This window comes from Oncorhynchus mykiss, chromosome 4, assembly GCF_013265735.2.
Source record: "Oncorhynchus mykiss isolate Arlee chromosome 4, USDA_OmykA_1.1, whole genome shotgun sequence".
NCBI lineage: Eukaryota > Metazoa > Chordata > Actinopteri > Salmoniformes > Salmonidae > Oncorhynchus > Oncorhynchus mykiss.
In genome coordinates, this window is record NC_048568.1 from 8,738,147 (window position 1) to 8,882,325 (window position 144,179).

The window sequence follows — 144,179 nt, forward strand, 5'->3', positions numbered from 1 at the left end:
TAGGTTACTAGTCCAATGCTCTAACCACAAGGATACCAGCGCCCCGCTCATTAATCACGTCTCAGCCAAATATCACCTTTCCGTGTTGAAATAAAGTTGAGGTGGGCAATGGGGTTTTTTCCTTTAATGCAATGTCAAAAAACAGCACAATTTTGTGAAATGGTGATATAACCAAAAACTTGCCGTCTACAGTTGCCTACCTCCCGCTCTCTGCAGACAAACTCACAGACCCTGAGCACGCACACGCAGACGGCACGCAGTGTGAGGGGGGTTCGCAATAGGAGTGGGTGGTGCTGAAACGAACAGCTCCGCGAGTAAATGGGCGCTTCGGCAAATAAGGTAATCAGAGAGCTTTCATAGCGCCACTGTCACTGTCTATAGAGACAGCCTAGCCATGAACCAGCCGAGCTCCCCATCCTCAAGATCCGCGTTCAAACTTCTGGAGCCCGTCTACTCACCCTGACCATGAAGAGACAAAACGTGAGGACCCTGTCGCTCATCATTTGCACGTTCACCTACCTGTTAGTCGGTGCGGCTGTCTTCGATGCCTTGGAATCTAAGAAGGAGAAGACCCAGAAAAAGAAAGTGTACGACCGAAAACAAGAGCTTATGAACACCTACAATCTCTCTCAATTCAACTTCGATGAGCTGGAGAGGGTGGTGTTGCAGCTGAAGCCTCACAAAGCCGGGGTACAGTGGAAATTCGCTGGATCTTTTTACTTTGCAATCACGGTGATCACGACCATAGGTAAGATTTGTTATACCAGTGACGTTTCGCATTTGAACGTGTTGCATTAATCAAAGTAAACACCAAAATAGCCTAGATAATGCGTAGGCTATGTGCCATGGCCTTGCAAGTTCGAGAAGGGATTTATTCAAACTAGCCTTTATGACCTTGCTGAAGATTACATTTAGTCCATCACGTTTCATGCTTTTTTTTTATTTGACAAACAATCCCATTTGGTTCAGTCTATCGGGTTATTATTATTATTAGCATAGGCTTTACTAAAGCAAACAGACACATTTAAAATGAGTTTACAGAATATTTCTAAATAGTTGCATTGGTATGGAACAGGGCTGGCCATAGCCTTTTGTGGACCCTAAGCAAAGAAAATTCTCGGTGGGCAAAACATTTTAGTGGCCCTCTTTTGCAGCAGATATTTTTTTGGTTTTTTGTTTTAGACTTTATTTCCTGCAATTCTGCACATTTTGCCATGGGGTGTAGAGAAAATGTTGCATTTTTAAAGCAAGTTTGTTACAATTTTACAGAATTTCCAGTGAGGTGAAGCGAAGATTTAGCAATTTTATAACTAATTTCATGCAATTGTACTCATTATGCAATTCTCCACATTATTGCCATAGGGTGGAGAAACATTTTTGCAGTTTTCAAACGCATTTCCTGCAGTTCTACACATTTTGCCATGACTTATGCAATACTAATATGATATCTGAGTTAGTGTGACTAACAAAATCAATGTGAGGCCCCTGGAGGTCAGGGCACTTTGGCATGTTCCCTGCATGCCTGGTCACCAACTCGACCATTATAGCTGGTGGAGATGAGCTAATTGAGTGACTGTCAGTGACTGACATAATAAGAGAACAACTGCTGATGCACAACCAAATTTATAAATTGCATCTTGTGTATTCAACTACTCAACTCTAAACAACTCTAAAGTTGAGACACTATTTTTTATTTATTTTTAAATGTATATATATATATATATATATATATATATATATATATATATGTGTGTGTGTTTTTGTTGGGAGCACTCTAGCAGCCACGGGGCCCCAAGCGATCGCTTATGTCTAGGGCCGGCCCTGCTATGAGAGTTTGCAGTAGGTTTTGAAATGATTAAGGTCAACTTTTATCTGTTTTATAGTGAGATACCATTGCAAATATGGTGTTTAATCTTGTTAGGACCCTGCTTCTTTTTTGACTGGACTTCTGGTATGGAATATGTCTTACAAAGCAATCCATCACAACCGTAGAATAACTATTATCTTTAACAGGTTGCAATCATAATCTTTGCAAGAGGCGTTGGAATAATGGCTATTCAGAAGTATCAGGTGCAAATGTTGAGCCTAACCAAAGCGTGGTCTTTAAAAGTCTCACCAGATAAAATTCTACATGTTAAAAATTCATCTCAACATAATATTTAGGTTTGAAAGTTGTTTCTACTGCCAAAAGAGAAATGTAGCCTACATGATGGAGGAAGTACACTCACCTAAATCCCTTAACCACATTTCCCACTATCACCTTTTATATTAAGTAACTACAATGCACCTTCCTCCATACCATCACCCTCATCCCCAGCCTCATCTCTGGTCCCCACCTCTGGCTCGGCTCTGTATTGGGTGACTTGGGGCAGTTGTGCCTGGTGACCCAAGGTGGTGATAACCCTATCACATGTAGAGGACTAATTGCATGCAAACCCGATCCAAGAAGCTGAAACCGCATGCTGTAATTGTGAGCCCACTGGCTGGCAGTGACACAGTGTTTGGCTTTTCAATTCACCATTAATTATTGATGGCAACACCAGAGTTTGCACTGTTCAACTGGCCTCTCATCCACACACCTACTCTTACAGTATATTGTATACTCTACAAACACACACACACACACACACACACACACACACACACACACACACACACACACACACACACACACACACACACACACACGATACTGTAGAAACGCAATTACACCAAGTCATAACCCCATGATAGTGCATAACAGTGAAGTCACATCTCTGGCAGACACACAGCTACATCTCTTGAGAAACATACTGCATAACCCGAAAACACTGACCATTTCTCAAAACGAGACCGAGTCAAGACCGAGATCAGTAAAATGTGAGTTCAATTCAAGACCGTGATTGTAATTTTGTCAAATCAAATAGTATTTGTCAACAGGTCCCTTTCAGTGAAATGCTTACTTTACAAGCCCTTAACCAACAATGCTTTAAGAAGTTTAAGTAAAAAATAGAAAATAAAAGTAACAAATAATAAAACAGCAGCAGTAAAATAACAATAGTGAGGCTATATACAGGGGGGACCTGTACAGAGTCAATGTGTGGGTGCACCAGTTAGTCGAGGTAATTTTTTTAAAACATTTTTATTTTACCTTTATTTAACCAGGCAAGTCAGTTAAGAACAAATTCTTATTTTCAATGACGGCCTGGGAACAGTGGGTTAACTGCCTGTTCAGGGGCAGAACGACAGATTTTGTCAGCTCGGGGGTTTGAACTCGCAACCTTCCGGTTACTAGTCCAACGCTCTAACCACTAGGCTACCCTGCCGTAATATGTACATGTATGTAGAGTTACAGTGACTATACATAGATAATAAATAGAGAGTAGCAGAAGTGTAAAAGAGGGGTCTGGGTAGCCCTTTGATCAGCTGTTCAGGAGTCTTATGGCTTGGGAGTAGAAGCTGTTAAGAATACTTCTGGACCCAGACTTGGCGCTCCGGTACCACTTGCCATGCGGTAGCAGAGAGAACAGTCTATGACTAGGGTGTCTGGAGTCTTTGACAATTTTTAGGGCCTTCCTCTGACAGCGCCTGGTATAGAGGTTCTGGATGGCAGGAAGCTTGGCCCCAGTGATGTACTGGGCCGTACACAATACCCTCTGTAGTGCCTTGCGGTCAGAGGCCAAGCAGTTGCCATACCAGGCAGTGATGCAACCGGTCAGAATGCTCTCGATGGTGCAAATGTAGAACTTTTTGGGGATCTGAGGACCCATGCCAAATCTTTTTAGTTTCCTGAGGGGGAAAAGTTGTGCCCTCTTCACGACTGTCTTGGTGTTTTTGGACCATGATAGTTTGTTGGTGATGTGGACACCGTGCCTGGCCTTGCAGTCATGTGTGAACAGGGAGTACATGAGGGGACTGAGCACGCACCCCTGAGGAGCCCCCGTGTTGAGGATCTGCGTGGCGGATGTGTTGTTGCCTACCCTTACCAACTGGGGGCAGCCCGGCAGGAAGTCCCGGATCCAGTTGCAGAGGGAGGTCTTCAGTCCCAGGGTCCTTAGCTTAGTGATGAGCTTTGATGGCAGTATGTTGTTGAATGCTGAGCTGTAGTCAATGAATAGCATTCTCACATACACTACAGATATAGAACACCTATAGAACACCTACTCATTCAGGGGTTTTTCTTTATTTTTGCCAAGAGTGTGCAAAGCTGTCATCAAGGAAAAGGATGGCTATTTGAAGAATCTCAAATCTCAAATATATTTAGATGTGTTTAATTTTTTTTTGGTTACTATATGATTCCAAATGTTTTATTTCATAGTTTTGATGTCTTCACTATTATTCTACAATCTAGAAAATAGTACAAATAAAGAAAAAACCCTTGAATGAGTAGGTGTTTGTCACGGCAGATTTCCTCCTCTTCCTCTGAAGAGGTGAAACAAGGATCTGACCAATACGCAGCGTGGTAGGTGTCCATCGTTTTTAATAAGAAAAACTAAACATGAACACAGATACAAAATAATAAAGTGAACTGGCAACGAAACAGTCCCGTGTGGCACAAACACTGACACAGGAAACAATCACCCACAAAATACCCAAAGAATATGGCTACCTAAATATGGTTCCCAATCAGAGACAAAGGTAGACAGCTGCCTCTAATTGGGAACCAATCTAGGCAACCATAGACATACAATTTACCTAGACAGGAAACAGCCCCATAAACATACAAACCCCTAGACACGACAAAACACATAAATCCCCCATGTCACACCCTGACCTAACCAAAATAAGAAAGAAAACAAAGATAACTAAGCCCAGGGCGTGACAGTGTTCTCAAGCTTTTGACAGGTAGTGTAGGTGTTCCTTTTGTCCAGGTGGGAAAAGGCAGTGTTGAGTGCCATAGAGATTGCATCATCTGTGGATTTGTTGGGGCGGTAAGCAAATTGGAGAGGGTCTAGGGTTTCTGAGATAATGGTGTTGAAATCACCAACATAATAAGAGTTCAAAATGTCCAGTATTTCTGTGTTCATATTTCAGAAAATATGGATTCTTTAGACATTCAAAATAGTGTATGGACACAAGACAAGACAAATGGATATATGAAAAATGGAGTGGCGATGGCTAGAAAGCTGGTGATGTTGATCGCCGAACGCCGCCCGAACAAGGAGAGGAGCCGACTTCGGCGGAATTCGTGACAGTACCCCCCTTTGACGCGTGGCTCCAGCGGTGCGCCAACACCGGCCTCGAGGACGACACGGAGGATGAAGCGCAGGGCGATCCGGCCGGCAACTGTGAAACTCCCACAGCAGTTCAGGATCCAAAACATCTGCAACCGGAACCCAGCACCTCTCCTCCGGCCCGTACCCCTCCCACTCCATCAGGTACTGAAGGTTCCCCACCCGATGCCTCAAATCCAGGATGGAATGAACGATGTACGCCAGGGCCCCCTCGAAGTCCAAAGGTGGTGGAGGGACCTCCCGCACCTCAGATTCCTGGAGCGGACCAGCCATCACCGGCCTGAGGAGAGACACATGGAACGAGGCGTTAATAAGATAATCAGAGGGAAGCTGTAAACTGTAACATACCCAGCCTCGGACATGACGTCATGAGCGGCGATGGCTAGAAAGCCGGTGACTTCGATCGCCGAACGCCACCTGAACAAGGAGAGGAGTAGACTTTGGCGGAAGTCGTGACACCTTCAGAAAAGGGCAAAGGATTTATAAAATAATTATCATAATAATATAATAATAACAATAATGACATTATTATTTTCAATCATGTTCTGATTTCATCTCTTCAATTTTTGTTAGAAAGGGTTAACTCTGAAGAGAAATAAAGATCCAATCAGGATTTTTCTTTTGTCTCTGGAGAGATAAATCTAGCCAAGTCAGCCATTGGCTAGGCCATCAGACGCTAGGTAAAGGCATCCACCATTCAACCGTATTTGGGCAAAAATTTGGAGTGACAGTGGAATCAACTAATCACATTTTGACTTAATGGGTTGGCCTGTTTTTACAAAAAGTATGTTAACTTCTACCTTCTTGAAGGCCGACAGGTCAATGTGCAATAGCGAGCAGTAGTTTTTCTATGGTCTAGTTAGTTAACTTTTTCTGTCAGCTAGTTTGCAGCGGCTGCAGCTGGTGTTATCATAGGGGATGTTATTGCTAATTTGTTACCTTCTCCCTTTTAAGCATAACTTTCAACAAGAACTTAAGTTTCAAATGATCATAATCTGGTGAGTGGAACAGTGTTATGTATTGTAGCGCGCTTGCTGTTAGACATCTCTTTGAAAATAACTTGTGTATGAAACATTATTGCATTTAAAGTGGGACCGACTGCATTTTAACAACATGGAATACTGTTCAAATCTGTTCATATACACCCTCAGGAAGAATATGACACTTTAAAAAACGACCATCCTTTCTATTGGGCAACGTGTAATCACTTGACAAAAACGGGATGATCTCTGTTCGAGACTCTCCTACTAACGGGACATTAAAAACTGTAATATCTTATGTTACACCGAGTCGTGGCTGAACGGCGACACAGATAATATACAGTTGGCTGGGTTTTCCTTGCATCGGCAGGACAGAACAGCTACGTCTGGTAAGACGAGGTGTCGGGGTGTCTAGGTATTGCTCGCCTGAGGTAGAGCACTTCATGATAAGTTGTAGACCACACTATCTTCCAAGAGAGTTTTCATCTATATTTTTCGGAGCCGTCTATTTACCACCACAAACCGATGCTGGCACTAAGACCGCACTCAATGAGCTGTATAAGGCCATATGCAAAAAAGGAAATGCTCATCCAGAGGTGGCGCTCCTAGTGGAATTTAATGCAGGTAAACTTAAATCCGTTTTACTTCATTTCTACAAGCATATCATATGTGCAACCAGAGGGAAAAAAACTCAAGAACACTCCACACACAGCGACGCATACAAAGCTCTCCCTCCATTTGGTAAATCTGACCATATTTCTAACCTCCTGATTCCTGCTTACAAGCAAAAACTAAAGCAGGAAGTACCAGTGACTCGCTCAATACGGAAGTGGTAGGATGACGTGGACGCTGTTTTGCTAGCACAGACTGGAATATGTTCCGGGATTCATCCAATGGCATTGAGGAGTATACCTACTCTGGCTTCATCAAGTACATATCCCAACCAGAAGCCATGGATTACAGGCAACATCTGCACTGAGCTAAAGGCTAGAACTGCCGCTTTCAAAGAGCTGGACACTAATTTGAATCTTCTAAGAAATCAAGCTATGCCATCAGACGAACCATTAAACTGGCAAAGCATCAATACAGGACTAAGATTGAGTCCTACTATGCAGGCTCTGACTCTCGCTGGATGTGGCAGGGTTAGCAAACTATTATGGACTTCAAAGGGAAACCCAGCCACGAGCTGCCCAGTGACGCGAGCCTACCAGACGTGCTAAATGCCTTTTATGCTTGCTTCGAGGCAAGCAACCGTGAAGCATGCATAAGAGCACCAGCTGTTCTGGACGACTGTGTGATCACGCTCTCGGTAGCCGATGTGAGCAAGACTTTTCAACAGGTTAACATTCACAAGGCCGCGGGGCCAGACGGTTTACCAGGACATGTACTCAGAGCATGCGTGGACCAACTGACATTTTCAAGCTCTCCCTGACAGAGTCTATAATACCTACATGTTTCAAGGAGAACAGCCTAGTCCGTGTGCCCAAGAAAGCGAATGTAATCTGCCTAAATGACTATCGCCCTGTATTACTCACGTCGGTAGCCATGAATTGCTTTCAAAGGCTGATCATGGCTCAAGTCCAGGTCCAAAAGGATCCTTAATCTACCCCCAAGCCATAAGACTGCTGAACAATTAATAAAATGGCCAACTGGACTATTTACATTTACCCCCCCTCCCCTTTTGTTTTTACACAGCTGCTACTCGCTGTTTATTATCTATGCATAGTCACTTTACCCCTACCTACATGTACAAATTACCTCGACTAACCTGTACCCCCGCACATTGACTCGATACCGGTACTCCCTGTATATAGCCTCGTTATTGATATTTTTATTGAGTTACTTTTTATTTAAAACAATTTACTTTAGTTTATTTAGTAAATATTTTATTAACTCTTTCTTGAACTGCATTGTTGGTTAAGGGCTTATAAGTAAGCATTTCGCTGTAAGGTTATTCGGCACATGTTACAAATAAAATTAGGTTTGATTTGATTTTGTTTCTCAGTTTCTCATTCCCAGCTTTGATGCAACTGTACTGTCTCCGCCTTACAGATGGTAACGGTGTGAACAGGCCGTGGCTCTGGTGGCTGAGTTCCGTGAGGATATTTTTGGCCTTCCTGTGACACCGGGTGCTGTTGATGTCTAGGAGGGTAGACCGTGTGCCCCCTGTGATGGTTTGGGCTGACCGCACCACCCTCTGGAAAGCCTTGCAGTTGCAGATGGGACAATGTCCATACCAGGCAGTGATACAGCCTGACAGGATAATTCAATGTTGCATCTGTAGAAGTTTGAGTGTATTAGGGGCCAAGCCAACCTTCTTCAGCCTCCTGAGGTTGAGGAAGTGCTGTTATGCCTTCTTCACCATGCTGTCTGTGTGAAGGGACCAATTCATGTTGTCATTGATGTGCACGCCGAGGAACTTTAAGCTTTTAACCCTCTCCATTGCAGCCCTGTCTGTCACAATCGTTTGTTGAATAAATGGACCAAGGCGCAGCGTGCGTAGAGTTCCGCATGTTTAATTATTGAAACTCACCAAAACAATACAGAAACAAACGAAACGTGAAGTAATGGAGTGCTGACAGGCACTACACAAAAACAAGATCCCACAAACAACAGGTGGGGAAAGGCTGCCTAAATATGATTCCCAATCAGAGACAACGATAGACAGCTCCCTCTGATTGGGAACCATACCAGGCCAACATAGAAATGAATGCCCACCCTAATCACACCCTGACCTAACCAAATAGAGAAATAAAAGGATCTCTAAGGTCAGAGCGAGACAATGTCGATGTAGTCCACAACCAGCAACTTTGTTTTGTTGACATTGAGGGAGAGGTTATTTTTCTATTACCACTCCCCCAGGGGTCTCACCTCCTCCCTGTAGGCTGTCTCGTCATGGTTGGTCATCAGGCCTACCACTGTTGTGTTGTCAGCCAACTTGATGATTGAGACGTTCATGGCCATACAGTCATTGGTGAACAGGGAGAACAGGAGGGGGCTGAGCATGCTCTCTGTGGGGTTGAGGATCAGTGTGGCGGAGGTGTTGTTACCTACCTTCACCAAGTGGTGAAATAAAAAAACAATACAAAAATCAATCTATACAAAATACCCTTAAATAACAAAGCATAAACTGTTTTAAAATAAAAAGTGAAATGACACTTTACTCACTACTTTGTTGCGAAGCTCATTTGGCAGAGAATGCAACCTCGACTCTTCTTGGGTATTACTCTACAACTTTGGCACACCTGTATTTGGGGAGTTTGTCCCATTCTTCTCTGCAGATCCTCTCAAGATCTGTCAGGTTGGATGGGGAGCGTCGCTGCACAGCCATGTTCAGGTCTCTCCAGAGATATTCGATTGGATTCAAATCTGGGCTCTGACTGGGCCACTCAAGGACATTCAGAGACTTGTCCCGAAGCCACTCATGCATTGTCTTGGCTGTGTGCTTAGGGTTGTTGTCCTGTTGGAAGGTGAACCTTCACACCAGTCTGAGGTCCTGAGCACTCTGGAGCAGGTTTACATCAAGAAGCTCTCTGTACTTTGCGCTGTTCATTTTTCCCTCGATCCTGACTAGTCTTTCAGCCCCTGCCGCTGAGAAAATCCCCACAGCATGATGCAGTCACCACCATGCTTCACCGTAGGGATGGTGCCAGGTTTCCTCCTGACATGATGCTTTGCATTCAGGCCAAAGAGTTCAATCTTGGTTTCATCAGACCAGAGAATCTTGTTTCTCCTTTAGGTGCCTTTTGGAAAACTCCAAGCAGGCTGTCATGTGCCTTTTACTTTGGAGTGGCTTTTGTCCGGACACTCTACCATAAAGGCCTGATTGATGGAGTGCTGTAGAGATGGAAGGTTCTCCCATCTCCACAGAGGAACTGGAGCTCTTTCAGAGTGACCATCGGGTTCTTGGTCACCTCGCTGACCAATGAATCTGAAGTCAAATTCGTAAAACCATGAGATCTTGTTGGCCCACTTACATGTTCGGGCATTCAAAGTAGCCCTATCAAAGAACTGTTAATGAGTAATCATTTTTATTTATTTCACCTTTATTTAACCAGTTAGGCTAGTTGAGAACAAGTTCTCATTTACAACTGCGACCTGGCCATAAAGCACAGCAGTTCGACACATACAACAACACAGTTACAGTGCCTTGCGAAAGTATTCGGCACCCTTGAACTTTGCGACCTTTTGCCACATTTCAGGCTGCAAACATAAAGATATAAAACTGTATTTTTTTGTGAAGAATCAACAACAAGTGGGACACAATCATGAAGTGGAACGACATTTATTGGATATTTCAAACTTTTTTAACAAATCAAAAACTGAAAAATTGGCCGTGCAAAATTATTCAGCCCCCTTAAGTTAATACTTTGTAGCGCCACCTTTTGCTGCGATTACAGCTGTAAGTCGCTTGGGGTATGTCTCTATCAGTTTTGCACATCGAGAGACTGACATTTTTTTCCCATTCCTCCTTGCAAAACAGCTCGAGCTCAGTGAGGTTGGATGGAGTGCATTTGTGAACAGCAGTTTTCAGTTCTTTCCACAGATTCTCGATTGGATTCAGGTCTGGACTTTGACTTGGCCATTCTAACACCTGGATATGTTTATTTTTGAACCATTCCATTGTAGATTTTGCTTTAAGTTTTGGATCATTGTCTTGTTGGAAGACAAATCTCCATCCCAGTCTCAGGTCTTTTGCAGACTCCATCAGGTTTTCTTCCAGAATGGTCCTGTATTTGGCTCCATCCATCTTCCCATCAATTTTAACCATCTCCCTGTCCCTGCTGAGGAAAAGCAGGCCCAAACCATGATGCTGCCACCACCATGTTTGACAGTGGGGATGGTGTGTTCAGCTGTGTTGCTTTTACGCCAAACATAACGTTTTTCATTGTTGCCAAAAAGTTCAATTTTGGTTTCATCTGACCAGAGCACCTTCTTCCACATGTTTGGTGTGTCTCCCAGGTGGCTTGTGGCAAACTTTAACCAACACTTTTTATGGATATCTTTAAGAAATGGCTTTCTTCTTGCCACTCTTCCATAAAGGCCAGATTTGTGCAATATACGACTGATTGTTGTCCTATGGACAGAGTCTCCCACCTCAGCTGTAGATCTCTGCAGTTCATCCAGAGTGATCATGGGCCTCTTGGCTGCATCTCTGATCAGTCTTCTCCTTGTATGAGCTGAAAGTTTAGAGGGACGGCCAGGTCTTGGTAGATTTGCAGTGGTCTGATACTCCTTCCATTTCAATATTATCGCTTGCACAGTGCTCCTTGGGATGTTTAAAGCTTGGGAAATCTTTTTGTATCCAAATCCGGCTTTAAACTTCTTCACAACAGTATCTCGGACCTGCCTGGTGTGTTCCTTGTTCTTCATGATGCTCTCTGCGCTTTTAACGGACCTCTGAGACTATCACAGTGCAGGTGCATTTATACGGAGACTTGATTACACACAGGTGGATTGTATTTATCATCATTAGTCATTTAGGTCAACATTGGATCATTCAGAGATCCTCACTGAACTTCTGGAGAGAGTTTGCTGCACTGAAAGTAAAGGGGCTGAATAATTTTGCACGCCCAATTTTTCAGTTTTTGATTTGTTAAAAAAGTTTGAAATATCCAATAAATGTCGTTCCACTTCATGATTGTGTCCCACTTGTTGTTGATTCTTCACAAAAAAATACAGTTTTATATCTTTATGTTTGAAGCCTGAAATGTGGCAAAAGGTCGCAAAGTTCAAGGAGGCCGAATACTTTCGCAAGGCACTGTACACATGGAATAAATAAACATACAGTCAATAATACAGTAGAAAAAGTCTATATACAGTGTGTGCAAATGAGGTAAGATAAGGGAGGTAAGGCAATAAATAGGCCATGGTTGGGAAGTAATTACAATATACCAATTAAACACTGGAGTAATTAATGTGCAGAAGATGAATGTGCAAGTAGAGATACTGGGGTGCAAAGGAGCAAGGTAAATAAATAAATTCAGTAAGGGGAGGAGGTAGTTGGATGGGCTATTTACAGATGGGCTATGTACAGGTGCAGTGATCTGTGAGTTGCTCTGACAGCTGGTGCTTAATGCTAGGGAGAGTCTCCAGCTTCAGTGATTTTTGCAGTTTGTTCCAGTCATAGGCAGCAGAGAACTGGAAGGAAAAGCGACCAAATTAGGAATTGGCTTTGTTGGTGACCAGTGAGATATACCTGCTGGAGCGCGTGCTACGGGTGGGTGCTGCTATGGTGACCAGTGAGCTGAGATAAGGCAGGCTTTACCTAGCAAAGACATGTTGATGACCTGGAGCTAGTGGGTTTGGCGACGAGTATGAAGCGAGGGCCAGCCAACGAGAGCGTACAGGTCACAGTGGTGGGTAGTGCATGGGGCTTTGGTGACAAAATGGATGGCACTGTGATAGACTGCATCCAATTTGTTGAGTAGAGTGTTGGAGGCTATTTTGTAAATTACATCGCTGAAGTCGAGGATCGGTAGGAGGGTCACTTTTACGAGGGTATGTTTTGCAGCATGAGTGAAGGATGCTTTGTTGCGAAATAGGGAAGCCAATTCTAGATTTCATTTTGGATTGGAGATGCTTAATGTGAGTCTGGAAGGAGAATTTATCATTTCAATGGATGTAATCAGTTAATGAATGGCTGCAGCAACGGTCTGACAAACACAGCTGGCGCTGCATAATAAATGAGGCCTAAGTAGACAAAAGAACAATTAAGTCATTTGAACGACATAGGGAAAAATACTAAGTTGTTCAAACAAGACACAAGATACTAAGTAATTTGGATGAGAATTCCAAGAGTCAACTTTTATAATTTTCTTTGCCCTGGGCTTTTGGGCTTCCGTACTAACCGTAACCTTAGCAAGCATTTCCTTATCAACAGATTTTTTGACTGACAGCTGTTCTGAACTTGAGCACCTCGCGCAACAAGCAGTTGCCCCTATCCCTCTTGCTAATTAGGCAACTTTAGCACATTTTTTGTTGTCTGATTGAGGGAAACACCCTTATTAAGAGGACTATGTATTTTGAAAGATGAGACGTTGAGGAGAACACCCAGGAGTCCAAATGTGCGCTTCACATTTCCACTCATGTCATATACAGTGTCAACATTTATGATCACTATGTTTGATGTAAAGTTACCATGTGTTATTCTGAATAGAATGATCCCCGGTTTGTCTATTGTGAAGAAAATTTGCAGTAGAAACACGCACCTGAATGCACTCATGTCACCTTTCCATGCGCACCAAAATAATGATCTGTTTCCCTGAATTGCATTGTGAAAGCCTAACACTGTAATACCATATTTATTTATTATACTTAGCTAATTATGTTGGCAATAGTCAAGCGGTCAAATGATGCCTATCTGAGCCTGATTGCGATTTATAATGGACCGTTTTTGGGGGATTGTGTAAACAACAGTAATTGTGTTATGGTGGGGATGCAGGGTTGTGTTCCAAACAAAACAACTATAAGTGTCATTGCTAGGAGAGCTCATAAAAGTACCTTATAGTTGAAGACTCTTCTTTGAGTCATAAAAGTGCATTGAAATTACTTAGGAACTGTGCCCATGTCCGAGAGGTGTGTGGCCACTTGGAGGACCCATTAGTTATTTTACTCAAACTCTTGTAATTATTTTGTTTTATGTTGCACTTACCCCAGATTTTCTAGAAATATTTGTATCATGTTGCTGAAATGTATCCAGACTATTAGGTGAACTGTTGTGTCCTGACCTTTGGTCTAATAATTTCCCAATAATCCCCAAACTGTTCCCTTTCAATTGCTAATGCACATGCTTTTCATATTTATTTTGTAAGAAACATTTCAATTGAGCCATACCCATACATGCCAATTCCCATGAGTATAAAGGGTTAAAGGCCTGAAAATGCTAATAGTAGTGGCGTGTTTAGCAAAACAATGTGTGGATTGCAGTCACTTCTTGTCCATAGACTGCTTTCAAGGTAAAGAAAGAAATACCGAAATATGTAATTTTGCCAAACTATCTATCTATCTATCCCTTTAAAATATTCATATTCAAACATTCTTTGAACTATTCTATTTGGATGCCACCACCTCACCCCCATTAGCAGTACCCTCTTCTTTCACTCTGAATCAAAACAATACCTCCAAAAGATGACAAGGCACTTATCCTAATTTCAGAAAATAAAATGATAGCCATGAGTACTTGCGGAGGCATGATGAGTGAGCGTTATATTAGCAGTGGTATTATTAAGAGAGAATAGTGGCCTCCTAGCCCTTGCTTCCTCAAGCCCTTACATAAAGGAAACATAAAAACATAGATTCAAAGTGACAAGGAGAACTGGAGCCCTGAGTGTCAGTGGCACTATAGAACAACCAGTCAGAGCCAGGCAGTAGCCACTCCTACTACTGTACCAGCAATAAGCCGGGTATAGCCTTGGCATGGCAGATTAAAGGAAATAAATCCTTGTCAATTTGACACCGGATTTGTCAAAATATTTAATGGCTTTTCAGGATTTTCGTCAGGAAAGCAGAGAGAGAAAATAATGAAACGATGCAGAGTATTTTTGGCTGCGAAAGCTTCTGTGTGGTGCTGTGAAACTGAGGATATTGGAGATGTGGCTGTGCTCCTGAAATGTTTGCAGAATTTTTTTCTGTTGTGTCCTTTTGTCCTGTTGTTTTAATGGAAAATGACTGATGGTTAACCTTGCCAAAACAAAACATTATTGTGTTCATTCATAGGAAGATAAGCTAGTGGGATCTGGTCAGCTTTAAACTATACAAAATAGGATCCAAATCCCTCTATGAGACATTCACAAATTCAGGTTCAATCCAAGGGATAAGTAAATACAATGCACCATCTGCAGCGTCCGGCAAATCAACTTAATATTGTCGTTTTCGACCCCACCAGTTCAGTCCACCAGTTTCCATGTGATGGAAACCAAGTTCCTAAACCACATTCCTACTAATAACCTATTTATTTATGCTTGAGTAACTTCCTTGTTGTGTAGTGCAAACTATTTTGTTTTTGCTGGTGTAACGATCACGGGTCTCTCTCAACTCGGCACTTCGTTACTTGAAGTTAACCAAAGTAACCCTGTCTCTGGCTGACCTGAGTTCCTTCTTCATCCGCGGAGTGTCTTGTCGAAGCTGCTCCTTTTTGCTCTTGTTGAGCTGCCACTGACAGCCAGGCGGGCTGTCAGTGGCAGCTCAACAATCCCCAACCCGTTCTCTCAATCGACCTCAACACCCAATCTACTCACAATGGCAAGTACTCACATTCAGACTCAGACATACACGCTGTCCCTCGCTGTCCCTTAATAGTTTTGGAAGGCTATTAATGAATTACCGTCATGTGTTTTGAAGGACTCTGTTGCTGTATATGACAAAACTGCAATGCTGAATTGTTTCAATGAGCACTTTGTATCATCTGGTAGGCTGTTTGATTCAGTGTCCTCTGTCTCTGTACAAGCCTGTGTGGATGAACCAGTGAGAGCTGGTCAAACTTTTTGCTTTTTGCCATTCTCAGTGCAGGTGGTACATAAAGCCCTGAAATCCTTAGATCAGAGAAAGCCTGCAGGTCCTGATCTTTTGGATCCCTGCTTTTTAAATCTGGCAGCTGATTTCATAGCTGAACCACTTACATATCTGTTCAATCTGACCCTGGAATGTAATGAAATTCAGAAAATCTGGAAATCAGCATTTATCTTACCACTTTCAAAAGGGGGAGATTCAACTATTTGAAATAATTATAGGCTAATCTCAAAGCTGTTGAGCAGCCCCTGGTGAAAATACTTGAAACCCTTGTGAGTGAACAGCTAAAAGAGGTTTTATTTACCTACTATTTACCTACTCTATTTTATCAATGTTCCAATCGGGCTTCAGGAAGAAGCATAGCACAATTACAGCAGCCATGAAGAATTATTATTATTATTTTTTTTATTTTTTAGAATTTTACCCCTTTTTCTCCCCAATTTCGTGGTATCCAATTGTTGTAGTAGCTACTATCTTGTCTCATCGCTACAACTCCCGTACGGGCTCGGAAGGTTGAAAGTCATGCGTCAGTCATACACAACCCAACCCAACCAAGCCGCACTGCTTCTTAACACAGCGCACATCCAACCCGGAAGCCAGCCGCACCAATGCGCCGGAGGAAACACCGTGCACCTGGCCACCTTGGTTAGCGTACACTGCGCCCAGCCCGCCACATGAGTCGCTGGTGCGTGATGAGACAAGGACACCCCTACCGACCAAGCCCTCCCTAACCCGGGCGACGCTAGGCCATATGTGCGTCGCCCCACGGACCTCCCGGTCGCGGCCGGTTACGACAGAGCCTGGGCGCGAACCCAGGGACTCTGATGGCACAGCTGGCGCTGCAGTACAGCGCCCTTAACCACTGCGCCACCCGGGAGGCCCAGCCATGAAGATTTTAAATGATATCACTGAAGCCCTTGACAAAAAACAGCACTGTGTCTCACTTTTTATTGATCTCTCTAAGGCTTTTGATACAGTTGATCATGCAGAGATTGTCGAGTGTAGGTCTTTCAGAGCATGCAGTTGCATGGTTTGCTAACTATCTGTCTGATAGAACTCAGTGCACTCAATTTGATGGGCTTATGTCTGTTAAATTGTCTGTCTGTAATGGTGTGCCCCAAGGCTCTGTACTTGGTCCTCTCTTATTCACTATTTATATAAATTATTTAGACAAAAATGTCCAAAATGCACAACTTAATTTTTATGCTGATGATACTGTTATTTACTGTTGTGCCTCGTCTCTTACAAAAACTTTCCAGAACTTGCAAACTGCTTTTTCTACTGCTTAACATACCTTATGTCAATTGAAGCTTATCTTCAATACTGACAAAACTAAAATAATGGTGTTTTCTAAAGCAAGAAATAGACCTCTGAACGTTTCACCTATTACTACCTGTCAGGGCAAGGAGATTGAAGTTGTAACCTCATATAAATATCTTGGAATTTTAATTGATGACGGCCTCTCTTTTAAACTGCATATTCAACAACTTACAAAAAAATTGAAGCTGAAATTGGGATTTTATTTTAAGCCAGAAGGAGGATAGTATTAGATACATTTATGCCTTTACTAGATTATGGGGATGTTTTATATATGAATGCTTCCGCTCAGTGTTTGAGATCAATTGACACCCTTTACCATGGCACTTTGAGATTTATTTTAAACTGCAAAACCCTTACGCACTACTGCACTTTGTATACCAGGGTTGGCTGGCCTTCTCTTGTCACTCGTAGGCTCAGGCACAGGTGCACTTTTATTTACAAGGTCATTTTGGGTTTACTACCTTTTTATTTGGGCATTTTTATTGTTCAGAAATGTGGTGGGTACACTCTTCGTTCGCTGGACTTTATCCTGCTAACTGTTCCAAATGTCCGAACTGAATTTGGTAAAAGGGCTTTTATGTACTCTGCGCCATCGTCTAGGAACGCCTTACAAAATACTTTTAAACTGGAAGAACTTGTCCCGATTGGTATTTTTAAATCACTGATGAATGATCTTGAGACTGATTCCCTGACCTGTCAATGTTTTTAATTTGCTGTTTTTGATTTTGTTATACTCTTGTGAATGATTTGGTTTTTACTAGATTACTTTTGGTTTTTCATATTGTTTGTCTGTAATTTCTGTAATGACTTGGTGCTGCCTATCTTGGCCAGGACGCTCTTGAAAAATAGATTTTAAATTTCAATGAGCCCTTCCTGTTTAAATAAAGGTTAAATAAATCAAATAAAATGTGGCTTTTTCTGAATGAAACAACAGACATAATCTCATGTACTCGTCTACCCAGAGCGTGTACACACACACACACACACACACACACACACACACACACACACACACACACACACACACACACACACACACACACACGTTCCTCTCAGTGACTCATGGACAGGCATAGAAATATGAATTATTTGGTAATCCTTTGAGCGCCATCGCAGAACAAAGAAAACACAGAAAACACAGGCCACAGAAACTCAGTAAAGTACACCACGCGTTGAATATCTTTCTGGCAACAAGTAAAGCTTGTTGTCCAAAAATATGCTTAACATTTGATTGATTTTATGGAAGAACAGTTTTTAGATACTTTACAATTGTTTTTGGCAGGTAATGTTCTCTATAAACTTTCCTTCATGGAACATAACTACACTCTACCTTGATGTACAGAGCATTTAAAATGTTATTACTCTGTCATTGCCAACAAAGGGTATATAACAAAGTATTGAGATAAACTTTTGTTATTGACCAAATACTTATTTTCCACCATAATTTGCAAATAAATTCATAAAAAATCTTACAATGTGATTTTCTGGATTTCTTTTCTCATTTTGTCTGTCATAGTTGAAGTGTACCTATGATGAAAATTGCAGGCCTCTCTCATCTTTTTAAGTGGGAGAACTTGCACAATTGGTGGCTGACTAAATACTTTTTTGCCCCACTGTACATATTTAATCTCCAGCCCTCTTGCTGGTAATTTTTCCAGACATGTTTAATTGCAGTTGATCTGAAATTCTGGATGATCTCAAGCAGTGGTTCCAAAACGTTTTATAGTCCCGTACCCCTTCAAACATTCAACCTCCAGCTGCATACCCCCTCCAGCAACACTCTCAAATGTTGTTTTTTGCCATTGTTGTAAGCTTGCCAAACACAACACTATACGATACATTTATTAAACATAAGAATGACTGTGAGTTTTTGTCACAAGCAGGCTCGTGGGAAGTGACAAAGAGCTCTTATAGGATTAGGGCACAAATAATAATATAATAATAATCAATAATTTTGCAATTTATTCAGCCATCCTTTATACAAAACTTTATTTGTTCATCGAATATTGTGAATAACTCACCAAAGGTGAGAAGTGTGTGCTTGAAAGGATGCACAGAACCACTTGTTGCAATTTCGATGAGGCTCTCTTGTTCAGATATCGGTACGTGAACTGGAGGCAGGGCATAACAGGGATAACGAATCCAGCTGTTTGTGTCATCCGTTTCGGGAAAGTACCTGCATAATTGCACACCCAACTCACTCAGGTCCTTCGCTATATCACATTTGACATTGTCCGTAAACTTGAGTTTATTTGCACACAAAAAATTACACAATGATGGAAATACCTGTGTGTTGTCCTAGTTAATGCAGACAGAGAAGAGCTCCAACTTCTTAATCATAGCCTCAATTTTGTCCTGCACATTGAATATAGTTGCGGAGAGTCCCTGTAATCCTAATTTCAGATCATTCAAGCGAGAAAAACATCACCCAGATAGGCCAGTCGCGTGAGAAACTCGTTATCATGCAAGCAGTCAGACAAGTGACAATTATGGTCAGTAAAGTAAACTTTAAGCTCGTCTCTCAATTAAAAAAAACATGTCAATACTTTGCCCCTTGAATACTAGTGCATTTCTGTATGTTGTAAATGCGTTACATGGTCACTGCCCATATCTTTGCATAGTGCAGAAAATACATGAGAGTTCAGGGGCCTTGCTTTAACAAAGTTAACCATTTTCACTGTAGTGTCAAAAACGTCTTTCAAGCTGTCAGGCATTCCTTTGTCAGCAAGAGCCTCTCGGTGGATGCTGCAGTGTACCCAAGTGGTGTTGAGAGCAACTGCTTGCGCTACCACTCCACTATGCCTCCCTGTCATGGCTTTTGCGCCATTAGTACAGATACCAACACATCTTGACCACCAAAGTACAATAGGATAGATTGCAGTATACACAGTTGAAGTCAGAAGTTTAAATACACTTAGGTTGGAGTCATTACAACTCATTTTTCAACCACTACAGAAATGTCTTCTTAACAAACTACAGTTTTTGCAAGTCAGTTAGGACATCTACTTTGTGCATGACACAAGTAATATTTCCAACAATTGTTTACAGACAGATTATTTCACTTCTATTTCACTGTATCACAATTCCAGTGGGTTAGAAGTGTACATACAAAAAGATGAATGTGCCTTTAAACAGCTTGGAAAATTCGAGAAAATGCCTTTAGAAGCTTCTGTTGGGCTAACTGACATAATTTGAGGCAATTGGAGGTGTACCTGTGGATATATTTCAAGGCCTACCTTCAAACTCAGTGCCTCTTTGCTTTATATCATGGGCAAATCAAAATAAATCAGCCAAGAACTCAGAAAAAAATTGTAGACCTCCACAAGTCTGGTTCATCCTTGGGAGCAATTTCCAAACGCTTGAAGGTACCACGTTCATCTGTACAAATAATAGTACGCACGCAAGTATAAACACCATCACCATAGGATCACGCAGCTGTCATACTGCTCAGAAAGGAGACCCGTTCTGTCTCCTAGAGATGTACGTACTTTGGTGCGAAAAGTGCAACTCAATCCCAGAGCAACAGCAAAGGACGTTGTGAAGATGCTGGAGGAAACAGGCAAGGAAGAAGCCACTGCTCCAAAACCACCATAAAATAGCCAGACTACGGTTTGCCACTGCATATGGGGACAAGAGCGTACTTTTTGGAGAAAAGTCTTCTGGTCTGATGAAACAAGAATAGATCAGTTTGGCCATAATAACCATCGTTATGTTTGGAGGAAAAAGGGGGATGCTTGCAAGCCGAAGAACACCATCCCAACCGTGAAGCACGGGGGTGGCAGCACCATGTTGTTGGGGTGCTTTGCTGCAGAAGAGACTGGGGCACTTAATAGATGGCTTCATGAGGATGGAATGTTATGTGGATATATTGACGCAACATCTCAAGACATCAGTCAGGAAGTTAAAGCTTGGTCACAAATGGGTCTTCTAAATGGACAATGACCCTAAGCGTAATTACAAAGTTGTGGCAAAATGGCTTGAGGACAACAAAGTCAACGTATTGGAGTGGCCAACACAAAGCCCTGACCTCAATCCTATAGAACATTTGTAGGTAGAACTGGAAAAGCTTGTACGAGCAAGGAGTCCTACAAACCTGACTCAGTTACACCAGCTCTGTCAGGACGAATGGGCCAAAATTCACCCAACTTATTGTATGAAGTGTGTGGAAGGCTACCTGAAACGTTTAACCCAAGTTAAACAATTTAAAGGCAATGCTACTGAATACTAATTGAGTGTATGTAAACTTCTGACCCACTGGGAATGTGATGAAAGAAATCAAAGCTGAAATATATTATTCTTTCTACTATTATTCTGACATTTCACATTCTTAAAATAAAGTGGTGATCCTAACTGACCTAAAACAGGGAATTTTTACTGTGATTAAATGTCAGGAGTTGTGAAAAACTGAGTTTAAATATATTTGGCTAAGGTGTATGTAAACTTCCGACTTCAGCTGTATGAGATGAGTATTGCAAAACCTGTAAATATTATTAAAGTGACTAGTGTTCCATTATTAAAGTGGCCAGTGATTCCAAGTCTATGTATATAGGGCAGCAGCCTCTAATGTGCTAGGGATGGCTATTTAACAGTTTTTTTTACAGTCTGATGGCCTTGAGATAGAAGCTGTTTTTCAGTCACTCTGTCCCAGCTTTGATGCACCTGTTATGACCTCACCTTCTGGATGATAGCGGGGTGAACAGGCAGTGTTCTCGGGTGGTTGTTGTCCTTGATGATCTTTTTAGCCTTCCTGTCACATCGGGTGCTGTAGGTGTCCTGGAGGGCAGGTAGTTTTCCCCCAGTGATGCGTTGGGCAGACCCTCCGGAGAGCCCTGCGGTTTTGGGCGGTGCAGATGCCGTTCCAGGCGGTGATACATGCCATCAAGATGCTCTCAATTGTGCATCTGCAAAGGTTTGTGAGGGTTTTACGCCTTCTTTACCACACTGTCTGTGTGGGTGGACCATTTCAGTTTGTCAGTGATGTATACGCCGAGGAACTTGAAGCTTTCCACGTTTTCCACTGCGTATCCCGTTGATGTGGATAGTGGGGTGTTCCCTCTGCTGTTTCCTGATGTCCACAATCAGCTCCTTTGTTTTGTTTTGTTGACGTTGAGTGAGAGGTTATTTTCCTGTCCCCACACTCTCAGGGCCCTCACCTCCTCCCTGTAGGCTGTCTCTTCATTGTTGGTAATCAGGCCTACTACTGTTGTGTCGTCTGCAAACTTGATGATTGAGTTTTAGGCGTGCGTGAACGCGCAGTCATGGGTGAACAAGGAGTACAAGAGGGAGCTGAGCGTGCATCCTTGTGGGGCCCCAGTGTTGAGGATCAGCGAAGTGGAGGTGTTTTTTCCTACCTTCACCATCTGGGGGTGGCCCGTCATGAAGTCCAGGACCAAGTTGTACAGGGCGGGTTTCAGACCCAGGGCCCCGAGCTTAATGATGAGCTTGGAGGGTACTATGGTGGTGAATGCTGAGCTATAGTCAATGAACAGCATTCTTCCTTAGGTTTTCCTCTTATCCAGATGGGATAGGGTAGTGTGCAGTGCGATGGCGATTGCATCTTCTGTGGATCTATTGGGGGCGGTAAGCAAATTGAAGTGGGTCTAGGGTGTCAGGTAAGATAGAGGTGATATGATCCTTGACAAGTCTCTCAAAGAACTTCATGATGACAGAAGTGAGTGCTACGGGGCGATAGTCAATTAGTTAATTTACCTTTGCTTTCTTCGGTAAGGAACCATGGTGGACGTCTTGAAAAATGTGGTAGCATTCTAGGTATACCCACGACTACGTGGCCTCACACAGTTCCAACAGGGAGGAGGTAGGCACTCTGATGGTGTGGTGCCGTAAACAACCTCTCGTTAGCTAAACAAAGGAGCTGATTGTGGACTTCAGGAGGAACGTATATGTTATGGCTTTACACCTCCTGCTTTATTGTGGATAAAGAGTTACCTGTCTAACAGAACACAGAGGGTGTTTTTTAATGGAAGCCTCTCCAACATAATACAGGTAGAATCAGGAATTCCCCAGGGCAGCGGTCTAGGCCCCTTACGCTTTTCAATCTTACAACCAACATGCCACTGGCGTGTCTATGTATGCGGAAGACTCAACACTATATACTTCAGAATGGGTGGCAAGGAATAGGTTAGTCCTAAATAATTCAAAAATGAAACGCACTGCATTTGGGACAAATCATTCACTAAACCCTAAACCTCAACCAAATCTTGTAATGAATAATGTGGAAATTTTGCAAATTCAGGTAACTCAATTGCTTGGAATAATCCTGGATTGTCAACTGTCATGGTCAAAACATATTGATACAACAGTAGCTAAGATGGAGGGAGTCTGTCTATAATAAAGCTCTGCTCTGCCATCTTAACAACACTGTCAACAAGGCAGGTCCTACAGGCCCTAGTTCTGTCGCACCTGGACAACTGTTCAGTTGTTTGGCCAGGTGTCACAAAGAGGGACTTAGGAAAATTACAATTGGCTCATAACAGGGCAGCACGGCTGTCCCTTAAAAGTACATGGAGAGCTAACATTAATGATATGCAAGTCAATTTCTCATGGCTCAAAGTGGAAGCGAGATTGACTTCATCACTTATTGTTTTTGTAAGTGTTGACAAGCTGAAATTACCTGAAATTACTGAGCTGTTTGTTTAAACTACAAGCACACAGCTCAGACACCCATGCATACGACACAAGACATGCCATCAGTGGTCTCTTCACAATCCCCAAGTCCAGAACAGACTATGGGAAGCGCACAGTACGACATAGAGCCATGACTACATGGAACTCTATTCCACATCAGGTAACTGATGCAAGCAGTAGAATCAGATAAAAAAAACAGGTAAAAATGCACCTTATGGAACAGCGGGGACTGTGAAGACTCACACAAAAGTACAGACACATGCATATGTACAGAAGCGCTAGCACATGTACTCTACACACACGTACATTGTAATATTGTTGTATGGTGGTATTATACATTTTGTATTGTAGATATGTAGTGCTGTAATAATGTTATATGATGTACTGTTTTATATGTAATGTACAGTCAGTCCTTAATGTGTTTAGAACCCAGGAAGAGTAGCTGCTGCCTTGGCAACAACTAATGGGAACCCCTAATAAATACAAATACCCCCCTATGGTCATTCCACCCCATCTCCTCAACAGCCTTTACTCTGCCTCCGCCCCAATGGACATTTATTTATTCATCATTGCCAATACACACTCTTATCAAGAGAACATCCCTGGTCATCCCTACTGATCACTAAACACACATGCTTTGTTTGTAAATTATGTCTGAGTGTTGGAGTGTGACCCTGGCTATCCGTGCATTTAAAAAACATGAAAATGTCACCATGTGGTTTGCTTAATATAAGGAATTTGAAATGATTTGTACTTGTACTTTTGATACTTCAGTATATTTTAGCAATTACATTTACTTTTGATACTTAAGTATATTTTAAACCAAATACTTTTAGACTTTAGACTATTTGAATATTAAACAATCTGAATCTGAATCTATGTGTATTGTTTGAGTCTGCGAGGCTTTGGATATCATCTGCCTTTGGACCCACCAGGTGTCCTTCATGGCACGGAGAGTATTTGTTAATGATTGTGTATTTTTTCACATACTTTAGCTGCACTTGATTTAGCATGCTTGGCACAATGGAACACAATGGAATAGTCCAAAATGTGCAAACCCCAGCTACGTGGCATTCCAGGCAGGCTCAATAAAATTTGGAAAATATTTGAAGGAAAACAAATACTGGTTGAACCCAGATGTGGTGCTGGAGACCTCCGTTAGATATCACTGTGATATCATGTCTATTATTCTATTCCCTGCCTTTTTACACATTTGGACGTGTGATTTTGAAATAAGGGTGTTAGGTTTTGTACCTGGCTTCCTAGGATGCAGATCAGGTGGCAGTTTGGGCCTGCCAATGCCATCTCTCTTCCTCCCTGCCCATCCCCACTTGGAATATGGGTAGCCTGAGGCACTAGCTACATTGGCTACCTCATGGAGGTAAGATGGAGACTTCACAATGCAGTTTGACTCGGGGCCACACATAGCTCTGGTTCAGAGCGTTAGTGCGGCTTTCTGACGCTGAGCCTTTCTGAACAGCAAGCCGAACTAACACCCTGGACCAGAGCTGGACCACACACACAACAAAATATCCCTTTCTTCGAAAAATATAATTGTTCACCACACGTTAGGTTCCTGATTGATCAGTTTCATTAATGCCTTGTGAAATAGATAGAGAATATTTTGCATAAGATGAGGTTTATTTTTTTGGATAAGATGTACAAGATAGAATCGGTAGCGAAGGAACAATTCATTTGGTTTGACATCAGTGTATTATATATCTTATTTTTATATTTGCATAATGATATTAAAACTGATGTCAGAAAGGAAACAAATGAGGATCCGGCATGTATTAAACTATTAACATAGGACGAACAATTGCTCTTCATATAACGGCTAAATAAGATCCATTACGTGATTTAATTGGATCTGAAGTCACTAGTCATTATGCAGGATGCGCCTATAATAGGCTTGTGCAACGCTATTGTGATAGCGTTTACATTTCATTCAAAGCCCAGTGAGAGAACAAGTGCAGAGAGGGTTTGGGTATCCATGACTCTGATGTATAACCTTTGTGTGTGTGTGTTTGCGTTTGTTTTGGTACCGTAGATGCCCCGGGGAGGGTTCTACCCAAAGCCTGTTGCCCAACTAACTGTCATGGCTGTCTGTCTATGTGCTGATGCAAACCAAAGTCTCAGCAAACTCACCCACTCCAGAAGAGACCTGCTGGTACTGATTCAAACCCTTCAAACATTCACCCTAGGTCTATTTTCGATCCCAATCCCCAGACCGCCCTTACCCTGTCCCTACCACATCCAGTGAAGGTGGGAGAACTATTTGCTACATATCAACTTTGGAAACCATATCTCCCTATTTTTCATCCAGGAGAGCTCTACAGTGTTTTTTATTTTATTTTTGTGGTGAGAGTAAAGTGATCCGAGGGATCGGTGTGTGTCTGCCAGTCTCTCCCTCAGTGCCTCCCCTCACCTTTAGCAGATGTTGGTTTGCTACAGGCATCTGTTCCTGAAAGCAAAGTGACTGACCGGCCCTGTGCCAGGGAGCACCCATCCCTTATCACGCTCCCATTCCTGTAAGAGTGTATCAGAGGAATCAGCTGGTGCAGCCGGATGACTGCGCTAGACATGCTGCAATAGAGCAAGGGCACAGCTCTCACCGAATAAGATGGGAGAGAGAGAGAGTTGGTGAGAGAGATAGCAGAGCGGAAGGGGGAGAGTAAGAGAACAGGGGAGAGAGAGAGAGAAAGGGGGAGTGAGTGAGAGAGCATTGGAGAGAGAGAGAGAGAGAGAGAGAGAGAGAGAGCACGAAACAGAGAGATGAGCAAAAGCTATTTTTGAAAAGAGCTTTCGACTGAATAAAACATTAACCGGCTGCACAGTGAAAATTACTCGATCACTAGGCAGGCATAAAATAACCATGTAAAATTACAGCTGGTCTGTCAAGATTGCTTCATTGCTTGGCTCCGTATATTTCCAATTCCGTGACATGTTTGCAATCCTGTGTGTCACAGGCGGGTGTTCTCAGGTAGGCGAGTGCCATAAATAGCCTGCTGTATGCGTTCAAGGGGGTACATCACTGTTCAGCCCCACATGTCATCAGTGACAAGGGTATGCTGACACTGCAGGAAGGCAGGGACAAGTACTTATGACCACATTATTAAGCATTATAATATACTTATCATAAGCACCTATGACCTCTCTATGATGTCAGGCAGTTAAAACTGTTTTAAATAGAACGACATAACATATTATAAGCCTTATACAACATTTAAAAGGCACATACAGTTGAAGTCGAAGTTTACATACACTTAGGTTAGAGTCATTAAAACTTGTTTTTCAACCACTCCATTAATTTCTTGTTAACAAACTATAGTTTTGGAAAGTCGGTTTGGACATCTACTTTGTGCATGACACAAGTAATTTCCCCAACAATTGTTAACAGATTATTTCACTTATAATTCACTGTATCACAATTCCAGTGGGTGAGAAGTTTACATACACTGAGTTGACTGTGCCTTTAACTCTGGGATATGTGTGGCCAAAAGACAGAGAAAATGCAGAGCGCCAAATTCTAATAAATTCCTATAAAAATCAAACTTTCATGATATCACACATGTAAGATATCAAATTAAAGCTACATGTGTTGTGAATCCAGCCAACATGTCAGATTTCAAAAAGGCTTTTCAGCGAAAGCAAACGATGCTATTATCTGAGCATAGCACCATAGTAAACAAAAGAGAGAAAACATTTCAACCCTGCAGGCGCGACACAAAACGCAGAAATACAAATATAAATCATACCTTAGCTTTGACGAGCTCGTTCTGTTGGCACTCCAATATGTCCCATAAACATCACAAATGGTCCTTTTGTTCGATTAATTCCGTCCATATATATCCAAAATGTCCATTTATTTGGCACGTTTGATCCAGAAAAACACCGGTTCCATCTTGCGCAACGTGACGACAAAATATCTCAAATGTTACCTGTAAACTTTGCCAAAACATTTCAAACAACTTTTGTAATACAACTTTAGGTATTTTTTTAAGTAAATAATCGATAATATTGAAGACTGTGTTCAATAGAGGAAGACAACACACTCAAGCATGCTTTCTGGTCTTGCACCTCTATCAAACAGTACACGTGACGTGACACTTGTTCAAGATGCGGTACTTCTTCGTTACACAAAGGATTAACCTCAACCCATTTCTAAAGACTGGTGACATCCAGTGGAAGCGGTAGGAACTGCAAGCAAGTCCCTTAGAAATCTGGAATCCCAATGAAAGCTCATTGAAAAGAGGGTGAACTCCAAAATAAAAATCTGAATAGTTTGTCCTCGGGGTTTCGCCTGCTACATAAGTTCTATTATACTCACAGACATGATTCAAACAGTTTTATAAACTTCAGAGTGTTTTCTATCCAATATTTCTACTAATAATATGCATATCTTATCTTCTGGGGATGAGTAGCAGGCAGTTGAAATTGGGCATGCTTTTCATCCAAAATTCCAAATTCTGCCCCCTATCCGAGAGAAGTTAAACATTTTGGAAAAACATTTTCCAGAAAATTATGTTATGGCTTTAGAAGCTTCTGACAGGCTAATTGACATATTTTGAGTCAATTGGAAGTGTACATGTGGATGTATTTCAAGGCCAACCTTCGATCTCAGTGCCTCTGCTTTACATCATTGGAAAATCAAAAGAAATAGCCAAGACAATATTGTAGACCTCTACAAGTCTGGTTCATCGTTGGGAGCAATTTCCAAATGCCTGAAGGTACCACGTTCATCTGTACAAACAATAATACGCAAATATAAACACCATGAGACCACGCAGCCGTCATACCGCTCAGGAAGGAGACGCGTTCTGTCTCCTAGAGAAAAGTGCAAATCAATCCCAGAACAACAGCAAAGGACCTTGTGAAGATGCTGGAGGAAACAGTTACATAAGTATCTATATCCACAGTAAAAGGAGTCCTATATCGACATAACCTGAAGGTCGATCAGCAAGGAAGAAGCCACTGCTCCAAAACCGCCATAAAAAGCCAGACAACATTTTGCAGCTGCACATGGGGACAAAGATCATACTTTTTGGAGAAATGTCATCTGGTCTGATGAAACAAAAATAGAACTGTTTGGCCATAATGACCATCGTTATGTTTGGAGGGAAAAGGGGGAGGCTTGCAAGCCGAAGAACACCATCCCAACCGTGAAGCACGGGGGTGGCAGCATCATGTTGTTGGGGTGCTTTTCTGCAGGAGAGACTGGTGCAGTTCACAAAATGGATGGCATCATGAGGATGGAATGTTATGTGGATATATTGAAGCATCATCTCAAGACATCAGTCAGGAAGTTAAAGCTTGGTCGCAAATGGGTCTTTCAAATGGACAATGACCTCAAGCATACTTCCAAAGTTGTGGCAAAATGGCTTAAGGACAACAAAGTCAAGGTATTGGAGTGGCCATCACAAAGCCCTGACCTCAATCCTATAGAAAATATGTTGGCAGAACTGAAAAAGCATGTGCAAGCATGGAGGCCTAAAATCCTGACTCAGTTACACTAGCTCTGTCAGGAGAAATTGGCCAAAATTCACCCAACTTATTGTGGGAAGCTTGTGGAAGGCTACCCGAAACGTTTGACCCAAGTTAAATTATTTAAAGGCAATGCTACCAAATACTAATTGAGTGAATGTAAACTTCTGACCAACTGGGAATGTGATGAAAGAAATAAAAGCTGAAATAAATCATTCTCTCTACTATTATTCTGACATTTAACATTCTTACAATGAAGTGGTGATCCTAACTGACCTAAGACATTGATTTATTTTCGGATTAAATGTCAGGAATTGTGAAAAACTGAGTTGAACTGTATTTGGCTAAGGTGCATGTAAACTTCCGACTTCAACTGTACATGCTTATAAATAGTAATCAAGCATTTTATATTTCAGCTTTAACAAATGTGTTACCATGTCTTACTTTCGTCTCATAGTGATCCTGACTAAATAACAGCTATATTTAAATCATTGAGGAATTGCATAACATGTTACAAGCCTTATAATAAGACAATATAAGGGCTTATAAATGCTTATAACAAGTGATAATATATTATACCTGTCAACGTTAATTAAAGTGTTACCAAGTGTTTTTCCTGGTCAGACCCCATGACTTAGATATGTACTTTATGTCAGCTGACTTGTTTTGGAATGTTCTGTCCAATATTGGCAATGCTAGTAGTGTGCCACAGGGTTTACAATGGCCAGAAGACCTGGGGCTTTGCCAGCTCTTTACCACAAGGGATGGATTTTAAACCCCAAACAATATAAAGGGACTTCATACTGAAATGTTATTCTGCAAATATTTTATATGACAGTTTAATTTGACCGTTTCCATTAAATGTCCTTTAATGTCAAGCGTGTACATGTGCTTTCAAGTACATACCCAGTAACACACACTGTCATTGTGTCAGTGTCAGTCTCTCAACCTAAACAGAGCAGGTTGCATCTCTCGCTCTCTTGCTCTCCCGCGCACGCTCCCACACACACGCGCCCATACACACACACACACACACACACACACACACACACACACCCACACACACACACACACACACACACACACACACACACACACACACACATACACACACACACACACACACACACACACACACGGATTGCTCAGATGGGACACTTGATACGGAAGTGGCCGTCATTCTAGTTACCCCTCTAAAAGCCTGTATAGAAACCCCTATCACCTCCTCTTACCTCCCCCTCTCTTACCCTTCTTTCTACTGTCTTTACTCAACTTGTCTATGTACCTAAGCCCGTTAAATGTCAGCTGAACCCTATGCTGACAATGTGTCCTTGTTGACTGTGTATCAGGTCTACAAACCATGTGACTGATTAATCTTCCTGGGATCTCACACTCGGTTTGGAATGCCTCGCTTGCTGCCAATGTTTCTTCTCATATCCCCTAAAAAGGATCCTTGGGAAACAGTGTATGGAAATAGCCGCCTGTCATTATTTTTTTTTTCCAAAGTGACTGCAGGAAATAATTGGCCTGATTACTCTATTGGTCTAGACTACTAGAGGACCAACTGACACAGCCTGTACATGCATGGGTTGAATTTATTTTTGAGCTGTTTGTGTGTGTATGTGTGTTGATGTTTGCACAGATGTGTGGGGGGGTGGTAGAGGCGGGTGTGGAAGGGGATGCGCCAACCAAATAACGACTATCTGATCTAGCCACCCCTCTCCTTCCTGTCTCTTTGGGGCTGTGATGAACATGATGACATTACTCAGCTGTGGGGTGGATGAGAGCAACATAGATGCTGAAGGGCCCAGCATAGGAGACCAGAGCCCGCAGGAGGGGTAACTGAGTTAAACCTAACCCAAACAGCGCCGCTGCCAATGTGCTGTCTCTCCTCTGCCGTCACATCAGTTTACAGATAATAAATGGCCTGGTCTTTGTGCAAGACTGTGAGAGCTGGTGGACCTGCATGGGCCCCTGTGGCCACAGATCACTGGCTGGCATAAACATGAGAGCCATTCGGACCCTGGCCCCAGGCCCTTGACTTCCATCAGCTAAGGTCACTTCAGTTTGTACCCGTGGAAAATGATGGGGCTTCGAAGCACTAGCTTCTAGCGTCAACCGATACATGCAAGAGGTTTGTTTTGTCATTTTGAAGGACCAAGTGTACAAAACTGGTTGCAACAGTTTCTGGTCTTTTCTACCAGTTTTTCCCCCTGGGCTGATGTTTGTCCTGTCTGGTTGTTTGAGGTTGAATGAGCTGAACCAGGGAGTTGATGACGAAACAACTCAGTGGGATCCACAATTGATGGCTTAATTATTTTGTTTAAAGATGTGCCGATATGGAAATTCTGGGTGTTCTGATAACCACTATTTTCTTACATAAGGACATCGAGAAAACAGTACAGTGTAACGATTCTCCTCTTGTGAAGTAGAGGCGGACCAAAGCGCAGCGTGGTGGTTGTTCATTGTATTTATTGACGACACTATACATGAACAAACTAACGAAAAAAAACAAGAAACGTGAGAACTCAAAACAGCCCTGTCTGGTGCAAACACAAAAACAGGAACAATCACCCACAAACACACAGTGAAACCCAGGCTACCTAAATATGGTTCCCAATCAGAGACAATGACGAACACCTGCCTCTGATTGAGAACCATATCAGGCCGAACATAGAACTAGACCAAAACATAGAAAAACAAACATAGACTGCCCACCCAACTCACGCCCTGACCATACTAAATAAATACAAAAACAAAGGAAATAGAGGTCAGAACGTGACAGTACCCCCCCCCAAAGGTGCGGACTCCGGCCGCAAAACCTTGACCTATAGGGGAGGGTCTGGGTGGGCGTCTGTCCGCGGTGGCGGCTCTGGCGCGGGACGCGGACCCCACTTCGCCATTGTCTCAGTCCGCCTTATTGTCCGCCTCCGTGGCTTACTCACCATGCCCACCCCTCTCAATGACCCCACTGGACAGAGGGGCTGCTTGGGACAGAGGGGCAGCTTCTCGGGACAGAGGGACAGCTGCTCGGGACAGAGGGACAGCTGCTCGGGACAGAGGGACAGCTGCTCGGGACAGAGGGACAGCTGCTCCGGGCGGAGGGGCTCTAGCGGCCCCTGGCTGACTGGCGGCACTGGCGGCCCCTGGCTGACTGGCGGCCCCTGGCTGACTGGCGGCACTGGCGGCCCCTGGTTGACTGGCGGCACTGGCGGCCCCTGGCTGACTGGCGGCACTGGCGGCCCCTGGCTGACTGGCGGCACTGGCGGCCCCTGGCTGACTGGCGGCATTGGCGGCTCCTGGCAGACGGGCGGCACTGGCGGCACTGGCGGCGCTGGGCAGACGGGCGGCACTGGCGGCGCTGGGCAGACGGGCGGCACTGGCGGCGCTGGGCAGACGGGCGGCACTGGCGGCGCTGGGCAGACGGGCGGCACGGGCGGCACTGGCGGCGCTGGGCAGACGGGCGGCGCTGGGCAGACGGGCGGCGCTGGCGGCGCTGGGCAGACGGGAAGCTCCGATGGCGCCGGGCAGACGCGAAGCTCTGGCAGAGGCGCCGGGCAGACGGGAAGCTCCGGCAGAGGCGCCGGACAGGCGGGAGGCTCCGGCAGAGGCGCCGGACAGGCGGGAGGCTCCGGCAGAGGCGCCGGACAGGCGGGAGGCTCCGGCAGCGGCGCCGGACAGGCGGGAGGCTCCGGCAGCGGCGCCGGACAGGCGGGAGGCTCCGGCAGCGGCGCCGGACAGGCGGGAGGCTCCGGCAGCGGCGCCGGACAGGCGGGAGGCTCCGGCAGAGGCGCCGGACAGGCGGGAGGCTCCGGCAGAGGCACCGGACAGGCGGGAGGCTCCGGCAGAGGCGCCGGACAGGCGGGAGGCTCCGGCAGAGGCGCCGGACAGACGGGAGGCTCCGGCAGAGGCGCCGGACAGACGGGAGACTCCGGCAGCGCTGGAGAGGAGGAAGGCTCTAGAGGCGCCGGACAGGCAGGAGGCTCCGGCAGAGGCGCCGGACAGGCGGGAGGCTCCGGCAGAGGCGCCGGACAGACGGGAGGCTCCGGCAGCGCTGGAGAGGAGGAAGGCTCTGGACGGATGGGCCGGAGAGACAGCCTGGTACGGGGAGCTGCCACCGGAGGGCTGGGGTGTGGAGGTGGTGACGGATAGACCGGGCCGTGCAGGCGCACTGGAGCTCTTGAGCACCGAGCCTGCCCAACCTTACCCGGTTGAATGGTCCCGGTCGCCCTGCCAGTGCGGCGAGGTGGAATAGCCCGCACTGGGCTATGCAGGCGAACCGGGGACACCGTGCGCAAGGCTGGTGCCATGTAAGCCGGCCCAAGGAGACGCACTGGAGACCAGATGCGTAGAGCCGGCTTCATGGCACTTGGCTCGATGCCCACTCTAGCCCGGCCGATACGCGGAGCTGGAATGTACCGCACCGGGCTGTGCACCCGCACTGGGGACACCGTGCGCTCCACAGCATAACACGGTGCCTGCCCGGTCTCTCTAGCCCCCCGGTAACCACAGGGAGTTTGCGCAGGTCTCCTACCTGGCGTAGCCATACTCCCTGTTAGCCCCCCCCCAAGAAATTTTTGGGGCTGACTCCCGGGCTTCCATCCACGACGCCGCGCTGCCTCCTCATACCAGCGCCTCTCCGCTTTCGCCGCCTCCCGTTCTTCCTTGGGGCGGCGATATTCTCCTGGCTGAGCCCAAGGTCCTTTACCGTCTAATTCGTCCTCCCAACTAGTATACTCCATGCCATTGCTGTCCATAACGTCCTCCCTTCGCTGCTGCCTGTTAACACCCTGCTCGGTCCGGGTGTGGTGGGTGATTCTGTAACGATTCTCCTCTTGTGAAGTAGAGGCGGACCAAAGCGCAGCGTGGTGGTTGTTCATTGTATTTATTGACGACACTATACATGAACAAACTAACGAAAAAAAACAAGAAACGTGAGAACTCAAAACAGCCCTGTCTGGTGCAAACACAAAAACAGGAACAATCACCCACAAACACACAGTGAAACCCAGGCTACCTAAATATGGTTCCCAATCAGAGACAATGACGAACACCTGCCTCTGATTGAGAACCATATCAGGCCGAACATAGAACTAGACCAAAACATAGAAAAAACAAACATAGACTGCCCACCCAACTCACGCCCTGACCATACTAAATAAATACAAAAACAAAGGAAATAGAGGTCAGAACGTGACATACAGGCTTTCTATTTGCTACACCGGAAGAGTAACTTTTTACTGGCATGGGCAGAGAGCAAGCTACTTTGTCCTAATGTTCTTGGTCATGAGTTGCATGTTGAAATCTTGAAAATAGAAACAAAAATATGATTTTTTTGATGCGCTGCGCAAGATTTTCATGTCGCCAAAGTGCCTACGCCCAGCTTTCATAGAAATGAATATGGGTGCCTCACACTCAGCAAAAGGTAGGTGTCCGGTGTAGCTGGCCAGTTAGCCGTTATGTCTGATCCCAAAACTGACATGGCATGGAATTTCATATATAACTTTGATCAAAATATTGTCGTGGTCCATGTCAGGAGCCACACATTTTCACATGCATGAGTGGCAGAATATTGGCAATTGAATACACTATCATATTTTTTGGTCATTGTAGCGAACAGAGGGTGAGTATTGTCCTAAACAAGGATGGAACCCAGGATGCTTTCATAACAGGCTAGGGTCGTTACACCATTATCAACCGATATCAATATGATCAACCGATATCAATATGATCAACCGATATCAATATGAAGGCCAATGATATCTTGCAATTTCAGTTAATAAAAAAAATCAACTGAATGAATGAAATAAATATTAATGTCAACGTTTAGTCCTGATCATTGTGGCCCCACTGTAGAAGTGCTCTAGATTAAAATTATATCACATAATAAATGTTTTAGATACTCTTCTTCAAAAATGTTTTTTTTTCCCTCACCAAAAGTTTTTTTTCCTCTTTTAGCTGATTGAACATTAATGAAGCCAGTAAAAGTTAGTAAAACATTTTTTCACTCAGGATACATTATTAAACTCTTTCATTGTCAAATGTAATGTCATTCCCAGCATTCTTGGTCTCACAGTGCAGATGTAGACACCACTGAAGAACCCTGTGAGAACAGCTGTGTTGCAGGGGTCTCTTATAGGTCAAAACCTCGCTGGGCTAATGGAGAGAAGGGGAGGGGGAAGAGAGATGGCGAGAGTGATGGGCCAGCGCCGTGTTGGAGTGCATGAATAAACAATCAGGGAGTCGTTTGGTGTTAGTGTCAGAACTCAGGATATGACCTAGATGCAGACACAGGAGGCGGATAGCACGAGTCTCAGAGTTTACTATAGTACAAGGGGCAGGCAAAAGGTAAGTCAAGGCAGGCAAAGAGTCATAATCCAAATCAGAGTCAGGCAGATACAGGACGGCAGGCATGAAGACGGTCAGGACAGGCAGAAAGCTCAGAACTGGGAAGACTAAGTCAAACAAAAACTAGAGCACAGGAAACAAAGGAACACGCTGTTAGGACTTCACGGACAAGACGAACCGGCAACAGACAAACAGAAAACGAAGGTATAAAATGGGAGACACCTGCTGGGGGGAGGAGACAAGCACGAGACAGGTGAAACAGATCAGGGTGTGACAGTACCACCCCTCCCCCTCTAGCGGAGCCACCTGGCGCCCCGGGCACTTACCTGGTTGAACAGGGTGCCGGCGGCAGAACTCAGCGATGAGGGCTGGGTCCAGGATATTCCTAGCAGGGCCCAGCACCTCTCCTCTTGTCCATAACCCAGTCAACCAGGTACTGGAATCCACTGCCCAGAGGTCGAACACTCAGGAGGCGCCTCACCGCGTACGCCGGATGGCTGTCGATGAGACAGGAGAGGGGTGGGCCTGGAAACAGGATAGAAAGGGCTGTGAGACAGAGGTTTAATCCTAGACACATGAAAGGTGGGATGTATACAGAGGGTTCGGGGCAACAGAAGAGGAACAGCAGAGGGGCTTAAGAATCTTAGAGATGGGAAAAGAGCCGATAAAATGGGGGAAAGTTTACAGGACACTCTACCCAGAGGGGCAGATCTCAAGTGGACGGCCATACCCTTTGCCCGAGACTATAGAGGGGAGCAGTGATCCGGTGGCGGTCCGCCTGTCGGCGATACCTGGAGGTGGTCTTGAGAAGAGTGGACCGGGCTCTCTTCCAGGTACAGCGACAACGACTGACAAACATCTGGGCCGAGGGTATGCTAACCTCTTCCTCTTCCTCAGTGAAGAGCTTGGGGGCTGATATCCCATGGAACACTCGAAAGGCGAGAGACCAGTAGCCGAGCAGGGAATGGTGTTGTGGGTGCATTCCACTCACACGAGTTGCTGGCTCCAGATGGTGGGGTTGGCGGAGATAAGGCAATGAAGAACAGTCGCCAGGTCCTTATTGGCTCACGCCGACTGGCCGTTAGACTGGGGGTGAAAACCGGAAGACACCCTGGCCAACACCCTAATGAGGGTGCAGAATGCCTTCCAGAACCGGGACGAGAACTGAGGACCACGTTCGTAGACCATGTCCCCCAGAAGTCCATGGATCTGGAAGACATGCTGCACCATGTGCTGGGCTTTCTCCTTGGCTCAGGGTAACTTGGGAAGCCGTGGTAGACTGGGGAGAAGCGCCGCTGGTAGCGGGGTAACTGACAGTCTGGGGGGTTACTGTTGTTGCGTGCTGCTTAGTAGATAACCAGCAGAATTAGTCCAGCAATGCAGTGGAAGCGTGGTCATGGCATTCCGCCAAGGTCTTGGGTCTTTCCATAAGGTCTTGAAGTACTACCTCGTGTCTACCAATGGTGACTCCTTGGATGGAGACAAGTGTTGCTGAACTGGTCCGAGTCTGCTGGGTCAGTCATGGCCCGTTCATACTATCAGAAGTCAGGATATGACCCATATGCAGATACAGGAGGCGGATAGTACAAGTCTCAGAGTTTATTATAGTACAAGGGGCAGGCAAATCAGAGTCAGGCAGGTACAGGACAGCAGGATCAGGGTCAGGACAGGCAGAAAGGTCAGAACTGGGAAGACTAAGAAAAACTAGAGCACATGAAACACAGCAATACGCTGGTAGGACTTGACGGGACAAGACAAACAGACAAACAGAAAATGCAGGTATAAATACACAGGGGATAATGGGGGCAATGGGAGACACCTGGTGGGGGGTGGAGACAAGCACAAGACAGGTGAAACCGATCAGGGTGTGACAGATTGAGCTGTATGTGGTTTAAAGTAGTGACAGGGAGACTGGCATTACCCCTGGGAATGCTACACTTAGCTTTAAATGGGCTTGGGGGCAGGGCAGAGAAACCACCATAGAGCACCTACCATAGAGCAATACAGTTCCTAGGCAGGCGCAACTAGCCTGGGTCCCATACGGTATATGTTGTAGATATTCTATCGTTGTCATACATGTTAGCATGGCACAATAAATTAGCACAAATAAATGAGTTGGCTAGAGCACAAACGGACTGTAGCTCCCGGCTAAAACACAACGGTCTAAATGATACATTATAAGAGTTTAGGGATGGTTGATGTTTGAAGACTGGGTTGAGAACGTTTGTTATATGGCTGTGCTGTTAAAAGATTCTAGATTACATTACGTTTTCTAGACACAGTAGGTCATGTGGAAGCAGGTCACAGTGACAACCTAGCAAACCGATTTGGGTTTGTCTGTTCTTTAATGTATCCAGAATGTTTTATTTGGTTGTGGAAACAGTCTGGTGTGAACTTCACAAACAATACGTTTCCTAAACATAAAAACTGTCCAGTTTCGTGGATATTTACACATTTCTTTTAGGGTGCAAAAAACATTCACCTGATGTTGCAAGAAAGGTCCCAGAACACGTGATTTATACTCGTTAAAAATGTAGCATTTATTTGCACCAAAGAAAAAAAGTGATAGACAATAATACAGATAAAAACAAATAAAATGTAAACGGTGTGCAGGTGTGTTTGGAAGCCCAAAGGCTTATATAAAACCCACACCACAAAAAAACTATATACAGTGAATTCAGAAAGTACTCAGACCCTTTGAGTTTTTCCACATTTTGACACGTTACAGCCTTATTCTAAAATGGATTAAATTAATGTTTTTTCTCATCAATCTAGATGCAATAACCCATAATGACAAAGCAATTTTTGCTAATTTATAAAAATAAAGAAATACAGAAATACCTTATTTACATAAGTCTTCACACATTTTGCTATGAGACTCGAAATTGAGATCAGGTGCATCCTATTTCCATTCATCATCCACCAGTGGTAAATTCAATTGATTATACATGATTTGGAAAGGCACACACCAGTATATATACGGTACCACAGTTGACAGTGCATGTCAGAGCTATGAGATCGAAAGAATCTTCCTTAGAGCTCCGAGACAGGATTGTATCGAGGCACAGATTTGGGGAATTGTACCAAAACATTTCAGCAGCACTGGAAAGAGGATGCACCTGATCATGTACAGTTGAATTCGGAAGTTAAATCGGAATTTCGGAAGTTAAATCTCGTTTTTCAACCACTCCACAAACTTCTTGTTAACAAACTATAGTTTTGGCAAGTCGGTTAGGACATCTACCATGTGCATGACACAAGTCATTGTTCCAACATTTGTTTACAGACAGATTATTTCAATTATAATTCACTGTATCACAATTCCAGTGGGTCAGAAATGTATATACACTGAGCTGACTGTGCCGTTCAACAACTTGGAAAATTCCAGAAAATTATGTCATGGCTTTAGAAGCTTCTGACAGGCTAATTGACACCAATTGAGTCGATTGGAGGTGTACCTGTGGATATATTTCAAGGCCTACCTTCAAACTTAGTGACTCTTCGCTTGACATCATGGGAAAAAATCTAAAGAAATCAGCCAAGACCTCAGAAAAAAAATTGTAGACCTCCACAAATCTGGTTCATCCTAGGATGCAAACGCCTGAAGGTACCAGTTTCATCTGTACAAACAATAGTACGCAAGTATAAACACCATGGGACCACGCAGCTGTCATACCGCTCAGGAAGGAGACAAGTTCTGTCTCCTTGAGATGAAGGTAATTTGGTGCGAAAAGTGCAAATCAATCCCAGAACAACAGCAAAAGTATCTATATCCACAGTGAGACGAGTCTTATATCAACATAATCTGAAGGCCGATCAGCAAGGAAGACGCCACTGCTCCAAAACCTCCATAGAAAAGTCAAACTATGGTTTGCAACTGCACATGGGAACAAATATCGTACTTTTTGGAGAAATGTCCTCTGGTAACATAAATAGAACTGTTTGACCATAATGACCATCGTTATGTTTGGAGGAAAAAGGGGGAGGTTTGTAAGCCGAAGAACTCCATCCCAACCGTGAAGCACGGGGGTGGCAGCATCATGTTGTGGGGTTCCGTTGCTGCATGAGGGGCTGGTGCACTTCACAAAATAGATGGCATCATGAGAATTGAAAAGTGTGTGAATATATTGAAGCAACATCTCAAGACATCAGTCAGAAAGTTAAAGCTTGGTCTTCCAAACGGACAATGACTCCAAGCATATTACCAAAGTTGTGGCAAAATGGCTTAAGGACAACAAAGTGAAGGTATTGGAGTGGCCATCACAAAGTCCTATAGAAAATTTGTGGGCAGAACTGAAAAAGTGTGTGCGAGCAAGGAGGCCTAAAATCCTGACTCAGTTACACTAGCTCTGTCAGGAGGAATGGGCCGAAATTCACCCAACTTATTGTGGGAAGCTTGTGGAAGGCTACCAGAAACGTTTAACCCAAGTTAAACAAAGGCAATTGTGAACATTTTAGTGAACATTAGGAGACCATTCCATGGATATTTAATTTCAAACATTTGGTGCTAAAAAATAATTGGTGGACATTATCATCCTAATGTTAGCTCAAAACCTAACTAGAACTTAATGGGTATGTTAGCTAATGTTCGGGGAATGATCCTGGTTTTCTGGGCTGTTTGTTGTTATCAATACACATCGTTGGGGAGGCAGTTAGCCTAATGGTTAGAGCATTGGGCCAGTAACCGAAAGGTCGCTAGATCAAATCCCCAAGCTGACAAGGTAACAATCTGTTGTTCCGGTCCTGAACAAGGCACTGTTCCTAAGCCATCATTGTAAATTAGAATTTGTTCTTAACTGACTTGCCTAGTTAAATAAAGGTAAAAAAAGAAAAAATTGGTTGTTAGGACTTTACAGGATCTTAATTTGACCACCCTGTTGCAGGAGAAATGTTATTGCGCCACAGGAAATGAAAACATTTAGTGTATCCGAGGTTTAAAATTGTTTGTGATTTCCACATTTCAGACTTGATTTTCCCTTATCAACCCATCCAAAAATGTCCATTAATTATAATTCACATACTGTAGTAATTCACATTTCCAATTGCTGCAGGACTATTTTCCTGCTGTGAGAAAATTAAGATACCTGGGTTGGTGTCTCAAATGTCATCTCCATTAAGTTTAGCGTAACATTCCAGTAATGTTTTCTCAAAACCAATTTAATTGACTCCAGACACGATTGCTGAGTAATGTTTAGGGAACTTTATTGGAACAATAGTTTCATAACATCACATTTTAACTTAATAAGAGTATTAAGGGAATGTTCCCTGCTTCTTGTTATAGGTGTCTCGGATGACATCTCCATTAAAGCTAAAATCCTTAGTTGCTACATACATCTTTGGACTTTTAAATTAATGAGATACTGCATACCCACTGATTATTAAAGGATATAACTTATAAATGCCTAATGGGTGTCACGTTCTGACCATAGTTCTGTTATTTTATTCAGGGCGTGAGTTGGGGTGGGCAGTCTATGTTTGTTTTTCTATGTTAGTTTTTGTGTTCAGCCTAGTATGGTTCTCAATCAGAGGCAGGTGTCGTTAGTTGTCTCTGATTGAGAATCATACTTAGGTAGCCTAGGTTTCACTTTTGGTTTGTGGGTGTTTGTTTCCGTGAGAGTGTTTGGCCCACACGGTACTGTTTCGTTTTTTTTTTTTTTGTAAAGTCACGTTATTGTTGTGTTTGTTACGTTTGTGGTGTATCGTCGGTTTTGGGTTTTCGCTGTCCGGGTTTGTGTAACTATGTTTTCGGGTTTGTTTTGCACCTGTGTTTTAGGGCATTCACCCATGTTTGGACCTGTTACTTTGTTAAGGACATTAAAGCGTTTTTTTTCCCGTTTACTTTGCTCCCTGCTTTTGACTCCTCACCCATCGTTACAATGTGCTTCGTTCAATGGTCGTTTCCCATCAGAACCCAAAATGTAAGCTTGTTTTACTCCAATGTTTGTAAACAATGTAAATGTAAACAAACTCTGTAGCTTTAAATTAAAACATGGTTAAAACTATGATTTTGATATCCTTCCATCCATAGCTCTGTCTATGAATTTGAGATTTCTCCAGATTTTCACAAACTGTGGTAGGGCAACCGCTTTGTTATGGTTTCAATTAAGGATTCTAGCTTTAATATTAGCAGAATGTTCCCGTAACGTTTTCTCCAAACCAGTTTAATTGAATCCAGACATGATTGCTGAACAATGTTTATGGATCGTTTTTGGAATACTCATGTCATAACATCACACTTTATGCAAGCATTGTGGGAATATTCCCTGCTTGTTTTTATGGGTGTTTCAAATAACATCTCCATCAACATTAGCAGAATGTTCCTGTAATATTTTCTTACAACCATTCCTATTTCTCTACATTATTTTAATTTTTTTGGTTATCATCCTAATGTTACAACGCTAACTAGAACTTAATCAAATCAAATTAACTTTATTTGTCACGTGCGCAGAATACAAGTGTAGACCTTATCATGAAATGCTTACTTACAAGTCCTTAACCAACAGATAAGTTCAAGAAGAGTTAGGAAAATATTTACCAAATAAACTAAAGCAAAAAATTATAAAAAGTAACTCAACACAACAACGAGTCTATATACAGGGGATACCGAGTCAGTGTGCGGGGGTACAGATTAGTTGATAGCAGCAGTGTACAAAACAATCGGGGGTGGGGTCAATGTAAATAGTCCGGTGGCCATTTGATTAATTGTTCAGCAGTCTTATGGCTTGGGGGTGGAAGCTGTTAAAGCGCCTTACGAGCAGTTGCCATACCAGGCAGTGATGCAACCGGTCAGGATGCTTCAATGGTGCAGCTGTAAAACTTTTTGAGGTTCTGGGGACCCATGCCAAATCTTTTCAGTCTCTTGAGGGGGAAAAGGTTTTGTAGTGCCCTCTTCACGACTGTCTTGGTGTGTTTGCACATGATAGTTTGTTGGTGACGTGGACACCAAGGAACTTGAAACTCTCAACCCTCTCCACTACAGCCCCAATGTTAATGGGGGCCTGTTCGGCCCGCCTTTTCCTGTAGTCCATGATCAGTTTCTTTGAAGAAGAGGTTGTTGTCCTGGCACCACAAGGTCAGGTCTCTGACCTCCCTATGGGCTGTCTCATCTTTGTCGGTGATCAGGGCTACCACTGTTGTGTCATCAGCAAACGTAATGATGGTGTTGGATTCGTGACTGGCCTTGCAGTCATGAGTGAAAAGGGAGTACTGGAGGGGGTAGAGCACGCACCCTTGAGGGTTCCCTGTGTTGAGGATCAGCGTGGCGGATGTGTTATCTACCCTTCACCTGGGGGCGGCTGTCAGGAAGTCCAGGATCCAGTTGCAGAGGGAGGTGTTTAGTCCCAGGGTCCTTAGCTAAGTGATGAGCTTTGAGGGCATTATGGTGATGAACACATCAACACCATTATCCCAGAAACCCTAGACCCACTCCAATTTGCATACCACACCAACAGATCCACAGATGATGCAATCTCTATTGCACTCCACACTGCCCTTTCACATCTGGACAAAAGGAACACCTATGTGAGAAGGCTGCTCATTGACTATAGCTCAGTGAGCCATGACCAGCCTTTCAAAGCATTTCAAGGCTACAGACGTGAGTGCTACCGGTCGGTAGTCATTTATGCAGGTTACCTTAGTGTTCTTGGGCACAGGGACTATGGTGGTCTGCTTGAAACATGTAGATATTACAGAGTCAGACAGGGAGATCAGTTGGTCAGCGCATGCTCTGAGTACTTGTCCTGGTAATCCATCTGATCCTGCGTCCTTGTGAATTTTGACCTGTTTGAAGGTCTTACTCACATCGGCTGCGGAGAGCGTGATCACACAGTCGTCCAGAACACAGAACAGCTGATGCTCTCATGCATGTTTCAGTGTTACTTGCATAGAAGTTATTTAGCTCATCTGGTAGGTTCGTGTCAATGGGCAGCTCTCGGCTGTGCTTCCCTTTGTAGTCTGTAATAGTTTGCAAGCCCTTCCACATCCGACGAGCGTCAGAGCCGGAGTAGTACGATTCGATCTTAGTCCTGTATTGACGGTTCGTCGTAGGGATAGCGGGATTTCTTCTAAGCTTCCGGGTTAGAGTCCTGCTCCTTTTCTTCCGTCTTTTCTTCACGCAAATTATGGGGATTTGGGCCGGTTCCCGGGAAAGCAGTATATCCTTCTTGTCAGACTCATTAAAGGAAAAAGTTTATTCTAGTTCTTGGTGAGTATTCGCTGTTCTGATGTCCAGAAGTTATTTTCGGTCATAAGAGACGGTAGCGGCAACATTATGTACAAAATAAGTAAAAAAATAAGTGGAATCTTAGATAAAGTTCTGGGAATTTTCACAGTTTGCTTGGAATATGACAAGACTAGTTTAATGTGGCCATCAGTGCTGGAAAACTATGCTAGCCAAATATGGTTTGGCAGCATCGCAAAGTTATGGGACCTCCTAACAAACTCCATTGTCATTGATGCAGATGTTCTTTGCTTATTGAACCAACAGGTGTCCCATGTTTTACAGTCTATCTGATGTCTAGAGTTGAACCCACCACCCACAGATTATTTTTTGCTTCCTGCTGTGGCAGTTTAACATTCAGCATCCAGCCTTGCACATGTCTCCAGGGAGCTCCAGATGTCAGAGGACATCTAGTAAGGGATGAAGCCCAGAGTCCATGACCCCACCTAGGGCACTTCTGCTGTCATGGTCCCCCTATTCTTGTAGCTTGTCTTCAGATATAATACAATTCCTCTCAATTCCAATGTTAGGTCAATTCCAATTATTCATATCCCAATGAATTATAATCCCCAACAATTCCACAAATCTGCTACAATTTCAATACAACTTGAAATGTTTTAAAACTAATCCTGTAGTCAATTGTGTTTTCATGTGTTGCTGCCTATGCTATGTTGTCGTCTTAGGTCTCTCTTTATGTAGGGTTGTGTCGTCTCTCTTGTCGTAATGTGTGAAATTATGTACATTAATTCCATTAACTTTGAAAATACTGAATTGCAATTAATTTCTTAAGATTAATTATTTTACCTTAACTTAAATTCCATACAAATTGAATTCAACATACATTCTCTACTTCATGAGTTAATTCAGGAATTTCAGTAAAATTTCAAATTAAATTGGAATTAACGCCAACCCTGATGTGGGTATCATGTCTTGTTACGTAATCTTTATACCGTTAGTCCTTTTCAAGTCCCAGTTGTTTACATTGTCATGTGAAAATAGCTCATACGAAAGGCCTGTTAGACATAGCCTAATGCTTGCAATTTCATGATGTCTTGAACTCATGACCAAGGTTCTTTGATTTCCAGCTCTTTGCCAGACATGGGTCTGTCTATACTGCACCTCAGCCTTTCCACAAATTCCTTCTTTGATAGATTCACCCCCTTTGTGAATCCTGGCCCATTTGCGAGGTGATGTACTGTACGTGCTCTGCAGGTTGATAAATGGGTGGTGTTCCTCTTCTCTTTGGCGAGAACAACATGTGCTCTGTAATCAATGGAAATGTAATAATGACAGAGACAGGGGGCCCTAACAGGCACATTATGCCATCCTTGATGTGTTTTCAAAGCCTCTTTGTCTCCACCCAATTAATCAGGATAATCAAGACGGTTAACTGCATCAGGTGGGTGCCTCTGAAAGCACACGTCACGACGAGGGAAACTAGTCTATACACTCTCATCTGTACACAAGACTGAACCACTTACCACTTAACCGGCTGCCACAGCCATGAAGGTGACCGAACATAGATCATATTGTTTAAACCCTGCTACAGGTTTTGTAAGAAAAACATTTGGAAGATATCAGGAATTTAATTTTGAAAATCTGTGTAAAGGTTAATATGGCTCAAAGCTGCGTAAAGCCGAGCAAAGGCCTGATAAAATGAATATGGGGGATTAAAAATTGTGAACACATTTTTTGAGGGAGAGATTGCACAACGACCAAAGTCCCTCTATGGTCTAGACTATGTTCAGGCCTTGGGGGGTTAAGGATAACATGGCACGCAGACTTAAACTGTTATTGCTGCCGTTGTCTGAATCAAACACTCAATATAATACTGCTAGTGGGTCTTGTTAAAATGCTTTATAATATCTTTATGTACATATTCTTTATCCCTTTACACTTGTGTGTGTAAGGTAGTAGTTTTGGAGTTGTTAGGTTAGATTACTCGTTGGTTATTACTGCATTGTCAGAACTAGAAGCACAAGCATTTCGCTACACTCGCATTAACATCTGCTAACCATGTGTATGTGACAAATACATTTGATTTGATTTGATTTTTTATGGGTTACTTTTTTGAGTTTTTCTCTGCTGCCCCATGTATGACAAATATAGTGTTGTCCTCACAAAATCTTTCACCTAGCCTACACACTAAACTGTAACGTTTGTTAACTTCTATGAGGCTGAATCATCATAATAGAACAACTTTATTTATTGTATACACAAGCCAACTTTTTGGGACATAGACATGTCTTATATGGGCAGAAAGCTTCAATTATTGTTAATCTAACTGTGGTACCCAATTAATAGTAGCTATTATAATGAAAAATATCATGCTATTGTTTGAGGAGAGTGCACAACAGCAAAGCACTTTTATCACGGCAACTGGTTTGATACATTCACCTCTGAAGATAAATAATGTACTTACATTCAGTAATCTTGCTCTGATTTGTCATCCTGAGGGTCCCAGAGATAAAAATGTAGCATCGTTTTGTTTGATAAAATCTATTTTTATGTTAAAATGTAGGATCTGGGGTCTACAGTTTGAACCCACTGCTGTCTTTGGCTCCACACCCACCCCGCCCAGCCATCTAGATGTGTGAAAGTTAATGTATAAGCTAATGATTCATCATGTATGACACTCCTGGGAGTGTGTAAACTTACATTTTTTATTACCATAGCATTTTTGTATGTTCTCTACAGTTATGTATTTGAAAATGTATCAATTGACCAATTCGGCACATTTGGGCAAACACCAGCAAAACTTGATACAAAATATCGTGCAGTAATGTAATTCTTCACTGGATCCGTCTGAAACGTTGCACACACACTGCTGCCATCTGGTGGTCAAAATCTAGATTACACCTAAACTCCTATCTGAATGTGTGGCCTTTCTCTTGCATTTCAAAGATGGAGAAAAAAACGTAGAAAATGCATGTTTTTTTTGTTTATATTATCATTTACCAGATCTAATGTGTTATATTCTCCTACATTCATTTCACATTTTCACAAACTTCAAAGAGTTTCCTTTCAAATGGTATCAAAAATATGCAAATCCTTTCTTCAGGTCCTGAGCTATGGGCAGGTAGATTTGGGTATGTTAGTCTAGGCAAAAAGTTTTAAAAAAGCGTCTGTTCCTTAAGAGGTTCAAAGAAGGATTTTTATGCCTTGAGACATGGATTGTGTACGTGTGCCATTCAGAGGGTGAATGGGCAAGAAAATATTTTAGTGCCTTTGAACAGGGTATGGTAGTACGTGCCAGGAACACCAGTTTGTGTCAAGAATTGCAATCTGCTGGGTCTTTCACACTCAACAGTTTCCTGTGTGTATCAAGAATGGTCCACCACCCAAAGAACATCTAGCCAACCTGACACAACTGTGGGAGGAATTGGAGTCAACATGGGCCAGCATCCCTGTGGAACACCTTCAACATCTTCTATTTTTATTTAACCTTTATTTAACTAGGCAAGTCAATTAATAATAAATTCTTAATTAAAATGACGGCCAAACCCAGACGACGATCTGCCAATTGTGCGCCGCCCTATGGGACTCCCAACCAAGGACTGCAGTAACACCTCTTCCATGAGATGCAGTGCCTTAGACCACTGCGCCACTCCGGATTCTTAGACCACTGTGCAACTTGTAGAGTCCATGCCCCAATGAATTGAAGTTGTTCTGGGGGCAAAAAGAGGAAAGGGGGGGGAACTCAATATTAGGAAGGTGTTCTTAATATTTTGGACACAGTGTATATCATGAGTTAGAAGATTACGAATAATTTGTGATGAGTGAGTGTGTTATTGCAGAAATAAATAGGCCTATGTTAAAAAATTAGTGTTTAATTAATTATGAAAGTCTTATTTTTTTCATTTTGAGCACCTGCCCCTGAAAGGTCTGTGCACGGCCCTGAGTGGACTCTTTACCTGCCATAGAGGGTGATGGTACACTTCTCCACTTTTCCTCTCCCAGTGACTCTAATCATTTTGAACAATGTGAGTGGCCCCTGGAGGAACAACTGCGTGCCGGCCAGAGAAACTGACACATCCTGACTCAGGAAGGCAAAGTCATCAGGTCGTGGTGAGGGGACACGGGGTAAAGGGCGGTATTGTGTTGTCACATGGGCCTCTCCAAACTAACTTCTGGAGCTCCTGGAGTAGAGAGTACAGTTAGAGTAGTAGAGTGTCCTATCATCATATACCCAGGCTGAAGGACTGTGTGCAGTGTGCAGTAAAGAGTACTTACTAACAAAACCTAGGTCTGCACAGTCATTTACAGAGCAGTTCTACAGTCATCCATAGCTGACAGTTTACTGTATATGTAGGGTGAAGGACTGCTTGCCTTTCAACAGTCTTGAAGGAGTTCCCAAATAAGCTGAGAACTTGTTGGCTTCTTTCCTTCACTCTGCAGTCCAACTCATCCCAAACCATCTCAATTGGGTTGAGGTCAGTTGATTGTGGAGGCTAGGTCATCTGATGCAGCACTCCATCACTCTCCTTAGTGGAGGTGTGTTTTGGGTCATTGTCCTGTTGTCCTGTTGAAAAAGAAATGATAGTCCCACTAACCGCAAACCAGATGGTAAGGTATGGCGTATCGCTGCAGAATGCTACAGTAGCCATTCTGGTTAAGTGTGCATTGAATTCGAAATAAATAACAGACAGTGTCACCAGCAAAGCACCCCCACACCATCACATCTTCTCCTCCATGCTTCACGGTGGGAACCACACAAGCGGAGATCATCCATTCACCAACTCCGCATCTCACAAAGACACAGCGGTTGGAAACAAGAATCTCAAATTTGGACTCATCAGACCAAAGGACCTATTTCCACCGGTCTAATGTCCGTTGCTCATGTTTCTTGGGCCAAGCAAATTCTCTTCTTCTTCTTACTGGTATCCTTTACTAGTGGTTCCTATGCAGCAATTTGACGACAAAGGCCTAATTCACTCAGTCTCCTCTGAACAGTTGATGTTGAGGTGTCTGTTACTTGAACTCTGTGAAGCATTTATTTGGGCTGCAATTTCTGAGGCTGATAACTTTAATGAACTTATCCTCTGCAGCAGAGGTAACTCTGGGTCTTCCTTTCCTGTGGCGGTCCTCATGAGAGCCAGTTTTATCATAGTGCTGGATGGTTTTTGCCACGTTTCCGGATTGACTGACCTTCATGTCTTAAAGTAATGATGGACTGTCGTTTCTCTTTACTTATTTGAGCTGTTCTTGCCATAAAATGGGATTTGGTCTTTTACCAAACAGGGCTATCATTTGTATACCACCCATACCTTGTCACAACACAACTGATTGGCCCAAATGCATTAAGAAATTACACAATTTAACTTTTGACAAGGCACACCTGTTAATTGAAATGCATTCCAGGTGACTACCTCATGAAGCTGGTTGAGAGAATGCCAAGAGTGTGCAAAGCTGCCATGAAGGCAAAGGGTGGCTACTTTGAATAATTGCACATATAAAATCTATTTGGATTTGTTTAACACTTTTTTGGTTACTACATGATTCTATGTGATACATGATTCAATGCCAAAAACCGGGACCAAACCCTCCAAGATCCCAAAGGAAAACAGAAAAGAACAATGCAAAAAAAACAAAGGCCATCAAGGACAACTAAAATCATAACAGCAGTGCCAACTGTATATGTTTGAGTGCATGTCTGGCACTATTTACATGTGCGTGTGTCCGTGTATGTGCGTTTTTGAATGAGAGTGTGTGTATATGCGTGTGTACAAACACCTGCACGGCATCAGCCTCAGGCAGACCGGCATTAGCTGTAAAAACACTGCCCCTCAGTGTCACTTTTATTTTGAAAGGATACGGCCTCAGCGCATATTGTTGCTGACTTTCACAACGTTACGGCTACACACAAACGTCGGTGCGCTTTCCCGCACATCAGTACTGTTGAAATGGCTAGCTCCGTTCGGACTTGGAAGGAATGGCTCGCACAGGTTTCCTACCTGGCAGATATGTTTGATCATCTGAATTCGCTCAATGTGTCAATGCAAGGGAGGGGCACAATCGATTTGAACCGAGGGACAAAGTGGATGCCTTCCAGATGAAGTTTACGTTTTGGCAAATCGTGTTTCTAACGGGAGTATTGGCATGTTTCCCAACGCTGATTTCGATATTCAGAATCTGATCTACAAAGCGCACGGCGACACAGTGACAAAAAAATACGTTAAACAGCATCATGTCAAGCTGCGGGGAAGGTTTTGCAACTACTTCCAGGAGAAGAACGGGAGACAAGACGACTGAACACGGGACGCCTTTCGAGTGGAGCTGGGAAGCGTCACGTTGCCAAGCAATGAAGAGGATCAGCTGGTGGCGCTGTCGATTGATCGCGGACTGAGCATGCGCAACTCGTAAAACGACACTGCCACAGTTCTGGTGCAGTTTAGTGGGAGAGTGTCCTGCTCTCGCCTGTCATGCAATCAGAATCATGCTACCGTTCAGCACTACCTATTTGTGTGAAAGTGGCTTCTCTGCTATGGCCATGCTGAAAACGAAAAGCAGAAACAAACTGGACAGCGAGCATGACCTCCGAGTTGTCCTGTCAACCATCACCCCAGACTTCCATAAAGTATAAAACTGAAGCAACACCCCCAGCTTTCCCACTGATAGGCCACACACGCGCGCACGCGCACACAAACACAATAAAATTAACATGTTTATGAGTTATTGTTCACTAAGTTAATATTTTTTTAACTTTATGGTTGCGAAACTTTTCACATGGTAATTGATGATTAAGAATTCCTAATGATTGCTGTTTTTTCTATTTTAGAAACTGGTACGTGTTACTGTTTATTAACATTATTGGACTGGTACGTGTTACTGTTTATTAACATTATTGGACTGGTACGTGTTACTGTTAATTAACGTTATTGGACTGGTACGTGTTACTGTTTATTAACGTTATTGGACTGGTACGTGTTACTGTTTATTAACATTATTGGACTGGTACGTGTTACTGTTTATTAACATTATTGGACTGGTACGTGTTACTGTTTATTAACATTATTGGACTGGTACGTGTTACTGTTTATTAACATTATTGGACTGGTACGTGTTACTGTTTATTAACATTATTGGACTGGTACGTGTTACTGTTTATTAACGTTATTGGACTGGTACGTGTTACTGTTCATTAACATTATTGGACTGGTACGTGTTACTGTTCATTAACATTATTGGACTGGTACGTGTTACTGTTCATTAACATTATTGGACTGGTTTTGATGTCATGTTCTGAGTCTGATAATGTATTAAACCCCACTCCTGAACTCGTCTCCTAATTAAAATGGCTTATTCTCTTGAATTTATAATAAATATTTTCTCCGTTAATATGGCTGTGTAATCACTTTCTTTAATTCCGTAATAGTAGACCCATGAGACAGTCTATTTTGCAAGTGAAGCCTGCCCAAGAAGGCAGCTGCAATACAACATTACAAAATGTAATTGTCAACAGTCCATAATATTGGGTCACGACTCAATTGTCATTGTCAAATTTGGGTCCCCAGGCAAAGCCAGTTGAGAACCAGAGGTCTAAAGAATACATACCAGAACAAGCACACAAAATGTGGTGGATACACAATCTTCTGAAGCTAAGATATGATACATTAATATCCATCACATCCACAACCATTATGGATGTCATGGATATCATAACGCTGAAAAGGGATAATGAAAATGAACAGAGAAACCAATTAAAAACCAGATAAAACATTAATGAAAGTTAGGTTGAAATAGAATGTTTCAAGATGATTCGATGTAAGGTGCAACTTTTACAAAACTTTTTCCTTAAAAAACGTTATGGATTATTACATTACCTGTCCCAGTCACCCACCTATCTTCACAAGACTATAGAACACGCAAAGAAACCCAAGACACTTCAATTTGGTCTGTATTTATCCAATATCAGCTAATCTTCACAATTTGTAGTGGAGAGTGCGATAATTTGAGCCAAAGGGGTAAATTGAGACACACCCTTGTTTCGAGGAAACCATACACACATTTTTTTTGTATATATTTAGGAAGAGGTCATCATTTCACGGAGTCTGTCAAGTAAGAAACAAGATGGAAAACGTAGTAAGCAAGTTAGGTGCAAAAAACAGGTTTTCTCCAAATGAATTGATAGTGTTTCATGATGCTTGTATATATAAACTAAAGTTGATAATTTTAAGATTGAGAGAGAGAGAGGGGGGGGGGAGAGAGAGAGCGAGACAAAGAGAGAGGTGGAGATGGAAGAGAGAGAGCGAGACAAAGAGAGAGGTGGAGATAGAAGAGAGAGAGAGCGAAAGAGAGGGGGAGATGAGAGATATATGAGAGAGAGATATGAGAGACAGAAATATTGAAGGAGGTTGAAAATAAGAATCGAGGCAGTACATCTCCTGCCACATTTGTGTCCTCATAAGCACTGTGGATGAAGAGATATATGCTGTAAATTGTCTTAAAAGTATGTTAGTGTAGGACACCGTAAAGCATCTTAATCTGCCCTATAGGACAAGGTGAAGAAAGATAGAGATGGAAAACTCATCTGAAAATAACATGAAACGTCTCAGGATAGGAAGATGAATGCTTTAACGTACAGTAGATTAAACTAGAACTAGTGTCGTCAGGATGTTATTTCTTCTCACTTCGGAGAGGAAGAGCCAAGCCCAGGACAGCTTACCCTTTCAAGGCAGTGCGGCGGGTGAGATTTTAAACTCATTTGTGCAGTAGTCATTTATGCAGGTTACCTTAGTGTTCTTGGGCACAGGGACTATGGTGGTCTGCTTGAAACATGTAGATATTACAGAGTCAGACAGGGAGATCAGTTGGTCAGCGCATGCTCTGAGTACTTGTCCTGGTAATCCATCTGATCCTGCGTCCTTGTGAATTTTGACCTGTTTGAAGGTCTTACTCACATCGGCTGCGGAGAGCGTGATCACACAGTCGTCCAGAACACAGAACAGCTGATGCTCTCATGCATGTTTCAGTGTTACTTGCATAGAAGTTATTTAGCTCATCTGGTAGGTTCGTGTCAATGGGCAGCTCTCGGCTGTGCTTCCCTTTGTAGTCTGTAATAGTTTGCAAGCCCTTCCACATCCGACGAGCGTCAGAGCCGGAGTAGTACGATTCGATCTTAGTCCTGTATTGACGGTTCGTCGTAGGGATAGCGGGATTTCTTCTAAGCTTCCGGGTTAGAGTCCTGCTCCTTTTCTTCCGTCTTTTCTTCACGCAAATTATGGGGATTTGGGCCGGTTCCCGGGAAAGCAGTATATCCTTCTTGTCAGACTCATTAAAGGAAAAAGTTTATTCTAGTTCTTGGTGAGTATTCGCTGTTCTGATGTCCAGAAGTTATTTTCGGTCATAAGAGACGGTAGCGGCAACATTATGTACAAAATAAGTAAAAAAATAAGTGGAATCTTAGATAAAGTTCTGGGAATTTTCACAGTTTGCTTGGAATATGACAAGACTAGTTTAATGTGGCCATCAGTGCTGGAAAACTATGCTAGCCAAATATGGTTTGGCAGCATCGCAAAGTTATGGGACCTCCTAACAAACTCCATTGTCATTGATGCAGATGTTCTTTGCTTATTGAACCAACAGGTGTCCCATGTTTTACAGTCTATCTGATGTCTAGAGTTGAACCCACCACCCACAGATTATTTTTTGCTTCCTGCTGTGGCAGTTTAACATTCAGCATCCAGCCTTGCACATGTCTCCAGGGAGCTCCAGATGTCAGAGGACATCTAGTAAGGGATGAAGCCCAGAGTCCATGACCCCACCTAGGGCACTTCTGCTGTCATGGTCCCCCTATTCTTGTAGCTTGTCTTCAGATATAATACAATTCCTCTCAATTCCAATGTTAGGTCAATTCCAATTATTCATATCCCAATGAATTATAATCCCCAACAATTCCACAAATCTGCTACAATTTCAATACAACTTGAAATGTTTTAAAACTAATCCTGTAGTCAATTGTGTTTTCATGTGTTGCTGCCTATGCTATGTTGTCGTCTTAGGTCTCTCTTTATGTAGGGTTGTGTCGTCTCTCTTGTCGTAATGTGTGAAATTATGTACATTAATTCCATTAACTTTGAAAATACTGAATTGCAATTAATTTCTTAAGATTAATTATTTTACCTTAACTTAAATTCCATACAAATTGAATTCAACATACATTCTCTACTTCATGAGTTAATTCAGGAATTTCAGTAAAATTTCAAATTAAATTGGAATTAACGCCAACCCTGATGTGGGTATCATGTCTTGTTACGTAATCTTTATACCGTTAGTCCTTTTCAAGTCCCAGTTGTTTACATTGTCATGTGAAAATAGCTCATACGAAAGGCCTGTTAGACATAGCCTAATGCTTGCAATTTCATGATGTCTTGAACTCATGACCAAGGTTCTTTGATTTCCAGCTCTTTGCCAGACATGGGTCTGTCTATACTGCACCTCAGCCTTTCCACAAATTCCTTCTTTGATAGATTCACCCCCTTTGTGAATCCTGGCCCATTTGCGAGGTGATGTACTGTACGTGCTCTGCAGGTTGATAAATGGGTGGTGTTCCTCTTCTCTTTGGCGAGAACAACATGTGCTCTGTAATCAATGGAAATGTAATAATGACAGAGACAGGGGGCCCTAACAGGCACATTATGCCATCCTTGATGTGTTTTCAAAGCCTCTTTGTCTCCACCCAATTAATCAGGATAATCAAGACGGTTAACTGCATCAGGTGGGTGCCTCTGAAAGCACACGTCACGACGAGGGAAACTAGTCTATACACTCTCATCTGTACACAAGACTGAACCACTTACCACTTAACCGGCTGCCACAGCCATGAAGGTGACCGAACATAGATCATATTGTTTAAACCCTGCTACAGGTTTTGTAAGAAAAACATTTGGAAGATATCAGGAATTTAATTTTGAAAATCTGTGTAAAGGTTAATATGGCTCAAAGCTGCGTAAAGCCGAGCAAAGGCCTGATAAAATGAATATGGGGGATTAAAAATTGTGAACACATTTTTTGAGGGAGAGATTGCACAACGACCAAAGTCCCTCTATGGTCTAGACTATGTTCAGGCCTTGGGGGGTTAAGGATAACATGGCACGCAGACTTAAACTGTTATTGCTGCCGTTGTCTGAATCAAACACTCAATATAATACTGCTAGTGGGTCTTGTTAAAATGCTTTATAATATCTTTATGTACATATTCTTTATCCCTTTACACTTGTGTGTGTAAGGTAGTAGTTTTGGAGTTGTTAGGTTAGATTACTCGTTGGTTATTACTGCATTGTCAGAACTAGAAGCACAAGCATTTCGCTACACTCGCATTAACATCTGCTAACCATGTGTATGTGACAAATACATTTGATTTGATTTGATTTTTTATGGGTTACTTTTTTGAGTTTTTCTCTGCTGCCCCATGTATGACAAATATAGTGTTGTCCTCACAAAATCTTTCACCTAGCCTACACACTAAACTGTAACGTTTGTTAACTTCTATGAGGCTGAATCATCATAATAGAACAACTTTATTTATTGTATACACAAGCCAACTTTTTGGGACATAGACATGTCTTATATGGGCAGAAAGCTTCAATTATTGTTAATCTAACTGTGGTACCCAATTAATAGTAGCTATTATAATGAAAAATATCATGCTATTGTTTGAGGAGAGTGCACAACAGCAAAGCACTTTTATCACGGCAACTGGTTTGATACATTCACCTCTGAAGATAAATAATGTACTTACATTCAGTAATCTTGCTCTGATTTGTCATCCTGAGGGTCCCAGAGATAAAAATGTAGCATCGTTTTGTTTGATAAAATCTATTTTTATGTTAAAATGTAGGATCTGGGGTCTACAGTTTGAACCCACTGCTGTCTTTGGCTCCACACCCACCCCGCCCAGCCATCTAGATGTGTGAAAGTTAATGTATAAGCTAATGATTCATCATGTATGACACTCCTGGGAGTGTGTAAACTTACATTTTTTATTACCATAGCATTTTTGTATGTTCTCTACAGTTATGTATTTGAAAATGTATCAATTGACCAATTCGGCACATTTGGGCAAACACCAGCAAAACTTGATACAAAATATCGTGCAGTAATGTAATTCTTCACTGGATCCGTCTGAAACGTTGCACACACACTGCTGCCATCTGGTGGTCAAAATCTAGATTACACCTAAACTCCTATCTGAATGTGTGGCCTTTCTCTTGCATTTCAAAGATGGAGAAAAAAACGTAGAAAATGCATGTTTTTTTTGTTTATATTATCATTTACCAGATCTAATGTGTTATATTCTCCTACATTCATTTCACATTTTCACAAACTTCAAAGAGTTTCCTTTCAAATGGTATCAAAAATATGCAAATCCTTTCTTCAGGTCCTGAGCTATGGGCAGGTAGATTTGGGTATGTTAGTCTAGGCAAAAAGTTTTAAAAAAGCGTCTGTTCCTTAAGAGGTTCAAAGAAGGATTTTTATGCCTTGAGACATGGATTGTGTACGTGTGCCATTCAGAGGGTGAATGGGCAAGAAAATATTTTAGTGCCTTTGAACAGGGTATGGTAGTACGTGCCAGGAACACCAGTTTGTGTCAAGAATTGCAATCTGCTGGGTCTTTCACACTCAACAGTTTCCTGTGTGTATCAAGAATGGTCCACCACCCAAAGAACATCTAGCCAACCTGACACAACTGTGGGAGGAATTGGAGTCAACATGGGCCAGCATCCCTGTGGAACACCTTCAACATCTTCTATTTTTATTTAACCTTTATTTAACTAGGCAAGTCAATTAATAATAAATTCTTAATTAAAATGACGGCCAAACCCAGACGACGATCTGCCAATTGTGCGCCGCCCTATGGGACTCCCAACCAAGGACTGCAGTAACACCTCTTCCATGAGATGCAGTGCCTTAGACCACTGCGCCACTCCGGATTCTTAGACCACTGTGCAACTTGTAGAGTCCATGCCCCAATGAATTGAAGTTGTTCTGGGGGCAAAAAGAGGAAAGGGGGGGGAACTCAATATTAGGAAGGTGTTCTTAATATTTTGGACACAGTGTATATCATGAGTTAGAAGATTACGAATAATTTGTGATGAGTGAGTGTGTTATTGCAGAAATAAATAGGCCTATGTTAAAAAATTAGTGTTTAATTAATTATGAAAGTCTTATTTTTTTCATTTTGAGCACCTGCCCCTGAAAGGTCTGTGCACGGCCCTGAGTGGACTCTTTACCTGCCATAGAGGGTGATGGTACACTTCTCCACTTTTCCTCTCCCAGTGACTCTAATCATTTTGAACAATGTGAGTGGCCCCTGGAGGAACAACTGCGTGCCGGCCAGAGAAACTGACACATCCTGACTCAGGAAGGCAAAGTCATCAGGTCGTGGTGAGGGGACACGGGGTAAAGGGCGGTATTGTGTTGTCACATGGGCCTCTCCAAACTAACTTCTGGAGCTCCTGGAGTAGAGAGTACAGTTAGAGTAGTAGAGTGTCCTATCATCATATACCCAGGCTGAAGGACTGTGTGCAGTGTGCAGTAAAGAGTACTTACTAACAAAACCTAGGTCTGCACAGTCATTTACAGAGCAGTTCTACAGTCATCCATAGCTGACAGTTTACTGTATATGTAGGGTGAAGGACTGCTTGCCTTTCAACAGTCTTGAAGGAGTTCCCAAATAAGCTGAGAACTTGTTGGCTTCTTTCCTTCACTCTGCAGTCCAACTCATCCCAAACCATCTCAATTGGGTTGAGGTCAGTTGATTGTGGAGGCTAGGTCATCTGATGCAGCACTCCATCACTCTCCTTAGTGGAGGTGTGTTTTGGGTCATTGTCCTGTTGTCCTGTTGAAAAAGAAATGATAGTCCCACTAACCGCAAACCAGATGGTAAGGTATGGCGTATCGCTGCAGAATGCTACAGTAGCCATTCTGGTTAAGTGTGCATTGAATTCGAAATAAATAACAGACAGTGTCACCAGCAAAGCACCCCCACACCATCACATCTTCTCCTCCATGCTTCACGGTGGGAACCACACAAGCGGAGATCATCCATTCACCAACTCCGCATCTCACAAAGACACAGCGGTTGGAAACAAGAATCTCAAATTTGGACTCATCAGACCAAAGGACCTATTTCCACCGGTCTAATGTCCGTTGCTCATGTTTCTTGGGCCAAGCAAATTCTCTTCTTCTTCTTACTGGTATCCTTTACTAGTGGTTCCTATGCAGCAATTTGACGACAAAGGCCTAATTCACTCAGTCTCCTCTGAACAGTTGATGTTGAGGTGTCTGTTACTTGAACTCTGTGAAGCATTTATTTGGGCTGCAATTTCTGAGGCTGATAACTTTAATGAACTTATCCTCTGCAGCAGAGGTAACTCTGGGTCTTCCTTTCCTGTGGCGGTCCTCATGAGAGCCAGTTTTATCATAGTGCTGGATGGTTTTTGCCACGTTTCCGGATTGACTGACCTTCATGTCTTAAAGTAATGATGGACTGTCGTTTCTCTTTACTTATTTGAGCTGTTCTTGCCATAAAATGGGATTTGGTCTTTTACCAAACAGGGCTATCATTTGTATACCACCCATACCTTGTCACAACACAACTGATTGGCCCAAATGCATTAAGAAATTACACAATTTAACTTTTGACAAGGCACACCTGTTAATTGAAATGCATTCCAGGTGACTACCTCATGAAGCTGGTTGAGAGAATGCCAAGAGTGTGCAAAGCTGCCATGAAGGCAAAGGGTGGCTACTTTGAATAATTGCACATATAAAATCTATTTGGATTTGTTTAACACTTTTTTGGTTACTACATGATTCTATGTGATACATGATTCAATGCCAAAAACCGGGACCAAACCCTCCAAGATCCCAAAGGAAAACAGAAAAGAACAATGCAAAAAAAACAAAGGCCATCAAGGACAACTAAAATCATAACAGCAGTGCCAACTGTATATGTTTGAGTGCATGTCTGGCACTATTTACATGTGCGTGTGTCCGTGTATGTGCGTTTTTGAATGAGAGTGTGTGTATATGCGTGTGTACAAACACCTGCACGGCATCAGCCTCAGGCAGACCGGCATTAGCTGTAAAAACACTGCCCCTCAGTGTCACTTTTATTTTGAAAGGATACGGCCTCAGCGCATATTGTTGCTGACTTTCACAACGTTACGGCTACACACAAACGTCGGTGCGCTTTCCCGCACATCAGTACTGTTGAAATGGCTAGCTCCGTTCGGACTTGGAAGGAATGGCTCGCACAGGTTTCCTACCTGGCAGATATGTTTGATCATCTGAATTCGCTCAATGTGTCAATGCAAGGGAGGGGCACAATCGATTTGAACCGAGGGACAAAGTGGATGCCTTCCAGATGAAGTTTACGTTTTGGCAAATCGTGTTTCTAACGGGAGTATTGGCATGTTTCCCAACGCTGATTTCGATATTCAGAATCTGATCTACAAAGCGCACGGCGACACAGTGACAAAAAAATACGTTAAACAGCATCATGTCAAGCTGCGGGGAAGGTTTTGCAACTACTTCCAGGAGGAGAACGGGAGACAAGACGACTGAACACGGGACGCCTTTCGAGTGGAGCTGGGAAGCGTCACGTTGCCAAGCAATGAAGAGGATCAGCTGGTGGCGCTGTCGATTGATCGCGGACTGAGCATGCGCAACTCGTAAAACGACACTGCCACAGTTCTGGTGCAGTTTAGTGGGAGAGTGTCCTGCTCTCGCCTGTCATGCAATCAGAATCATGCTACCGTTCAGCACTACCTATTTGTGTGAAAGTGGCTTCTCTGCTATGGCCATGCTGAAAACGAAAAGCAGAAACAAACTGGACAGCGAGCATGACCTCCGAGTTGTCCTGTCAACCATCACCCCAGACTTCCATAAAGTATAAAACTGAAGCAACACCCCCAGCTTTCCCACTGATAGGCCACACACGCGCGCACGCGCACACAAACACAATAAAATTAACATGTTTATGAGTTATTGTTCACTAAGTTAATATTTTTTTAACTTTATGGTTGCGAAACTTTTCACATGGTAATTGATGATTAAGAATTCCTAATGATTGCTGTTTTTTCTATTTTAGAAACTGGTACGTGTTACTGTTTATTAACATTATTGGACTGGTACGTGTTACTGTTTATTAACATTATTGGACTGGTACGTGTTACTGTTAATTAACGTTATTGGACTGGTACGTGTTACTGTTTATTAACGTTATTGGACTGGTACGTGTTACTGTTTATTAACATTATTGGACTGGTACGTGTTACTGTTTATTAACATTATTGGACTGGTACGTGTTACTGTTTATTAACATTATTGGACTGGTACGTGTTACTGTTTATTAACATTATTGGACTGGTACGTGTTACTGTTTATTAACATTATTGGACTGGTACGTGTTACTGTTTATTAACGTTATTGGACTGGTACGTGTTACTGTTCATTAACATTATTGGACTGGTACGTGTTACTGTTCATTAACATTATTGGACTGGTACGTGTTACTGTTCATTAACATTATTGGACTGGTTTTGATGTCATGTTCTGAGTCTGATAATGTATTAAACCCCACTCCTGAACTCGTCTCCTAATTAAAATGGCTTATTCTCTTGAATTTATAATAAATATTTTCTCCGTTAATATGGCTGTGTAATCACTTTCTTTAATTCCGTAATAGTAGACCCATGAGACAGTCTATTTTGCAAGTGAAGCCTGCCCAAGAAGGCAGCTGCAATACAACATTACAAAATGTAATTGTCAACAGTCCATAATATTGGGTCACGACTCAATTGTCATTGTCAAATTTGGGTCCCCAGGCAAAGCCAGTTGAGAACCAGAGGTCTAAAGAATACATACCAGAACAAGCACACAAAATGTGGTGGATACACAATCTTCTGAAGCTAAGATATGATACATTAATATCCATCACATCCACAACCATTATGGATGTCATGGATATCATAACGCTGAAAAGGGATAATGAAAATGAACAGAGAAACCAATTAAAAACCAGATAAAACATTAATGAAAGTTAGGTTGAAATAGAATGTTTCAAGATGATTCGATGTAAGGTGCAACTTTTACAAAACTTTTTCCTTAAAAAACGTTATGGATTATTACATTACCTGTCCCAGTCACCCACCTATCTTCACAAGACTATAGAACACGCAAAGAAACCCAAGACACTTCAATTTGGTCTGTATTTATCCAATATCAGCTAATCTTCACAATTTGTAGTGGAGAGTGCGATAATTTGAGCCAAAGGGGTAAATTGAGACACACCCTTGTTTCGAGGAAACCATACACACATTTTTTTTGTATATATTTAGGAAGAGGTCATCATTTCACGGAGTCTGTCAAGTAAGAAACAAGATGGAAAACGTAGTAAGCAAGTTAGGTGCAAAAAACAGGTTTTCTCCAAATGAATTGATAGTGTTTCATGATGCTTGTATATATAAACTAAAGTTGATAATTTTAAGATTGAGAGAGAGAGAGGGGGGGGGGAGAGAGAGAGCGAGACAAAGAGAGAGGTGGAGATGGAAGAGAGAGAGCGAGACAAAGAGAGAGGTGGAGATAGAAGAGAGAGAGAGCGAAAGAGAGGGGGAGATGAGAGATATATGAGAGAGAGATATGAGAGACAGAAATATTGAAGGAGGTTGAAAATAAGAATCGAGGCAGTACATCTCCTGCCACATTTGTGTCCTCATAAGCACTGTGGATGAAGAGATATATGCTGTAAATTGTCTTAAAAGTATGTTAGTGTAGGACACCGTAAAGCATCTTAATCTGCCCTATAGGACAAGGTGAAGAAAGATAGAGATGGAAAACTCATCTGAAAATAACATGAAACGTCTCAGGATAGGAAGATGAATGCTTTAACGTACAGTAGATTAAACTAGAACTAGTGTCGTCAGGATGTTATTTCTTCTCACTTCGGAGAGGAAGAGCCAAGCCCAGGACAGCTTACCCTTTCAAGGCAGTGCGGCGGGTGAGATTTTAAACTCATTTGCCTTCAGCGAGACAGACGAGTTAACCACATAGGTTGGTGTGACAATAAAACCAGAGGCCTTGAAATTAAATCAAACAGCAAAGTAATTACATGCAAACAATTGAACAGTCTTTTCTGGCACCATTGTTATCTGACACCGGGTTGCAAGGATCTTGCATGCAACTGGTCCGCCGCACGTGGAAATATATATTTCCCTTGACAACCATGTTAAAGTACACGTGTGTGGGACGGGGTGTGTGTGGGATTGAGGTTGGCTGCACTTTTGATAAATCGGTTAAAGCTAGATTTTTCAGCCTGAATGTTATTTCTTTCACCTAAAATGTGCCAGGGTGCATGGCAGATCACTCGTTCAGTGGGTTTATCAGCTTGGTCAGCTCACCTGGTGTACCCATGGAATGAGTCCTTTCTTCAGAACTGCTGTGAAGTGTTGAAAAACCCTTTATTCTATCATTCCAAGTGGTTTTTAGTGGCTCTATCAGTAAGTGCAAGATCACTAAAAACCTGTTTCTCATCTCATATCAACCCGTTTAAAAAAAATGTTAAGTTTTAAAAGAATTGCGCTAATCGTAAAATCATGTTTCATTATTGCTTGGCCTTCTGAAGTTGGGCTTTCTGCTTAAATTGGGTGTCTCTATTTTTTAGACAGTCTTTGTCCTTTCTTTCCCTTGATCAATCATGTCAAAGCCTGTTCAGTTGGCCAGGTAACACCCTAGCATACCGAATACATTTTGTTTCCATTATGCAGTATCTGTGTACTGTAATTAATGATACAAACCTTGTACAATACACCTAGCAGAAAAATGTTCAAAAATAATACCCTTAACTGATCTTCCTTCAATAAGAGAGAGCATTCATATTGACAGCAAGTGCATCTCACCCAAAACAATGCAAGGGGCTAATTAGAAGCAACTGTCCTTAGTGGTCTATACTTGCCGAACCCCAGAGAGACTGACTCGTTATGAATAATTGAAGGCCTTTCTCCCCCACACAACATCAACACTGAACCATTCTCACCACCACTACTGCTGCACATTCATAACTCCCTTGTATTCTGCCAAAATCCTATCTGGAGCCCCTCAAAATTAGGAATATTAAATTGTGTTGAATTTCAAAACTGTGGCACTTTCGACCTTCATCCCTAATTCAATTGACTAAGTAACTCAACTAAGTAACTCAACTAACTGACTAACTCAAAAGACTAACAACTATAGAAGAAACTCAACTAACGCGACTGACTAACTAACTCAACTAACTCGCTCACTCACTAAACAAAGTAACTCAACAGACTCAATTGAATAACTCAACTGACTTCATTTTGCCTGTTCCACCCCACTGACTCTCTACTGCTGTCTCTCTCTGTCTTAGGGTACGGCCATGCGGCCCCCAGCACGGATGGAGGCAAGGTGTTCTGCATGCTCTACGCCCTGCTGGGCATCCCTCTCACCCTGGTCATGTTCCAGAGCCTGGGCGAGCGCATCAACACCCTGGTGCGCTACCTGCTGCACCGCCTGAAGAAGTGCCTTGGCATGCGGCGCACTGAGGTCTCCATGGTCAACATGGTGGCCATTGGCTTCATCTCCTGCATGAGCACGCTGTGCATTGGAGCACTCTCCTTCTCCTACTTCGAGGGATGGAGCTTCTTCCACGCCTACTACTACTGCTTCATCACGCTCACCACTATCGGCTTCGGGGATTATGTGGCACTGCAGAAGGATCACGCTCTACAGACCAACCCCAAGTACGTGGCCTTCTGCTTCATCTACATTCTCACTGGCCTGACCGTGATCGGAGCCTTCCTCAACCTTGTCGTGCTGCGCTTCATGACCATGAACGCAGAGGACGAGAAGCGGGACGCCGAGCAGCGCGCCCTCCTCTCCCGAAACGGCCAGGCCGGAGGGCACAACCACATGCGCTGCACCCCCGACTTGCCCTCCTCCTCCTCAGCTGCCTCAGGGTGTGGTGGAGGATCAGGGAACAGTGGTGTGGGGGGAGCAGGGAGGGGGCTGCGAAACGTCTACGCGGAGGTGCTCCACTTCCAGTCCATGTGCTCCTGCCTGTGGTACAAGAGTAGGGAGAAGCTGCAGTACTCTATCCCCATGATCATCCCCCGGGACCTGTCCACCTCGGACACATACATGGAGCAGGGGGAGGCCTTTTCCTCCGACCCCCTCCACCCGCTTCACTCCAACGGCTGCATCTGCAGCATGCACCATCCCCACTCTGCCATCAGCTCTGTGTCCACTGGCCTGCACAGTCTCACCCCATACAGACTAGGACACAGCAAGCGGCGAAGCTCCATATAGAGGCCTGGAGGACGCAATGCATATAAAACCAAGCCCCACCTCTTCTCTACCACATGGAAGGACTGTGGCACTATTTTAGATGGACTAAACCAAGAGCGCTCAACTAACAGTCCTCATGGGATCACTGTCCTGTGGTGATTTGTTTTGCACTGGCACTTAAGTGATCGATTAATGTCACTGATTTTTGAAAAACAAGAATAGGCTTGTTTTGACCCTTGATCTACAGTGCCTTGCGAAAGTATTCGGCCCCCTTGAACTTTACGACCTTTTGCCACATTTCAGGCTTCAAACATAAAGATATAAAACTGTATTTTTTTGTGAAGAATCAACAACAAGTGGGACACAATCATGAAGTGGAACAACATTTATTGGATATTTCAAACTTTTTTAACAAATCAAAAACTGAAAAATTGGGCGTGCAAAATTATTCAGCCCCTTTACTTTCAGTGCAGCAAACTCTCTCCAGAAGTTCAGTGAGGATCTCTGAATGATCCAATGTTGACCTAAATGACTAATGATGATAAATACAATCCACCTGTGTGTAATCAAGTCACCGTATAAATGCACCTGCACTGTGATAGTCTCAGAGGTCCATTAAAAGCGCAGAGAGCATCATGAAGAACAAGGAACACACCAGGCAGGTCCGAGATACTGTTGTGAAGAAGTTTAAAGCCGGATTTGGATACAAAAAGATTTCCCAAGCTTTAAACATCCCAAGAAGCACTGTGCAAGCGATAATATTGAAATGGAAGGAGTATCAGACCACTGCAAATCTACCAAGACCTGGCCGTCCCTCTAAACTTTCAGCTCATACAAGGAGAAGACTGATCAGAGATGCAGCCAAGAGGCCCATGATCACTCTGGATGAACTGCAGAGATCTACAGCTGAGGTGGGAGACTCTGTCCATAGGACAACAATCAGTTGTATATTGCACAAATCTGGCCTTTATGGAAGAGTGGCAAGAAGAAAGCCATTTCTTAAAGATATCCATAAAAAGTGTCGGTTAAAGTTTGCCACAAGCCACCTGGGAGACACACCAAACATGTGGAAGAAGGTGCTCTGGTCAGATGAAACCAAAATTGAACTTTTTGGCAACAATGCAAAACGTTATGTTTGGCGTAAAAGCAACACACCATCCCCACTGTCAAACATGGTGGTGGCAGCATCATGGTTTGGGCCTGCTTTTCTTCAGCAGGGACAGGGAAGATGGTTAAAATTGATGGGAAGATGGATGGAGCCAAATACAGGACCATTCTGGAAGAAAACCTGATGGAGTCTGCAAAAGACCTGAGACTGGGACGGAGATTTGTCTTCCAACAAGACAATGATCCAAAACATAAAGCAACATCTACAATGAAATGGTTCAAAAATAAACATATCCAGGTGTTAGAATGGCCAAGTCAAAGTCCAGACCTGAATCCAATCGAGAATCTGTGGAAAGAACTGAAAGCTGCTGTTCACAAATGCTCTCCATCCAACCTCACTGAGCTCGAGCTGTTTTGCGAGGAGGAATGGGAAAAAATGTCAGTCTCTCGATGTGCAAAACTGATAGAGACATACCCCAAGCGACTTACAGCTGTAATCGCAGCAAAAGGTGGCGCTACAAAGTATTAACTTAAGGGGGCTGAATAATTTTGCACGGCCAATTTTTCAGTTTTTGATTTGTTAAAAAAGTTTGAAATATCCAATAAATGTCGTTCCGCTTCATGATTGTGTCCCACTTGTTGTTGATTCTTCACAAAAAAATACAGTTTTATATCTTTATGTTTGAAGCCTGAAATGTGGCAAAAGGTCGCAAAGTTCAAGGGGGCCGAATACTTTCGCAAGGCACTGTATATCTTTACTATATTTTCAGCATCCTTTCACATTTTGCCGTATTTAAGGTTGAAGTGCATGATCTTCAATATTGGGAGATTGTTTGAATGATAAGAGGACATTGCACTATGAGAGACATATTTTTACGTGAAAGCGAGGATTATTAATTTTAAGAAACTGTGCATCATAAGCCACACTTGATTTTATGTTTGGTGAAGTGATACTATTATTTTTCACAAATAATATTATCACTTCAATATATCACAAGCGATATATAGAAGTGTTACTCTCAGTAATCATCAATAAAAACTCCCAGTAGTCATCAATAAAATAAATGTAAATATGTTTCTCATATGAATACAGTTTTTAACCAACGTACTTACAAGGGAAGAAGGTATATTTTCAGTTAAAGTATTCTAAAAACTCAGTCGACTCTGTCTTGAGTCTGTAACTGAAGTTCAGTTTCAAGCCGAACACTTTTGATCTGCTTTAGTTACTTACTGTATCTTTCTCTCAATCCTCAAGACCTATCATACTTTGTAAAAAGTATTGTAATTTTCTTTCTAATGCTTTTTTTACATCCATATAATTGATTTACTGTATGTTTGTTGTTCATTTGTTTTATGTTTTCATGATAGGGTTTTACTGAGAGCATTTGGGCTCACTGTGTATACTGTAGTAGACAGTCTAATTTACTGCTGCACTTTATAACATTATTGTGTGCTTTAAGGCACTGGAATTTATGCTTACTCACCTGATTTTTTGGTACCTAAATAATTTATTCTTATAGGTGTAATGCTCTTAAATATTGTCTAAGGGAGATTTGTAATACCCTATGAAAGTGACACACATTTTTACTTCTGGGATCCTTGTTTTGTAGGCTTAGAATTTGCTTCAAATTTGCATCGTCAAATTCATATTAAAATGTATATGTATTTTCATATGAATTAACTTACCATATGCCGGTTTTCCACGTGTGTGTGTCATCCAAGAAGAAGCACAAATCCAAAAAGCTACAGCTGTTTCATTTGAACTTACACAGGATATTGGATCGGATGTCTTTTGTCTTTGGTTCAGTTGGTTGAAATAGATTTTTAAATGCCTTTTTCGCATCCAGAAAAATATGTCTTGACCTTATGAAAAAAATATATCTTTACTTGGTTTTAATCTGTTTATTTTCCATCTCCTCAACCAGAAAACCAATTTATAACCAGAAACCTACATCATTATGATGTCACATGGCACGTTTTGTCGACTGGGAATGCACATCTTCAAGCAGATAGAGCGTCTTTGGTGAGGGTCATATGGATCACAAGTTAATGATTTACTGAATAATATTTATGTTATAGAGAAATGAGATTTGTTTGAAACATCATGAGATGGTAGTATGAATGTTTAACAGATTTTAAATTGAAACTCTTTTTGATTCAATCACTTCAGATTGATTTGAAGATTACCATTTCTTTGAGTTGGAGTTATTAATCACATTTTCTTAATAAAGTATAGAAGTTGGAAATTTAATACCAACATTTCTTTTTTAATTTTTATATATTCTGATTGGGTGATAATGGTAACCAAAGTGAAAGTTAAAATCTCAGTTCATCACAGTATTTTTCAACAGCTTGGTGAATTGTTGAGAAAAAAATAAGAAACCCGCACACTGCTCTTGCTAGTATCACTGCTCCCCACCAAGCCCTACGTAATCGGCCTCAAGGCAAAAGCAGTGTGTGGGTTTCTTCTTTTTTCTCAATCTTATTCAACTGTTTCCATGAACCTGCAACAAAGATAGCTCAGATTTGCGATTACCTTTGAATTTTGAATTACAGTATGTAATTGTTGCCTGGTGGGGCATCAATATGTATTTTAAATAGTTAAATAAAATAAAATAAAATAATAATACAATCAAAATGCGCTTAATGATGTGACGAAAAACAATGCACATGTGGCTAAATTATGTTATCTGGTGTAGTATTTTCAAGGATTTCCTTTATATCTGAACAGACAGGAGTAATTATATCATTTGATATAATTCCAACACCCCCCTTCCTGAGGCTAATGATGAACACTTATTATTATTCAATGGATTGTGGTGAGTAACCCCATATGATGTTATTGAGTAGGTAGGCCTACTGTTGCAATAATATTGAAAATAATATATCAGCAAATAGCCTACAATTACAAGAGAATAATTTCAGTAAGTCAATGAACAAGTGTTTCTACCTAATCATTTATTTTGCCTGTTTAGCCAAGTGGTTTTAGTGCCTATAGAAAGAAAGTCTACACCCCCCTTGGATTTCTTCAAATCTTATTGTGTTAGAAAGTGCGATTAAAATGTAATTATAATTTTTTGTCAACGTACTACACAGAATTGTCTAATGTCAAAGTGGAAGATTGTTTTATTTTTCATTAATCAAAAAACAAACACTAATATATACTAATATACTGATATATAATTATTCACCCCCTGAGTATATGTTAGAAACACCTTACAGCTGAGCTGTAAATCTCATTGGTGCTTTTTACACCTGTACTGTGCAATATTCACCCATTATTCTTTTCAAAATTCTTTAAGCTCTGTGAAGGTATTGGAGATCATAGCTAGCCAGCAATTTTCAAGTCTTGCCATAGATTTTCAACCAGTTTAATTAAAAACTGTAACTTCGTCACTGTCTTCTTGGTAAGCAACCCCAGTGTAGATTTGGATTTGTGTTGTAGGTTATCCTACTGAAAGGTGAATTCCTCTCCCGGTGTCTGGTGTAAAGCAGACTGAAGCAGGTTTTTACTCTAGGATTTAGCCTGTGCTTAGCTACATCCCATTTCTTTTCATCCTCAAAAACTCCCCAGTCTTTGCCAATCAGAAGACCATTGTCATTTTTAACACATTGTGGCACTATTCTTAACCAAGAAACTACTTAACTCACAAACCTTATGAAAACATTTTTTCAGTTGAAGTCTAATGAAACAAAACTGTTGTTATGCAAACAACTGAACTACACCAATCCTTGTTATATTGTGTTTGTTTTCACACTTGACTTTGTAAGTTATACAGTACAACAACTAAAACAATAATTGTCTGCATACGTGCATGCCCACGTACACATAGGAAGCATTTTCAGTCAGATTCACAGTTGTGAAACATGTACACATGCATACTCCATTGTTGGCCTACAACTTTGTATGCTTCAAATCACTGCACCCACATCTCACTTGGGATAGTTGTAACATTGTGTCACAACTCACCCCAACCTTGGCAGCTATTACATTGCTCCACATGACCTGGATCCTTTGTTTGGATTTCCCGAGGTAGCCTGAGCATCCCATGTGCTCCACCAAAAGAACGACACCAGAGGAGTGGGAGGAGAGCTGTGGTTCTAGTCAGTTTCAGGTGGCGAGCAAACCATCCACCGCTTCCGAGTATATTACTCACTAATGTTAAGGCCCTGGACAATAACGTAGATGAGCTCAGGGCGATGATATCCTTTCCGAAAGACATAAGGGATTGCAACATACTCTGTTACACTCTAGACCCACTTCAATTTGCATACCGCTCCAACAGATCCAGGGACTATGCAACCGCAATTGCACTGCTCCTCCCCTATCCTGCCAGGAAACCCCAGGTCGAAAAAGTAGATAACAACACCTCCACCACGCCGATCCTCGACACGAGGGCCCCACAGGGGTGCGTGCTCAGCCCCTTCCTGTACTCCCTGTTCATCCATGACTGTGTGGCTGCGCACTCCAAAGCAATCATCAAGTTTGCTGACAACACCGAAGTGGTAGACCTGAACACCAAAAATGTTGAGACAGCCTACATGGAGGAAGTGAGAGCCCTGGTGGAGTGGTGCCAGGAAAATAACCTCTCCCTTAATGTCAACAAAATTAAGGAGCTGATCATGGACTACAGGAGACAGCAAAGAGAGCACGCCCACCTCCAAATCGATGGGGCCGCAGTGGAGAGGGTCAAAAGATAAAAATTCCTCGATGTTTACATCCTTGAGGGCCTGAAATGGTCCCCCCACACCAACACCATAGTGAAGAAGTCGCAACAGGCTCTATTCAACCTCAAAGGTTAAAGAACTTCTACAGATGCACCATCGAGAGCATTCTGTCGGGATGTATCCATGCCTGGTACGATAACTGCACCCCCTTAATCACAGGACTCTACAGAGGATGGTGCAGTTAGCCCAACCCATCACCAATGCCAATGAGATCATCAAGGACCTCAGACACCTGAGCCATGGCCTGTTTACCCTACTACCATCTAACAGACGGAGACAGTACAGGAATATCAAAACTGAAAAACAGCTTCTATCTTCAGGCCGTCAGACTGTTGAGCAGTCATCACTAGCCGGCCGCTGGCCGGTACCTGCCTTCCAACTTATACACTGTCACTAGCCGGCTACCATCTGGTACTCTACCCTGCACTTTAGAGACTGCTGCTCTATGTACAGTACCAGTCAAAAGTTTGGTCACACCTACTCATTCATGAGTTTTTCTTAATTGTTTTCTATTTTCTACATTGGAGAATAATAGGGAAGACGTTAAAACTATGACATTTATTTCACCTTTATTTAGCCAGGTAAGCTAGTTGAGAACAAGTTCTCATTTGCAACTGCGACCTGGCCAAGATAAAGCATAGCAATTTGACAGATACAACAACACATGGAATACACATGGAATAAACAAAACATACAGTCAATAATATAGTAGAAAAAAAGATAGCAAAAAAAAGTCTATACACAGTGAGTGCAAATGAGGTAAGATAAGGGAGATAAGGCAATAAATAGGCCATATTGGCGAAGTAATTACAATATAGCAATTAAACACCGGAACGGTAGATGTGCAGAAGATGAATGTGCAAGTAGAGATACTGGGGTGCAAAGGAGCAAGATAAATAAATAAATACAGTATGGTGATGAGGTAGATAGATGGGCTGTTTACAGATGGGCTATGTACAGGTGCAGTGATCTGTGAGCTGTTCTGACAGCTGGTGCTTAAAGCTAGTGAGTGAGATGTGAGTCTCCAGCTTCAGTGATTTTTGCAGTTCGTTCCAGTCATTGGCAGCAGAGAACTGGAAGGAAAGGCGACCAAACGAGGAATTGGCTTTGTTGGTGACCAGTGAGATATACCTGCTGGAGCGTGTGCTACGGGTGGGTGCTGCTATGGTAACCAGTGAGCTGAGATAAGGTGGAGCTTTACCTAGCAGAGACTGGTAGATAGTGTCAGTCTCTCGATGTGCAAAACTGATAGAGACATACCCCAAGCGACTTACAGCTGTAATCACAGCAAAAGGTGGCGCTACAAAGTATTAACTTAAGGGGGCTGAATAATTTTGCACGCCCAATTTTTCAGTTTTTGATTTGTTAAAAAAGTTTGAAATATCCAATAAATGTCGTTCCACTTCATGATTGTGTCCCACTTGTTGTTGATTCTTCACAAAAAAATACAGTTTTATATCTTTATGTTTGAAGCCTGAAATGTGGCAAAAGGTCGCAAAGTTCAAGGGGGCCGAATACTTTCGCAAGGCACTGTAACCTGTAGCCAGTGGGTTTGGCGACGAGTATGAAGCGAGTGCCAACCAACGAGAGCGTGTAGGTCGCAGTGGTGGGTAGTGTACTGTATGGGGCTTTGGTGACAAAACGGAGGGCACTGTGATAGACTGCATCCAATTGGTTGAGTAGAGTGTTGGAGGCTATTTTATAGATGACATCGCTGAAGTCGAGGATCAGTAGGATGGTCAGTTTTATGAGGGTATGTTTGGCAGCATGAGTGAAGGATGCCTTGTTGCGATATAGGAAGCCGATTCTAGATTTAATTTTGGATTGGAGATGCTTAATGTGAGTCTGGAAGGAAAGTTTTGAACCCTGTGGCACCCCCATAGAGACTGCCAGAGGTCCGGACAACAAGCCCTCCAATTTGACACACTGAACTCTATCAGAGAAGTAGTTGGTAAACCAGGTGAGAAACCAAGACTGTCAAGTCTGCCAAGTCTGTCAAGTGTGATTGACAGAGTCGAAAGCCTTGGCCAGGTCGATGAATACGGCTGCACAGTAATGTCTCTTATTGATGGTGGTTATGATGTCGTTTAGGACCTTGAGCGTGGCTGAGGTGCACCCATGACCAGCTCTGAAACCAGATTGCATAGCAGAGAAGGTACGGTGGGATTCGAAATGGTCGGTAATCTGTTGGTAACTTGGCTTTCGAAGACCTTAGAATGACAGGGTAGAATAGATATAGGTCTGATTTGCACTTTTCGCACCAAAGTACGTTCATCTCTAGGAGACAGAACATGTCTCGTTCAACACATATTGAATCATGTAGTAACCTAATCATGTAGTATTTTATATTTGAGATTCTTCAATGTAGCCACCCATTGTCTTGATGACAGCTTTGCACACTCTTGGCATTCTCTCAACCAGCTTCATGAGGTTGTCACCTGGAATGCATTTCAATTAACAATATCCAATTATCTCTGGCCTTGGTGCACAGCATGCACTGCTCTACTTTTGAAGTTCCAATGAATAGCAAAGCCTCCCGTTATCGCAATGGTATTTTCAATCTCAGTAAGCATGGCTGTCCTTTTGTATGACCAGGTAAAAAAGTTATGAAAACTGTCAATGATACAAAAAAAATACTTTGCGTCTTGAATATTGCATGTCCACTGTGCTAAAACTAAGTTTAGTTTGTGTGAATAACAATGAATGAGCAGGGCATATTGACAGTAGGTTTTCACAAGTGCCTGAACCCCACCTAGCTGCCCATTCATATAGCTTGCTTCGTCGTAAGGCTGATAGTTTCCATTACAACAGGTGAAGCTGGTTGAGAGAATGCCTAGAGTGTGCAAAGCTGTTATCAAGGCAAAGGGGGGCGGGCTACTTTGAAGAATCTATTTTGATTTGTTCAACAATTTTTTGGTTACTACATGATTCCATGTGTGTTATTTCATAGTTTGATGTCTTCACTATTATTCTACAATGTAGAAAATAGTCAAATATAGAAAACACGTTTAATGAGTAGTAGTGTCCAAATTTTTGACTTGTACTGTATTTCCACTAATATTTCTTCATGCACTATTTATCAAGTCTTGGTGCTTAAGTTTGCGTACTTTGCGGGTTGACATGCATCTGATGTGTATGCTAAATTGAACGCCTGGCAACTTTGTCGACTTTTATAGGCTGAAAGACCAGGAGGTTCTAGTGTTAAAAGCTTGCTAGTCTGGGCCTAAGCCGGTGTTCCTGGCCTCATCTCTTTTATGAATTAGAATTACTTCTGATAATTCTGGAGTGTACCAGGCATTCAATCTACTTTCAACCCATAATGTTTTGAAGGGAGCATGATTATAGAAGGAAACATTGAAGACATCTGCAAAGACGCTCAAAGCTTAATCAGGTTCAGGTATAGCTGAAATACAATCAAGGACACTAAAATAAAGATAATGTAAAAAAGTCTGTTAACCTGTTAGAGCTCTAGGGGCGCTATTTCATTTTTGGATAAAAAACGTTCCCGTTTTAAGCGCAATATTTTGTCACGAAAAGATGCTCGACTATGCATATTCTGGAAAGAAAACACTCTGAAGTTTCAGAATCTGCAAAGATTTTGTCTGTAAGTGCCCCAGAACTCATTCTACAGGCAAAACCAAGATGATGCATCACCCAGGAATTAGCAGAATTTCTGAAGCTCTGTTTTCCATTCTCTCCTTATATGGCTGTGATTGCGCAACGAATGAGCCTACACTTTCTGTCGTTCGCCCAAGGTCTTAGCAGCATTGTGACGTATTTGTAGGCATAACATTGGAAGATTGACCATAAGAGACTACATTTTCCAAGTGTCCGCCTGGTGTCCTGCGTCGAATTCGGTGCGCAATTGCCAGCTGCTTCTACTTTACCATTTGATTCAGGGGAGAAAGCATGTGTCCAAGAACGATGTATCAATGAAGAGATATGTGAAAAACACCTTGATGATTGATTCTAAACAACGTTTGCCATGTTTTCAGTCGATATTATGGAGTTAATTTGGAAAAAAGTTCGCGTTTTGAGGACTGAATTTTGGGATTTTTTTTGGTAGCCAAATGTGATGTATAAAACGGAGCTATTTCTAATACACAAGGAATCTTTTTGGAAAAACTGAGCATCTGCTATCTAACTGAGAGTATCCTCATTGAAAACATCAGAAGTTCTTCAAAGGTAAATGATTTTATTTGAAGGCTTTTATGTTTTTGTTAATGTTGCGTGCTGGATGCTAACGCTAATGCTAACGCTAAATGCTAACGCGAAATGCTAACGCTAGCTAGCTACTTTTACACAAATGATTGTTTTCCTATGGTTGAGAAGCATATTTTGAAAATCTGAGATGACAGTGTTGTTTACAAAAGGCTAAGCTTGAGAGATGGCATATTTATTTCATTCATTCATTTTCATAAATAGTTAACGTTGTGTTATGCTAATGAGCTTGCTGATAGATTTACACAATCCTGGATACAGGGGTTTTTTCATAGCTAAACGTGACGCAGAAAACGGAGCGATTTGTCCTAAACAAATAATCTTTCAGGAAAAACTGAACATTTGCTATCTGAGAGTCTCCTCATTGAAAACATCTGAAGTTCTTCAAAGGTAAATGATTTTATTTGAATGCTTTTCTGTTTTTTTGTGTAAATGTTGCCAGCTGAATGCTAATGCTAAATGCTACGTTAGCCATCAATACTGTTACACAAATGCTTGTTTTGCAATGGTTGAGAAGCATATTTTGAAAATCTGAGATGACAGGTTAACGGAAGTTTTTAAAGTTCCTCTTGGTGATGATACGAGGCTTATTTTTTTGTATTCTCACGTCTCTAACACAAACAATTGGGCAATGGTTATTAATGTGAAGACACCAGTAGAAATATAATACACTGGTGTTGTAACGGGTGCATACTGGCAGCAGAGAAGTCAGGCGCAGGAGAGCAAAAACTGTGTTACAACGGCGCATTTTAACTTCTTATGGGTGCAGGGGCAGTATTGAGTACCTTGGATGAAAAGGTGCCCAGAGTAAACTGCCTGCTCCTCAGTCCCTGTTGCTAACATATGCATATTATTATTAGTATGGGATCGAAAACACTCTGAAGTTTCGAAAACTGTTTGAATGATGTCTGTGAGTATAACAGAACTCATATGGCAGGCAAAAACCTGGATGTTTTTGGAACTACTGAACATAACGTGCCCAATGTATACTGAGATTTTTTGATATAAATATGAACTTTACCGAACAAAACATACATGGAGTCCTATGAGTGTCATCTGATGAAGATCATCAAAGGTTAAAGATTAATTTTATCTCTATTTGTGCTTTTTGTGACTCCTCTCTTTGGCTTGGCTCTGACCTAACATAATCGTTTGTGGTGCTTTCGCTGTAAAGCCTATTTCAAATCGGACACTTTGGTGGGATTAACAACAAGATTACTTTTAAAATGGTATAAGATACTTGTATGCTTGAGGAATCTTAATTATGAGATTTCAGTTGTTTTGAATTTGGCGCCCTGCACTTTCACTGGCTTTTGTCATATCGATCCCGTTAATGGTATTGCAGCCCTAAGTTTTTAATAATAAAAATCACTGTAAACAAAACAATCAAAATACAATGGGTACAAACCCCATAGCACACCAGACATAACGTGCACAAGCACTTACAATAAACAATTCCAGACAAGGACATGGGGGAACAGAGGGCTAAATACACATGTAATGATGAAATTGAAACCATGTGTGTGGGAAGACAAGACAAAACAAATGGAAAATGAAAGGTGGATTGGCGATGGCTAGAAGACCGGTGACGTCGACCGCCGACCGCCGACCGAACGAGGAGAGGGACCAACTTCGGCGGAAGTCGTGACAGTACACCCCTTGACGTGCGACTCCAGCAGTGCGCTGACACCGGCCTCGGGGATGTCCCAGAGGGCGAGGCGCAGGGCTATCCGGACAAAGACGGTGGAACTCCTGCAGCATTGAAGGATCCAACACATCTTCGACAGGAACCCAGCACCTCTCCTCCGGACCGTACTTCTCCCACTCCACGAGATACTGAAGGCCCATCGCCCGACGCATCGAATCCAGTATGGAGCGAACGGAGTACGCCGGGACCCCCTCGATGACCAGAGGGGGCGGAGGAACCTCTCGCACCTCAGACTCCTGGAGCGGGCCAGTTACCACCGGCCTGAGGAGAGACACATGGAACGAATGGTTAATACGGTAATCAGGGGGAAGCTGTAACCTATAACAAACCTTGTTCACTCTCCTCAGGACTTTAAAAGGCCCCACAAACCACAGACCCAGCTTCCGGCAGGGCAGGCGGAGGGGCAGATTTCGGGTCTAGAACCAGAGCCGGTCCCCCGGTGCAAACACCGGGACCTCACTACGGTGACGGTCTGTATTCTCTTTTTGGCGCAGCATGGCCCGCTGAAGGTTCTGGTGCCTTCCCATGTCTCCTCCGCGCGCCTGAACCAGTCGTCCACCGCAGGGAGCCTCGGTCTGACTCTGATGCCAAGGCGCCAGAACCGTCTGGTACCCCAGTACACACTGGAAGGGAGAGAGGTTAGTGGAGGAGTGGCGAAGCGAGATTTGTGCCATCTCGGCCCAAGGCACGAATGCTGCCCACTCCCCCGGCCGGTCCTGGAAATAAGACCACAGAAATCAGCCCACATCCTGGTTTACTCTCTCCACCTGCCCATTACTCTCGGGTGAAATCCTGAAGTAAGGCTGATCGAGATCCCCAGACGTTCCATGAACGCCTTCCAGACCCTAGACATGAACTGGGGACCTCGATCACTATATCCTCAGGCACCCCATAGTGCTGCAAGACGTGCTTAAACAAGGCTTCCACAGTCTGTAGGGCCGTAGGGAGACCGAACAGAAGGAGGAGACGACAGGACTTAGAGAACCGATCTAAAAACGACCAGGATCGCGGTGTTACCATGTGAGGGGGGAAGATCGGTAAGAAAATCAACCAACAGGTGCGACCAAGGCCATTGTGGAACAGGTAAGGGGTGTAGCTTCCCTCTGGGCAGGTGCCTAGGATCCTTATACTGGGCACATACCAAGCAGGAGGAAACATAAACCCTCACGTCCTTAGCCAAGGTAGGCCATCAGTACCTCCGGCTCAAACAGTGCACCGTCCGACCGATCCCAGGATTACCAGAGAAGGGTGATGTGTGGGCCCAATAGATCAACCCGGGTGAAGTGGAGGACCGAATGTACCCCTGACGCAGGGATTTGGAGACATATGTTTCCATAGCCTCCATCTCCGCCTGTGAGAGGGGATACACGTGACTCCTGGGAAGTGCAGCGTCTACCAGGAGATTTATTGCACAATCGCCCCGTCGATGGGGTGGTAATTGAGTCGCCTTCTTTTTGGGGAAGGCGAGAGACAAATCGGCAAATTCAGGGGGGGTGCACACGGTGGAGGCCTGGTCTGCACTTTCCACCGTAGTAGCACCAACAGAAACCCCTAAACACCTCCCTGAGCACTCTTGCGACCACCCCCCGTGAGAGCCCTCTGTGGCCAAGAAACAGTGGGGTCATGACAAGCTAACCAGGGTAGGCCTAGCACCATGGGTTACGCAGGAAAGTCAATAAGGAAGAGACTAATTCTCTCCTTGTGACCCCCCCCCCCCCCCCTGCATCACCATGCCAATGAGGAGCGTTGGCCTCCCTAATCAACCCTAACCCTAATGGTCGACTATCTAAGGTGTGAATGGGGAAGGGCACAGTCACAGGAACAATGGGGATCCCTAAAATATGGGCGAACGATCTATCTATAAAATTCTCAGCTGCGCCTGAATCGACGAGCGCCTCATGCTGGGAATGCGGGGAAATCTCAGGAAAAGTGACATACATAAACATATGTGCAACAGAGGGCTCTGGGTGAGAATGGTGCCGGCTCACCTGGGGTGACGCCAGAGCGTCCTGCCTGTTGCCTCGATACCCAGAGGAACCAACCCGGCACCGACCCGCAGTGTGACCTCTGCGGCCACAGATGGTGCATGAGCTGGAATCCCCTCCGGTCTCTCTGCGCACCGCCACTCCCAGCTCCATGGGTATCGGAGAAGGGGTGTGGGGGGATGGAGCCAACAGACCCCGATCTGAACGTCCACGGGTAGCTAGCAGGTTTTCCAGCCGGACGGACAGGTCCACCAGCTGGTCGAACGTGAGGGTGGTTTCTCTGCAGGCCAATTCCAGACAGACATCCTCGCAGAGACTGCAGCGGTAATGGTCGATTAGGGCCCTGTCGTTCCATCCCGCGCCGGCAGCCAGGGCCCAAATCTCCAGAGCGAACTCCTGGGCGCTCCTCGTCCACTGCTCCTCGTCCACTGGTGGTTGAACTGATCCAACACCGCATCTCTCTCTACACACAGCGTTGGCCAATTCCAGGACTTTCTCGGTGAGGCACGAGATGAGGGCGGACACCCTCTCACAGCCCGAAGGAGCCGGGTAAACGGTTGCCAGGTATAAGTCCAGCTGCAACAGGAACCCCTGGCAGTTCGCAGCCGTCCCATCATATTCCTGGGGAAGGGAGAGACGAATCCCACTGGGACCAGGAGAAGAAGGGGTGTGTAGTGGGGACCCCGGTTGTGCTGGTGGAGATGCTGAGGGAACCCCCTGTCTCTCCCAGCAGTCCATTGTCTGGACAACGCGATCCATGGCGGTGCCAAGATGGTGGAGCATTGCTGCGTGCTCCCGGACGTGCTCCTCCACCCCTATACCCGGTGTACCTGCTCCTGCTGACTCCATAAGTTTGGTCCGGAATTCTGTAAGGGGTGCGTACTGGCGGCAGAGAGGTCAGGCGCATGAGAGCAAAAACTGTGTTACAACGGCGCAGTTTAATAATATAAATCACCGTAAACAAAACAAATCAAAATACAATGGGTACAAAACCCGTAGCACACCAGACATGACGTGCACAAGAACTTACAATAAACAATTCTTGACAAGGACATGGGGGGAACAGAAGGTTAAATACACAACATGTAATGATGGAATTGAAACCAGGTGTGTGGGAAGACAAGACAAAACAAATGGAAAATGAAAGGTGGATCGGCGATGGCTAGAAGACCGGTGAGGTCGACCGCCGAACGCCTCCCGACCAAGGAGATGTCTATTCGTTAAAATAAGATCAATCAGAGTTGACTGATGGATCTATAGGGTTGGGCCATGTAGGCTTAGTCACCAGCTGGATTAGGTTTAGATCATTACACATGTTCTTTTGATTGCCTGAATTCTGCATTTCCCAATCATAATTTAGGTCACCCAAAATAATAACTTCTGATTTATTCTTCGAGTGCACAAAGGTTTCCCGGGGGAGGACAGTAGACCCCATATAACTGTTATGGATAAAGCATTTCCCCAGACAGAGAATTAAAGATAATAGCACAACATTTTTGGCAAGGGAAATTGATTTTTAGTAAAGAGACAGAAAGTAAGTTGAGTAAAATTGGCCACTCAACCAACCTGTCTGTCAGCTCTGACTAATGGAAAGCCTTCAAAGAAGGCTGTTATAGCAGCAAAGGGGGGACCAACTGCATGCTAATGCCCATGATTTTGACATGAGATATTCGACGAGCAGGTGTCCACATATTTTTGGTAATGTAGTGTACTGAATACGGCCCTTAGCCATGGTATATTGGTCATATACCACAAACCCCAGCGGTGTCTGATGCTACTAAAAACTGGAAACCATCCTAATTAGAACAATAAAAAAATGGCATACCAGTGGTACAGTTGAAGTCAGAAGTTTACATACACTTAGGTTGGAGTCATTAAATCATTTTTCATCCACTCCACAAATTTCTTGTTAACAAACTATAGTTTTGGCAAGTCGGTCAGTAATTTTTCCAACAATTGTGTACAGACAAATTATTTCACTTATAACTCATTGTATCATAATTCCAGTGGGTCAGAAGTTTTCATACACTAAGTTGACTGTGCCTTTAAAACAGCTTGGAAAATTCCAGAAAATTATATCAATGCTTTAGAAGCTTCTGATAGGCTCATTGACATAATTTGAGTCAATTGGAGGTGTACCTGTAGATGAATTTCAAGGCCTACCTTCAAACTCAGTGCCTCTTTGCTTTACATCATGGGAAAATAAAAAGAAATCAGCCAAGACCTCAGAAAAAAATGGAAGACCTCCACAAGTCTGGTTCATCCTTGGGAGCAATTTCCAAACGCCTGAAGGTACCACGTTCATCTGTACAAACAATAGTGCGCAAGTTTAAACACCATGGGACCACGCAGCCATCACACCGCTCAGGAACGAAACATGTTCTGTCTCCTAGAGATGAACGTACTTTGGTGCGAAAAGTGCAAGTCAATCCCAGAACAACAGCAAATAACCTTGTGAAGATGCTGGAGGAAACAGCTACAAAAGTATCTATATCCACAGTAAAACTAGTCCGATATCGACATAACCTGAAAGGCCGCTCAGCAAGGAAGAAGCCACTGCTCCAAAACCTCCAAAAAGAGGAGAAATGTCCTCTGGTCTGATGAAACAAAAATAGAACTGTTTGGCCATAATGACCATAGTTATGTTTGGAGGAAAAAGGGGGAAGCTTGCAAGCCGAAGAATACCATCCCAACCTTGAACCACGGGGGTGGCAGCATCATGTTGTGGAGGTGCTTTGCTGCAGGAGGGACTGGTGCACTTCACAAAATAGATGACATCATGAGGAAAGAAAATTATGTGGATATATTGAAGCAACATCTCAAGAAATCAGTCAGGAAGATAAAGCTTGGTCGCAAAATGGGTCTTCCAAATGGACAATGACCCCAAACATACTTCCACAGTTGTGGCAAAATGGCTTAAGTACAACAAAATCAAGGTATTGGAGTGGCCATCACAAAGCCCTGTGTTACGAATCCCTTTTGGCCCGGCAGTCTAGGGGAGATGGTAACGAGACGCGTAACATAACTCATGCAAATTATAATAGTGAAAAAGTAAAAGTGAGAACGAAATAACCACGACAACTGAAATCTACCATCAAACTCAGGGTTTATTGGAAAACACACGGTAATGGGGGAAGCAGGTAAAGGGGCTGAGCTGGACCCAAGGAAAGAAATAATAAGTATTCAAAAACAAAAAATTTGTGGGCAGAACTGAAAAAGCGTGTGCGAGCAAGGAGGCCTACAAACCTGACTCAGTTACACCAGCTCTGTCAGGAGGAATTGGCCAAAATAACCCAATTTATTGTGGGAAGCTGGTGGAAAGCTACCCGAAACGTTTGACCTAAGTTAAACAATTTAAAGGTAATGCTACCAAATTCTAATTGAGTGTATGTAAACTTCTGATCCACTGGGAATGTGATGAAATAAATAAAAGCTGAAATAATTCATTAAATCTCTATTATTATTCTTACATTTCACATTCTTAAAATAAAGTGGTGATCCCAACTGACCTAAGACATTGACTTTTTACTAGGATTAAATGTCAGGAATTGTTGATAATCAGACCTACTACTGTTGTGTAATCTGCAAACTTGATGATTGAGTTGGAGGTGTGCATGGCCACGTAGTCATGGGTGAACAGAGAGTACAGGAGGGGAATGACCACACACCCTTGTGGGGTCCCTGTGTTGAGGATCAGCGAGGTGGAGGTGTTGTTTCCTACCTTCAACACCTGGGGCGGCCCATCAGCAAGCCCAGGACCCAGTTGCACAGAACGTGGTTCAGACCCAGGGCCCCGAGCTTAATGATGAGCTTGGAGGGTACTATGGTGTTGAATGCTGAGCTGTAGTCAATGAACAGCATTCTTACATAGGCATTCCTCTTGTCCAGATGGGATAGGACAGTGTGCAGTGCGATGGCGAAATAACACACAAAGCAAAATACTGCAGAATTGCCTAGCAGCTAGAAGCAGATCTGCCATATCCGTCGGAGCCATCTTACTTACAACATCTCTCTCCTCTTCACACACTCTATTTTTGCTCACAGCGGAGCTAACCCAAAGGCCCTGCGTGGGAGCTATAAAGGCTTTTAATCAACCCACTGGTGCATTTATATGCTGGGGATCAACTGGCCCAAGAGCAGAGAGCAATTGCATGAAGAGGCCTCTAGATAACTCAAACACTCCGCATGTGTGAGAAGTGCATGTATGAGTGCTTGTGTGTGTGTGTGTGTGGGGGGGGGGGGGGGGCATACGTGGTGTGTTTACTTGTCTCTGATCATATGAAAAAGGACGTTTTGACGCCTATTCAATCTTATACGACAACGCTACTTACTTTAATTTCACACCCGTTGAACTGAGCAGGCTGGTCTCGGTGATGGAGTTGTTTCAAATCAACTGTAATGGGTGATTGTTTAGCTGGCCTCCAACTCAGAGAAAATGGCAGCCGGTGACATGGATTCCGGGGTTTCATCTCATGCGATGGGGTTGACATTAGCTGTGTTATGCAACCGTAACCTCCAGCTTTGCTGTTGTTGCAGCCTGACAATAGGCACTGTGCGTGTGTGTTTGTGTGTGTGTGTGTGTGTGTGTGTGTGTGTGTGTGTGTATGTGTGTGTGTGTGTGTGTGTGTGTGTGTGTGTGTGTGTGTGTGTGTGTGTGTGTGTGTGTGTGTGTATGTGTGTGTTGCTGCTGCCTGACACTGGGCCAGGGGCGTACTGTGACAAGAATTCAGCCCTAGCATTTAATCCATACCACATCACTGCCTGTCTGCTTAAGCCTTATATGTTCAGTTTTGCACATCGAGAGGCTGAAATTTTTTCCCATTCCTCCTGCTGCAAAACAGCTCGAGCTCAGTGAGGTTGGATGGAGAGCATTTGTGAACAGCAGTTTTCAGTTCTTTCCACAGATTCTCGATTGGATTCAGGTCTGGACTTTGACTTGGCCATTCTAACACCTGGATATGTTTATTTTTGAACCATTCCATTGTAGATTTTGCTTTATGTTTTGGATCATTGTCTTGTTGGAAGACAAATCTCCGTCCCAGTCTCAGGTCTTTTGCAGACTCCATCAGGTTTTCTTCCAGAATGGTCCTGTATTTGGCTCCATCCATCTTCCCATCAATTTTAACCATCTTCCCTGTCCCTGCTGAAGAAAAGCAGGCCCAAACCATGATGCTGCCACCACCATGTTTGACAGTGGGGATGGTGTGTTCAGTTGTGTTGCTTTTACGCCAAACATAACATTTTGCATTGTTGCCAAAAAGTTCAATTTTGGTTTCATCTGATCAGAGCACCTTCTTCCACATGTTTGGTGTGTCTCCCGGTTGGCTTGTGGCAAACTTTAAACAACACTTTTTATGGATATCTTTAAGAAATGGCTTTCTTCTTGCCACTCTTCCATAAAGGCCAGATTTGTGCAATATACGACTGATTGTTGTCCTATGGACAGAGTCTCCCACCTCAGCTGTAGATCTCTGCAGTTCATCCAGAGTGATCATGGGCCTCTTGGCTGCATCTCTGATCAGTCTTCTCCTTGTATGAGCTGAAAGTTTAGAGGGACGGCCAGGTCTTGGTAGATTTGCAGTGGTCTGATCCTCCTTCCATTTCAATATTATCGCTTGCACAGTGCTCCTTGGGATGTTTAAAGCTTGGGAAATCTTTTTGTATCCAAATCCGGCTTTAAACTTCTTCACAACAGTATCTCGGACCTGCCTGGTGTGTTCCTTGTTCTTCAGGATGCTCTCTGCGCTTTTAACGGACCTCTGAGACTATCACAGTGCAGGTGCATTTATACAGAGACTTGATTACACACAGGTGGATTGTATTTATCATCATTAGTCATTTAGGTCAACATTGGATCATTCAGAGATCCTCACTGAACTTCTGGAGATAGTTTGCTGCACTGAAAGTAAAGGGGCTGAATAATTTTGCACGCCCAATTTTTCAGTTTTTGATTTGTTAAAAGAGTTTGAAATATCCAATAAATGTCGTTCCACTTCATGATTGTGTCCCACTTGTTGTTGATTCTTCACAAAAAAATACAGTTTTATATCTTTATGTTTGAAGCCTGAAATGTGGTAAAAGGTCGCAAAGTTCAAGGGGGCCGAATACTTTCGCAAGGCACTGTAAGTGTTTCCAGTTTCAGAGATTTTTGTAGTTCTTTCCAGTCATTGGCAGCAGAGAACTGAAAAGAGAGACGGCCAAAGACATAATTGGTTTTGGGTGTGACCAGAGAGATATACCTGCTGGAGCGCTTGCTACAGGTGGGTGATGCTATGGTGACCAGCGAGCTGAGATAAGGGGGGACTTTACCTAGCAAGGTCTTGTAGATGACATGGAGCCAGTGGGTTTGGAGACGAGTATGAAGCAAGGGCCAGCCAACGAGAGTTTACAGGTCGCAATGGTGGGTAGTATATGGGGCTTTGGTGACAAAACGGATGGCACTGTGATAGACTGCATCCAATTTGTTGAGTAGGGTATTGGAGGCTATTTTGTAAATGACATCGCCGAAGACGAGGATTGGGAGGATGGTCAGTTTTACAAGGGTATGTTTGGCAGCATGAGTGAAGGATGCTTTGTTGCGAAATAGGAAGCCAATTCTAGATTTAACTTTAGATTGGAGATGTTTGATGTGGGTCTGGAAGAAGAGTTTACAGTCTAACAAAACACCTATGTATTTGTAGTTGTCCACATATTCTACGTCAGAGCCGTCCAGAGCAGTGATGTTGGACGGGCGGGCAGGTGCAGGCAGCGATCGGTTGAAGAGCATGCATTTAGTTTTACTTGTATTTAAGAGCAATTGGAGGCCATGGAAGGAGAGTTGTAAGGCATTGAAGCTTGCCTGGAGGGTTGTTAACACAGTTTCCAAAGAAGGGCCAGAAGTATACAGAATGGTGTCGTCTGCGTAGAGGTGGATCCGAGAATCACCAGCAGCAAGAGCGACATCATTGATGTATACAGAGAACAGAGTCGGTCCAAGAATTGAACCCTGTGGCACCCCCATAGAGACTGCCAGAGGTCCGGACAGCAGACCCTCCGATTTGACACACTGAACTCTATCAGAGAAGTAGTTGGTGAACCAGGCGAGGCAATCATTTGAGAAACCAAGGCTGTCGAGTCTGCCGATGAGGATGTGGTGATTGACAGAGTCGAAGGCTCAATGAATACGGCTGCACACTAATGTTTCTTATCGATGGCGGTTAAGATATCATTTAGGACCTTGAGCGTGGCTGAGGTGCACCCATGACCAGCTCTGAAACCAGATTGCATAGCAGAGAGGGTATGGTGAGATTCGAAATGGTCGGTAATCTGTTTGTTGACTTAGCTTTCGAAGACCTTAGAAAGGCAGGGTAGGATAGATATAGGTCTGTAGCAGTTTGGGTCAAGAGTGTCACCCCCTTTGAAGAGGGGGATGACCGCAGCTGCTTTCCAATCTTTGGGAATCTCAGACAACACGAAAGAGAGTTTGAACAGGCTAGTAATAGGGGTGGCAATAATTTCGGCAGATCATTTTAGAAAGAAAGGTCCAGATTGTCTAGCCCGGCTGATTTGTAGGGGTCCAGATTTTGCAGCTCTTTCAGAACATCAGCTGACTGGATTTGGGAGAAGGAGAAATGGGGAAGGCTTGGGCGAGTTGCTGTGGGGGGTGCAGTGCTGTTGACCGGGGTAGGGGTAGCCAGGTGGAAAGCATGGTCAGCCGTAGAAAAATGCTTATTGACATTCTCAATTATAGTGGATTTATCAGTGGTGACAGTGTTTCCTATCTTCAGTGCAGTGGGCAGCTGGGAGGAGTTGTTCTTATTCTCCATGGAGTTTACAGTGTCCCAGAACTTTTTTGAGTTAGTGTTGCAGGAAGCAAATTTCTGCTTGAAAAAGCTAGCCTTGGCATTTCTAACTGCCTGTGCATAATGGTTTATAGCTTCCCTGAAAAGCTGCATATCACGGGGGCTGTTCGATGCTAATGCAGAACGCCATAGGATGTTTTTGTGTTGGTTAAGGGCAGTCAGGTCTGGGTAGAACCAAGGTATATATCTGTTCCTGGTTCTAAATTTCTTGAATGGGGCATGGTTAGGAAGGCATTTAAAAAAAATAACCAAGCATCCTCTACTGACGGGATGAGATCAATATCCTTCCAGGATACCCCGGCCAGGTCGATTAGAAAGGCCTGCTCGCTGAAGTGTTTCAGGGAGCATTTGACAGTGATGAGTGGAGGTTGTTTGACCGCTGACCCATTACGGATGCAGGCAATGAGGCAGTGATCGCTGAGATCTTGGTTGAAGACAATAGAGGTGTATTCAGAGGGCAAGTTGGTTAGGATGATATCTATGAGGGTGCCCGTGTTTTTTTGCTTTGGGGAGGTACCTGGTAGGTCCATTGATAATTTGTGTGAGATTGAGGGCATCAAGCTTAGATTGTAGGATGGCTGGGGTGTTAAGCATGTTCCAGTTTAGGTTGCCTAGCAGCACGAGCTCTGAAGATAGATGAGGGGCAATCAGTTCCCACATGGTGTCCAGAGCACAGCTGGGGGTAGAGGGTGGTCTATAGCAGGCGGCAACGGTGAGAGACTTTTAGAGAGGTGTATTTTTTTAAGTAGAAGGTCAAATTGTTTGGGTACAGACCTGGATAGTAGGACAGAACTCTGCAGGCTATCTTTACAGTAGATTGCAAAACCTCCCCCTTTGGCAGTTCTATCTTATCTGAAAATGTTGTAGTTTGGGATGAACATTTCAGAATGTTTGGTGGTCTTCCTAAACCAGGATTCAGACACAGCTAGACCATCTGGGTTGGCAGAGTGGGCTAAAGCAGTGAATAAAACAAACTTAGGGAGGAGGCTTCTAATGTTAACATGTATGAAACCAAGGTTATTACGGTTACAGAAGTCATCAAAAGAGAGCGCCTGGGGAATAGGAGTGGAGCTAGACACTGCAAGGCCTGGATTCACCTCTACATCACCAGAGGAAAAGAGGAGCAGTAGGATAAGGGTACGGCTAAAAGCAATGAGAATTGGTCGTCTAGAACGTCTGGAACAGAGAGTAAAAGGAGGTTACTGGGGGCGATAAAAAAGCTTCAAGGTATACTGTACAGACAAAGGTATGGTAGGATGTGAATACAGTGGAGGTAAACCTAGGTTTTGAGAACAGCAATGGACAAGGCACATTGACATTAAGGAGAGGCATGCTTAGTCAAGTGATCAAAAGGGTCCAGTGAGTAGTGAGGTTGGTTGGGGTCACGGCGATTCAGACAGCTAGCCGGGCCATCGGTAGCAAGCTAGCATAGAATGGAGGTCTGTTTTTAGCCACCTTGTGCGTTTCCGTCGGTTATATTAGTGGGGTTCCGTGTGGTAGAGGGGATCAATCCAATTCGCAAAAAAAACAAAAATATATTTAGTTATAGAGGCCCAAGAAGAACAAAAAATTGTCCTCTAGGTCTATTCAGATAGCAGCCGCTGAGACAGCTAACGATTAGCGGACCGCAGATGGGCGTTCAGGTAACGTCGCGACGGAGGAGCCAGCTGGATAACTCCCTCGGGCAGATAACGTCAGTAGTCCTGTTGTGAAGGCCTGGTGGGGCTCCGCGTTGGCAGTAAAACGGGTCCGGATAGGTGATTGTAGCCCAGGAGTGACTGATGGAACTCTTAAAATGGCTAGCTCCGGAATAATTTATGTTTGCTCCGGAATCGACGATAGTCACACAGATAGCAGCTAGCTAGCTGCGAGATCCAGGTATAAATGTCCAGAGCTTGCAGTTGAAATCCGGGGACATGGAGAGAAAAATAGGTCCGGTATGTTCCAGTCCGAGCCGTGCCGTATAAAACTGCCGACAGATTTTCGAGCTAAAGGATAGCTGATGACCACAAACTGTGGTTAGCTGAATACTAACGATTAGCCAGTAAAGAAGCTAACTAGCTTCTGGCTAGCTTCTGATTAGCTTTTGGTTAGCTTCTGGCAAGCTCCTGATTAGCTTCTGGTTAGCTTCTAACTAGCTTCTGGCTAGCTTCTGGCTAGCTTGGAAAATAAAAATATATATATAAAAAGGTATGCGAAGAAAGTTGTAAATATATATACGGGACACGACAAGACGAGGACAAAGATGTCTGACTGCTATGCCATCTTGGTTGGATTAGAAAAGTCATTATAAAGTTATAAAGTCATTCATAGTGCTTTATTAAGAAATGTAATAAATAGGCAACTGAGGTATTCAATAAAGAAGTTGTTTCATTTAATTTAACACGTCCAAGCAAGAATGCATGATTAAAGATTATTTGATGTGCAACCTAATAAAGTGACTGACATGAATTTTGTGATGACAATTAGACTATAGTACTATAGACTATAGGACTCCAGATTTTCCAGATTTTTTTTGTTCAATAGAGATGAATTACATGATTTATTTTCACTAACTAATGTCATATGGTTATTAATTTTGGGGTTCAACTCATGAGGAAGTGGAAACTGAAAACATATTAACTAGATTGCTAACTCTAATTATCAACCTGGCGGTTCGAGCCCTGAATGCTGATTGGCTAAAAGCTGTGGTATTTCAGACCGTATACCATGGGTATGACAAAACGTTACTTTTTACTGTTCTAATTACAGTGGTAACCAGTTTATAATAGCAATAAGCACATCTGGGGTTTGTGATATATGGCCAATATACCACGGCTAAAGGCTGTATCCAGGCACTCCATGTTGGCATACAAATTATCCTGCATTTTCCCAGTCAGAGCTTGTATAGTCAGGTTTTCGTAGTTCCGAGTTAACAGTTGTTTTGAGCGCGGCACAAATCATGCTTCATTGACAGAATGGCCACTTGAATGTTTATTATTTTGAACTTTAGGGATAGGTGTCTCGCTAGCTGGACACAAGCCGTCAAAATCCTGTGAAATTGAAGGGTTGGGGTTAGAACATACAAGTGTCATGAACATACAAGTGTCTTATATAATATAATCCCTGTTAATCTAATCCGTTGTCCGATATCAAAAAGGATTTACGGAGAAAGCATACCATGTGATTGTCTGATGCCGGTGCCCCACGTCAACATATTTTTCAACCAGCACAGGCTTCATAAAATCACAAGTAGCAATTCAATGAATCACTTACTTTTGAAGATCTTCCTCTTTTTGCAATCCCAAGGGTCCCAGCTACAACATGAATGGTCATTTTGTTATATAAAATCCTTCTTTATGTCCCAAAAAGTCTGTTTAGTTGGTGCCATCGATTCATATTCGTATTCATTCCTTTACACTTGTAAGGTAGTTGTTGTGAAATTGTTAAGTCATATTACTTGTTAGATATTACTGCATGGTCGGAACTAGAAGCACAAGCATTTCGCTACACTTTCATTAACATCTGCTAACCATGTGTATGTGACAAATACATTTGATTTGATTTGAAATGTTTTGTGCTGGCGACCCGTGCCGCCCCTGGGAAGATGCCTCCCTGGGCAGCTGCCCATGTCGCCTATACCTAAATCCGCCACTGCCCATGTGTGACAGAACACTGAGCCAATCACAGCGCAACGCTCCGTATTTTCTGCTGGCTTGCCCCACCACCACAGAAAGCACTGAGCTAGGCTGAGCTAGGCTGAAACACCTGCATTTTGGAGCTGCGGCTTTATTAACTCAATGATATGTATAAAAACAATTTTTTTACATTGTTTGCAAACTGATATGTGACACGTACTAATGCCAAAATAACATGCAAAAACAGGCAAGCCCAAAAAATGTTGGGCTCAAATGTGGGGCTCAAAACAGGTGGGGCTCTGAATGACGGGTCGCCACTGGCCGTGCGTAAGCACATCCCTTAGCTGTGGTATATTGGCCATATACCACATCCCCTCTGGCCTCATTGCTTAAATATAACAGGCTATTTACTCACTGCTAGTAGCCATGTATTCATTCAACAGTAAATATAATGTCCTAAAGAACTTTGCAGTTACAGGCAACTCTTGGCAACCTATGAGACCTATTGGTCTATGCCCTCGTAATGCCATATCATATCTTTGTTGTAACATAGTTGTTATTAAACTGAATATTGAGATTTTAGAAATAAATATTTTATCCTACAGAAAGCTGAGACCCTGCTCTCTTCGACAACGACAGTGGGATGAAGCTTCCAAGGCTGTGTTTTTCCCGCAATTGCATTTTGAAATGTTCAGAATGTGAGAAGAACACATTGGCTCACTCATCACACTGAAACAGGCACAGGTGCAGGACAGACACTTTCAGTACAGGAATCATTTTAGCTGGCCCAAAAATAGGAAGTTTTGAGTGAATGTGTTCTTTCTAGGTTTAAAGGCACCCTTTTAGTTTTTTTTAAGGTTCATGATCTTGGCTGTCTAACTGATGACAGAGTCGGACTTGGTCTCTTTGCTGATGCAGCATTTTACTTTAAATATGAGTTAGCGTGACCTCAGCTCAGCCTATCAGAAAACCAGGCCGGCCCATCTTGGTAGCTCACTGATCAAAAACGGTCTATTGTGCTGATCAGCCAAATGCTCATTATACAGTGCATTTGGAAAGTATTCTGATCCTTTGACTTTATCCACATTTTGTTACATTACAGCCTTATTCTAAAATCTATTAAAATCTTTTTTTCCCTCATCAATCTACACACAATAACCCATACTGACAAAGCAAAAACAGTTATTACAGTTTTTTCCAACTGCTTACACACATTTTCAAAACTGTCTCCTTTTTTTCAAAACTCTACACATAATTCCCAAAACTGCACATACAAAATGCAAAATGCCTCACATCTCCTTCAAAATGTAACACTGCATTCAAAATGCCATAAACACATGTCAGAATGAAGCATTTGCATCAAATGGCAAACACTGCTTTCATAATAGTACATTTTTGGATATACCATGTAAACACTGTTGTTCTAAAGCTAAAGCTCTTTGGTCTTTCATAGGCTTATATCTACATTTCAATACAATGATCTACAGTGAAAGTAATCTGCTGAGAGGGGTAACAAGTACACTGTAAACACCAATGCAATGTAGAAACAGAAAATATTTATTCGGCCAAACATTACTGTTGTATACAGTAGCATACAACAAAACCATAAAAATGTGTAAACCAAAAGTATATTCTTTAGAATACAGTAAAGAACACAATTATGTGTGTGGGGTCCCGGGGGAACAGTCCAGGAATTGGTAGGGGGGGGGGGGGGGCAGTCACCAGTGCTAAGCTACCCTTCATCTCTTCTCCGGCCTGGGTCTGGCCACAATACTTTGTCCACATCACAAGATACGCTTTCTCTTGCCAAACATCGAGGGAAGTATCTCCTAGCGTGGCGTATCCAACCTTGGACAGAGGCACCCTCTATGTCCCCACATGCGTCCTCCATTGCCTGGAGAAGCGGCATGCGGGCATAGGGTTGGCGATCATACACTTTCCAGCGCCGGGCTGAGAAGAATTCCTCTATGGGATTTAGAAGAGGTGAATATGGGGGTAGGTTCAAAACTACAAATTGTGGATGGGGGACAAACCAGTTTTGGACCAGAACAGCCCGGTGAAAACTAACATTGTCCCATAAAACCACAAATCTAGCAGGCTCCTGATCTGGATCAGGGGCAAGCATTGTGTAAATTGCATCCAGAAAAGTGAGCATATGGCCGGTGTTGTACGGACCCAGTGTGGCATTGTGATGGAGGACCCCGTTTTGAGTGATGGCAGCACACATAGTTATATTACCCCCACGCTGTCCGCGGACATTGATAAATGCCCTCTGTCCTATTACATTTCTTCCGCGGCGCCTGGTTTTGGTGAGGTTGAAGCCAACCTCATCCACATAAATAAATTCATGGTGAATTACATGGGCATCCAGCTCCAATACTCTCTGTAACAGACAAAAGGATATACAGATGAGTAAATATGGTCTGAAGTACTGGAAGTAGTGTTGCAAACATACCACTACAAAGTCATGTCGCATATTCTTGACTCTGTCAGAGTTTCTCTCAAAGGGCACCTTGTAAAGTTGTTTCATCGTCACTCGGTGCCGTTGGAGGATGCGTTGTATGGTCGACAGGCTTACAGCATTAATGTTGTTAAATATGGTGTCATTCTTCAAGATATGCTCTCATCTCTCGAATCCTAATTGCATTGTTGGCCAAAACCATATTTATAATTGCAGTCTCTTGTACATCTGTAAACAAGCGTCCTCGTCCTGTACAGAATTCAAACACAGTATGTGTTCAGCATAGGAACTGTAAACAATGTACAAAAAAATGTAGTACAGCATGATAACCAACCTCATTCATTCAATGCAGTGCAGTAAATGGATGGCTTAGAGTTACAAATGTGTATGCAATACTTTGCAGTCATACGTATTTTACAGTGCATTACTGTAATGCTAAAATAGTCATTATATAGTTGCATACCTGTTCTCATTTCTGAAGGTTCGAATTATGGACGCCACTGTAAATCGACTCAAGTTGGGCTGGACTCTCAGTCCAGCCTCTCTCATGGTCAAACCGTGGTTGATCACATGATCAACAAGTGTTGCCCTAATCTCATCAGAGATGGCTCTCCTTCCTTCTCTTCTTTGCCTTCGTCCTCTTCTTCATCTTCCTCTCCCTCCTACTCCTCTTGCTCTCTGTCCATTGTTGGCATCCATTGTTCAAAACAGGTAATCTGACCTATGACCTATTTATAGGCCTATACTACAGTAAAGCAGTGATTGGTTAGTGATCAGTTAAGCTATTAGTGTTTGCACATGTTTGCACATGTGAGGAGTGTGTGTGGTGAATAAGTGCAGCATTTTGATTGGTTGTGTTTGGAAAAGGAAAGCAAGTCCCTTCCTGTTAGATGTTTGTGTTTTAGGTAGAGAATTGTGTGTAGTGTTTTGAAAAAAGTGTTTTATGCAATTGACAACTTAGTCAAAGACTGAGAAATAGCGTATGGTTTTGGATATTTGGTGTGTAGTTATGCACTTTAAGTGAGAGGTTTCAAAAATCGTGTGACATGAAAAGATTTTGTGTGTAAGCAGTTGGAAAAAACTGTAAAAAAATATCACATTTACTTTGTTGAAGCACCTTTGGCAGCGATTACAGCCTTGAGTCTTCTTGGGTATGACGCTACCAGCTTAGCACACCTGTATTTGGGGAGTTTCTCCCATTCTTCTCTGCAGATCCTCTCAAGCTCTATTATGTTGGATGGGGAGCGTCTCTGCACAGCTATTTTCAGGTCTCTCCAGAGATGTTCGATTGGATTCAAGTCCAGGCTCTGGCTCGGCCACTCAAGGACATTCAGAGACTTGTCCCGAATCCACTCCTGCTTTGTCTTGGCTGTGTGCTTAGGGTCGTTGTCCTGTTGGAAGGTTTTTCACGCGCCAACTTGTCACAACTATGGGAAGCATTGGCGTCAACATGGGCAGGCATCCCTGTGGAATGCTTTTACACCTTGTAGAGTCCATGCCCGACAAATTGAGGCTGTTCTGAGGGCAAAAGGCGGGGGTGCAACTCAATATTAGGAAGGTGTTCTTAATGTTTTGTACACTCAGTGTACTTTATTCCCAAAATCTTAATTTACATATATTAGATGTTCAGCAGTAATCAACAAAATACATAATAGTGTATAGTACTTTGTACTAAATTAAGTTGACAACGTGAATCTGAATCACCGATTCAGGTGGCACACGGAGCCACGTGTTAGATCAGTGTGTTTAAAGCACCTGGCATTATGGCTTTATGGTTATCTGTGGCTTCTGTGTGCACCCAAAGCAGATGTAGTGGGTAATGAGAGCTTTAGCAGGCTGATCTAATTGTGTGTGTGTGTGTGTGTGTGTGTGTGTGTGTGTGTGTGTGTGTGTGTGTGTGTGTGTGTGTGTGTGTGTGTGTGTGTGTGTGTGTGTGTGTGTGTGTGTGTGTGTGAGTGTGTGTGTGTGTGTGTGTGTGTGTGTGTGTGTGTGTGTGTGCATGTGTGTGTGCTGGTCTGTGTGTTTGTGTGTGCATGCATGTGTGAGAGAGAGACCCACTCCAAACAGCCCCTGTCAGGAAGCAGCTCAACATGAAAGACCAAACCCATTCCCAATACAGTACCACCCATTCATAACATGAAGACAATATAATTGTCTTTCTGCCGTTTACTTAACTGTATTGTTGTCGTTTTCGTTGTTTCTATTTTGTTAATGTTGTTGTTGCACTGTGGAGATCACACTATATATTATACGGTTAACCAATACTGATCATAATTAGCATACTAGTACGCCTATCTATCTTAAATGTTATTTTATTCCGATGTTGAAAATAAAATGTTGGTATGAAACATGAATCGATCTTCTATTCAGAGTGTGAATTATATGTTACTTAGGTTAAAAGAAAAGTAGTATGTACTGTAATATAATGGCATTTTGCAGACACTTTTATCTGAAGCGATTTACAGTGGTGCTAATTGACATAAGTAATCACACCCCTGAGTCAAAACTTTCTAGAAGCACCTTTGGCAGTGACTACAGCTGTGAGTGTTTCTGGGTAAGAGCTTTCCACATCTGGATTGTGATATATTTGACAATTATTATTTTCAAAATCCTTCCATCTCTGTCATATTGGTTGTTGATCATTACAAGACAACCATTTTCAGGTCTTGGCATAGCTTTTCAAGTAATACTGTCACTCGGCCACTCAAGAACACTCATTTCTTGGTAAGCAACTCCAGTGTAGATTTGTTCTTGTGTTTTAGGTTATTGTCCTTCTGAAAGGTAAAAAAAAAGAGAAAAAAGAAAGGTGAATTCATCTCCCAGTGTCTGGTGGACAGCAGACTAAGCTATGTTTTCCTCTAGGATCTTGCCTGTGATTAGCTCCATTCTGTTTCTTTTTTATCCTTAACTCACCAGTGCGTAACAATTACAAGCATACCCATAGCATGATGCAGCCACCACTATGCTTGTGTGTTTTAGATTTTCCCCAAACATAACACTTTGTATTCATGATAAAAAGTAAAAATTGCTTTGACACTATTTTTGCAGTATTACTTTAGTGCCTTCTATGTTTTGGAATATTTGTATTCTGTACAGACTTCTTTCTTTTCACTCTATCAATTAGGTTAGTATTGTGGCGTAGCTACAATGTTGTTGATCCATCCTCAATTTTCTACAATCACAGCCATTATACTCTTTTACTGTTTGACAGTTACCATTGGCCTCATGGTGAAACCCTTGAGTGTTTTCCTTCCTCTCTCCAGCAAATGAGTTAGGAAGAAATACACCTGTGTCTTTGTAGTGACTGGGTGTATTAATACACCATCCAAATTGTAATGAATAACTTCACCATGCACAAATGGATATTCAATGTCTGCTTTTTTTATTTTATTCTTTATTTTGACCCATCTACCCTTCTTTGCAGGGCATTGGAAAATCTCCCTGGCCTTCATGGTTGAATCTGTGTTTGAAATTCACTGCTAGACTGAGGGACCTAACAGATTGTTGTGTGGGGTACAGAGATGAGGTAGTCATTCAAAAAATTATGTTAAACACTATTATTGCACATAGAGTGAGTCCATGCAGCTTATTTTGTGACTTACCTCTACAGGATTGGTGTGTCCCCTGCAGGATGGTTGAGCTAACTTAGGCTAATGCAATTAGCATGAGGTTGTAAGTAACAAGAACATTTCCCAGGACATAGACATATCTGATATTGGCAGAAAGCTTAAATTCTTGTTAATCTAACTGCACTGTCCAATTTACAGTAGCTATTACAGTGAAATAATACCATGCTATTGTTTGAGGAGAGTGCACAGCTATGAACTTGAAAATGTATTAATAAACCAATTAGGCACATTTGGGCAGTCTTGATGCCAAATTTTTTACAGAAATGCAATGGTCCATTAGATCAGTCTAAAACGTTGCATGTACACTGCTGCCATCTAGTGGCCAAAATCGAAATTGCACCTGGGATGTAATAATACATTATGGCCTTTCTCTTGCATTTAAAAGATGATGGTACAAATATAAGTACAGATATAATGTGTTATATTCTCCTACATTAATTAAACATTTCCACAAATGTGTTTCCTTTCAAATGGTATCAAGAATAATATGCATATCCTTATAATACATTAATAAATAAATACAAATATTTAAAAAATCCTTACTTCAGGTCCTGAGCTACAGGCAGTTAGATTTGGGTATGTCATTTTAGGTGAAGATCTAAAAAAAATGGTGGATCCTTGTTAAGCAAATATTTACTCATTAACTTATTTAGGCTTGCCTTAAATACTTATTGACTCAAACCATTTCAGCTTAATTTTTTCATAAATGTGAAAAACACAATTCCACTGTGACATTATGGGGTTTTATGGGGTAGGCCAGTGACAAACAATCTCAATTTAATCCATTTTAAATGTTGACTGTAACACAACAAAATGGAGAAAAAGTGAATGGGTGTGAATACTTCCTGAATGCTCTGTCTTTCACTTATATTCGATTGATTTTTTTTTATTAAAGAAAAAATATTACATCTCACCTTTGACCTTTAATGCTGCATTGCAGATCTGAAGATTGATTTGAGCCTGAATATAATTGAGAACTTGAAAGAATGGAAATGCAAGGTATATTTACACTAATGATAGCTCCTAACCTGTAAGCAGTAACATCCTCATCAAACCTCACCTGCTGATGCAAACACTACAAGAGGATTTGTGAGAATGAATTTGTGAATATACAAAGTTATTTCCCTGTTCTACAGATATGTAAGCACTGTACAGAAGGACATTAATTATACAAGAACAAAATTATTAATGAAGCCATGGCAATAGAACTTACTGCCTTTTTTTCAAAGGGAGTAGCACTGAGTGCCTCAGAAATGTTTGTGCTGTTTGTGACTTCACCGCCTATTATTGTTAAATTTGCCGTGTTGCTCCTGTGTCAGTTATGATTATGTGTCCTACCGAAGAAGTCGCGGCTCGAGCTCACCTTATCGCCTCGTTACCACTGTGCTCACGTCGAGTGGCTGTCTCGGCATTTAGATAACCAAGCCAGATCTGATTCAGAATGACTTCTCATGCAATATTTCATGCAAAAATGCATTGATTCATATGATACGCATAGGTTCAGCAGATTTGATGTGTTATTCAGATTTTTTTATTAATTCTGTATTCTACCAACGAGATCTGGGAAAAAACAATAAAACTGAGAAAATACAGGAATAAAAAAGACACCCCTCTATTGGACACAAATTATACTTAATCAGGGAGGCAACACACAGTATGAATACAGCCCACATGTCTGTTTCTGTATTGTGTTTTTACTGTTTTTATAATGCCAATGACCCCTCTGTTTTTTCTCCTCTTCTCCTGTTCTCCATTCCGAAAAATTATTTATTTCTTTAGCCTATTGTTAAATGTAATTTCATAATTCCAATATGTTTTCATTAATTGAATTCACTCAGTCTATTTTATGAGAATTTGTAAGATTCTTATTTGCATAAAATAGACACAGACCAGTCTTATCAAAATTAGATAATAGTATTTATTCTTTGGAGCGCGCTGCCATGTAACCACGAACAACAGTTTATATACAAAATATGACATCATAGGTTATAAAACGTCCTTCCTCCTAACGACCAGGACCAGAACGGGTTCAATAGTTTATTCCAACCCACTAGCTCGCTCACTCCAGACACACACTTATCTAGATTAACTTCTGGAATCTTCACCTTCATCCATCACAATTTAGAAGACAGTTCCAGATAATGGAAAACCCAGGAAAACACTCTCTGCCTTATCTAAAGAGCTAAGTTGACTCGGTTCAACCATAGGTCAACGACGCTTTTTGCCTACTTAAAAACCCACAATTCCAGTCCTCTCCAACCTGGCTGGAATGGTATTTATTTTATTTAATTACCCCCTGTTTCATGCTCCACAATCCCTTAGTTATGAATTAATATTGTTTAATCAGATAATAAAAGAGTATAAGTTTCATTAGTTATAGTTCTATTTAAAATGTAGATATTGTTTAGTCATTATTCACAATATTCCTAACACCTATGTTGTTCTATTTATTTTTTCATTGGGCGATGCACTGCTGCCATCACAGTGATTCTCTCATGGACATGTGCATTCAACAGCCTCCTCAGGTGAGCACAAGGACTTCAGAGAGCGTCTGAGCGGCAAGAGCAGCGATTCCAGCCAAAAGTGCATCGTGCACCACTAGAGAATGGTTGAGCAACCAATGAAAGCCTGCTGTGACTTTGGCTGGTGCATGATGATTAGGCCTAAGGTAACCAGGGGTTTGCTGTCTTATGTGCTGATCACCATTTGTTACCCGTGTAGCATTGAGTATGTGATGGACTTGTTGTACAATACATGAAGGCTTATGTGACAGTGGTGAGAGAGAGAGAGGCAGTCCTGTCATTTATTTTGCATCATAATAAGGACATGTACTGTATTTTCATTTACTTTTGAGGGTCTACAGCTATAACAATACACTGAATGCAAACTTATGGCATAGGTCATTGTATTATAATACATTAATGTATGAGGTCATTTCTATAAACACTAGGCTTATATCACACATCTTTTCAAGGATGAAAGAGAACAAAGATTCAATATATTCAAAGAATAAAGGGAAAGGGGAAAGGGAATAGCTAGTCAGTTGTGCAACTGAATGCATTCAACCGAATTGTGTCTCCCATTTTAACCCAGCCCCTCTGAATCAGAGAGGATGTTAAAGCAGGGTGGCAATGCAAAGCAAATTATACATAAGCTTCTACTACCATCTATGGGTTTCACCATCATGCTTTACCAACAGCTTTTCATTACTCTTATGCAAATGTGTGTATAGTTTAAAAGAATGGTCAAACACGGTAAATGGTAAGGTTGTTTACGTCAAACCATTGTGTGGTTAAAGCATAAACTGTGGAACATGACCCAGCTCTACATCATAGCCTTAGACCCTGGCTCTGCTCAAATTCTAGTCTCCTTATGGTCTCAAAAGACTGACTCAAACACAGAACACCTTACTTGTTAAAAGACACCACTAAAGGGACAGTTCAGCGAAATGACATATGATCTCAAAATCATTTCATAACAAGTAATTGAGCAACAAAACATGAAATGTAAAACATGTTCAACGGAGACATTAACTTACATTTGTTTTCAGAATATGTAATTATGTCAAACTATCCCTTTAATGTTTTTGCAGTACTAAGCTTTGGGGCTGTGGAGGTTCTGTTTTGCCGTTGCCGATTTATGATCCAACTAAATTAGGTGAGCTCACTCCCCCACATGTAGAGATATCTGTTGCTGTATCATCACAGCCAAATATGGAAATGTGAGCTTGCTCATGTGACTGAGGATGCAAAATACAGACAAACAACTTCAGTTATGCGACAGTCATAGAGCAACTATAACAGACATGACCAACGTTATTCTTCTACAATACACATTTCCATCCGATTTACTGATCCAATTTGTATACAAGCCTGAGGGTTACATAGAAGTCTTTGGCATCATGTTGTATTTTATATCTAATTCACTCCCTCTTTCCATCCAGCCCATATCCCCTTCTTTTCACATCCCTTTTATGTCAACAGTCACCTGAGACTTCGATCTTTGACAATGATGACAGTGTCCCCAGTACGTGTTTACTTGAACGCCTCTCCAATTTGAAACGCGGGTCTCCAATGAAAGGGCATCCAGGATTGCATCAGCCTGCCTCTGAGTTGGAAATAACAGTTATTACAACGATGCAGACTGATTGTTGACATATTCTCTAAGGGACATGGAGGGCTGCCAATTCTATTACATCCTGCACATTTCCAGCCAACGGCAATGTATTGTGCCCAAAGAGTGTGTCTGTACGTGTGTGTATTTGTGTGTGTGTGTGCGTGCGTGTGTCTGTATGTGTGCATACGTGTGTCTGTCTAACTGATATGGAGATGTCACATCCAACGCCATGTGTGTGCTCTCATGTGTGTGTGTGTGTGTGTGTGTGTGCGCGTGTGTGTATATGTGTGTGCTTTTGCTTTGACTGCTGGCCATAGGCAAATGCTTGAAAATCAGCTGGAAATTATTTTTCTTCTTCTGCAAGTGTCTCAACAGCTGGTGACTACAGGCTTGAGGGACAGTCTTCTTACTTATTTCACTGATACATACTGAATATATGAGGGGATTCCAATGGAAAGCTTTGTATCAATGACTTGTATCACATTTTAATCTGGGTTTGAATGTAGTCAGTATGCATAACTTTGCTTTAATAAACATTCAAGTAAATTAGGAATACATGTTAGGAGTACATGAACTGCAGTTATTTCCCTGGGAGTGTGATCATCTCGGCAGCATGTGGAAATATATGATTAAAGTAGGGCTAATAGCATTTCTTAGTACAGTAAATTCAACTACTTTAAGTGCTACCAAGTCATCATGGCTGGAGTTGAGCCATTTCAAGTGATAAATACATCTCTCCATGTGCAAAATGAGGACCCTTGTTTTCAATGAAAAAAAGCAGGGGAAAAGCAAACAAGTAAATACATGAAAGAGAGCCATTAAATTGATTAGGGAGTCTGGGAAAGACATCAAATGAGACTAGAAAGATGTAGCTTAGCAACAGGCTTGATTAAGCCGTAGACACTATTTCCTACGTGCCCTGCTGCTTTTAATAGGCTTATAGGTGAATGTGTGATTTTGCTGCGCTTGTACAGCAGACCTGAGCCATTGTTATGTACCACTATTCATCAAAAGCACCTACTGCCAAATGGGCCACGCAGTATCAGACACACAGACACAGAGTGATTCCAATTTACATGCATTTCTTAGGGTTGTATCACAAAAGTATGGATTTGTTTTTCAAACTCAGAATAGGACATAGGACGAATAGATGCATGTTCATGATTTAATTGTAAACCCTGTTACAAACATGAACTGTGTCATGACGTTGGCCTGGGGGTAGGTTTATGACAGTCATAAATACCTCTTCCCCCCCTTTTCCTCTCTCTACCCTACTGATGTTACATTTGCAAAACCCTTGGTTAACATAGAGATTCTGGGAACATCAGAAGATGGGGGGAAATGAACTATATTCTGGTAATCCGACCAATTGAACATATGCGGTGGTACTTAATGAATGATGTCAGTTCGGTTGTCATCTGAGACATTCTCATCAATGATAAGATGACATAAATTCTACAGTGGAAAGTCTACACATCAGAGTTATCGGATTCACATGGAATTGTTGTTAAATGTAAATGTTTGAATATGAAATTCAAATCAAATGTCTTTATATAGCCCTTCGTACATCAGCTGATATCTCAAAGTGCTGTACAGAAACCCAGCCTAAAACCCCAAACAGCAAGCAATGCAGGTGTAGAAGCACGGTGGCTAGGAAAAACTCCCTAGAAAGGCCAAAACCTAGGAAGAAACCTAGAGAGGAACCAGGCTATGTGGGTTGGCCAGTCCTCTTCTGGCTGTGCCGGGTGGAGATTATAACAGAACATGGCCAAGATGTTCAAATGTTCATAAATGACCAGCATGGTCAAATAATAATAATCACAGGCAGAACAGTTGAAACTGGAGCAGCAGCACAGCCAGGTGGACTGGGGACAGCAAGGAGTCATCATGTCAGGTAGTCCTGAGGCATGGTCCTAGGGCTCAGGTCCTCCGAGAGAGAGAAAGAAAGAGAGAAATAGAGAATTAGAGAGAGCATACTTAAATTCACACAGGACACTGGATAGGACAGGAGAAGTACTCCACATATAACAAACTGACCCTAGCCCCTCGACACAAACTACTGCAGCATAAATACTGGAGGCTGAATCAGGAGGGGTCAGGAGACACTGTTGCCCCATCCGATGACACCCCCGGACAGGGCCAAACAGGAAGGATATAACCCCACCCACTTTGCCAAAGCACAGCCCCCACACCACCAGATGGATATCTTCAACCACCAACTTACCATCCTGAGACAAGGCCGAGTATAGCCCACAAAGATCTATGCCACGGCACAACCCAAGGGTGGGCGCCAACCCAGACAGGAAGATCACATCAGTGACTCAACCCACTCAAGTGACGCACCCCTCCTAGGGACGGTATGAAAGAGCCCCAGTAAGCCAGTGACTCAGCCCCTGTAATAGGTTTAGAGGCAGAGAATCCCAGTGGAAAGAGGGGAACCGGCCAGGCAGAGACAGCAACGGCGGTTCGTTGCTCCAGAGCCTTTCCATTCACCTTCACACTCCTGGGCCAGACTACACTCAATCATATGACCCACTGAAGAGATGAGTCTTCAGTAAAGACTTAAAGGTTGAGACCGAGTTTGCGTCTCTCACATGGGTAGGCAGACCATTCCAGAAAAATTGAGCTCTATAGGAGAAAGCCCTTCCTCCAGCTGTTTGCTTAGAAATTCTAGGGACAATTAGGAGGCCTGCGTCTTGTGACCGCAGCGTACGTGTAGGTATGTACGGCAGGACCAAATCAGAGAGATAGGTAGGAGCAAGCCCATGTAATGCTTTGTAGGATAGCAGTAAAACCTTGAAATCAGCCCTTGCCTTGACAGGAAGCCAGTGTAGGGAGGCTAGCACTGGAGTAATATGATCAAATTTTCGTGATGGGATGAAATGTGATTTTAGCTTCTAAAATGTGAGATTTGGGTTTTCATAAGGTAGGGCTCTGCTCAATGAGTGGCCCGCCCCTGTGAAGGGACATGGGCTATAAAACTTTTCAAACATGCCCTCCTCTCCTTTCCTATATAAAGCCTTGACGACAATATAACCTCCTGTTCCGAGGATGTGAGGACGACGGTCCGATGTCAGAATGGTTCAGATAATAACTACAGAACAAAGCCAACATCAGCATGAGCTTTGGTTGCGAATGGTATGAACTTTGAACTCTTATTCACTACAGAAGTGATACCTCCTAGCTGTTGAGTTAGCAACAGCAGCTGCAAACGCAGGTTAGGAAGGAACAGACAGAGTATCCTGTCTACCACACAACAATGTTACTACAACGTATCCAATTTACCAGCAGAGACATTCTTCAAAGGACAAAGGACTCGGTTGGGCAACACGGCCCTCCCTCTACCACCAACCTAGAGTAAATATTTATTGCTGGTCAGAGTAAATATTATGTAAAATTACATTTACATGATTAGCTCAATCAGGTAATATTAATTACGGATAAATTATTTTATAGAATAGCATGTCATATCACTTGATCCGGCATAGCCATAGACACGACAACTGTATATACGCTCATCAACTCTATAATGTAAGAGCATAATATGATAAAGAGCTACAATAATCTAGTTCACTTTACCAAATGTAATATTACCCTCACTCTACAGACAGCACCAAATCCACCAATACACTGTACCACAACATAAGAGCAGCAGCAGGTATACCTGAGCAGGTATACCTCCAGTACCCGCAACAGTACCTATTTTTGTTGTGGCCCCAGACAAGCACACCTGATTCAACTTGTCAATAAATCATCAAGCCCTTGAAAAGCAGGTGTTTTTGTCTGGAGCTAAAACAAAAACGTGTGCGGTTAAGGCCGTGGCCTCAATCACATACTGTATGTGTCGCCCTACCTGCATGGGATTGAATTGCAGCACACCCCTGGACTTCTCCCTCTGTCTACATCCTCCTCATTTCTTACCTCTATATCAATAAAACATTGAAATAGATTACTATATCACCAGATTTTGGTTTAGATGATTTAGTAGGTATGTTGACAGGTGAACAGGTTTGCCATTACGTTAAACTCCTTGACATGTACTGACCACCTTAGCCGGCCTCTACAGAGAGGGTGGCAGGTAGCCTAGCGGTTAAAAGTGTTGGGCGGGTAACCAAAAGGTTAGCTAACTAGGTGAAAGATTAGTTGATGTGCCATTGAGCAAGCCACTTAACCCTAATTGCTCCGGGGTTGCTGATCTCTGGATGTGACCCCACTCTCTGACGGTGTCTCAGGGGGAGTGGGTTATGGAAAAACTTAATTTCCAATTCAGACGTGTACAATACACACATGTACATGGGCAAATGTAATATTACCCTCATAATACACATGTACATTGGTAAATGTAAGCACCCACCTAATTATATTATTACAGAGCTCTCCATCTGACCTTTCTGTGTTCTACTCGGTTTGACAAGAGAACAGCCTGTACAGCTTTCCCCAACATCTTCACCTCCGGTTCTCTCTTAGGTCCCACCTGACAAAACTTGATGGAGCTGTCAATCAAATATTCAGTTGGTGTTCATCTTTTTTTCCATGTCTTTTCCACACAGATGTTTCAGATCTAAGGAGCGGGCAAACATTTTTTCAGCATATAGGAGGAGTGTAGTATTTTTTTAAAGTACACATTACACAATTGTTTTGCTGCATGCTACGATTGATTGACAAGTGCAAAGTGACATTGTCAACTTATTGATATTAAAACCTCTTAAGGATCTCTACACATCGGTGTCCCACCCTCAGGACAGTTGAGCTAATGTGCACTAATGCAATTAGCATGAGGTTGTAAGTAACAAGAACATTTCCCAGGACATAGACATATCTAATTTGGTCAGAAATCTTAAATTCTTGTTAATCTAACTGCGCTGTACAATTTACAGTAGCTCTTCGAGTGAAATAATACAATGCTATTGTTTGAGGAGAGTGCACAGTAATGAATATGAAAATTATTAATAAACCAATTAGGCACATTTGGGCAGTCTTGACACAACGTTTTTAACAGAAATGCAATGGTTCATTGGATCAGTCTAAAACTTTGCACATACACTGCTGCCATCGAGTGGCCCAAATTGTAATTGCGCCTTGGCTGGAATAATTCATTATGGACTTTCTCAAGCATTTCAAAGATGACGGTACAACAAAAAATACAAAAACGTTTTTTTAATTGTATTATGGGTTTTTAAATTGTATTATCTTTGACCAGATCTAATTGTTTTATTTTTTTTAAGATAAGGTAATAAATAGGCCAGAGTAGCAAGTAATTACAATTTAGCAAATTAACACTGGATTGATAGATGTGCAAATGTTGATGTGCAAGTAGAAATACCGGTGTGCAAAAGAGCAAAAAAAAAAAAAAAAAAACAATGGATGGGTAGGTAGATTGGATGGGCTATTTACAGATGGGCTATGTACAACTGCAGCGATCGGTGAGCTGCTCGGATAGCTGCTGTTTAAAGTTAGTGAGGGACATATAAGTTTCCAGCATCAGCGATTTTTGCAATTCGTTCCAGTCATTAATTTCACATTTCCACAAACTTCAAAGTGTTTCCTTTCAAATGGTATCAAGAATATGCAAATAATTGCTTCAGGTTCTGAGCTACAGGCAGTTAGATTTGGGCAGACATTTTAAGAAAGGGGCGGAAGTTCCAACAGTGCAGTTCAAGAAGAGTTAAGAAAATATTACCAAATAAACTAAAGTAAAAAATTATAAAAATTACAACAAGGCTATATACAGGGGGAACCGGTACCGAGTCAGTGGGTGGGAGTACAGGTTGGTTTAAGGTAATTTGTACATGTAGGTAGGGGTGAAGTGACAATGCATAGATAAAAAAACAGCAGCAGCGTACAAAATAGTAGCAGCAGCGTACAAAATAAATGGAGGGGGGGGGTGTCAATGTAAATAGTCCGGTGGCCATTTGATTAATTGTTAAGCAGTCTTATGGCTTGCGGATTGAAGCTGTTAAGGAGCCTTTGGATCCTAGACTTGGCGCTCCGTTACCGCTTGACGTGCGGTAGCAGTGAGAACTGGAGTCTCTGATAATTTTATGGGCTTTCCTCTGACACCACCTATTATATAGGTCCTGGATGGCTGGAACCTTGGCTCCAGTGATGTACTAGGCCGTACGCACTACCCTCTATAGCTCCATACGATCAGATGCTTGGCAGTTGCCATACCAGGCAAAGATGTAACCGGTCAGGATTCTCTCGATGGTGCAGCTGTAGAACATTTTGAGGATCTGGGGACCAATCCTTTCAGTCTGCTGAGAGGGAAAAGGTTTTGTTGTGCCCTCTTCACGAATGTCTTGGTGTGATCGGACCATGATAGTTCATTGGTGATGTAGACACCAAGGAACTTGAAACTCTTGACCCGCTCCACTACAGCCCCGCCGATGTTAATGGGGGCCTGTTCTGCCCGCATTTTCCTGTAGTCCACGACCAGCTCTTTTGACTTGCTCACATTGAGGGAGAGATTGTTGTCCTGGCACCACACTGTCAGTTCTCTGACCTCCTCCCTGTATGCTGCCTCAGTGTTGTCGGTGATCAGACCTACCACTGTTGTGTCGTCAGCAAACTTAATGATGGTGTTGGAGTCATGTTTGGCCACACAGTTGTGGGTGAACAGAGAGTACAGGAGGGGACTAAGTACACAACCCTGAGGGGCCCCTGTGTTGAGGAGCAGCTTGGCAGACGTGTTGTTTCCTACCCTTACCACCTGGGGCGGCCCATCAGGAAGTCCAGGATCCAGTTGCAGAGGGAGGTGCTTAGTCCCAGGGTCCTTAGCTTAGTGATGAGCTTCGTGGGCACTATGGTGTTAAACGCTGAGTTGTTCCTTTTGTCCAGGTGGGAAAGGTTAGTGTGGAGTGCGATTGAGATTGCATCATCTGTGGATCTGTTGGGGCGGTTTGTGAATTGGAGTGTGTCTAGGGTATCCTGGAGGATGCTGTTGAAGTGAGCCATGACCAGCCTTTCAAAGCACTTCATGGCTACCGACGTGAATGCTACGGTACAGTAATTATTTAGGCAGGTTACCTTCGCTTCATTGGGCACACGGACAATGGTGGTCTGCTTGAAACATGTAGGTATTACAGACTCAGTCAGGGAGAGAATGCATCTGTCATTGAAGACCCTTTTGAGTGCACGTTTTGGTAATCTGTCTGGGCCCGCGGCTTTGTGAATGTTGACCTGTTCAAAGGTCTTGCTCACATCGGCTATCGAGAGTGTTATCACACAGTCATCCAGACTGTTGGTTCGTCTGAGGGCATAGCAGGATTTCTTATAAGCGTCCGGATTAGTGTACCGCTTCTTGAATGAGGCAGCTCTAGCTTTTAGTACGAGGCAGATGTTGCCTGTAATCCATTGCTTCTGGTTGGGATATGTTCGTACGGTCACTGTGGGGACGATGTTGTCAATTCAATTATTGATGAAACCGAAGACTGAGGTGGTGTACTCCTCAATGACATTGTATGAATCTTGGAAAATATTCTAGTCTGTGCTAGAAAATAGTCCTGTAGCGTAGCATCCACTTCATCTGACCACTTCCGTATTGAGCGAGTCACTGGTACTTCCTGCTTTAGTTTTTGCTTGTAAGCAGGAACCAGGAGGATAGAATTACGGTCAGATTTGCCAAAAGGAGAGCGGGGGAGAGCTTGTATGCATCTCTGTGTGTGGAGTATATGTGGTCTATATTAAAGTCCACCGCCACTAGGAGCGCCGCTTCTGGATGAGCATATTCTTGTTTGCTTATGACCTTGTAGAGTAGGTTGATTGCAGTCTTAGTGCCAGCATTGGTCTGTGGTGGTAAATAGACGGCTACGAATAATATTGATGAGAACTCTCTTGGTAGATAGTGTGGCCTACAGCTTATCACAAGGTACTCTATCCCAGGTAAGCAATACCTCAAGACTTTTGTTTGCGCACGCGCGTGTTTTTTGAGTAAAACCACAGGTCCAAATCCCTATTTCCATCCATGGCTAATTTAGGTATGGAATGATTTTAGCTAGCTAGCCACCAGAGGACAACAGCACACTGAGATGCAATAATTCAAGTATTTTTCTGTCAATAATGATGTTTGGCTTGTGATGTGACTTGTCTGAAGCCAAATCCAAACTGGCTACCCTTTTTGGTGTGCGAGGACACTTTTGGTGCACGAGGACCATTCACACTCAGTTTGGCTCAACGCTGATTGGCTATTATTATTTTTTTAAATGTATCAAAGGAGGCCAAATGCTCGCTGGCATCCCTTGCATTCAATGTTACGGGTTGCAACAATGTCAATCTCTTTCTGACCAGACAGCAATCCATTTGATATGCTACACATACTGAGACAGAGGGGCGCTGTTTAGTTCGCTCGGATGCTTTCTCCGGTATGGTACATTCAACCTTTTGCTAATTGAAGGAAATGTATGAAACACAGAGAGAATTTTCTTATTTTCCTTTTGCTTTCTTGGTCCATTTTTTGGGGAAGCCTGGCTTCCCTTGGCATCCATGAATACACTGAGTTTGAATCTGGGCTTGGAAGCTTTATGTATAATTTATGCAGTTTTTTCAGAACATTTTGTTTGCTATCTCCATTGCGTTACAAAAACAATGCCAATTGTCCCATCCTGCTCTGTTGGTAACCTCAAGATGCCCTTGCTCCATCCATCCTCTGTCAGTTCAACTGCCTTTGGAAATGTGTGAGCACTGAAATACATGTATGTATTCCGCTCAGTAAAGCAACCACTTAATGTGATCTTTCATTTTTAAAGTTGTGTTCCAACATTGACCGCAAATACTTCCCAAAAAATGTTCAAAAACCTGAGGATTATAGTCTGTTCCAGTCCAGGAGCTCTAGCTAAGCATGATCTGCTGTATTGTTTACCTTACCCATCTCCAAGTGAGATTGGAATCTGGGGCAAACCTTGTGCCATAAACACTTCGAAATATTACAGAGGAATGTTATTCTCTGAGGGTTGAAGTGAGAGTTGATCTGTTGTGTCACATGGAGAGGCACTTGAACAGACCTCGTGGGGGTGAGAGCTGAGAGGGCTCCAGTCTGCAGTGAGTAGAGACAAGTGGCTTCACAGAGAGTGGGGAGGGGACAGAACAGAGGCTTTCTAACTTGCTCAGTAGCCGTCTAGTTGTCCCTGGCATTTGCCTGCCCTGAAACCATTCTCCATCACAAGTGCTATTTCAGCGGAAAGTAAAGTGTACATGCAGGCAGGAGGGAATGCAACAGGCAGCCCATTTCAGTTAATTTAATAAACATCCGATGAGAGGGGATGAGCCCTGGATATGAGGTCCTTCTAAACCAATTTGAACTTAAATAAACCTCAGACATAAACCCGAGACTCTTATCTTTAGTAATATACAGTGGGGCAAAAAAGTATTTAGTAAACCACCAATTGTGCAACCTCTAATGAATCCCCACCCCGCATGCGGTAATCACCGCCTGACACTATGACCCCATAACGCAACGGACATAAATATTCCTAGAAAATATTCCTATTCATGAAAATCACAAATGAAATATATTGAGACACAGCTTAGCCTTTTGTAAATCACCCTGTCATCTCAGATTTTCAAAATATGCTTTACAGCCAAAGCTGTAATTGCATTTTGTCCAGCTAGCAGCAGGTAACTTGGTCACAGAAATCAGAAAAGCAATCAAATTAAATAATTTACCTTTGATTAGCTTTGGATGTTTTCACTCACGAGACTCCCAGTTAGATAGCAAATGTTCATTTTTTCTAAAAATATTATTTTTGTAGGTGAAAAAGCTCTGTTTGTTCTTCACGTTTGGCTGAGAAATCACCTGGAAATTGCAGTCACGAAAACGGCGAAGAAATATTCCAAATTAGCTCCATAATATCGACAGAAACATGGCAAAGGTTGTTTAGAATCAATCCTCAAGGTGTTTTTCAAATATCTATTCAATAATATATCCATCGGGACAATTAGTTTTTCAGTAGAACCGATTGGAGTAATGGCTACCTCTGTATTTTACGCGAGAATCTCTCTGGGAGCATCAGGTGACCACTTGCGCAATGTAGCCGCTTACGAGTATTCTTCAACATAAATGCGTAAAACTACGTCACAATGCTCTAGACACCTTCGGGAATACGGAGAAAGAGTAATCTGGTTGATAGCCCATTCACTGCTCAATAAGGATGCATGGAACGCAGCGCTTTCAAAACATGAGGCACTTCCGGATTGGATTTTTCTCAGGCTTTAGCCTGCAAAATCCGTTATTTTATACTCACAGAAAATATTTTTAAAGTTTTGGAAACTTTAGAGTGTTTTCTATTCTAGCATCTTGTCCTGACAAAATATCCCGTTTACTACGGGAACGTTTTTTTTCCAAAAATGAAAATACTGCCCCCTAGTCACAACAGGATTAAATAAACCTTAGATATAAACCCTAGACTCTTATCTTTAGTAATATACAGTGGGGCAAAAAAGTATTTAGTCAGCCACCAATTGTGCAAGTATTTGGTCACCTACAAACAAGCAAGATTTCTGGCTCTCACAGACCTGTAACTTCTTCTTTAAGAGGCTCCTCTGTCCTCCACTCATTACCTGTATTAATGGCACCTGTTTCAACTTGTTATCAGTATAAAAGACACCTGTCCACAACCTCAAACAGTCACACTCCAAACTCCACTATGGCCAAGACCAAAGAGCTGTCAAAGGACACCAGAAACAAAATTTTAGACCTGCACCAGGCTGGGAAGACTGAAACTGCAATAGGTAAGCAGCTTGGTTTGAAGAAATCAACTGTGGGAGCAATTATTAGGAAATGGAAGACATACAAGACCACTGATAATCTCCCTCCATCTGGGGAACCACGCAAGATCTCACCCAGTGGGGTCAAAATGATCACAAGAACGGTGAGCAAAAATCCCAGAACCACATGGGGGGACCTAGTGAATGACCTGCAGAGAGCTGGGAACAAAGTAACAAAGCCTACCATCAGTAACACACTACGCCGCCAGGGACTCAAATCCTGCAGTGCCAGACGTGTCCCCCTGCTTAAGCCAGTACATGTCCAGGCCTGTCTGAAGTTTGCTAGAGAGAATTTGGATGATCCAGAAGAAGATTGGGAGAATGTCATATGGTCAGATGAAACCAAAATAGAACTTTTTGGTAAAAACTCAACTCGTCGTGTTTGGAGGACAAAGAATGTTGAGTTGCATCCAAATAACACCATACCTACTGTGAAGCATGGGGGTGGAAACATCATGCTGTGGGGCTGTTTTTATGCAAAGGGACCAGGACGACTGATCCGTGTAAAGGAAAGAATGCATGGGGCCATGTATCGTGAGATTTTGAGTGAAAACCTCCTTCCATCAGCAAGGGCAATGAAGATGAAACGTGGCTGGGTCTTTCAGCATGACAATGATCCCAAACACACCGCCCGGGCGACGAAGGAGTGGCTTCGTAAGAAGAATTTCAAGGTCCTGGAGTGGCCTAGACTAGACAGTCTCCAGATCTCAACCCCATAGAAAATCTTTGGAGGGAGTTGAAAGTCCGTGTTGCCCATCAACAGCCCCAAAACATCACTGCTCTAGTAGAGATCTGCATGGAGGAATGGTCCAAACCACCAGCAACCACCAACAACAAACCTCGTGAAGCCTTACAGAAAACGTTTGACCTCTGTCATTGCCAACAAAGGGTATATAACAAAGTATTGAGATAAACTTTTGTTATTGATCAAATACTTATTTTCCACCTTAATTTGCAAATAAATTGATAAAATTCTTGCGATTTTCTGGATTTTTTTTCTCATTTTGTCTGTCATAGTTGAAGTGTACCTATGATGAAAATTACAGGCCTCTCATCTTTTTAATTGGGGGAACTTGCACAATTGGTGGCTGACTAAATACTTTTTTCCCCACTGTACCTGTATATATTATGCTTTTCTTTCACCCCTCAATATGTTGGAATCACTCAATTTCCTTGTTGCAAAAATGTCAGTTTATGTGGCTAAACAAGCAATGTATATTGTAAAGCAGGGGTTCCCAAACTTTTCACTCAAGTCCCCCTTCCAGCATTAGGGGAACATTCCGCACGCTATTTCTACGGACACAAGCAATGTTCAAGACACAAACGTTTCACATCCCTCTTGTTGGCGGAGAGAAAATGTTGCAGGTTTACAGTATATTCCTACAATTCTCCACATTTTTTCATGGGGTGCGGAGACAATGTGGCAGGTTTAAAGCACATTTTCTTGCAATTCTATACATTTTCCCATGTATAATGTGTATTCATGTCATATTTGAGTGAATCTATGGGCTAAAAAATCTAGTTAAAAAATGTAAGCTGACATGGGCTAGTTAGTTGATCTGGACATTTCTAACAAGTTATAAATAGCTCTCTAAGGTATGCAATGATTGACATGACAAGAGGAAAACTGATGATGCACTACCCAGTTTCGAAATTTTACCATGTCTATTCTACTATTACAACTTTCAAGTGTAAGTTGAAAGCCGGAAGTAAAAGACACAAACACAAAACTTAAGAATGGGAAGCATAGAAATAGAGCACATAGAACAGATCTACCGATTCTTGGACTTGCTTATAACCCACATTTCCACATATTGCAGCTTTAAGTCAGTGGACATAATCGGATGAAACAATGTGTCTGAAAAAAAGAGACGTGCGTATCGTCATGTCAATCAAGCCAGGTTGGTGCGTATTATGTGAGGTCTGGGGGCCTTTCTTTAAGGATGACAGCTGTCCTTGACAAACTGCTCTGCTCATCAACCTGGCTTGATTGACATCCTCTACACTAGCTCTGAGCAAGTCAGAGGTTCTTGCAGAACAAGCCAGAGCCAGCCAAACCACTTTGGACTTGTCTGCCATCTGCTGTCCATATTTTAACCTTTCAATGATTCCCATGTGTTTGAATACAGTAACCAACCTGGAGGCTGAGGCCTATGATTCATGTGACCTCAATGAACCAAAATCCTGGTAGATTTACAAGTCAATAATGATACCTTACCACAGACATTTAATTATCCTTGTTAGCCTATGTAACATAATCTTTCTAGGGATGTTGATCATAATAACATAAACAACATTAACCCTCTATGTCATGAATGCATGGTAAAATCAATGAATGCATAAATGTGTAGTGAACTTCATGCCTGGATGTTAGTGTGGATTCTGTACTCTCTGTTCTCTGAGACATTGCATAGCCCATCAATAATTGAATTGAATACAAAGCTTAATTGTAATTGGTTCATTTCAAGCATTTTGTGTAATGTACCTCATGAATAAAATTATTGAATGCTTAATGTTTTAGTTTAATTAAACCTATTCAAGCCTATTCACTTATCCCACACTTCAAATGATGTAAGCTCTATCATGAGCTAAACATTTAGCCTAATTCTGTCAATCTGTGGAAGTTATCCCAACTGTGATGTGCATTGTACATCTAGTAAACATTTAGAAAACAAATGGACTTCAACATTTACGACAAGCAAACAGTTGATGATGCTTGTTGTAAATATAACCAATATTTGACCCTGCTGGTCATCTATGAATGTTTGAACATCTTGAAAAACAAAATGCCTATGTACTCGTATCATCTCCACCTAGAAAAGCCAGAAGAGGACCGGCCACCCCTCAGAGCCTGGTTCCTCTCTAGGTTTCTTCCTAGGTTCCTGCCTTTCTAGGGAGTTTTTCTTAGCCACTGTGCTTCTACATCTGCATTGCTTGCTGTTAGGGATTTTAGGACATTATAAATATATTTGATTGAATAGAGATACTTTGTAATAATCTAGATCTGTGGATTTTGGTATATAGGCCTACTGTCTACTGTCTGAGACTTTTTCCAAAAGAATCAGCCCCATAATTTGTCTCTTGATTCAGGCAAAGGATATAGTGGTGACAACATTTTTAGAACAACATATACAGTGCCTTGCGAAAGTATTCGGCCCCCTTGAACTTTGCGACCTTTTGCCACATTTCAGGCTTCAAACATAAAGATATAAAACTGTATTTTTTCGTGAAGAATCAACAACAAGTGGGACACAATCATGAAGTGGAACGACATTTATTGGATATTTCAAACTTTTTTAACAAATCAAAAACTGAAAAATTGGGCGTGCAAAATTATTCAGCCCCCTTAAGTTAATACTTTGTAGCGCCACCTTTTGCTGCGATTACAGCTGTAAGTCGCTTGGGGTACGTCTCTATCAGTTTTGCACATCGAGAGACTGACATTCTTTCCCATTCCTCCTTGCAAAACAGCTCGAGCTCAGTGAGGGTGGATGGAGAGCATTTGTGAACAGCAGTTTTCAGTTCTTTCCACAGATTATCGATTGGATTCAGGTCTGGACTTTGACTTGGCCATTCTAACACCTGGATATGTTTATTTTTGAACCATTCCATTGTAGATTTTGCTTTATGTTTTGGATCATTGTCTTGTTGGAAGACAAATCTCCGTCCCAGTCTCAGGTCTTTTGCAGACTCCATCAGGTTTTCTTCCAGAATGGTCCTGTATTTGGCTCCATCCATCTTCCCATCAATTTTAACCATCTTCCCTGTCCCTGCTGAAGAAAAGCAGGCCCAAACCATGATGCTGCCACCACCATGTTTGACAGTGGGGATGGTGTGTTCAGCTGTGTTGCTTTTACGCCAAACATAACGTTTTGCATTGTTGCCAAAAAGTTCAATTTTGGTTTCATCTGACCAGAGCACCTTCTTCCACATGTTTGGTGTGTCTCCCAGGTGGCTTGTGGCAAACTTTAAACAACACTTTTTATGGATATCTTTAAGAAATGGCTTTCTTCTTACCACTCTTCCATAAAGGCCAGATTTGTGCAATATACGACTGATTGTTGTCCTATGGACAGAGTCTCCCACCTCAGCTGTACATCTCTGCAGTTCATCCAGAGTGATCATGGGCCTCTTGGCTGCATCTCTGATCAGTCTTCTCCTTGTATGAGCTGAAAGTTTAGAGGGACGGCCAGGTCTTGGTAGATTTGCAGTGGTCTGATACGCCTTCCATTTCAATATTATCGCTTGCACAGTGCTCCTTGGGATGTTTAAAGCTTGGGAAATCTTTTTGTATCCAAATCCGGCTTTAAACTTCTTCACAACAGTATCTCGGACCTGCCTGGTGTGTTCCTTGTTCTTCATGATGCTCTCCGCGCTTTTAACGGACCTCTGAGACTATCACAGTGCAGGTGCATTCATACGGAGACTTGATTACACACAGGTGGTGGTATTCATCATCATTAGTCATTTAGGTCAACATTGGATCATTCAGAGATCCTCACTGAACTTCTGGAGAGAGTTTGCTGCACTGAAAGTAAAGGGGCTGAATAATTTTGCACGCCCAATTTTTCAGTTTTTGATTTGCTAAAAAAGTTTGAAATATCCAATAAATGTCGTTCCACTTCATGATTGTGTCCCACTTGTTGTTGATTCTTCACAAAAAAATACAGTTTTATATCTTTATGTTTGAAGCCTGAAATGTGGCAAAAGGTCGCAAAGTTCAAGGGGGCCGAATACTTTCACAAGGCACTGTATATATTTGTTAATGTACAGTATATTTATTGCAATGTTCTATACAATGTGATCTACTTAGTGACCCCAAAACTCACTGAGGGGCCAGTGATAGCCAACTGATATCCCCAGTTATACATTAAGAACTTAATATTAAGTTCTCTTGGTAACAAGAAATTCTGATCTTGTCAATAAGATACTCTATGCGAAAAACTGTCTGAATGTTTTTTTTTCTGCAAGTAAACAAATGATAGTTCTTCAAGTGAATGAATAGAAGGTTCTGCCCACTGCACATTGACCCAAAACAATTATAGGACATTTTGCTGCAAACTAAAGAGTATTTCACAAAATGTTGCCAAAAGTTTGCAAACATTTCCAGGCCATTTCCATGCCATTTCCACCCACTGGGGAACCAGGCCCAACCAATCAGAATGAGTTTTTCCCAGGAAATTGGCTTTATTACAGACAGAAATACTCCTTAGCACCCCACTTCCCCCTCTTCAGATGATCCCGCAGGTGAAGAAGTCGGATGTGTAGGTCCTGGACTGGCGTGGTTACACGTGGTCTGCGTTTGTGAGGCCAGTTGGACACACTGCCATATTCTCTAAAACAACACGGTAGAGAATGCTTATGGTAAAGAAATTAACATTAAGTTCTCTGGGAACAGATCTGGTGGACATTCCAGTAGTCAGCACGTCAATTGTATGCCCTCTTAAAACTTGAGACATCTGTGGCATTGTGTTGTGTGACAAAACTGCACATTTTAGAGAGGCCTTTTATTGTCCCGAGCACAAGGTGCACCTGTGTAGTGATCATGCTGGTTAATCTGCTTCTTGATATGTCACACCTGTCAGGTGGAGGATTATTTTGGCGAAGGAGTAATCTAAAGAGCTCTCTAAAATAGATGTAAATACATTTGTGCACAACATTTGAGAGCAATACATTTTTTTGTGCGTATGGAACATTTCTGGGATCTTCTTTCAGCTCATGAAACATGGGACCAACACTTTACATGTTGCGTTTATATTTTTGTTCAGTGTAAATGTCAACGTTTGGCTGGATAGCTAGCTAGCTAACTGTCAGTGTCTGTAATGGTGGCTAACTAAAGTTATCTGGCTAGCTACCTTAGCTAGTCTGACACTTCTTCTGGATTGTCTCAGACACTGTTTCACTTGTTAGCTATGTTAGTTGGCTAGCTACGTTATCATAGGTTAGCTAAATGAGTTGGCTAGCTAGATTTGACTTATTCTTGTCATACCCTGACCATAGTTTGCTTTGTATGTTTCCTGTCTGTGTTTGTTGCACCAGATAGGGCTGTTTTGGTTTTTCCACGTTTATTGTTTTGTATTATGTTCGTGTTGAGTTTTTCTATTAAAAACATTAACTATAACCACGCTGCATTTTGGTCTGCCTCTCCTTCCCAGGAGGAAAACCGTGACAATTCTCCATCTGAGTTCATTTAAGGAAGCTATTTGGCAGTCCTATCTCATGATTGCATGGTGATTGAGTTCGCTAGCGTTACTGTACTGGTTTTAAAGGCTTTCTGACAGTGGCAGCATTCGTCGAACTTGTGAAGTTGAGGAGGATGGATGCAAATTCTATTAGCTAGCTACAGTAATGTTAGAGTTTACCTTAAATTTGATGTAGCCAAGTTACTTTAGCTAGCTATGTTTCTAACATTTCTTTATTTCTGTACTTAAATGCAGATGTCAAGGCCAATAAGTGGGCTGCTTTGTAAAGATACCCTGAAAGAGTGGAACCTGGCCTCTTTGATTCCAAAGTTTGAGGGTACGAAAGAGTGAGAAAATAATTTTTGAGAGTGGGGACAGAGCTTTGGGGGAGAAAAAAACACTGGTTTTCATTGACCCTGTGTAGAACAGCATCTCTGTCTTCCACATTATCATCGATAGCTGATAGTACAACCCTACTTGAAAGGAAACTTGAAAGACTTAACTTTACCAGATTCTCTTAGAACCATGCAGCCGGATTGGGACTAGATAGATTACATGCACAGCTACCATAGATAGTCTGGACATTTTACCATACTTGCTTTATTGGTCATTTGCACAAATATTCTGTCAAAGTAACCAACCTGACACACAACACACACGTCACATGCTGGGAGTAGCTCATGGGCACTTAGAGGTAAAGTGCCTTGCTCAAAGGCACAACAGCAGTAGGTAGTATACATAGATATTGTATCTGGTAACCCTCTGAATGACGGAGCACTCCCTGCCAATTTGCCCACAGGCAGCTCGGGGGTTTGAATATTGGCCTGCCTTTCTAACCTCGAAGCTACTGCCGCCCCTGTTCATTTAGCTCTTTCCTCTCTACCTTGCCTTTGTTCAACCATTTGACTTGGCTTATCAACCCTTCCCTCAAAGTATTTATTTTTAAATGTGGGTGAAACTATCCCTTAAAATCTCCCACCTAGTGGTTAAACCTAGCGATTAAGAGCATTGAGGCAGTAACTGAAATGTCACTGGTTCAAATCCCAGAGCCAGCAAGGTGGAAAAATCTTCCGTTCTGCCCTTGAGCAAGGCGGTTAACCCCCAACAACTGCTCCCCCGGTGCCGTGGATACCCCCCCCCCCCCTTGCAACTCTCTGATTCAGAGGGGTTCGGTTTAATGCATTCAGTTGTGCAACTGATTAGGTTTCCCTTTAACACTCCCTTTTGCAGTGGAAGAGAGACCAGGAAACACTCTTGCTTTTGGCCGACCTGACTATAGCCAGTGATCTAAATCAAATCAAATGGTATTGGTCACATACACATGGTTAGCAGATGTTAATGCAAGTGTAGCAAAATGCTTGTGCTTCTAGTTCCGACAATGCAGTAATGTCACGTTTACTATCTTCAAACTCCCTGTCATAAATGAGCCAAGGTGCAGCGTCATGTATGTAATTCCACATTTTTTTAACCATAGTGAAACCTTCACAAAAAAACAGGAAACCAGAAACCGAACGAGATGCAACTGTGGCGCACACAAACAGAAAATAAATAATTACCCACAACATTAGGTGGGAAAAAGGCTGCCTAAGTATGATTCCCAATCAGAGACAATGGTAGACAGCTGCCTCTGATTGGGAACCTGTAACGGCTGTCTTGGGAAGAAGGTGAGGACCAAAGCGCAGCGTGGTAAGTGTTCATCTTATTTAATGAAAAAACTGACCACTGAATAACAAACAACAAAGAAACAACCGAAACAGTTCTGTCTGGTGCAGACACACAAAGACTGAAAATAACCACCCACAAAACACAATGGAAAACAGGCTACCTAAATATGATTCTCAATCAGGGACAACGATTGACAGCTGTCTCTGATTGAGAACCATACCAGGCCAAACACAGAAATAGAAAATCATAGACAAACTAACATAGACAACCCACCCAACTCACGCCCTGACCATACTAAAACAATTGACAAAACAAAGGAACTAAGGTCAGAACGTGACAGAACCACACTTAGGCCAAAACCAAAGAAATAGAAGCATAGAATGCCCACCCAAATCACACCCTGACCTAAACAAATAGAGAAATAAAACGTCTCTCTAAGTAATATCTAACAAGTAATCCAACAAATTCACAACAACAATACACACAAATCTAAAGGGATGCATAAGAATATGTACATATAAATATATGGATGAGCGACGGCCGTGCGGCATAGGCAAGATGCAGTAGATGGTATAGAATACAGTATATACATATGAGATGAGTAATGTGGGATATATAATCATTATTAAAGTGATGTTATTTAAAGTGACTAGTGATACCTTTATTTTAAAGTGGCTAGAGATTTGAGTCTGTATGTTGGCAGCAGCCTCTCTATGTTAGTGCTGGCTGTTTAACATTCTGATGGCCTTGAGATATAAGCTGTTTTTCAGTCTCTCGGTCACAGCTTTGATGTACCTGTACTGACCTCGCCTTCTGCATGATAACGTGGTGAACAGGCAGTGGCTCGGGTGGTTGTTGTCCTTGAATATCTTTTTGGCCTTCCTGTGACATCGGGTGCTCTAGGTGTCCTGGAGGGCAGGTAGTTTGCCACAAGTGATGCGTTGTGCAGACGCACTACCCTCTGGTTGAGGGTGGTGCAGTTGCCGTACCAGGCGGTGATACAGCCCAACAGGATGCTCTCAATTGTGCGTCTGTAAAAGTGTGTGAGTGTTTTAGGTGACAAGCCAAATTTCTTCAGCCTACTGATGTTGAAGAGGCGCTGTTGCACCTTTTTCACCACATTGTCTTTGTGGGTGGACCATTTCAGTTTGTCCGTGTTATGTACGCCGAGGAACTTAAAACTTTCCATCTTCTCCACTACTGTCCCGTCGATGCGGATGGGGGGGTACTCCCTCTGCTGTTATTTGAAGTCCATGATCATCTGTTTTGTTGACTTTGAGTGAGAGGTTATTTTCCTGATACCACACTCCGAGGGCCCTCAACTCCTCCCTGTAGGCCGTCTCGTCGTTGTTGGTAATCAAGCCTACCCACGGTATTATCGTCTGCAAACTTGATGATTGAGTTGGAAGCATGCATGGCCACGCAGTCATGGGTGAACATGGAGTACAGGAGAGGGCTGAGAACGCACCCTTGTGGGGATCAGCGGGGTGGAGATGTTGTTTCCTACCTTCACCACATTGGGGCGGCCCATCAGAAAGTCCAGAACCCAGTTGCACAGGGCGGGTCGAGACCCAGTGTCTCGGGCTTAATGGCGAGTTTGGAGGATACTATGGTGTTAAAAGCTGAGCTTTAGTCAATGAATAGCATTCTTACTTAAGTATTCCTCTTGACCAGATGGGATAGGGCAATGTGCAGTGTGATGGCGATTGCATCGTCAGTGGACCTATTGGGGCGGTAAGAAAATTGGAGTGGGTCTAGGGTATCAGGTATGGTGGAGGTGATATGATCCTTGACTAGTTTCTCAAAGCACTTCATGATGACAGAAGTGAGTTCAACAGGGCGATAGTCATTTAGTTCAGTTACCTTAGCTTTCTTGGGAACAGGAACAATGGTGGCCATCTTGAAGCATGTGGGGACAGCAGACTAGGATAGGGATTGATTGAATATGTCCTTAAACACACCAGCCAGCTGGTCTGCGCATGGTCTGAGGATGTGGCTAGGGATGCCGTCTGGGCCGGTAGCCTTGCGAAGGTTAACACGTTTAAATGTTTTACTTACGTTGGCCACGGAGAAGGAGAGCCCATAGGCTTTGGTAGCCGGCCTTGTTAGTGGCACTGTATGGTCCTCAAAGTGAGCAAAGAAGTTATTTAATTTGTCTGGAAGCAAGACGTTGCTGTCCGCGACGGAGCTGGTTTTCTTTTTGTAATCCGTGATTGACTGCCACGTACGTCTCGCGTTTGAGCCGTTAAATCACGACTCTACTTTGTCTCTATACTGATGCTTTGCCTTATAGATTACCTTGCGGAAGGAATAGCTGCACTGTTTGTATTCGGTCATGTTTCCAGTCATCTTGCCATGATTAACAATGGTGGTTCACGCTTTCAGTTTTGCGCAAATGCTGCCATCAATCCACGGTTTCTGGTTAGGAAAGGTTTTAATAGTCACAGTGGGTAAGACATCTCTAATCCACTTGCTAATAAACTCGCTCACAGAGTCAACTTATACATCAATGTTATTGTTTGAGGCTTTCCGGAGCATATTTCAGTCCACGTGATCGAAGCAATCTTGAAATGTGGAATCCGATTGGTCAGACCAGCATTGGATAGACCTGAGCACGGGAGTTTTCTGTTTTAGGTTCTGTCTGTAGGCTGGGAGCAACAAAATGGAGTCAAGGTCAGATTTTATGAAGGCAGGGCGGGGGAGGGCTTTGTATGCATCACGGAAGTTTGAGTAGCAATGATCCAGAATGCTACCAGCTCGTGTCGCATTCGATATGCTGATAGAATTTAGGAAGTCTTATTCACAGATTAGCTTTGTTAAAATACCAAGCTACAATAAATGCAGCCTCAGGATGTGTGGTTTCCTGTTTACATAGAGTCCAGTGAAGTTCTTTCAGGGCCAATGAGGTATCTGCTTGGGGGGATATGAACGGCTGTGACTATTTGAAGAGAATTCTCTTGGAAGAAAATGTGGTCAGCATTTGATTGTAAGGAATTCTAGGTCAGGTGAACAATATGACTTGAGTTCCTGTGTGTTGTTGTGATTACACCATGAGTCGTTAATCATAAGGCATACACCCCCGTCCTTCTTCTTACCAGAGAGATGTTTGTCTTTGTTGGCGCGATGCATGGAGAAACCGGGTGGCTGTACCAACTCTGACAACATATGCCGATTGAGCCATGTTTCCGTGAAAACAGAGAATGTTACAATCTCTGATGTCTCTCTGGAAGACAACTCGTGTCCTAATTTTCCACCTTGTTAACTAGGGATTGGACATTGGAGAGTAATATGCTCGGAAGAGGTGGACGGCATCCTCGCCTTCTGAGTCTGACCATTAGGCCGCTCCGTCTGCCTCTCCTGCGGCAACCTTGTTGTTTTGGGTCGGACTCTGGGATAAGATCTCATGTCCAGGCTGGAGGTCCGAACAAAGGATCCGCTTCGGGAAAGACATATTCCTGGTCGTAATGTTGGTAAGTTGACATTGCTTTTATATCCAATAGTTCTTCCCAGCTGTATGTAATAACACTTGAGATTTTCTGGGCTAACAATGTAAGAAATAATACATAAAAAAACAAATAACTGCAAAGTTTCGTAAGGACCTGAAGCAAGGCGACCATCTCTGTCGGTGCCATCTTGCTTTATAGGGAGGAGGTCAGAGACCTTGCAGTGTGGTGCCAGGAAAACAACCTCTGCCTCAATGTGAACAATACAAAGGAGCTGATCATGGACTACGGGAAAAGGTGGGCCGAACAGGCCCTCATTAACATCGATGGGGCTGTAGTGGAGCTGGTTGAGAGTTTCAAGTTCCTTGGTGTCCACATCAACAATGAACTATCATGGTCCAAACACACCAAGACAGTCGTGATAAGGGCACGACAACACCTTTTCCACCTCAGGAAACTGAAAAGATTTGGCATGTTTCCCCGGATCCTCAAAGGTATACAGCTGCACCATCGAGAGCATCTTGACTGGTTGTATCACGGCCTTGTATGGCAACTGCTCAGCATCTGACGCTACAAGGTGCTACAGAGAGTAGTGTGTACGGCCCAAGACATCACTGGGGACAAGCTTCCTGCCATCCAGGACCTATATACTCGGCTGTGTCAGAGCAAAGCCCCAAAAATGGTCAAAGACTACATATTTCCTATGTATAGTCACTTCACCCCTATCTACATGTGAAAATGACCTCGACTAATCTGTATCCCCACACTTTGACTCGGAACCGGGACACCCTGTATAAAGCCTCTATCACAACTCAGGATATGACCCAGATGCCGACACAGGAGGCAGACAATACAGTTCTCAGATCGTTTATTATCAACACGGGGCAGGCAAAGGGCGGTAGATATAGGGCTGTGGGACATAGGTTTAATCCTAGACACATGAAAAGTGGAATGTAGAAGACGAACAGCAGAGGGGCTAAGAATCTTGGAGATTGGGAAAGGGCACCTAAAAGTGGGGGACAGGTTGAGGAACTCTACCTGGAGGGGAAGATCCTGAGTGGACAGCCATACCCTCTGCCCGAGACGATAACGGGGAGCCGGGGTCTGGTGGCCTGTCGTCGATACCTGGAGGTGGTCTAGAGAAGAGCCGACCTGGCTCTGTTCCTGGTACGGCAACAGCGGCGGACGAACATCTTGACTGAGGGTATGCTGACCTCTTCCTCTTGCTCCGGGAAGAGCGCGGGTTGATACCACAGGGAGCATTCAAAAGGTGAGAGATCACTGGCTGAGTAAGGGAGGGTGTTACAGACATACTCTACCCACACGAGCTGCTGACTCCAGATGGTGGGATTGGCAGAGACCAGGCAGCAAAGAGTCATCTCCAGGTCCTGATTGGCTAGCTTCGACTGGCCGTTTGACCGGAGGTGGAACCCGTATGAGAGGCTGGCAAACGACACAATGAGTGTGTAGAACACCTTCTAGAACTGAGACCATATTTATTTTACCTTTATTTAACTAGGCAAGTCAGTTAAGAACAAATTCTTATTTTCAATGACGGCCTAGGAACAGTGGGTTAACTGCCTGTTCAGGGGCAGAACGACAGATTTGTACCTTGTCAGCTCGGGGGTTTGAACTTGCAAACTTCCAGTTACTAGTCCAATGCTCTAATCACTAGGCTACCATATCCACCGGAAGTCTATGGGTCTGGAAGACATGCTGCACCATGAGGTGAGCCAGCTCCTTGGCTAAGTGTAGGTTGGGGAGAGGAATGAAATGGGTGGCTTCGGAAAAACGGTCAACCACAGTAAGGATAACCATGTAGCCATCAGACAGGGGGAGTCCAGTGATGAAGTCCAGAGATATATGTGACCAAGGACGGTGTGGGACAGGAAGTGGTTGAAGGAGGCCAGGCGGAGCTTGCCGAGGAGTATTATTCTGGGCACACATGTTGCAGGCGGCAATGAATACGGAGACGTCAGGAACCATGGTGGGCCACCAAAAGCGTTGTCGTACAAAGGCCCGGGTCTGATGGGAGCCAGGATGGCAGCCCAGTCGAGAGGAAAGAGCCCATTAGGATGGTGGCGGAGGTAAATTGGGGCCCAAGAACTTCTAGTCTGCAGCTAGAGACCACATCATCGGGACCTTGGGAGAGGTGAGCGCTGACAGGGTGGAGGCCCGAGTGCTGTCGGCCCGGATGAACTAGCAGTAGAAATTGGCGAACCTCAGGAAGCATGGCAGCTTCACTCTGAAGGTGGGTTGCAGCCAATCCACCACCGCTCTCACCTTTTCAGGATCCAACTGTATGTTGCCTGCAGCTTTGATGTACCCAAGGAAGGAGATGGTGGAGCGATGGAATTCGCATTTTTCCGCTTTGACGAACACCTGGTTATCCAGAAGAAACTGGAGGACTTGTCTGACATGGAGGACATGTTTTTGAGCCTAGTGGGAAAACACAAGGATGTCATCAAGTTAGACAAATATGAACTGGTTCAACGTCCCGGAGAACATCATTTACCAGAGCCTGGAACACAGCAGGAGCGTTGGTCAATGCTAATGGCATCACAAGGTATTCGTTGTGCCTGATAGCTGTGTTAAAGGCGGTCTTCCACTCATCCCCTTCCCATATCCATACCAGATGTTAGGCGTTCAGGAGGTCCAACTTGTAGAACCCTGGAGAGCCGAGGCGATGAATGTAGAACGCCTTCCAGAACTGAGACCATATTTATTTTACCTTTATTTAACTAGGCAAGTCAGTTAAGGTAACGTTTTTTAACCGTGATGTCATTAAGGCCCTGGTAGTCGATACACGGACACAGGGTTTTGTCCTTATTCTCCACAAAGAAGAGCCTTGCGCCGTTGGGGGAGGGAGAAGGACGGATACCCCCTGCAGCCAGGGAGTCCTCAATATACTTCTCCATCACCTTGGTCTCCGGCCCTGACAGGGATTAAAGCCAGCCCCGAGGCAGTGTAGTGCCCAGAAGAAGGTTGATGGCGCAGTCATAGGGTCAATGCGGAGGAAGTGAGGTGGCACGGGCCTAGCTGACAACCTCGCGGAGGTCCTGGTATTCCCCTGCGGGAATGGTGGAGAGGTCCGTGGCTTTTCCCAAGTCCACAGGAAGACGTCCCGGGGCAGGCAGTGCTGACTTCAGGCAATGCGCATGGCAAAACTGGCTCCAACCCAGGATAGAACCAGTAGCTCAGTCGATCAGCGGATTGTGCCTCTGGAGCCAGGAAAACCCCAAACCAAGGGTGCATGAGGGGATTCGATGGGCACGAACTCCATAGACTTGCTATGATTACCTGACACTCTCAGGTTAATGTGACACGTAGTGTGGGTGACTCTGCCAATAGAGTGCCCATCCAAAGCTCTGACATCCATGGGAATGGAGAGGGGTTGTGTGGGGATTCCCAGCTCTGACACCACTGACACTTGACACCACCACGAACTCCTCCAGTCTGTGGCAAATGGTGGATTGTTGCTCTCACACCGCTGTAGCCCAGTCTAGAGCCCTCCCGGACATCAGCGTTATCACATACACTGTCCTCGAGCAATCCGAGGAAAATGAAGATGGCTGCAGCTCAAAGATGAAGGAACACTGGGAGAGAAACTCCCGGCAGGATCCGGGGATCTCCAGCGTAGCGCTCTGGAGGAGGTAAGCAGGGATCTCCAGCGTAGCGTTCCCGAGAAGGTAAGCAGTGTTCTTGGGAAGCCGGGGTAGATTGGGGAGAAACGCAGCTAGTAGCAGGGTAATTGACAGTCTGGGGGGTTACAGTAGTGGCGGGCTGCCTCACAGACAATCTGTGAAATTGCTCCAGCAATGTGTTGAAAGCACAGTTCTGGCATTCCTGACACAGGAGGCAGATAGTACAGTTCTCAGATCATTTATAATAAGCATGGGGCAGGCAATGGGCAAGTCGAGGACAGCTAAATGTTTGTGATCAGGTTAGAATCAGGCAGGTACAGGACGGTAGGCAGGATCGGGGTCAGGGCAGGCAGAATGGTCAGAACTGAGAAAAACAAGGAAACAGATATTTGAGAAACAGGAAGATGGGAAAGGACGCTGGTAACACCTGACAAGACGAACTGGCAACAGACAAACAGAGAACATAGGTATAAATACACAGGGAGCAATGGGGCAGATGGTCGACACCTGGAGGGGGGTGGAGACAAGCACAAAGACAGGTGAAACAGATTATTGTTATTTTATTGTGTTACTTTTTATTTTCTACTTTAGTTTATTTGATAATTATTTTATTAACTATTTCTTGAACTGCGTTACTTGTTAAGGGCTTGTAAGTAAGCATTTCACTGTAAGGTGAAATACCAGTTGTATTCGGCGCATGTGACAAATTAAGTTTGGTTTGAAGTTAAAGAAGATTAAAAAACATGATCTGGCGCACACCAAGAAAAATGTGTTTATGTGGAGGTGCTGACTAACGGAGAATAAACTATAAACTATCAAAATAAAGTTGCACACTCCGTGTATAAACTCCCGGCAATTTAATGGGTATTTACCAATGTTTCGGCATCACTGTGCCTTCTTCAGGGTAATGTCATGAGTACTTGAACCTGGTTATGTAGACAAACAGTGCAATTAGTGCAACCAATGACAATAGTGAGGGGTGTGTCATAACGATTAAGTTAATTAAAATGAAATAGTGAAAATGTTAAAAAAAAACAATAGTTTATGGCAAATAAAATATATTAGGCTATTGTTATCATATAGAAACATAATTGAATATTGTACATCATATTAGCATCAACATACATTAGTGTTTAATTCAATTTCACATGATTGTTTCGTATATAATTTCATATTTGTTACATGTAAACTTTTGGTTCAACCTTAATGTATAATGAGCATCACCAACAGGGGGAACATATTTGGTGTAAGTTAATAAACTGTAGAAAGAATATATCAATTTATAAGACTTAAAAAAAGACTCATAAAATAAAGATTTGTTCATGAGAATGGCCTGAGATCAAAATCAATATTCAGACCACTAGAGGTCAAAGTTTTTAGATATGATATCCAGTAAGCCTCCCTTTGTAGTAGTAGGATCTCGATGTTACCTCCTCTCCTTGGTAGAGCAACATGTTCAATGCCTGTGTATTTGAGGGAGGAGATTGAATGGTTAGCTTCAACAAACTGAGCTGCTACTGGATATTCAATGTTCTTACACCTGATTGAGCTGCGGTGTTCAGCTATGCATTGTTTTAATTGTCTTTTTGTTTGTCCTACGTAGGCTTTTCCACATGACAGGTGATGAGACAGATTACTCCCTTGGTCTTGCATGAGGTGATACCCCTAACAGGGATCTTTCGACCTGTATGTGGGTGTTTGAAGAAAGATGTTTTTATAGTGCTATTGCACTGTGCGCATGAGCCACATTTGTAGTTTTCATTTGGGATAGGAGTCAAGAGTGTCTGAGTGTGCTCAGGGGGCATGTCAGAGCTCACCAAGCCATCTCCAATATTGCGACCACGCTTATAGACCACCAGTGGGTGTTCCTTGAAGAGGTGTGTTTTTTGTCTGATTGCAGAATATGCCAGTGCTTTTTCAGGATTGCTTTCATTTTCTCTGAACCCTTGGTGTACTTAGTGCAAAAGACGGTTGCGTTGTTTTTCTTCTTTGAGTTTTTATTAATTCCTTTCTTGGTTTTTGAGATATTTTCATCATTGCAGCATCAATAGTTTTGTCCTTGTAGCCCCTCATTTTGAATTTATCTGTCATTTTTTTAGCATTGCTGTCAAAATCTGTCTGGTGGCCACAGATTCGTTAAACCCTGCACAACTGGCTATATGGTAGACCATTCTTGAGGGGAAAGGGATGCATACTATCCGCACATAGCAAGGTATTGCAATCTGTGGGCTTTGTGTATAAATCTGTGCGTAATGCATCATTCTCTTTGATAATCCATAAATCCATGTAGTTTATTTTTCTCTCATCAGTCTACATTATGAATTTGAGGTATTCAGAGCTCTCTTTTAGTAGTTTGGAATTCATTTAGTTCCTGCTGACTTCCTTCCCAGAGCACAAAGACATCATCTATGTATCTCTTCCATAGGAGTATTTTAGAAAGTATGGGGTGTGTCTGTTTTATAAAGGAGTGCTTCTTCAAATTGTCCCACATACAGGTTCGCATAGTTGGGGGGGGAAAGGGGAGCCCATGGCTACACCCCGAATTTGAAGGAAAAAGTCTGACTCAATGACAAAGTAGTTATTGGATAATACCAGTTCAGTAAGTTGTAAGCCCACAATCAATGACTAGTGTCTTTGACATAAAATGGGAGTTCTCAACCATCGGTTTAATGTGGTAATCCACAAATTTTGAAATGTTGGATGTCACAGAGTCGATTGCTGCTACAATGGGTCTACCTGGAGGAGGAGACACTTGTTTGTGTAATTTAGCGATGTATAAAAAGTTAGTATCTTGGGAAATTTCACACATAGAAATTCAACTTATTTTTTGGTGAATTGTCCTGATTCCTAACAGCTTTCCACTGTGGATGAGATATTATGCTGGAATTCTAGGGTAGGGTCACAATTCAGTTTGCGATAGAAGTCCCCTTTAGATAGTTGTCGGCGACATTCATTCACATAATCACATTTGTTTTGTATACAAATTCCTCCTCCTTTGTCACATTTATTTAATGATAATCGAAGGATTTGACTTTAAGTCCTTAAGAGCCATTCTCTCATGACATTCTGGCACTACGGGGTGACTGAACACATGGTGTCTGATCGGGGTCCCTAGTTCACTTCGAGGGTCTGGATGGCGTTCATGGAACGTCTGGGGGTCTCGATCAGCCTTACCTCGGGTTTTCACCCCGAGAGTACCGGGCAAGTAGAGAGAGTAAACCAGGATGTGGGTAGGTTTCTGAGGACTTATTGCCAGGACCGGCCGAGGGAGTGGGTGGCGTTCGTGCCCTGGGCAGAGATAGCCCAGATCTCGCTCCGCCACTCCTCCACTAACCTCACCCCAGTACGCACTGGAAGGGGGATTCAGCCGGATCGGTGGACGACTGGTTCCTATGCGCGGAGGAGACATGGGAGACATGCCGCTCATGTTCTCCTTCAGCGAGCCGTGTTGCGCCAGAAAGCCACGTGTTGCGCCAGAAAGCCAAAGTTCCTCTCCTTGTTCGGGTGGCGTTACAGGTCAGCGTTACAGGTCTTCTAGCCATCGTCGGTCCACTTTTCATTTTCCATTTGCTTTTTCATTTCCCTCATTAACTGTTGGGTATTTAACCCTCTGTTCCCCCCCATGTCTTTGTGTGGAATTGTTTGTTGTAAGTGCTTGTGCACATGTTTACTGGTGCGCGTCGGGTTTTGTACCCATGTTTGTTATTTCTTCATGCTGTTGGTTTTTGCAATTAAACTGCTCCGGCTATTACCTAGTTCTGCTCTCCTGCGTCTGACTTCCCTGCCACCAGTTACGCACCCCTTACAGACACAAAAGGATCAAACCATGAAGAAATTGCCTGTAGACATTTATAAAATTGTACCTGCATTTCATGTTTCCATCAGCCCGGTCGTGACTTTTTTCATGTGTCAGGTAATTCATCTGCATGAAATGGTTGACTGGAAACATGGTTAGAGTTGTGTAAATGAACCTATGAGCCCCAGCCCCAAATGAATGGAAGATGTAGGCATCAAACAGGGATTGGTTTTGATTGATGTAAATGGCTATAAAATATACAAAATACATTGTGTGATGGAATTGTCAGTGTTCCTCCACACATTGCACAAGTCCTCATATTGAAAAATCTAAAGATTTCTCTAACAGGTTGGGACCAACATGGTTGAGTACATACACCAGGTCGAGGTGATCAGACCCCACCCATTTATGTTGGCTCTTGGGGACTGCTCTCAGGTGTTTACAGTCATTAGTGGACCGGCATTGGAGCAAGCTACACGGCTTGGGTTACTGGATGTGTGCTAATACCACAGATTAAGTGTCACACGCACGCATCCTTTGTTTCTTTTTCCACATCAATCTGAGTGTGCACACCAATTTCAAATAATACTTTAGTCTGATGTTTGGACTGCTCGGTTCATTAAATAATATATAAATAAATGATATCATATGAAATCGTATCTTGTGAAAAAGAAATATTGAGACTATGGCTTTGTTTCAATGTGCAAATTTCAAAATATACAGTACCAGTCAAAAGTTTGGACACAACTTCTCATTCAAGGGGTTTTCTTTATTTTTATGAAATAACACATATGGAATCATGTAGTAACCAAAAACGTGTTAAACAAATCAAACTGCATTTTATATTTTAAATTCTTCAAAATAGCCACCCTTTACCTTGATGACAGCTTTGCACACTTTTGGCATTCTCTCAACCAGCTTCCTGAGGAATGCTTTTCCAACAGTCTTGAAGGAGTTCCGACATATGCTGAGCGCTTGTTGGCTGCTTTTCCATCACTCAGTGGTCCAACTCATCCCAAACCATCTCAATTGGGTTGAGGTCTGGTGATTGTGGAGACCAAGTCATCTGATGCAGCACTCCATCACGCTCTTTCTTGGTCAAATAGCCCTTACACAGCCTGAAGGTGTGTTTTGGGTCGTTTTCCTGTTGAAAAACTAATTATAGTCCCACTAAGCGCAAACCAGATGGGATGACATATCACTGCAGAATGCTGTGGTAGCCATGCTGTTTAAGTGTGCCTTGAACTCTAAATAAATCACTGACAGTGTCACCAGTAAAGCACCCCCACACCATCACTCCTCCTCCTCCATGCTTCATGGTGGGAACCACACATGCAGAGATCACCTATCACCTGTCTCACAAAGACACGGCGGTTGGAACCAAAAATCTCAAATTTGCACTCGTCAGACCAAAGGACAGATTTCCACCAGTCTAATGTCCATTGCTTGTGTTTATTGGCCAATCAAGTCACTTCTCATTATCGGTGTCCTTTAGTAGTGGTTTCTTTGCAGCAAATTGACCATGAAGGCCTGATTCAGACAGTCTCCTCTGAACAGTTGATGTTGAGATGTGTCTGTTATTTGAACTCTGTGAAGCATTTATTTGGGCTCCAATTTCTGAGGCTGACTCTAGAACTTAAACTCTGCAGCAGAGGTGACTTTGGGTCTTCCTTTCCTGTGGTGGTCCTAATGAGAGCCAGTTTCATCATAGCGCTTGATGGTTTTTGAAGTTCTTGAAATTTCCCAGATTGACTGACCTTTATGTCTTAAAGTGATGATGGACTGTCGTTTCTCTTTGCTTATTATATATGCATAGTCACTTTAACTATACATTCATGTACAAATTGGCCCGACCAACCAGTGCCCCCTCACATTGGCTAACCGGGCCATCTGCATTGTGTCCTTCCACTACCCACCACCTGCCAACCCCTCTTACACTACTGCTACTCTCTGTTTATCATATATGCATAGTACCTTTAACCATATGTACATACTACCTCAATCAGCCTGACTAACCGGTGTCTGTATATAGCCTCGCTACTGTTATAGCCTCGCTACTGTCTTTTTCACTGTTGTTTTTCTTTCTTTACTCACCTATTGTTCACCCAATACCTTTTTTGCACTGTTGGTTAGAGCCTGTAAGTAAGCATTTCACTGTTGTATTCGGTGCACGTGACAAATACACTTTGATTTGAGCTGTTCTTGCCATAATATAAACTTGGTATTTTACCAAATAGGGCTATCTTCTGTATACCACCCCTACCTTGTCACAACACAACTGATTGGCTCAAACACATTAAGAAGGAAAGAAATTCCACAAATTAACAAGGCACACCTGTTAATTTAAATGCATTCCAGGTGACTACCTTATGAAGCTGGTTGACAGAATGCCAAGAGCGTTGTTAAGGTTTTCTTCCGTCGAAGGAGAGGAGGACCAAAACGCAGCGTGGTTATCTCGATACATCTTTAATAAAGATAATAACAAACAATACTAAACGTAACGTGAAAAAACAATACAGCCCTATTTTTTTTTGGTAGAAAAAATAATTTATTACATTCAATACCATTAATTCTTTACAACTCATAATTCTCATTCATACTTCAATAATGGTATTTTAATTTAACTAAACAAAAAATACCAAACAAACCCTCAGGGGAGCATCTTCCCTCCCCGTCATCCTACAAACTACCTTTCTCTATCTCCCCGTCCCTAATCTATCCCCTTACAAATCTAAATGACACCCAGCCCTAAACCCCCCCTTCCACCTCTCCCGGGCAGCATGCTGCCCCCACTTCCTCTCCTCCCTCTTCATCCTCCCCTCAAATCTCCTTCCACCCTCCTCACTATCCCTCCCACCCCCCAATCTCTCCCTGTCTTCACCATGTTCTGCCTGGCTTCCCACAGCCCCCGTTTAAAGAGACTTGTGAGAAGCCAGAGCAGAAACCTGTCCCTATCCGTCCCTCTCGCTCTCCCTACACCTCTCTCTAACCTGGCCCACGTCAATACAAAATCCCCCCTTACCAAACCTAACAACACCCGTGCCCTAGCCCATACTACTCCGGCAAAGGCACAGTCCCAAAAGACATGGCGCACAGTCTCCTCCCTGCCACAAGAGGATCTTGGACAGGTGGGGGATTGCACCAAACTATACCGGTACATGATGGAACGTACCGGCAAACACTTATGGAGGCTCAACCAATTCAGGTCCTTGAGCCTGTTGTCCAGACCCCACGCCTGCACTCCCTCCCAGACCACTTCCGAGATGCCCACTACAGGCGCTGGACTCCCTGCCTTTCTGACCTCCTCGTACAGGTGCCTGTGATCTAAACCTACTCGTGCAACTTCAACCTCAGGGTGCGCACGCAGCCACTTGGCCGCATGACCAAAGTGCCACGGCAGCTGTTCCGCCCGAGGACCCGTGTTAGACCACACCATTACGCTTCTTGCCTGATACGAGAAGAACACCCGCAGGAGGTAACCGGACGGGTGTATCACTGGAAGAGCAAGCTCCGTTAACAAGAAAGAAACAAAAATTGCGTCCAGCTTGAGGGGGAAATGTGGTACCCCCCTACCTCCCTCCCCGATGGGACAGAGCATGCGTGCCCTGGCGACCCACTCGCACCTGCCACTCCACATGACCTGAAACACAAGCCTCACTAGAGGCCTCCTCAGACAAGCCGGCAATGGGTAGATGTACGCCAAATACAAAAGACGGCAACACATCCACCTTTAGGACCAGGACTTTGCCCATAAAAGACAAATACCTAGCCTTCCACATTGCTAGCTTCCTCTGTACCACTGCAATACGCATGTTCCAGTTTAGCGTCGCTGAGCCGGAGGTCTCAAAATGGACCCCGAGAATCCTCAGGGCCCCCTCACAGAGAGATAACCCCCCGGACACATCCGTTCTACCGCGCCATCTTCCGTAAAACTTGACGGAAGACTTTGCATGGTTCAGAACTGCTCCCGACACTCGGGTGAAATCTCCAAAGATGGCAAGGGACCTTGTCAGGCACGAGTCCTTGCGCAGCAGCAAGGAAGTGTCGTCGGCGTACTGCGTCATCTTAACACGCAGCCCACCACTTCCAGGGATCAACAAGCCTTCCACCCCTGTGTCTGCCCTAATGGCAGCCCCCAGAGGCTCCATGTACAGAACGAAGAGGAGAGCCGAGAGTGGGCACCCCTGCCTGACCCCAGACGAGAGATCAAAAACGTCACCCAAGTGACTATTTACACTAACTCGGAACCCCGCTCCGATATATAATGTACGAATCCATCCTATGAACTTCTCCCCAAATCCTAATCGACCTAACACTCTGAATAAAAAGGATCTATTCACGCGATCAAAGGCTTTCGCCTGATCTAGCGCTGCTACCATTAAAGGCAGTCCTCTATCTTCAACCCAAGCGATGGAGTCCCTGATTAACTGTAGGTTCCATCTAATAGAGCGGCCCTCTACCCCGCATGTCTGATCCTCATGGACGACGTAGGGGAGGGCTGTGCGCAACCGGTCTGCTAAAACCTTTGCAAGTAGCTTGTAATCTACACACAGCATGGTCAACGGCCGCCAGTTGCCAAGGTCTGTTACTTCCCCCTTCTTATATAAAAGTGACAGCACACCAACAGCCATTGATCCCCCCGGGACCCCCGTCTCAAGGATGGCCTTCAAGACTTCGAGGACCACTGGTCCAAGTATACCCCAAAACTTGAGATAAAACTCATCCGGCAGCCCATCCATCCCAGGCACCTTCCCTTTTCCCATCCTCCTAAGAGCGCTCTCAACCTCTTCTAGTGAAATCTGGGCCTCCATCACTTCTCTAATGTCCTCCGGCAACCGCCTGGACAAGTGTTCTAAAAACACATTTCCCTGCTCTACATCTATTTCCCTTTCCTTAAATAAACCTTGGAAATGATCAGTTGTCACCCTGACATAATCTCTGGTTCTCTAACTATACTACCATTTTCTTCCCTAACGCCATGCATTACCTTCCTACTCTGTCTGGCCCTAACCGACTTAAAGAACATAGCAGAACAAGTCGCATTGTGTTCTAGAAAGCCACTATGAGCATGCTCCAGGAAAGCTCGAGCCTTCCGCTCCTGCAACTCCCTGAGCTGCGCCTTTAGGGTTGCGGATCTCTCCCAGTCAAACGACCCGCCGAGGTTGCCTGCCTCGTACTCGAGTTCAATTAACCTTTGGATACGATCCACCTCCCTCCTCTCCTCCCTTTTTTTCCTCTTGCAATACCCTATTATAAAAGCCCTAATCCTCACCTTAACTAATTCTCACCACTCTAACACCCCCTCGCACATGGACCGGAGGCCTTCAAGCCTCCAAAAGAAACCAAAAAACCCGTCAACAAAAGCCTGCTCCTCCAGCACATCCCGATCTAACTTCCAGTACCCCCTACCAAAGAGGCAGACTGGCGACCCCACCTGCAGGAGCACCCCGTCGTGATCCGAAAAGAAAACAGGCAACAGCCGCCCAGACAACTTACCCAAAGACCTGGGTACAAAAATATAGTCGAGCCTCTGCACAACCCCCCTGGAGTTGCGCCATGTAGGACCGGCCATTTTCGGAGTAGTGTGCAGGCCACCATCAACCAGACCATGGCAAGCCATTAGCCCGGTGATGGCGCCTGCACTGCTATCCCCCCTATTCCTAAATCTGTATTAAAATCCCCCCCTATCACTAATTTCCTATTTGTGACACACAGGGGCGCCAGACAGTCCACCATCTCCCTCCTGTCTGCCACCACCTGTGGCCTATACACCACCACTAATCTAAATTTACAATCCCTTATCGTGACATCCACCCTTATAACCCTCCCCTGCATCACCACAAAAGAACCCTCCACTTTTACCTCCCTGTGCCCACACAAAATCCCTACCCCCGATGAGTGCACACCCCCAATACTCCAAACCGACTCCCCTTTGTCCCACTCCTTCTTAAACCTACTAACATCCCCTCCATCCCTCAGGTGAACCTCCTGTAAAAAACAAAAATCAAACCCCACACCCTCCAAATAACTAAAAACCGCCCTCCTCTTAACATAATCCCTTAAACACCTTATATTTAAACTAACAAAAGTAAAATTAGACCCCATGAAAGAATAAAATAAAAACATGTAATACACTCAAATACTAAACACAGACAGAAAAAAACAAAAACAGGAGACTCACCCGATGCTCCCCTGCTCCATATCTACCGGTGATAACACCATCCGTACTCCCGACGTCCCCCCCTCTTCCTCCATCTCACCAACCCAGGATGCAGGAATAGTGTTTGGCTCCGGGGTGCCCTGCACCCTGGGTCTACCCCTACACTCCTCCCCCTCCCCAGCGCTGCAGCTGTTTTGGAAAAAAATAGGGGAGGCTGAGTCCCCAAACAAAAAACTCCCCACCTCCTCCTGCACCCAGTCCTGAGACTTGTTAGGTGTGTCCCCACCCAACAGAAGTTGAGGGCCTGGGGAAACCAGCAGCAACCCAGAGGTTTCTCCCACCCCCATCACTCTCTTGGCCATCCCCTCCCTCTCACTGTCGGCCAATCGCACCCTCCTCTTCATTCTCTTCTTTGGTGATGGCGGCAGTGGAGAGATACCACCCTCCCCCCCGCCAGCTCCTCCATCATACCCCTCATCTCTTCCACCAGGGCACTTTCCCCCCACTCCACTTGCTCTTCCACCATCTACTTCTCCACCACCCCTCCCTCGCTTTCTTCTCTCTCATGCTCCTCCACTCGCTTGCCTTCTTCCGCCACTTTTCCTGGTTCTCCTACTCCCGTGCCTTCTGTTTCCTTCTCTCTTCCATCCGCCGCTTCTTGCTCCTTCTTCCTTGCGACCTTCCCCTCTGGGCCTGTACTCTGGTCATGAGGCGTGCTTCCTTCCCCTCCTCTTCTTCCCCCATCCCCCGCTCCTGCTCCCCCCCCAGCTACAGACGCATATGACCTCTGACGAGCCGGGCACCCCCGCCACAGGTGTGCTGACGAGCCACACCCGTGGCACGCCTTAGGCTCGTCACAATTCTTCGCCTCGTGCTCCCCAGATCCACAAAATCTGCATTTTCTTGCGCTGCACGAGGCGAAGATGTGGCCGTAGGCCATACAGCTCCTGCAAAATGGAGGCTGACGTGCATAAAACAACGTCCCCCTGTCAGCCCCCAGGGAGAACATAGCAGGAGGATGGAGGTAGCCACCATGTCCCTTTGGGTCCTCACTGAGGAGGGCCTGGAAACCTCTCCTCCCATTCCAAAACCCAAGGGAGTCTTTGAGGTGCCTTGCTGAGGAGACGTTATCCATGTATCTCCCCAGAAAGGCCCTCACCTCTTCGTCCTTAGCGTATGGGTTGTAAATGTTGACAGTTACAACCCTAAAGTTGTTCCTCGCCAGGCTTGTTATTTCATAGTGGCACATCGGCCTCTCACCTCCCACTGCTCTTGCTCTTCTCAGGATATCATCGTGTTTCTCCTCTGTATGTAGTGCCACGTTGTATGCTCCCTCCAACGAGTTGCCTTGGAAGCAAAACACGTCCTTCACCGTCAGCTTTAGAATCCCCATCAAAATTGTCCTTCCAAAAGTTTCCCGTCCTAAAGGCTCCAACTCCTTTCCCTTCCAAGCAAACCGAATCGTGTTGGCCAGCCCAATCCCAGGGACCGACCGTGTTGATGTATTTTGCACCATCTCCGCAAGGAGAATGGCGCCCCTGGCTCACGTTCTCTTCTCTTCTCTTCTCTTCCAAAACAAGGAAAAAAGAAAAACCAACGTGACTGAGCCTTATCTGGTGCAAACAAACACAGAGACAGGAACAATCACCCACAAAACACTCAAAGAATATGGCTGCTTAAATATGGTTCCCAATCAGAGACAACGATAAACACCTACTTTCCTAGACTACTATACTATACCACAATCCCATAACCTACAAAAACCCCAAGACAAAACACACCACATAAATAACCCATGTCACACCCTGGCCTGACCAAAATAATAAAGAAAACACAAAATACGAAGACCAGGGCGTGACAAGCGTCGTGACTTTACTTTCATTAATCCAATGACTGTTATTTCTCTAATCAACTAACTATGTATAATTGTTACCCAATTAAATTAATCATGCAACAATGAACTAATTAGGATTTGGGTCACCACGAGACCGGTTCTTTAAAGAGTTATTATCTTCCAAATTAAACTGTAAAGGTCTTTACCTATTACATCCATAAACAGTCAACTCATTAATTATAACCTCGTATCAAATTATCATTCTGAAGAGTCGTAACCTCCTGCATCTGCAAAAAACCCAGCCTTACTTAAGATTCAGTACTACACAAACTGGTTGAATGATTTATTTGCTAGCTAACTAAATGGCAACACAGGATAAACATACACACTTCATACATTTAAACAGGTCCTTAGTGGACTGACATGATATGTTACAAAAGACATGGAGAGGGCAAGAGAGAGAGAGACAGAGAGACTTAACGTTTGTACATTTTAGAAACTACTCTTACAGTAATCATATTCTCCCGCCTGTCCGGCGCTGCCGGAGCCTCCCACCTGTCCGGCGCTGCCGGAATCTCCCGTCCATTCGGGACCCGTGGCTAGGGTCCCCAGTCCGAGGTCGGCGGCGAGGGTTGCCGCTCTTAAGAGGTCACGGAGGCGGTTAAGGAGGCAGAGAAAGACTATGGTGGAGTACGCCAGAGCCGCCACCGCGGACAGACACCCACCCAGACCCTCCCCTATAGGTTCAGGTTTTGAGTCCTCACCTTTGGGGAGGGGGGGGGGGGGGGGGGGGACTGTCACGTTCTGACCTTTGTTTTGTCTTTTGTTTTAGTATGGTCAGGGCGTGAATTGGGTGGGTTGTCTATGTTAGTTTGTCTATGATTTTCTATTTCTGTGTTTGGCCTGGTATGGTTCTCAATCAGAGGCAGCTGTCAATCGTTGTCCCTGATTGAGAACCATATTTAGGTAGCCTGTTTTCCATTGTGTTTTGTGGGTGGTTATTTTCTGTTTAGTGTTGTGTTGCACCTTACAGGACTGTTTATTGGTTGTTTATTGTTTTGTTTTCAGTGTTCATTAAAATATTTAAAATATGAACACTTACCACGCTGCCCCTTGGTCCTCCTCACCTTCCCCAGACGACAAGCGTTACACGTGAGCTGCAGCTACACGCCTCTCTGGTCTGATATGTTAATTCTTAACCCATCGTTTTATACAGTTCTTCAAAAGGGGCAGTTTGTGAGGCTGACATGCACTCGAACCTCACTCAAGGGGTCGGTGACTACTCACTTGTATAAAGATATATAATCTTATAGTTTCTAAGATCACATCCCTCTCTTTAACAAAATCACTTTCATAATTGTTCATATCTCATACACAACGTAAAGGATGGAAAGATCACACATATAGTGGGTATACTTTTCAAGTTACAGTATTTCCTTTATAACATTTGTAATGACATCACAAAATAACAACCCATATGACATTAGTCTTCTTTTAGGTCACCTCTGCCCATTCTCCATGTTCTATGTTATTCTCCATGTTCTATGCTTTAGAAAGTCTTAGAGTTTCGTCATCAAATCAAATCAAATTTTATTTGTCACATACACATGGTTAGCAGATGTTAGTGCGAGTGTAGCGAAATGCTTGTGCTTCTAGTTCCGACAATGCAGTAATAACAAGTAATCTAACTAACAATTCCAAAACTACTGTCTTGTACACAGTGTAAGGGGATAAAGAATATGTACATAAGGATATATGAATGAGTGATGGTACAGAGCAGCATAGGCAAGATACAGTAGATGGTATCGAGTACAGTATGTACAAATGAGATGAGTATGTAAACAAAGTGGCATAGTATAGTATAAAGTGGCTAGTGATACATGTATTACATAAGGATACCGTCGATGATATAGAGTACAGTATATACGTATGCATATGAGATGAATAATGTAGGGTAAGTAACATTTATATAAGGTAGCATTGTTTAAAGTGGCTAGTGATATATTTACGTCATTTCCCATCAATTCCCATTATTAAAGTGGCTGGAGTTGAGTCAGTGTCAGTGTTAGTGGTGGCTGTTTAACAGTCTGATGGCCTTGAGATAGAAGCTGTTTTTCAGTCTCTCGGTCCCAGCTTTGATGCACCTGTACTGACCTCGCCTTCTGGATGATAGCGGGGTGAACAGGCAGTGGCTCGGGTGGTTGATGTCCTTGATGATCTTTATGGCCTTCCTGTGACATCGGGTGGTGTAGGTGTCCTGGAGGGCAGTTAGTTTGCCCCCGGTGATGCGTTGTGCAGACCTCACTACCCTCTGGAGAGCCTTACGGTTGAGGGCGGTGCAGTTGCCATACCAGGCGGTGATACAGCCCGCCAGGATGCTCTCGATTGTGCATCTGTAGAAGTTTGTGAGTGCTTTTGGTGACAAGCCGAATTTCTTCAGCCTCCTGAGGTTGAAGAGGCGCCGCTGCGCCTTCTTCACGATGCTGTCTGTGTGAGTGGACCAATTCAGTTTGTCTGTGATGTGTATGCCGAGGAACTTAAAACTTGCTACCCTCTCCACTACTGTTCCATCGATGTGGATAGGGGGGTGTTCCCTCTGCTGTTTCCTGAAGTCCACAATCATCTCCTTAGTTTTGTTGACGTTGAGTGTGAGGTTATTTTCCTGACACCACACTCCGAGGGCCCTCACCTCCTCCCTGTAGGCCGTCTCATCGTTGTTGGTAATCAAGCCTACCACTGTTGTGTCGTCCGCAAACTTGATGATTGAGTTGGAGGCGTGCGTGGCCACGCAGTCGTGGGTGAACAGGGAGTACAGGAGAGGGCTCAGAACGCACCCTTGTGGGGCCCCAGTGTTGAGGATCAGCGGGGAGGAGATGTTGTTGCCTACCCTCACCACCTGGGGGCGGCCCGTCAGGAAGTCCAGTACCCAGTTGCACAGGGCGGGGTTGAGACCCAGGGTCTCGAGCTTGATGACGAGCTTGGAGGGTACTATGGTGTTGAATGCCGAGCTGTAGTCGATGAACAGCATTCTCACATAGGTATTCCTCTTGTCCAGATGGGTTAGGGCAGTGTGCAGTGTGGTTGAGATTGCATCGTCTGTGGACCTATTTGGGCGGTAAGCAAATTGGAGTGGGTCTAGGGTGTCAGGTAGGGTGGAGGTGATATGGTCCTTGACTAGTCTCTCAAAGCACTTCATGATGACGGATGTGAGTGCTACGGGGCGGTAGTCGTTTAGCTCAGTTACCTTAGCTTTCTTGGGAACAGGAACAATGGTGGCCCTCTTGAAGCATGTGGGAACAGCAGACTGGTATAGGGATTGATTGAATATGTCCGTAAACACACCGGCCAGCTGGTCTGCGCATGCTCTGAGGGCGCGGCTGGGGATGCCGTCTGGGCCTGCAGCCTTGCAAGGGTTAACACGTTTAAATGTCTTACTCACCTCGGCTGCAGTGAAGGAGAGACCGCATGTTTTCGTTGCAGGCCGTGTCAGTGGCACTGTATTGTCCTCAAAGCGGGCAAAAAAGTTATTTAGTCTGCCTGGGAGCAAGACATCCTGGTCCGTGACTGGGCTGGATTTCTTCCTGTAGTCCGTGATTGACTGTAGACCCTGCCACATGCCTCTTGTGTCTGAGCCGTTGAATTGAGATTCTACTTTGTCTCTGTACTGGCGCTTAGCTTGTTTGATAGCCTTGCGGAGGGAATAGCTGCACTGTTTGTATTCGGTCATGTTACCAGACACCTTGCCCTGATTAAAAGCAGTGGTTCGCGCTTTCAGTTTCACACGAATGCTGCCATCAATCCACGGTTTCTGGTTAGGGAATGTTTTAATCGTTGCTATGGGAACGACATCTTCAACGCAAGTTCTAATGAACTCGCACACCGAATCAGCATATTCGTCAATGTTGTTATCTGACGCAATACGAAACATCTCCCAGTCCACGTGATGGAAGCAGTCTTGGAGTGTGGAGTCAGCTTGGTCGGACCAGCGTTGGACAGACCTCAGCGTGGGAGCCTCTTGTTTTAGTTTCTGTCTGTAGGCAGGGATCAACAAAATGGAGTCGTGGTCAGCTTTTCCGAAAGGGGGGCGGGGCAGGGCCTTATATGCGTCGCGGAAGTTAGAGTAACGTCATGAAAACATCTGTGAAACAAAGGCACATTCCTGTGTGAATTTGGAGAGTGAGATAGCTGAATATTCTAATCGTTGATTTACAACAGGGTGTGAACTGTCAACCCCATACCAGTAACCTCCACCCCCCCCCCCCCCCCCCCCCCCCCCCCGGCCGAAGTCATCCACTGCAAAGCTGATCCGACATTCCCAAACACATCCGACCCATCTGGATCCTCACAGGACAGTCATGACAAGTGTGCAAAGCTGTCATAAAGGCAAAGGGTCACTACATTAAAGAATCTCAAATATAAAATGTATTCTGATTTGTTTAACACTTTTTTGGACACTACATGATTCCATATGTGTCATTTCAAGCAAAAATTGAAATTAGGATTATATAATTTATCCCTCTGCTGGGTCAATCGCCCAACCCAATGTGCTGGGTTTATGTCACGATATATAGTAGTTTAATTAACCCAGCAGTTGGGTCAAGCGTTCAGCCCAAGTCGCTGGGTTAGAAACACAACCCAAACACGCTGGTTTGAATTAACCCAATGCCGTGTTTGTCCAATATTAACCCAGCATTTAGTAACAATAAGGAATAATACTCAGTTTCTATATTATAAGATACCAAAATATAAATTGTTTTCAGTATCCTAATTTTGTTAGTTTTTTCTGATTTGTTTCAATGCATTCAACAACTTTGGACAAAGCACTTCCACAGCCACCCATCTCCGAAGTTCACTCAAAAAGGCATTAGTTCTGAACTGGGTCTGAGTCTGGGTTTTTTTATTATTAAAATGGTGTTAATTGTCGTTTAAACATCCATTGGTTAATCTATTGCTCAGTTATCACTTGGCCCATGTAAACAATTCTGTAGTTGTCCCTTTAAACATCCTACTGTCAACATCCACATAGTTGTAGCTACATAAAAACATATACAATTTATTTGGGAAAGATCCAGTCTTTGCTATTTTCTTTATTACCATGCTGATGATTTCAAGTTTATTGAATTTATTTGTATCTGTTAGACAATGAATACATGGTGTTGAGTATATTTACTACATTAGTTTTTTTCTCTGAAGTAAGTTCATTTATAGGTATGTGATTTGAAGATACGGTCGGAAGTTTACACACACTTAGGTTGCAGTCATTAAAACTTGTTTTTCAACCACTCCACAAATGTCTTGTTAATTAACAAACTATAGTTTTGGCAAGTCGGTTAGGACATCTACTTTGTGCATGACACAAGTAATTTTTCCAACAATTGTTTACAGACAGATTATTTCACTTATAATTCACTGTATAATAATTCCAGTGGGTCAGAAGTTTTCATACACTAAGTTGACTGTGCCTTTTAAACAGCTTGGAAAATTCAAAAAAATGATGTCATGGCTGTAGAAGCTTCTGATAGGCAAATTGATATCATTTGACTCAATTGGAGGTTTACCTGTGGATGTATTTCAAGGCCTACCTTCGAACTCAGTGCCTCTTCGCTTGACATCATTGGAAAATAAAAAGAAATCAGCTAAGACCTCTTTTTTGAAGACAAATCTGGTTCATCCTTGGGAGCAATTTCCAAATGCCTGAAGGTACCACGTTCATCTGTACAAACAATTGTATGCAAGTATAGACACCATGGGACCATGCAGCCATCATACCGCTCAGGAAGGAGACGTGTTCTGTCTCCTAGAGATGAACGTACTTTGGTTTGAAAAGTGCAAATCCATTCTAGAACAGCAGCAAAGGACCTTGTGAAGATGCTGGAGGAAACGGGTACAAAAGTATTTTTATCCACAGTAAAACGAGTCCTATAATCGACATAACCTGAAAGGCCGCTCAGCAAGGAAGAAGCCACTGCTCCAAAACCGCCATAAAAAAAGGCAGACTACGGGTTGCAACTGCACGTGTGGATAAAGATCGTACTTTTTGTGGAAATGTCTGATGAAACAAAAAATTGAACTGTTTGGCCATAATAACCATGGTTATGTTTGGAGGAAAAAGGGGAAGTCTTGCAAGCCGAAGAACATCATCCCAACCGTTAAGCACGGGGGTAGCAGCATCATGTTGTGGGGGTGCTTTGCTGCAGGAGGGACTGGTGCACTTCACAAAATAGATGGCATCATGAGGATGGAAAATGATGTGTATATATTGAAGCAACATCTCAAGACATCAGTCAGGAAGTTAAAGCTTGGTCGCAAATGGGTCGTGCAAATGGACAATGACCCCAACCATACTTCCAAAGTTGTGGCAAAATGGCTTAAGGACTTCCACAAGATATAGTCCCCCAAAAAATCTATGGTTGCTACCCAAGCCGGCTGGTCGTTTGTTCTATTGGTTCGGTTGCCAGAGCCGTGACCCAGTCTTTCAGTCTTTTTGTTTTGAATCTATGGATGCGACCCAGTCGTTTGTTCTAAATGTTCTATTGCCATACGGGTTGGCAATGTTCTTAGCTAGCCAACTACGGCTAATTTACAGTCACGACAAACAGTGCAGACAGAATAACAGTAGCTGCATTTGTTTAAGATGTTATCTAGTGACATTTATTTGGAGACATCCATAACAATGAGCTAATGAGTCACGATTTTGCCTGGCATAGAACATGTGCCCTCTTGCGACAGAGGAGCTAGCCAACAACACAGATAACACAATAACTTCAAACGAAAGCTGGAAAGACTGCAAACTAGCTGCGCTTTGTTTCGTTTTCCCTTTTTTCAAGTGAAATTTATTTGTATATATCCATAAAATAATGCCAGCCTATTCATGATTTTGACTGGCTGAGAAACCCTGCCTGTCTCTCTCTCTCATCCCGGCTACCGACCCCTACACGTTCATTACTATGGGAAAGTTGGAGATCAAATTTGAATATTGAAACAATGTTGCAAATATCGGAGAGACAGACAGCAATGTTTATACAAATTTCCGCTGTTGAAAACTTAAAGTTAGTCTAAAATAAATGTCAGATGTCTAGATGCTTTTTATAGTGGAGATCAAGTTTATAATTTCCCTGCCTGTGTTGATGAGACAGTGGATTGCACAGTCAGATGGAACAGAGTAAATAGGCATTTTAATGTCATAGATTTAGCCAGTGGTAACTTGTGGAATTTATTTTATTTAACCTTTATTTGACCAGGAAATGCCCATTGAG

At 43.2% G+C, this 144,179-nt stretch overlaps 1 protein-coding gene across 1 annotated transcript; it reads left to right on the plus strand.

Annotated features, from left to right (window-relative positions):
- The first annotated feature begins 264 nt into the window (after window positions 1-264).
- Window positions 265-64,309, plus strand: LOC110522033 (potassium channel subfamily K member 3). Its single transcript, XM_021600096.2, has 2 exons — window positions 265-748; window positions 63,109-64,309. Exons 1-2 carry the CDS (start codon window positions 466-468, stop codon window positions 64,044-64,046), a joined length of 1,221 nt encoding a protein of 406 aa, XP_021455771.1. The 5' UTR covers window positions 265-465; the 3' UTR covers window positions 64,047-64,309.
- The last annotated feature ends 79,870 nt before the right edge of the window (window positions 64,310-144,179 follow it).

Coding starts and splice junctions, on each gene's coding strand:
- LOC110522033 (XM_021600096.2), top strand. CDS start 466: ATGAAGAGACAAAACGTGAGGACCCTGTCGCTCATCATTTGCACGTTC. Junction 749..63,108: donor CACGGTGATCACGACCATAG/GTAAGATTTGTT, acceptor TCTCTGTCTTAG/GGTACGGCCATGCGGCCCCC.